The sequence below is a fragment of the Pseudophryne corroboree genome, chromosome 8 (genome assembly GCF_028390025.1).
Source record: "Pseudophryne corroboree isolate aPseCor3 chromosome 8, aPseCor3.hap2, whole genome shotgun sequence".
NCBI lineage: Eukaryota > Metazoa > Chordata > Amphibia > Anura > Myobatrachidae > Pseudophryne > Pseudophryne corroboree.
Window position 1 is genome coordinate 126,343,944 of NC_086451.1, and position 144,179 is coordinate 126,488,122.

Here is a 144,179-nt window from a genome sequence, read left to right on the forward strand (position 1 = left end):
ATTTGTTTCTGTCTTTGGTTATATATCTATAGGACCTGGACTAGAATACCCCCGTAAAGTCACTGTGCAGGGAACCTCAAATGATCCCACCTACAGGCAACACCTAAAATTGATATTCTCATTTAACCCTCTTGGGGACACAGTGTTCAATTCAAAAATCCACTGTGCCTCTTTCTTTAAAAGCATTCTATCACGGTCACCACCCCATATTAACACAGGGATATGATCTATTACCATGCATCTCAACATGGCCACTGAATGCTTTTTCTGCAAAAAATGTCTCACTACAGGTTTATCACTGGATCCCTCCTGTACTGCCTCTCTTATAGACCATCTATGATTTGCCATGCGCTCTCGAAATTTCCTAATAGTCTTACCTACATAATATAGTCCACAAGGACATAACAATATATAGATAACTTAACTAGACGTACAAGAGAGCCAATGTTTAATTTGAATTTTAACCCCGGTATGTGGGTGAGAGAACTCTTTACCTGCTAACATTCCACTGCATGTCGTGCATCCTGTGCACCTAAAACAGCCTACATTTTTCTTCCTAAGCCATGATTTTGTAGTTTGTTTATCAAAGTTCTTTGTAGGACACATTAGAAGTTGTTTCAAATTTGGCCCTCGCTTAAAGGCCACCAATGGGCGTTTACTTAAGCCCTCTAGATTCTTGTCCTTACTCACAATTGGCCAATGTTTTTTAACAGGATCTGCAAACATCATGGCTCTTGTGTTAAATTGAGTAGTCACCACAAAAGGAGCTTCCATTTTTGGGTCCTTCACAGTTTTAACATTGGAGCATATCTTTTTTGCCTTTTCCAAGCAGCGATTCACCACTCTGGCCGAATAACCTCTCTCAAGAAATCGTTCCATCATCTCTTGAATCTGAATCTGTGCCAGATCTGATTCTGAGTTATTCCGTATGACCCTAACAAATTGGGACACTGGAAGGCCCTCAATCAAAGCCCTCGGATGGTGACTAGTCTCAAATAATAATGTGTTCCTGTCAGTTAACTTTCTAAACAAGGTGGTACCAAGAGAGTGGCCTTTCTTGAAAAGTACTATATCCAAAAATTGTATTCTCTCACTTTGAAAATTGCTGGTAAATCTTATTGGGCTATCAACAGAATTTAATTTGTTAACCATCTCATGAAACTCCTCAGGGGAACCTCCCCAGAGGAGCAAAATATCATCAATAAAGCGAAAATAGTGCAGGATGCTGGAACCATATTTGGGATACACGAACGTCCATTCGTATCTACTCATAAACAAATGTGTGTATGCTTGCGCCAAATTTGAACCCATGGCGGTCCCAGCACCCTGCACAAAATACGCATCACCATACTGAAAATTATTATTTTCAAGTACACAAGAAATCAGATCACAAATAAAGTCAATAGGCGGCCCTATAAAATCTACCTCCTCCAAGGCTCTCCTTATGGTCTCCACCCCCTGCACATGTGGGATCACTGTATACAGCGAGGTCACATCTAATGTGGCAAAATGCACTTTCTCATAATCCAATATCAATTCCTTAAGTTTCGACAACAGGTGGGGTGTATCCCTAATGTAGCTCACACTTTGTGTTACTATCGGCTCTAACAGAAAGTCAACATACTGAGCAATGGGTTGCAAAACTGAATTTTTAGCCGACACTATCGGGCATCCAGGAGGAGCCTTCAAAGACTTACGTATCTTGGGTATACTGTAAAACACAGGGCATACTGGATTGTCAACAGTCAGGAGTTTTACAAGTGTTTCATCTAACCATCTATTATTCAAACCTATAGCTAACAGGTTATCCACCCTCTTCTTTATATCCAACATCGGATTCCTATTCAACTTGGTATAGACTTCATTATTGGACAATTGAGCCCTGATATCCTTATCATAGAAATCAAAGTCCAAAACCACCACAGCTCCTCCTTTATCAGCCACACAAATCACTATCTCCTCATTCTTACGGAGTGAGGAAATAGCCATCCTTTGTTCATTAGTCAAATGATATCGTACATGGTGTAATTTATTATTTTCAATATAATCCTGTTCTACCATTCGCATGAAAGTTTTAATGCTAGGATTTGTAGATGCCGGGTCAAAACTACTAGGAAGGCCTTTTAATGATCCATATTTATTCACCACATCCAAGGTATTGTTATTAAAACATTCTTTAAGACGTAGTTTCCTGCCCATTTTATACAAATCCACTTGAAAATCAAATCTACTTCCCACAAATGTGGGTACAAAAGTCAAACCTAAAGCTAATACAGACTCCTCAACTGGCATCAATGGATATCCTGATAGATTAAATACATTGTCAACTAATGCTTGTTTTTTCCTCTGTTTCTTCTCCCTCCCCCCTCTCCTCGTGTGCGGCCGCCTTTTTCTCTCAAGCTTGTTCTGCCAGGCACACCTTGGACAACCCCTAAAAAATTATTTGCCCCACTAGGTGGCAAACCTTCACCCTGTTCAGCATCCGAGGAGGAGTAGGAGGAGTCAACAGTGAACGAATGACCACGTTTAAACTAACGTTGTCTTTGTCTCGGTATACTTCTCCCATCCCCCGTCAGCCATCTATATACATTATGGTTTTTATAATCACCTTGAACCACATCCAGTTTACTCCTTTTAAATGCTACCAAATCTTTTATGTAGCACTCAAGGTTGGTAGATAATTTTTCCAACCATTTATCTGTCTTATTATCGATTCATTTTGGTTGAAATTGTGTCTTAAATTCAGATAATTCTGTTTTGGTCTTTTTTAGCTCAATACCAACTTCCTCAATTACCAGGAGGATCAGGTCCATAGAACATTTATTTAGAAAGCCGCACCACTTGCTAGAAAATGTAGGATTGGTGCGGCCTATCATCGGTATATTCTGGATCCTGAACCCCCTGGGGATTTTTTTCTGTCTGAAATAATCAGACAAAAATTGTAGAGATGAGCGGGTTCGGTTTCTCTGAATCCGAACCCGCCCGAACTTCATGGTTTTTTTCACGGGTCCGAGCAGACTCGGATCCTCCCGCCTTGCTCGGTTAACCCGAGCGCGCCCGAACGTCATCATGACGCTGTCGGATTCTCGCGAGACTCGGATTCTATATAAGGAGCCGCGCGTCGCCGCCATTTTCACACGTGCATTGAGATTGATAGGGAGAGGACGTGGCTGGCGTCCTCTCCATTTAGATTATAAGAGAGAGAGATTTACTGGAGTTTAGGACTAGGAGGAGTACTGTAGAAGTGTAGAGAGTGCAGAGAGTTTACTAGTGAGTGACCACCAGACAGTGCAGTTTATTTAATATATCCGTTCTCTGCCTGAAAAAAGCGATACACACAGTGACTCAGTCACATACCATATCTGTGTGCACTGCTCAGGCTCAGCCCAGTGTGCTGCATCATCTATATATATTATATATCTGTCTGACTGCTCAGCTCACACAGCTTATAATTGTGGGGGAGACTGGGGAGCACTGCAGTGCCAGTTATAGGTTATAGCAGGAGCCAGGAGTACATAATATTATATTAAAATTAAACAGTGCACACTTTTGCTGCAGGAGTGCCACTGCCAGTGTGACTGACCAGTGACCTGACCACACTGACCACCAGTATAGTTAGTAGTATACTTATATTGTGATTGCCTGAAAAAGTTAAACACTCGTCGTGTGACTTCACTTGTGTGTTGTTGTTTTTTTTATTCTATAAAAATAAAACTCATTCTGCTGACAGACAGTGTCCAGCAGGTCCGTCATTATATAATATATAATATATACCTGTCCGGCTGCAGTAGTGATATATATATATTTTTTATATCATTTATCATCCAGTCGCAGCAGACACAGTACGGTAGTTCACGGCTGTGGCTACCTCTGTGTCTGCACTCGGCAGGCAGTCCGTCCATAATTGTATACCACCTAACCGTGGTTTTTTTTTCTTCTTTATACATACATACTACTACGACATCTCTTTATCAACCAGTCTATATTAGCAGCAGACACAGTACAGTACGGTAGTTCACGGCTGTGGCTACCTCTGTGTCTGCACTCGGCAGGCAGTCCGTCCATAATTGTATACCACCTAACCGTGGTTTTTTTTTCTTTCTTCTTTATACATACATAGTTACATAGACATCTCTTTATCAACCAGTCTATATTAGCAGCAGACACAGTACAGTACGGTAGTTCACGGCTGTGGCTACCTCTGTGTCTGCACTCGGCAGGCAGTCCGTCCATAATTGTATACCACCTAACCGTGGTTTTTTTTTCTTTCTTCTTTATACATACATAGTTACATAGACATCTCTTTATCAACCAGTCTATATTAGCAGCAGACACAGTACAGTACGGTAGTTCACGGCTGTGGCTACCTCTGTGTCTGCACTCGGCAGGCAGTCCGTCCATAATTGTATACCACCTAACCGTGGTTTTTTTTTCTTTCTTCTTTATACATACATAGTTACATAGACATCTCTTTATCAACCAGTCTATATTAGCAGCAGACACAGTACAGTACGGTAGTTCACGGCTGTGGCTACCTCTGTGTCTGCACTCGGCAGGCAGTCCGTCCATAATTGTATACCACCTAACCGTGGTTTTTTTTTTCTTTCTTCTTTATACATACATAGTTACATAGACATCTCTTTATCAACCAGTCTATATTAGCAGCAGACACAGTACAGTACGGTAGTTCACGGCTGTGGCTACCTCTGTGTCTGCACTCGGCAGGCAGTCCGTCCATAATTGTATACCACCTAACCGTGGTTTTTTTTTCTTTCTTCTTTATACATACATACTACTACGACATCTCTTTATCAACCAGTCTATATTATTAGCAGCAGACACAGTACAGTACGGTAGTTCACGGCTGTGGCTACCTCTGTGTCTGCACTCGGCAGGCAGTCCGTCCATAATTGTATACCACCTAACCGTGTTTTTTTTTTCTTTCTTCTTTATACATACATAGTTACATAGACATCTCTTTATCAACCAGTCTATATTAGCAGCAGACACAGTACAGTACGGTAGTTCACGGCTGTGGCTACCTCTGTGTCTGCACTCGGCAGGCAGTCCATAATTGTATACTAGTATCCATCTCCATTGTTTACCTGAGGTGCCTTTTAGTTGTGCCTATTAAAATATGGAGAACAAAAATGTTGAGGTTCCAAAATTAGGGAAAGATCAAGATCCACTTCCACCTCGTGCTGAAGCTGCTGCCACTAGTCATGGCCGAGACGATGAAATGCCAGCAACGTCGTCTGCCAAGGCCGATGCCCAATGTCATAGTACAGAGCATGTCAAATCCAAAACACCAAATATCAGTAAAAAAAGGACTCCAAAACCTAAAATAAAATTGTCGGAGGAGAAGCGTAAACTTGCCAATATGCCATTTACCACACGGAGTGGCAAGGAACGGCTGAGGCCCTGGCCTATGTTCATGGCTAGTGGTTCAGCTTCACATGAGGATGGAAGCACTCAGCCTCTCGCTAGAAAACTGAAAAGACTCAAGCTGGCAAAAGCACCGCAAAGAACTGTGCGTTCTTCGAAATCCCAAATCCACAAGGAGAGTCCAATTGTGTCGGTTGCGATGCCTGACCTTCCCAACACTGGACGTGAAGAGCATGCGCCTTCCACCATTTGCACGCCCCCTGCAAGTGCTGGAAGGAGCACCCGCAGTCCAGTTCCTGATAGTCAGATTGAAGATGAAGATGTTGAAGTACACCAGGATGAGGAGGATATGGGTGTTGCTGGCGCTGGGGAGGAAATTGACCAGGAGGATTCTGATGGTGAGGTGGTTTGTTTAAGTCAGGCACCCGGGGAGACACCTGTTGTCCGTGGGAGGAATATGGCCGTTGACATGCCTGGTGAAAATACCAAAAAAATCAGCTCTTCAGTGTGGAGGTATTTCAACAGAAAAGCGGACAACAGGTGTCAAGCCGTGTGTTGCCTTTGTCAAGCTGTAATAAGTAGGGGTAAGGACGTTAACCACCTCGGAACATACTCCCTTATACGTCACCTGCAGCGCATTCATAATAAGTCAGTGACAAGTTCAAAAACTTTGGGCGACAGCGGAAGCAGTCCACTGACCAGTAAATCCCTTCCTCTTGTAACCAAGCTCACGCAAACCACCCCACCAACTCCCTCAGTGTCAATTTCCTCCTTCCCCAGGAATGCCAATAGTCCTGCAGGCCATGTCACTGGCAATTCTGACGAGTCCTCTCCTGCCTGGGATTCCTCCGATGCATCCTTGCGTGTAACGCCTACTGCTGCTGGCGCTGCTGTTGTTGCTGCTGGGAGTCGATGGTCATCCCAGAGGGGAAGTCGTAAGCCCACTTGTACTACTTCCAGTAAGCAATTGACTGTCCAACAGTCCTTTGCGAGGAAGATGAAATATCACAGCAGTCATCCTGCTGCAAAGCGGATAACTGAGGCCTTGACAACTATGTTGGTGTTAGACGTGCGTCCGGTATCCGCCGTTAGTTCACAGGGAACTAGACAATTTATTGAGGCAGTGTGCCCCCGTTACCAAATACCATCTAGGTTCCACTTCTCTAGGCAGGCGATACCGAGAATGTACACGGACGTCAGAAAAAGACTCACCAGTGTCCTAAAAAATGCAGTTGTACCCAATGTCCACTTAACCACGGACATGTGGACAAGTGGAGCAGGGCAGGGTCAGGACTATATGACTGTGACAGCCCACTGGGTAGATGTATTGACTCCCGCCGCAAGAACAGCAGCGGCGGCACCAGTAGCAGCATCTCGCAAACGCCAACTCTTTCCTAGGCAGGCTACGCTTTGTATCACCGCTTTCCAGAATACGCACACAGCTGAAAACCTCTTACGGCAACTGAGGAAGATCATCGCGGAATGGCTTACCCCAATTGGACTCTCCTGTGGATTTGTGGCATCGGACAACGCCAGCAATATTGTGTGTGCATTAAATATGGGCAAATTCCAGCACGTCCCATGTTTTGCACATACCTTGAATTTGGTGGTGCAGAATTTTTTAAAAAACGACAGGGGCGTGCAAGAGATGCTGTCGGTGGCCAGAAGAATTGCGGGACACTTTCGGCGTACAGGCACCACGTACAGAAGACTGGAGCACCACCAAAAACTACTGAACCTGCCCTGCCATCATCTGAAGCAAGAAGTGGTAACGAGGTGGAATTCAACCCTCTATATGCTTCAGAGGTTGGAGGAGCAGCAAAAGGCCATTCAAGCCTATACAATTGAGCACGATATAGTAGGTGGAATGCACCTGTCTCAAGCACAGTGGAGAATGATTTCAACGTTGTGCAAGGTTCTGATGCCCTTTGAACTTGCCACACGTGAAGTCAGTTCAGACACTGCCAGCCTGAGTCAGGTCATTCCCCTCATCAGGCTTTTGCAGAAGAAGCTGGAGACATTGAAGGAGGAGCTAACACGGAGCGATTCCGCTAGGCATGTGGGACTTGTGGATGGAGCCCTTAATTCGCTTAACAAGGATTCACGGGTGGTCAATCTGTTGAAATCAGAGCACTACATTTTGGCCACCGTGCTCGATCCTAGATTTAAAGCCTACCTTGGATCTCTCTTTCCGGCAGACACAAGTCTGCTGGGGTTGAAAGACCTGCTGGTGACAAAATTGTCAAGTCAAGCGGAACGCGACCTGTCAACATCTCCTCCTTCACATTCTCCCGCAACTGGGGGTGCGAGGAAAAGGCTCAGAATTCCGAGCCCACCCGCTGGCGGTGATGCAGGGCAGTCTGGAGCGACTGCTGATGCTGACATCTGGTCCGGACTGAAGGACCTGACAACGATTACGGACATGTCGTCTACTGTCACTGCATATGATTCTCTCAACATTGATAGAATGGTGGAGGATTATATGAGTGACCGCATCCAAGTAGGCACGTCACACAGTCCGTACTTATACTGGCAGGAAAAAGAGGCAATTTGGAGGCCCTTGCACAAACTGGCTTTATTCTACCTAAGTTGCCCTCCCACAAGTGTGTACTCCGAAAGAGTGTTTAGTGCCGCCGCTCACCTTGTCAGCAATCGGCGTACGAGGTTACATCCAGAAAATGTGGAGAAGATGATGTTCATTAAAATGAATTATAATCAATTCCTCCGCGGAGACATTGACCAGCAGCAATTGCCTCCACAAAGTACACAGGGAGCTGAGATGGTGGATTCCAGTGGGGACGAATTGATAATCTGTGAGGAGGGGGATGTACACGGTGATATATCGGAGGGTGATGATGAGGTGGACATCTTGCCTCTGTAGAGCCAGTTTGTGCAAGGAGAGATTAATTGCTTCTTTTTTGGGGGGGGTCCAAACCAACCCGTCATATCAGTCACAGTCGTGTGGCAGACCCTGTCACTGAAATGATGGGTTGGTTAAAGTGTGCATGTCCTGTTTTGTTTATACAACATAAGGGTGGGTGGGAGGGCCCAAGGACAATTCCATCTTGCACCTCTTTTTTCTTTTCTTTTTCTTTGCATCATGTGCTGATTGGGGAGGGTTTTTTGGAAGGGACATCCTGCGTGACACTGCAGTGCCACTCCTAAATGGGCCCGGTGTTTGTGTCGGCCACTAGGGTCGCTAATCTTACTCACACAGTCAGCTACCTCATTGCGCCTCTTTTTTTCTTTGCGTCATGTGCTGTTTGGGGAGGGTTTTTTGGAAGGGACATCCTGCGTGACACTGCAGTGCCACTCCTAGATGGGCCCGGTGTTTGTGTCGGCCACTAGGGTCGCTAATCTTACTCACACAGCTACCTCATTGCGCCTCTTTTTTTCTTTGCGTCATGTGCTGTTTGGGGAGGGTTTTTTGGAAGGGCCATCCTGCGTGACACTGCAGTGCCACTCCTAGATGGGCCCGGTGTTTGTGTCGGCCACTAGGGTCGCTAATCTTACTCACACAGCTACCTCATTGCGCCTCTTTTTTTCTTTGCGTCATGTGCTGTTTGGGGAGGGTTTTTTGGAAGGGACATCCTGCGTGACACTGCAGTGCCACTCCTAGATGGGCCCGGTGTTTGTGTCGGCCACTAGGGTCGCTTATCTTACTCACACAGCGACCTCTGTGCAAATTTTAGGACTAAAAATAATATTGTGAGGTGTGAGGTATTCAGAATAGACTGAAAATGAGTGTAAATTATGGTTTTTGAGGTTAATAATACTTTGGGATCAAAATGACCCCCAAATTCTATGATTTAAGCTGTTTTTTAGTGTTTTTTGAAAAAAACACCCGAATCCAAAACACACCCGAATCCGACAAAAAAAATTCGGTGAGGTTTTGCCAAAACGCGTTCGAACCCAAAACACGGCCGCGGAACCGAACCCAAAACCAAAACACAAAACCCGAAAAATTTCAGGCGCTCATCTCTAAAAAATTGTCCATGTAAGACCAAATCAATCTCACGTTTAGATAATCTTAATAATTTATGATATAAATCAAGTGCTGACTCTGCTGGTAATCCACCAAATTCCTCCTGTACAAATAACTAGTGATGTGCACCGGAAATTTTTGGGGTTTTGTGTTTTGGTTTTGGATTCGGTTCCGCGGCCGTGTTTTGGATTCGGGCGCGTTTTGGCAAAACCTCACCGAAAATTTTTTGTCGGATTCGGGTGTGTTTTGGATTCGGGTGTTTTTTTCAAAAAACCCTAAAAAACAGCTTAAATCATAGAATTCGGGGATCATTTTGATCCCATAGTATTATTAACCTCAATTACCATAATTTCCACTCATTTCCAGTCTATTCTGAACACCTCACACCTCACAATATTGGCCCTCATTCCGAGTTGTTCGCTCGGTATTTTTCATCGCATCGCAGTGAAAATCCGCTTAGTACGCATGCGCAATGTTCGCACTGCGACTGCGCCAAGTAACTTTACTATGAAGAAAGTATTTTTACTCACGGCTTTTTCTTCGCTCCGGCGATCGTAATGTGATTGACAGGAAATGGGTGTTACTGGGCGGAAACACGGCGTTTCAGGGGCGTGTGGCTGAAAACGCTACCGTTTCCGGAAAAAACGCAGGAGTGGCCGGAGAAACGGTGGGAGTGCCTGGGCGAACGCTGGGTGTGTTTGTGACGTCAACCAGGAACGACAAGCACTGAAATGATCGCACAGGCAGAGTAAGTCTGGAGCTACTCTGAAACTGCTAAGTAGTTAGTAATCGCAATATTGCGAATACATCGGTCGCAATTTTAAGAAGCTAAGATTCACTCCCAGTAGGCGGCGGCTTAGCGTGTGTAACTCTGCTAAATTCGCCTTGCGACCGATCAACTCGGAATGAGGGCCATTATTTTTAGTCCTACAATTTGCACCAAGGTCGCTGGATGACTAAGCTAAGCGACCCAAGTGGCCGACACAAACACCTGGCCCATCTAGGAGTGGCACTGCAGTGTCAGACAGGATGGCCGATTTAAAAAATAGTCCCCAAACAGCACATGATGCAAAGAAAAAAAGAGGCGCACCAAGGTGGCTGTGTGACTAAGCTAAGCGACACAAGTGTCCGACACAAACACCTGGCCCATCTAGGAGTGGCACTGCAGTGTCAGGCAGGATGGCACTTCCAAAAAATTGTCCCCAAACAGCACATGATGCAAAGAAAAAAAGAGGCGCACCAAGGTGGCTGTGTGACTAAGCTAAGCGACACAAGTGGCCGACACAAACACCTGGCCCATCTAGGAGTGGCACTGCAGTGTCAGGCAGGATGGCACTTCCAAAAAATTGTCCCCAAACAGCACATGATGCAAAGAAAAAAAGAGGCGCACCAAGGTGGCTGTGTGACTAAGCTAAGTGACACAAGTGGCCGACACAAACACCTGGCCCATCTAGGAGTGGCACTGCAGTGTCAATCAAGACAGGATGGCACTTCCAAAAAATTGTCCCCAAACAGCACATGATGCAAAGAAAAAAAGAGACGCACCAAGGTGGCTGTTTGACTAAGCTAAGCGACACAAGTGGCCGACACAAACACCTGGCCCATCTAGGAGTGGCACTGCAGTGTCAATCAAGACACGATGGCACTTCCAAAAAATTGTCCCCAAACAGCACATGATGCAAAGAAAAAAAGAGGCGCACCAAGGTGGCTGTGTGACTAAGCTAAGCGACACAAGTGGCCGACACAAACACCTGGCCCATCTAGGAGTGGCACTGCAGTGTCATCAAGACAGGATGGCACTTCCAAAAAATTGTCCCCAAACAGCACATGATGCAAAGAAAAATAGAGGCGCACCAAGGTGGCTGTGTGACTAAGCTAAGCGACACATGTGGCCGACACAAACACCTGGCCCATCTAGGAGTGGCACTGCAGTGTCAATCAAGACAGGATGGCACTTCCAAAAAATTGTCCCCAAACAGCACATGATGCAAAGAAAAAAAGAGGCGCACCAAGGTGGCTGTGTGACTAAGCTAAGCGACACATGTGGCCGACACAAACACCTGGCCCATCTAGGAGTGGCACTGCAGTGTCAATCAAGACAGGATGGCACTTCCAAAAAATTGTCCCCAAACAGCACATGATGCAAAGAAAAATTAAAGAAAAAAAGAGGTGCAAGATGGAATTGTCCTTGGGCCCTCCCACCCACCCTTATGTTGTATAAACAGGACATGCACACTTTAACGAACCCATTATTTCAGCGACAGGGTCTGCCACACGACTGTGACTAAAATGACTGGTTGGTTTGTGCCCCCACCAAAAAAAAAGCAATCAATCTCTCCTTGCACAAACTGGCTCTACAGAGGCAAGATGTCCACCTCATCATTATCCTCCGATTCCTCACCCCTTTCACTGTGTACATCCCCCTCCTCACAGATTACTAATTCGTCCCCACTGGAATCCACCATCTCAGGTCCCCGTGTACTTTCTGGAGGCAATTGCTGCTGGTGAATGTCTCCACGGAGGAATTGATTATAATTAATTTTGATGAACATCATCTTCTCCATATTTTCTGGAAGTAACCTCGTACGCCGATTGCTGACAAGGTGAGCGGTTGCACTAAACACTCTTTCGGAGTACACAGTGGAGGGAGGGCAACTTAGGTAGAATAAAGCCAGTTTGTGCAAGGGCCTCCAAATTGCCTCTTTTTCCTGCCAGTATACGTACGGACTGTCCTACTTGGATGCAGTCACTCATATAATCCTCCACCATGCTTTCCATGGTGAGAGAATCATATGCAGTGACAGTAGACGACATGTCAGTAATCATTGGCAGGTCCTTCAGTCCAGACCAGATGTCAGCACTCGCTCCAGACTGCCCTGCATCACCGCCAGCGGGTGGGCTCGGAATTCTTAGCCTTTTCCTCGCACCCCCAGTTGCGGGAGAATGTGAAGGAGGAGATGTTGACGGGTCACATTCCGCTTGACTTGACAATTTTCTCACCAGCAGGTCTTTGAACCTCTGCAGACTTGTGTCTGCCGGAAAGAGAGATACAACGTAGGTTTTAAATCTAGGATCGAGCACGGTGGCCAAAATGTAGTGCTCTGATTTCAACAGATTGACCACCCGTGAATCCTGGTTAAGCGAATTAAGGGCTCCATCCACAAGTCCCACATGCCTAGAGGAATCGCTCTGTTTTAGCTCCTCCTTCAATGTCTCCAGCTTCTTCTGCAAAAGCCTGATGAGGGGAATTACCTGGCAGTGTCTGAACTGACTTCACGTGTGGCAAGTTCAAAGGGTTGCAGAACCTTGCACTACGTTGAAATCATTCTCCACTGCGCTAGAGTCAGGTGCATTCCCCCTCCTTTGCCTATATCGTGGGCAGATGTATAGGCTTGAATGGCCTTTTGCTGCTCCTCCATCCTCTGAAGCATATAGAGGGTTGAATTCCACCTCGTTACCACCTCTTGCTTCAGATGATGGCAGGGCAGGTTCAGGAATGTTTGGTGGTGCTCCAGTCTTCTGTACGCGGTGCCTGAATGCCGAAAGTGGCCCGCAATTCTTCGGGCCACCGCCAGCATCTCTTGCACGCCCCTGTCGTTTTTTAAATAATTCTGCACCACCAAATTCAATGTATGTGCAAAACATGGGACGTGCTGGAATTTGCCCAGATGTAATGCACGCACAATATTGCTGGCGTTGTCCGATGTCACAAATCCCCAGGAGAGTCCAATTGGGGTAAGCCATTCTGCAATGATCTTCCTCAGTTGCCGTAAGAGGTTGTCAGCTGTGTGCCTATTCTGGAAAGCGGTGATACAAAGCGTAGCCTGCCTAGGAACGAGTTGGCGTTTGCGAGATGCTGCTACTGGTGCCGCCGCTGCTGTTCTTGCTGCGGGAGGCAATACATCTACCCAGTGGGCTGTCACAGTCATATAGTCCTGAGTCTGCCCTGCTCCACTTGTCCACATGTCCGTGGTTAAGTGGACATTGGGTACAACTGCATTTTTTAGGACACTGGTGAGTCTTTTTCTGAGGTCTGTGTACATTTTCGGTATTGCCTGCCTAGAGAAATGGAACCTAGATGGTATTTGGTACCGGGGACACAGTACCTCAATCAAGTCTATAGTTGCCTCTGAATTAACGATGGATACTGGAACCACATTTCTCACCGCCCAGGCTGCCAAGGCCTTTTGCAGCAGGATGACTGCTGTGATATTTCATCTTCCTCGCAAAGGACTGTTGGACAGTCAATTGCTTACTGGAAGTAGTACAAGTGGTCTTCCGACTTCCCCTCTGGGATGATGATCGACTCCCAGCAGCAACAACAGCAGCGCCAGCAGCAGTAGGCGTTACACTCAAGGATGCATCGGAGGAATCCCAGGCAGGAGAGGACTCGTCAGACTTGACAGTGACATGGCCTGCAGGACTATTGGCTTTCCTGGGTAAGGAGGAAATTGACACTGAGGGAGTTGGTGGTGGGGTTTGCGGGAGCTTGGTTACAAGAGGAAGGGATTTACTGGTCAGTGGACTGCTTCCGCTGTCACCCAAAGTTTTTGAACTTGTCACTGACTTATGATGAATGCGCTGCAGGTGACGTATAAGGGAGGATGTTCCGAGGTGGTTAACGTCCTTACCCCTACTTACTACAGCTTGACAAAGGCAACACACGGCTTGACACCTGTTGTCCGCATTTTTGTTGAAATAATTCCACACCGAAGAGCTGATTTTTTTTGTATTTTGACAAGGCATGTCAATGGCCATATTCCTCCCACGGACAACAGGTGTCTCCCTGGGTGCCTGACTTAAACAAACCACCTCACCATCAGAATCCTCCTTGTCAATTTCCTCCCCAGCGCCAGCAACACCCATATCCTCATCCTGGTGTACTTCAACAGTGACATCTTCAATTTGACTATCAGGAACTGGACTGCGGGTGCTCCTTCCAGCACTTGCAGGGGGCGTGCAAATGGTGGAAGGCGCAAGCTCTTCCCGTCCAGTGTTGGGAAGGTCAGGCATCGCAACCGACACAATTGGACTCTCCTTGGGTATTTGTGATTTAGAAGAACGCACAGTTCTTTGCTGTGCTTTTGCCAGCTTAAGTCTTTTATTTTTTCTAGCGAGAGGATGAGTGCTTCCATCCTCATGTGAAGCTGAACCACTAGCCATGAACATAGGCCAGGGCCTCAGCCGTTCCTTGCCACTCCGTGTCGTAAATGGAATATTGGCAAGTTTACGCTTCTCCTCAGACGCTTTAAATTTTGATTTTTGGGTCATTTTACTGAACTTTTGTGTTTTGGATTTTACATGCTCTCTACTATGACATTGGGCAGCGGCCTTGGCAGACGACGTTGATAGCATTTCATCGTCTCGGCCATGACTAGTGGCAGCAGCTTCAGCACGAGGTGGAAGTGGATCTTGATCTTTCCCTATTTTAACCTCCACATTTTTGTTCTCCATTTTTTAATGTGTGGAATTATATGCCAGTATTAATAGCAATGGCCTACTACTATATTTACTGCGCACAACTAAAATGCACCACAGGTAGATGGATAGTATACTTAATGGATAACGAGTGACGACACAGAGGTAGGTACAGCAGTGGCCTACCGTACTGCTATAAGTAAATATATAGTATACTGGTGGACACTGTCAGCAAACTGCAAAACTAAAGTGCACCACAGGTAGATGGATAGTATACTTAATGGATGACGAGTGACGACACAGAGGTAGGTACATCAGTGGCCTACCATACTGCTATAAGTATATATTAAGTATACTGGTGGACACTGTCAGCAAACTGCAAAACTAAAATGCACCACAGGTATAGAATGTAGATGGATAGTATACTTAATGGATGACGAGTGACGACACAGAGGTAGGTACAGCAGTGGCCTACTGTACTGCTATAAGTATATATATATAGTATACTGGTGGACACTGTCAGCAAACTGCAAAACTAAAATGCACCACAGGTAGATGGATAGTATACTTAATGGATGACGAGTGACGACACAGAGGTAGGTACAGCAGTGGCCTACCGTACTGCTATAAGTATATATATAGTATACTGGTGGACACTGTCAGCAAACTGCAAAACTAAAATACACCACAGGTATAGTATGTAGATGGATAGTATACTTAATGGATGACGAGTGACGACACAGAGGTAGGTACAGCAGTGGCCTACCGTACTGCTATAAGTATATATATAGTATACTGGTGGACACTGTCAGCAAACTGCAAAACTAAAATGCACCACAGGTAGATGGATAGTATACTTAATGGATGACGAGTGACGACACAGAGGTAGGTACAGCAGTGACCTACCGTACTGCTATAAGTATATATATAGTATACTGGTGGACACTGTCAGCAAACTGCAAAACTAAAATACACCACAGGTAGATGGATAGTATACTTAATGGATGACGAGTGACGACACAGAGGTAGGTACAGCAGTGGCCTACCGTACTGCTATAAGTATATATATAGTATACTGGTGGACACTGTCAGCAAACTGCAAAACTAAAATACACCACAGGTAGATGGATAGTATACTTAATGGATGACGAGTGACGACACAGAGGTAGGTACAGCAGTGGCCTACTGTACTGCTATAAGTATATATATAGTATACTGGTGGACACTGTCAGCAAACTGCAAAACTAAAATGCACCACAGGTAGATGGATAGTATACTTAATGGATAACGAGTGACGACACAGAGGTAGGTACAGCAGTGGCCTGCCGTACTGCTATAAGTATATATATATAGTATACTGGTGGACACTGTCAGCAAACTGCAAAACTAAAATGCACCACAGGTAGATGGATAGTATACTTAATGGATGACGAGTGACGACACAGAGGTAGGTACAGCAGTGGCCTACCGTACTGCTATAAGTATATATATATAGTATACTGGTGGACACTGTTAGCAAACTGCAAAACTAAAATGCACCACAGGTAGATGGATAGTATACTTAATGGATGACGAGTGACGACACAGAGGTAGGTACAGCAGTGGCCTACCGTACTGCTATAAGTATATATATATAGTATACTGGTGGACACTGTCAGCAAACTGCAAAACTGAAATGCACCACAGGTAGATGGATAGTATACTTAATGGATGACGAGTGACGACACAGAGGTAGGTACAGCAGAGGCCTACCGTACTGCTATAAGTATATATATATATAGTATACTGGTGGACACTGTCAGCAAACTGCAAAACTAAAATGCACCACAGGTATAGAATGTAGATGGATAGTATACTTAATGGATGACGAGTGACGACACAGAGGTAGGTACAGCAGTTGCCTACCGTACTGCTATAAGTATATATATAGTATACTGGTGGACACTGTCAGCAAACTGCAAAACTAAAATGCACCACAGGTAGATGGATAGTATACTTAATGGATGTTGAGTGACGACACAGAGGTAGGTACAGCAGTGGCCTACCGTACTGCTATATATAGTATACTGGTGGACACTGTCAGCAAACTGCAAAACTAAAATGCACCACAGGCATAGAATGTAGATGGATAGTATACTTAATGGATGACGAGTGACGACACAGAGGTAGGTACAGGAGTGGCCTACCGTACTGCTATAGTAAATATAGTATACTGGTGGACACTGTGTCAGCAAACTGCAAAACTAAAATGCACCACAGGTATAGAATGTAGATGGATAGTATACTTAATGGATGACGACACAGAGGTAGGTACAGCAGTGCACTCTGCACTGTACTCCTCCTATATAATATTAATTATACTGGTGGTCCCCAGTCCCCACAATAAAGCAGCACACTGAGCACAGATACAGAATGTTTTTCAGGCAGACAACGTATACTGGTGGTCACTGTCAGCAAAACTCTGCACTGTACTCCTGCTATAGCTGCTCTCCAGTCTCCACAATTAAGCAGTGTGAGCACTCAGCACAGATATATTATGCAGCACACTGAGCACAGATATGGTATGGAGCGTTTTTTTCAGGCAGAGAACGGATAAAAAAACTGGTGGTCACTTATCAGCAAAACTCTGCACTGTACTCCTCCTAACAGCTGCTCCCCAATCCTCCCCACAAATAAATAAACCAATTAACTTCTACAATAAACGGAGAGGACGCCAGCCACGTCCTCTCCCTATCATCTCCAATGCACGAGTGAAAATGGCGGCGACGCGCGGCTGCTTATATAGAATCCGAATCTCGCGAGAATCCGACAGCGGGAGGATGACGTTCGAGCGCGCTCGGGTTAGCCGAGCAAGGCGGGAAGGTTCTAACCTGCCTCGGACCCGTGTAAAAAAGGTGAAGTTCGGGGGGGTTCGGTTTCCGAGAAACCGAACCCGCTCATCACTACAAATAACACCTTTTCTGCATCATCCTCAGTCAAACTTAACTGTATATTCTCAGCCTGAGCTAGTAAATCTTCATCCAAAAATCTTGTCCCCACCTGTGACATACTGAGCCACAGTCACAACAGCTGAGGGTCAAAAAGATTTTTTGATGTTCCCTAGGCAGTGACTCCAATCCAAGTCCTCTCACTTAAAACACGAAAAATTATTTATGCAAAACACAAAAAATGCAACTTCAAGAATATTAGAAATAGTTCAAAAAACATCAGCATATTTTAAACTCATACAATATAGTACACATTTGTACCTATCCGCTAGAACAGAGGTGATTAGCCCAATTATTCCTCAACACATTTTATAATAACGGGGTGCAATCATAATAGAGACTTACTCCAAACATAGAAAACACATGTTTGCACTCTCCTATTTTTAACACAGCCTGTGGGGTGCGTCATTAATCCCCTGCTAAATACAGGGATAGATAAGAGCAAACACAAGCCGCACTCTCCACTACAATGTTCTTAGAACTCTTTAATCACATCACCTCTCATACATGGCAGAGAGATTATTCATTGATTTACATATATACAATATTATCTCAGCAATACAGATTTTTTCACATATAGGTTACATTGGATATCATATGGCTTTTACACGTCATATAGCAACAACATGATTGATCTGCCTCGCAAAGCAAAGCTTATGCTCATCCGGAACAAAAAGTCCTCAGTATCACTATCTACCCAAGTAACATGTGATCTCTGTTGCTGTTTTACAACAAGTATCCATCACAGTCCATAGTTATGGTGCCTTTAGTTTTTATACACCTCGCGGTGTGTTTGTCGGTTGACTTCGGCTGTCATCCGCGCCGTTCAAGACAAAACACCTATTCACAAAAAAAAGCACAAAATCTACATTTCAATGAATAACTTAAAGCCACCATGTTAGGATGCAGCCCTCCTACACTGCCCGCGCTGCCGCCACATACCTGTTCAACCTGACCATTGGCGTGCGTTCCACACCATTGCGCATGTCTGTGCTGTCTCCTACACGCTCCCGGAGTCTCTTAACTCCCCTCGGGACCACGTGACCACGTATATCACTCTGTAGTTCACTTCCTCACTTAACTAAACTACACTACCCAGTACACCGTGCGCCACTCGGCGCCATTTTACTTTCTACTGCATGCGTGTCACAGTGCATTCCACTCGTTCTAACAACTTATTAATATATTGTCAGGATATTACGGCTGCGCAATTAGTGTATTTTGGCTGACTCCCTCCTTCCTAGTGGCCTTTACAAAGTGCATATCATACAAAACATACAATTATTAAAAACATTACATATACATAAAAAAATCTATAATGAACTCGAAACAAATATATATATATATATATATATATAAACCTACATGTACACGTACATATATATATATATATATATATATATATATATTGTAGAAGATTAGCCCGGCACTCCTTTAAAGGATTACATGCCCCGGTGCCCTCAGTGGAAATGGATATTGAAAAAAGTAGGCTGCGGCACTCAGGGTCTTGTAAAACAGTCAAATGTGTATTTGCATCACAAAATAAAACACCAACGTTTCGGGGTGTCTAGCCCCGTTGTCAAGATGTGAGAGTGTGTGTAAGAAAGAAACTACTTACCCTTGTAGAGACAGAACCCGCCAAACCAGGAGGAGAGCCGCCTACGGACCCGGCGTGCGCGCTGCGTGTCGCTGATTGATGACGCGTATACGCGTCATAGGAAGTATCTGTGTTGTCTTGTTGCTGGGCAACGGACCAAGCGCGAGAACCCGGAATAGTGCGGCTGTGCAGATCAAAAAGCAAAGTATTAACACCGCTAGTGAACTATACAGAAGAAACATGCACTAACGGGACAGACTGCTATGGACATTAAAGAGCAAATATAGACTACATGAATTGGGCGACCCCATGTGTACTACTATATATACTAAATTGGGGGCCGTTCAGCAGGTAGTGAATCAGCCATATGCGTTGTTAGGAGACTTGCAGCTAAGTATGTGTATGGAAATCATGAAGAAAAGCCTCACCCAAACCCCTATTCAGCCATTGAAACAAAGAACGAGGTCAAGGAAAAAGTTGAAGGGAAACAGAAAATTCATGCAACTAATGCAATATAAATATATCGATACATAAATACAGAAATGTAATCAAAAACGCCAGTTGGGTATTCCTCGTGCCATGTCCACATTAGGGACCTGCACTCTATCTGTCACTTATGCTGCACAGATACCTGCTGGCCACATATGCCGCAATGTGACAGAGAGCGTGGTCCCGGTTGCATATCTGGAATGGTATTGTCTATGAACGGTAAATGTAGTAAAGTCCTCCACTGTAAGCTACCCAAAGATGCTCCATGTTATCCTCTCATTAAGACCAGCCGGGTGTATGCTGTTAAGCTTAAATATCCAGGACGCCTCTCTGCGAAGGAGCAGGCCCTCCCGGTCTCCTCCTCGCAAGGATCTGGGTACATGATCTATAATGATGTGTTTAAGGTAGAGATGAGCGGGTTCGGTTCCTCTGAATCCGAACCCGCCCGAACTTCATGTTTTTTCTCACGGGTCCGAGCGACTCGGATCTTCCCGCCTTGCTCGGTTAACCCGAGCGCGCCCGAACGTCATCATGACGCTGTCGGATTCTCGCGAGGCTCGGATTCTATCGCGAGACTCGGATTCTATATAAGGAGCCGCGCGTCGCCGCCATTTTCACACGTGCATTGAGATTGATAGGGAGAGGACGTGGCTGGCGTCCTCTCCATTTAGATTAGAAGAGAGAGAGTGAGATTGATTTGAGACAGAGACACTTGATTTACTGGAGCTTAGGAGTACTGTAGAGAGTGCAGAGTTTACTAGTGACTGACCACAGTGACCACCAGACAGTGCAGTTTTATTTAATATAATCCGTTCTCTGCCTGAAAAAAACGATACACAGTGACTCAGTCACATACCATATCTGTGTGCACTGCTCAGCCCAGTGTGCTGCATCATCTATGTATATATCTGACTGTGCTCACACAGCTTATAATTGTGGGGGAGACTGGGGAGCAGTGCCAGTTATAGGTTATAGCAGGAGCCAGGAGTACATATTATTAAAATTAAACAGTGCACACTTTTGCTGCAGGAGTGCCACTGCCAGTGTGACTGACCACTGACCTGACCACACTGACCACCAGTATAGTTAGTAGTATACTATATTGTGATTGCCTGAAAAAGTTAAACACTCGTCGTGTGACTTGTGTGGTGTTTTTTTTTTTTATTCTATAAAAAACTAATTCTGCTGACAGACAGTGTCCAGCAGGTCCGTCATTATATAATATATACCTGTCCGGCTGCAGTAGTGATATATATATATTTTTTATATCATTATTTATCATCCAGTCGCAGCAGACACAGTACGGTAGTTCACGGCTGTAGCTACCTCTGTGTCGGCACTCGGCAGTCCATCCATAATTGTATACCACCTACCCGTGGTTTTTTTTTCTTTCTTCTTTATACATACTACATCTCATTATCATCCAGTCTATATTAGCAGCAGACACAGTACAGTACGGTAGTCCACGGCTGTAGCTACCTCTGTGTCGGCACTCGGCAGTCCGTCCATAATTGTATACCACCTACCCGTGGTTTTTTTTTCTTTCTTCTTTATACATACATACTACATCTCATTATCAACCAGTCTATATTAGCAGCAGACACAGTACAGTACGGTAGTCCACGGCTGTAGCTACTTCTGTGTCGGCACTCGGCAGTCCGTCCATAATTGTATACCACCTACCCGTGGTTTTTTTTTCTTTCTTCTTTATACATACATACTACATCTCATTATCAACCAGTCTATATTAGCAGCAGACACAGTACAGTACGGTAGTCCACGGCTGTAGCTACCTCTGTGTCGGCACTCGGCAGTCCATCCATAATTGTATACCACCTACCCGTGGTTTTTTTTTCTTTCTTCTTTATACATACTACATCTCATTATCATCCAGTCTATATTAGCAGCAGACACAGTACAGTACGGTAGTCCACGGCTGTAGCTACCTCTGTGTCGGCACTCGGCAGTCCATCCATAATTGTATACCACCTACCCGTGGTTTTTTTTTCTTTCTTCTTTATACATACTACATCTCATTATCATCCAGTCTATATTAGCAGCAGACACAGTACAGTACGGTAGTCCACGGCTGTAGTTACCTCTGTGTCGGCACTCGGCAGTCCGTCCATAATTGTATACCACCTACCCGTGGTTTTTTTTCTTTCTTCTTTATACATACATACTACATCTCTTTATCAACCAGTCTATATTAGCAGCAGACAGAGTACAGTAGTCCACGGCTGTAGCTACCTCTGTGTCGGCACTCGGCAGTCCATCCATAATTGTATACCACCTACCCGTGATTTTTTTTTCTTTCTTCTTTATACATACATACTACATCTCTTTATCAACCAGTCTATATTAGCAGCAGACACAGTACAGTACGGTAGTCCACGGCTGTAGCTACCTCTGTGTCGGCACTCGGCAGTCCGTCCATAATTGTATACCACCTACCCGTGTTTTTTTTTTCTTTCTTCTTTATACATACATACTACATCTCTTTATCAACCAGTCTATATTAGCAGCAGACACAGTACAGTACGGTAGTCCACGGCTGTAGCTACCTCTGTGTCGGCACTCGGCAGTCCGTCCATAATTGTATACCACCTACCCGTGGTTTTTTTTTCTTTCTTCTTTATACATACATACTACATCTCTTTATCAACCAGTCTATATTAGCAGCAGACACAGTACAGTACGGTAGTCCACGGCTGTAGCTACCTCTGTGTCGGCACTCGGCAGTCCGTCCATAATTGTATACCACCTACCCGTGGTTTTTTTTTCTTTCTTCTTTATACATACATACTACATCTCTTTATCAACCAGTCTATATAGCAGCAGACACAGTACGGTAGTCCACGGCTGTAGCTACCTCTGTGTCGGCACTCGGCATTCCGTCCATAATTGTATACTAGTATCCATCCATCTCCATTGTTTACCTGAGGTGCCTTTTAGTTGTGCCTATTAAAATATGGAGAACAAAAATGTTGAGGTTCCAAAATTAGGGAAAGATCAAGATCCACTTCCACCTCGTGCTGAAGCTGCTGCCACTAGTCATGGCCGAGACGATGAAATGCCAGCAACGTCGTCTGCCAAGGCCGATGCCCAATGTCATAGTACAGAGCATGTCAAATCCAAAACACCAAATATCAGTAAAAAAAGGACTCCAAAACCTAAAATAAAATTGTCGGAGGAGAAGCGTAAACTTGCCAATATGCCATTTACCACACGGAGTGGCAAGGAACGGCTGAGGCCCTGGCCTATGTTCATGGCTAGTGGTTCAGCTTCACATGAGGATGGAGGCACTCAGCCTCTCGCTAGAAAAATGAAAAGACTCAAGCTGGCAAAAGCAGTAGCACCGCAAAGAACTGTGCGTTCTTCGAAATCCCAAATCCACAAGGAGAGTCCAATTGTGTCGGTTGCGATGCCTGACCTTCCCAACACTGGACGTGAAGAGCATGCGCCTTCCACCATTTGCACACCCCCTGCAAGTGCTGGAAGGAGCACCCGCAGTCCAGTTCCTGATAGTCAGATTGAAGATGTCAGTGTTGAAGTACACCAGGATGAGGAGGATATGGGTGTTGCTGGCGCTGGGGAGGAAATTGACCAGGAGGATTCTGATGGTGAGGTGGTTTGTTTAAGTCAGGCACCCGGGGAGACACCTGTTGTCCGTGGGAGGAATATGGCCGTTGACATGCCTGGTGAAAATACCAAAAAAATCAGCTCTTCGGTGTGGAACTATTTCAACAGAAATGCGGACAACAGGTGTCAAGCCGTGTGTTCCCTTTGTCAAGCTGTAATAAGTAGGGGTAAGGACGTTAACCACCTCGGAACATCCTCCCTTATACGTCACCTGCAGCGCATTCATAATAAGTCAGTGACAAGTTCAAAAACTTTGGGTGACAGCGGAAGCAGTCCACTGACCAGTAAATCCCTTCCTCTTGTAACCAAGCTCACGCAAACCACCCCACCAACTCCCTCAGTGTCAATTTCCTCCTTCCCCAGGAATGCCAATAGTCCTGCAGGCCATGTCACTGGCAATTCTGACGATTCCTCTCCTGCCTGGGATTCCTCCGATGCATCCTTGCGTGTAACGCCTACTGCTGCTGGCGCTGCTGTTGTTGCTGCTTGGAGTCGATGGTCATCCCAGAGGGGAAGTCGTAAGACCACTTTTACTACTTCCACCAAGCAATTGACTGTCCAACAGTCCTTTGCGAGGAAGATGAAATATCACAGCAGTCATCCTACTGCAAAGCGGATAACTGAGGCCTTGGCATCCTGGGTGGTGAGAAACGTGGTTCCGGTATCCATCATTACTGCAGAGCCAACTAGAGACTTGTTGGAGGTACTGTGTCCCCGGTACCAAATACCATCTAGGTTCCATTTCTCTAGGCAGGCGATACCGAAAATGTACACAGACCTCAGAAAAAGAGTCACCAGTGTCCTAAAAAATGCAGCTGTACCCAATGTCCACTTAACCACGGACATGTGGACAAGTGGAGCAGGGCAGGGTCAGGACTATATGACTGTGACAGCCCACTGGGTAGATGTATTGACTCCCGCCGCAAGAACAGCAGCGGCGGCACCAGTAGCAGCATCTCGCAAACGCCAACTCTTTCCTAGGCAGGCTACGCTTTGTATCACCGGTTTCCAGAATACGCACACAGCTGAAAACCTCTTACGGCAACTGAGGAAGATCATCGCGGAATGGCTTACCCCAATTGGACTCTCCTGTGGATTTGTGGCATCGGACAACGCCAGCAATATTGTGTGTGCATTAAATATGGGCAAATTCCAGCACGTCCCATGTTTTGCACATACCTTGAATTTGGTTGTGCAGAATTATTTAAAAAACGACAGGGGCGTGCAAGAGATGCTGTCGGTGGCCAGAAGAATTGCGGGACACTTTCGGCGTACAGGCACCACGTACAGAAGACTGGAGCACCACCAAAAACTACTGAACCTGCCCTGCCATCATCTGAAGTAAGAAGTGATAACGAGGTGGAATTCAACCCTCTATATGCTTCAGAGGTTGGAGGAGCAGCAAAAGGCCATTCAAGCCTTTACAATTGAGCACGATATAGGAGGTGGAATGCACCTGTCTCAAGCGCAGTGGAGAATGATTTCAACGTTGTGCAAGGTTCTGATGCCCTTTGAACTTGCCACACGTGAAGTCAGTTCAGACACTGCCAGCCTGAGTCAGGTCATTCCCCTCATCAGGCTTTTGCAGAAGAAGCTGGAGACATTGAAGGAGGAGCTAACACGGAGCGATTCCGCTAGGCATGTGGGACTTGTGGATGGAGCCCTTAATTCGCTTAACAAGGATTCACGGGTGGTCAATCTGTTGAAATCAGAGCACTACATTTTGGCCACCATGCTCGATCCTAGATTTAAAGCCTACCTTGGATCTCTCTTTCCGGCAGACACAAGTCTGCTGGGGTTGAAAGACCTGCTGGTGAGAAAATTGTCAAGTCAAGCGGAACGCGACCTGTCAACATCTCCTCCTTCACATTCTCCCGCAACTGGGGGTGCGAGGAAAAGGCTCAGAATTCCGAGCCCACCCGCTGGCGGTGATGCAGGGCAGTCTGGAGCGACTGCTGATGCTGACATCTGGTCCGGACTGAAGGACCTGACAACGATTACGGACATGTCGTCTACTGTCACTGCATATGATTCTCTCCCCATTGAAAGAATGGTGGAGGATTATATGAGTGACCGCATCCAAGTAGGCACGTCACACAGTCCGTACTTATACTGGCACGAAAAAGAGGCAATTTGGAGGCCCTTGCACAAACTGGCTTTATTCTACCTAAGTTGCCCTCCCACAAGTGTGTACTCCGAAAGAGTGTTTAGTGCCGCCGCTCACCTTGTCAGCAATCGGCGTACGAGGTTACATCCAGAAAATGTGGAGAAGATGATGTTCATTAAAATGAATTATAATCAATTCCTCCGCGGAGACATTGACCAGCAGCAATTGCCTCCACAAAGTACACAGGGAGCTGAGATGGTGGATTCCAGTGGGGACGAATTGATAATCTGTGAGGAGGGGGATGTACACGGTGATATATCGGAGGATGATGATGAGGTGGACATCTTGCCTCTGTAGAGCCAGTTTGTGCAAGGAGAGATTAATTGCTTCTTTTTTGGGGGGGGTCCAAACCAACCCGTCATATCAGTCACAGTCGTGTGGCAGACCCTGTCACTGAAATGATGGGTTGGTTAAAGTGTGCATGTCCTGTTTTGTTTATACAACATAAGGGTGGGTGGGAGGGCCCAAGGACAATTCCATCTTGCACCTCTTTTTTCTTTTATTTTTCTTTGCGTCATGTGCTGTTTGGGGAGGGTTTTTTGGAAGGGCCATCCTACGTGACACTGCAGTGCCACTCCTAGATGGGCCCGGTGTTTGTGTCGGCCACTAGGGTCGCTTATCTTACTCACACAGTCAGCTACCTCATTGCGCCTCTTTTTTTCTTTGCGTCATGTGCTGTTTGGGGAGGGTTTTTTGGAAGGGCCATCCTGCGTGACACTGCAGTGCCACTCCTAGATGGGCCCGGTGTTTGTGTCGGCCACTAGGGTCGCTTATCTTACTTACACAGTCAGCTACCTCATTGTGCCTCTTTTTTTCTTTGCGTCATGTGCTGTTGGGGAGGGTTTTTTGGAAGGGACATCCTGCGTGACACTGCAGTGCCACTCCTAGATGGGCCCGGTGTTTGTGTCGGCCACTAGGGTCGCTAATCTTACTCACACAGCTACCTCATTGCGCCTCTTTTTTTCTTTGCGTCATGTGCTGTTTGGGGAGGGTTTTTTGGAAGGGACATCCTGCGTGACACTGCAGTGCCACTCCTAGATGGGCCCGGTGTTTGTGTCGGCCACTAGGGTCGCTTATCTTACTCACACAGTCAGCTACCTCATTGCGCCTCTTTTTTTCTTTGCGTCATGTGCTGTTTGGGGAGGGTTTTTTGGAAGGGACATCCTGCGTGACACTGCAGTGCCACTCCTAGATGGGCCCGGTGTTTGTGTCGGCCACTAGGGTCGCTAATCTTACTCACACAGCTACCTCATTGCGCCTCTTTTTTTCTTTGCGTCATGTGCTGTTTGGGGAGGGTTTTTTGGAAGGGACATCCTGCGTGACACTGCAGTGCCACTCCTAGATGGGCCCGGTGTTTGTGTCGGCCACTAGGGTCGCTTATCTTACTCACACAGCCACCTCGGTGCAAATTTTAGGACTAAAAATAATATTGTGAGGTGTGAGGTATTCAGAATAGACTGAAAATGAGTGGAAATTATGGTTTTTAAGGTTAATAATACTTTGGGATCAAAATGACCCCCAAATTCTATGATTTAAGCTGTTTTTTAGGGTTTTTTGAAAAAAACACCCGAATCCAAAACACACCCGAATCCGACAAAAAAAATTCGGTGAGGTTTTGCCAAAACGCGGTCGAACCCAAAACACGGCCGCGGAACCGAACCCAAAACCAAAACACAAAACCCGAAAAATTTCAGGCGCTCATCACTAGTTTAAGGTCAGAGAGCCGGTGTCGGGATTCCTGAAAGTGCCTGGCTACAGGCTGGTCGGAGGAATTGCCAGAGATAGCCGCTTTTATTGCTGAGCGGTGCAGGGCCATACGCTCCCGTAGGGTTCGAATAGTTTTTCCCACGTAGCACAAGCCACAAGGACAAACAATTACATAGATGATGAAAGAAGACGTGCAAGTTAATGTGTGGCGAATGTAGATCTTCTTGTTGGAAGATCCATCTTCCTTTCAAGCAAAAGACCCCAATGATGTGTTACAGGAGGGGACGTAACATCAAGGACATGGTTGTCCATGCAGATATAACCAACATCGTTAGGACTTCTCCTCAATCGCAGACCGATATGTTTTTGAGAAAAAAACCCGGCTGCTACCGTTGTCTGGGCTGCACTACGTGCAGCCACATGATCACGGGAACAGTATTCACCGTACCTCTAACCAACAAGAAGATCTACATTCGCCACACATTAACTTGCACGTCTTCTTTCATCATCTATGTAATTGTTTGTCCTTGTGGCTTGTGCTACGTGGGAAAAACTATTCGAACCCTACGGGAGCGTATGGCCCTGCACCGCTCGGCAATAAAAGCGGCTATCTCTTGCAATTCCTCCGACCAGCCTGTAGCCAGGCACTTTCAGGAATCCCGACACCGGCTCTCTGACCTTAAACACATCATTATAGATCATGTACCCAGATCCTTGCGAGGAGGAGACCGGGAGGGCCTGCTTCTTCGCAGAGAGGCGTCCTGGATATTTAAGCTTAACAGCATACACCCGGCTGGTCTTAATGAGAGGATAACATGGAGCATCTTTGGGTAGCTTACAGTGGAGGACTTTACTACATTTACCGTTCATAGACAATACCATTCCAGATATGCAACCGGGACCACGCTCTCTGTCACATTGCGGCATATGTGGCCAGCAGGTATCTGTGCAGCATAAGTGACAGATAGAGTGCAGGTCCCTAATGTGGACATGGCACGAGGAATACCCATCTGGCGTTTTTGATTACATTTCTGTATTTATGTATCGATATATTTATATTGCATTAGTTGCATGCATTTTCTGTTTCCCTTCAACTTTTTCCTTGACCTCGTTCTTTGTTTCAATGGCTGAATAGGGGTTTGGGTGAGGCTTTTCTTCATGATTTCCATACACATACTTAGCTGCAAGTCTCCTAACAACGCATATGGCTGATTCACTACCTGCTGAACGGCCCCCAATTTAGTATATATAGTAGTACACATGGGGTCGCCCAATTCATGTAGTCTATATTTGCTCTTTAATGTCCATAGCAGTCTGTCCCGTTAGTGCATGTTTCTTCTGTATAGTTCACTAGCGGTGTTAATACTTTGCTTTTTGATCTGCACAGCCGCACTATTCCGGGTTCTCGCGCTTGGTCCGTTGCCCAGCAACGAGACAACACAGATACTTCCTATGACGCGTATACGCGTCATCAATCAGCGACACGCAGCGCGCACGCCGGGTCCGTAGGCGGCTCTCCTCCTGGTTTGGCGGGTTCTGTCTCTACAAGGGTAAGTAGTTTCTTTCTTACACACACTCACATCTTGACAACGGGGCTAGACACCCCGAAACGTTGGTGTTTTATTTTGTGATGCAAATACACATTTGACTGTTTTACAAGACCCTGAGTGCCGCAGCCTACTTTTTTCAATATATATATATATATATATATAGGACCTGGACTAGAATACCCCCGTAAAGTCACTGTGCAGGGAACCTCAAACGATCCCACCTACAGGCAACACCTAAAATTGATATTCTCATTTAACCCTCTTGGGGACACAGTGTCCAATTCAAAAATCCACTGTGCCTCTTTCTTTACAAGCATTCTATCACGGTCACCACTCCGGTGTTGCCTGTAGGTGGGATCATAATAAGTTGTTAGAATGAGTGGAACGCACTGTGACACGCATGCAGTAGAAAGTAAAATGGCGCCGAGTGGCGCACGGTGTACTGGGTAGTGTAGTTTAGTTAAGTGAGGAAGTGAACTACAGAGTGATATACGTGGTCACGTGGTCCCGAGGGGAGTTAAGAGACTCCGGGAGCGTGTAGGAGACAGCACAGACATGCGCAATGGTGTGGAACGCACGCCAATGGTCAGGTTGAACAGGTATGTGGCTGCAGCGCGGGCAGTGTAGGAGGGCTGCATCCTAACATGGTGGCTTTAAGTTGTTCATTGAAATGTAGATTTTGTGCTTTTTTTGTGAATAGGTGTTTTGTCTTGAACGGCGCGGATGACAGCCGAAGTCAACCGACACACACACCGCGAGGTGTATAAAAACTAAAGGCACCATAACTATGGACTGTGATGGATACTTGTTGTAAAACAGCAACAGAGATCACATGTTACTTGGGTGGATACTGAGGACTTTTTGTTCCGGATGAGCATAAGCTTTGCTTTGCGAGGCAGATCAATCATGTTGTTGCTATATGACGTGTAAAAGCCATATGATATCCAATGTAACCTATATGTGAAAAAATCTGTATTGCTGAGATAATATTGTGATATATGTAAATCAATGAATAATCTCTCTGCCATGTATGAGAGGTGATGTGATTAAATAGTTCTAAGAACATTTTAGTGGAGAGTGCGGCTTGTGTTTGCTCTTATCTATCCCTGTATTTAGCAGGGGATTAAGGACACACCCCACAGGCTGTGTTAAAAATAGGAGAGTGCAAACATGTGTTTTATATATATATATATATATACACAGTGGTGCAAGTAGAAAACAATCCTTATGGGTGTGGCCATATGCCACATGGGGCATGGCCAATGAACATGGGGGCGTGATACACATATGACCACATTAGTGCAGTGCCAGATACACATATGCCCCCACAGTGCCAGACACACATATGCCCCCACAGTGCCAGATACACATATGCCTTCACAGTGTCAGATATGCCTGCACAGTGCCAGATACACACATGCCCCCATAGTACCAGATACACATATGCCCCCACAGTGGCAGGTATGCCCCCACAGTGCTAGATATGCCCCCACAGTGCAAGATATGCCTCCACAGTTCTAGATACACATATTCCCGCATGTTGCCAGACATGCTCCCACAGTGGCAGATAAATATATTACCCCACCTTGCCAGATATGCCCCCATGTTTCCAGATATGCCCCCACATTGAAAGATACACATGCCCCCATGGTGCCAGATATGCCCCCACAGTGCCAGATACACATATTCCCCCATGCTGCAAGATATGCCTCCACATTGCCAGATATGCCCCCACGTTGCCAGATACACATGCCCATACGGTGCCAGATATGCCCTCATAGTGCCAGATATGCCCCCACAATGCCAGATACGCATGCCCACACAGTACTTGATATGCTCCCACAGTGCCAGATACACATATTACCCAATGTTGCCAGATATGCCCCCACGTTGCCAGATATGCCCCATATTGACAGATACACATGCCCCCATGGTGCCAGATATGCCCCCACAGTGTCAGATACACATATTCTCCCACGCTGACAGATATTCCCACATATTGCCAGATATGCCCCCACATTGCCAGATACACATGCCCCTACGGTGCCAGACATGCCCTCATATTGCCAGATATGCCCCCACAGTGCCAGATACACATATTAACCAAAAGCAGTAGACCCTGATTGGCTGCTGGTTCGCGAGCTCTGATTGGCTCACGAACCAGTGTTTGAGTACACGTCGCCGCCACAACTGCAGCGCTCTACTCTCTCCACGGTGTCTGCAAGGTGGCGGCCTGGCGGTATGGTGTACCAGCTGGGTACTTCTTACCGGTACGCAACCCGTACCGCCATACTTGCAGCACTATATATATATATATTTATATATATATAAAACTTTTTTTTTACTTTTGTAAGGACAAACAGATCAACACGCAGTTGCCTTAGCGGTATGACATCACAGTAATGTGAAGCGCGCCCCTCTCTCTCGCTCACTCTGTCTCGAGTGTTGCCTGGCAACAATATAAACATAATGCCTTCACCTGAAGAAATAAACAGACAAGCAATACTGAAAATCTAAAGTACAAATTCATAAATAGGCAAATGTTATATCTTACTAGCAGTATGGGACAAATATACAAGCAGAAGTCCAGCTAATATAGCTAATGAATCCGTGATACAGACAAACACAGTATCTACATACAAGGGGGAAAGGAATCATAAGGAGATACACTATAGCTAATCTGACTGAGGAACCCATCTATAACATACTTTAGTCCAGCAAGGCACCCCCCATGGATTGCACTTTCACTTCATGGACTTGGAAGTGCGACTGGATTCTGTTACACAGTTTGGCCATTGTTTCTCATTGGTATTCTGAGCAGGGTTGTTGTCTCAAAGCAGTGCTACACATGAACTTAGTGGATATAGAAATTTCACTTTACTTCCTCGTAAGACATTACATTCTTCAGATGCAGAGGCCAGCAATATATTATTTAAAGAAAATTTACATACCTCATATGGTGAGGATTTCAAGGAGCAATTGTATTATCTTTTGAAACTTAAGAAAGTTGTCTTTTTTGTCCAGGTGATACTGGAAAAAAGAAGTGGGATCTTTTGAAACAGTTTGCTGAAAGGTAAACATTTTGTATTAATACGTTGGGATTTAATAAAATTGTGACATCACTCCTTTTTTGAATTAAAATTAGCTGGTTAGCCATTCCCCTGGCTGAACAACGTTTTGAACCTCTAGTTCTGGTGGGATGCCAATAGGGGTTCAGCATTACTGCCAAACTTACTGTAAGCTACTTGTGTTGTTACTGAATTTTAGGACAATGGGCCTAACTCAGCATGAGTTGTAGGTTTCTGAAAAATTGCAAAACTACAACTCATTTCTATAGCATGCGGGAGTCCACCCAGCACAGGGCAAGACCGCCCCGCATACTGGGTACTTCCCCTCCTCTCCTCACTGAAATGCAAGTGTGAGAGGTGGGGCGGCGGTGCGTGGTGTGGTGCCTGCTGCCGTGCAGGTGTAGACTCGGTACTCACCAGGCGCCGCTCTCTCTCTCACCTTCAGGTACCGGAACCCTCGACGGACCTGGAAATCTTCGATCGGATCCGGACACGGCGATTCCCTCTCGGAGCTGACCGACGACCAAGCTAAAGAGAGAATGGTTTACCTTAAGGGGGGGTATCGACCCTTCTTCCACTGGAACAGGGGATACCCCAGGGGTGACCGCGACCTTCACCGGTTGGGTGAAAGGTCATCACTGGCACAAAGCCTCAGCCACCCAGCTTTCACACACTCGCGCTCTCGCACGCAGTGTGATGAAAGGGATTCTCACGTCCGTGAGCAATCCTGACTCCGGCGCTCGGGGACAGACAAGGGACAAACGTACACAGATGCTACTCACCGTCACAAGTCTTGCACTCCGATCTTCTCCACTTACAGGTCCCTGTAAGGAGGCAAAGAGAAACAGCCGTGCAGGGCCTAACTCTACCCTAGTGTCACACCCTATACCAACTACAACGGCAGAGCCCTCAAACTAGCTCTGTGGGTGTGGTGCAACAAAACTATGCAAACACAGACAATTTGCCCTGCACGGTAACAACATACATCACAATATCAGAATGCAAGATCACACGGTGTTGTCCCTTTAAATCCCTACCTGCCGCTGGAAGGGGGTGGGTGCCACACGGCCTGCCCACCTAAACCCCTCCGGGTGGCCCAAGCCTAGTGCCCAGTGCCACCTTTATTCACCTTGGGGGGTACTTACTCGATGGGCCTAGCGCCCCCTGACTGCGCCCAGGCCGGAGGCCTGACTTCGCCCACGGGCCTAGCGCCCGCCTAACTTGCTGCCCGTTGGGTGACCTGGGCCTTGTGCCCAGGGTCACCTTAATACTCCCTAATTGGCCAAAATACACTAGGGCCTAATGCCCTCTATCTGTCCCACAGGCCTATTGCCTGATTTGCCCCCGGGGCCTAGTGCCCGCCTAACTGCGCACAGGGATAGGGTGGCTTGGGCCTAATACCCAAACCACCTAATCAAATATTGGCCCCCAAACCTCCTATCTGCGCAACAGGCCTAGTGCCTGAATTGTGCCCTTGGGCCTAATGCCCGTCCCTGGTGGTCGAGGGAGGAAAAGGGAAGGGGGAAGGACAGCCTCACTGAGGCCTCACCTAATCCGGGGGCCTCCGGCACCGTCTTCTGCCGCTGACCCGTCCTGGCCAGCGGCGCCGCCTCCGCTGCTCCGCGTCCAGCCGCCGCTGGACATCTTCTTGCAGGAGACAGACGTCTTCTGGCCTCTTCAGCGGCTGCCGTCTTCTTTCTCGTCCACGGCGCCTCGGCTCCCCGTCCGGCTTCTCCGCGCTCTTCCGCGCGCTTCGCCCGGCGTCTTCTTTCTTCTTCTCCCGCCCGTCTCCCTTGCAGCTCTTCGGCGCGGCTTTTTCTTCAGGCTCCCGCCCGGCGTCTGACGTCAGACGCCGGGGGCGGGGCATATGACGCGGCGAGTGCCAATTGGCTCGCCGCGTCCCTCTCTGATTGGCTGCCGCTCCGGGAGCTGCGATTGGCTCCCGGGGGGCGCCAAGATTCAAAAGCCTCTGGTCCGGTGCAGGGAAAAGGGTAATCCCTGCACCGGACACCCGCCGCCACGCACCCAGCGCTGGGGACAGACAAGCTGCCCCAGCGCTGTCCCCAGCTAGGGACAGCAACACAGATGTGCCCACAGGGCACATCTTTACATTTCCCCCCCTTTTTCCTTTGTAGTCCCTACAAAGTTCTCCACAACGTCCATTGTCCGCGGGTCAGGGAATTCCGAGGTCCCTCCGGCGAGGTTGTGTTCAAGGGTCCAGCCCGGACAGGCTGCGACCCCACATCCTTCCACATCCAGCTCCGGGTTCCTCTTCTTCGTTCCTCCTGACCTCCATCGGTGGATCCTCTGGGGAAGTGGCATCTCCCCACGGTCGCTCAACGTGGGCCACCAAGGGGAATCTTCCTCCACGGGGACAACAGTCACCCACTCTTGACCTCCGATATCGTCTGTGGCTTTGTCCCTGTCTTCCGGGTGTGGTATCGACCACCACCCAACAGCGGAATCCTCCGGGGCATCCGTTTCCTCCCGGGCAACAGCCACCATATGTTGCATTTCCTCGTGGGGCATCTCCAAAGGTCCTGTGTCTTCCTCTGGAACGGGTCCTCCCACGGCATCGCGATCCTGTCCCCGTACGTCCGTCCATTTCGGTACTTCCGGCAGGTATTGCTCCAGGACTATCTCCTCCTCTTCATGGAGGGCATTCAACTGGGAGCACGACTCCACCCGATCCTGCCAGTCACTCTCGTCGGCGCTTCCGATGCCAGAGTCGTCCTCCGTCTGTTCTTGGAGGGATTCATCGGCGGACAGCTCACCGTAGTCCGAGTCTTCCTCCGATACCTGGACTGGGGTATTATTTTCCTCCTCAGCGTACTTAGTCCTTTCCGCTGGCACCTCTGTTTCCTCAGCGTACTCCTTCGCTTCCGCTGGCATCTCTTGGTACCCAGGACACTCCTGTTCCGCACGTCCTGGTCGTGGACGGTTCCATCGCGGGGAGATTCCGGACGTCTCGGTCACTGGGTCTTCACGCTTTTCTTCGCAGCGTGGTCTCTTCACCTCCCAGTCGTCCACCTACGCCTCATGCGGGAAAGGATTCTGCCTTACTGGGGTCACTTTCTTGGGACAGAGTAGGTCCGCGGCATCTTCCCAGGGGCACTCACTGGCCGCATGTCCTGGTCGCCGACACTTTCAACAAGGGAGGGCCACTGCCACCTTCTCCAAGACAGGTTCCTGGTCCACCTCCTTCACTAGGGAATCTTCACCCGTTGGTTCCGGCTCAGAGGAAATGGGCACCTGCGAATTAACTTCAAGCAAGGCCTTCCGCTCCATTTCCCTGGTTTCCTCCTCCCATCTCTGGGCGCGACCATCCGCAATCATCCGGTCTTCATCCCACGGACAATCGGGAAGTGCATGTCCTCTCGCCTCGCAGAGCGCACACAAAGACTCTGCAGCCACCCGGTCCCAAAGCTGCTGACGAGACTCCGTCATCTGCTTCACCGTGGCCTCGTAGTCCGTCCTGTCTTCCGTCCATGGACATTCCAGGAGCCGATGTCGGGGATCTCCACAGCTTTCACACCGGGAATCAACCTCGTCTTTGCTCAACTCTTCGTCCCAAGGACAACTGTTGTGCTCATGCCCGTAGTTTCCGCAGAGCAAACATCGGGACTCCTTCGCTTGGCCCTGCTGACGTCTTCGGTCCGCTTCCTGGACCACCTTCTTTGGGGACGTCTCTCGCCAAGTACACTCGCTGGCAAAGTGCCCTGTTTGCCGACATCTCTTGCAGGGCGTCACCGCGGCTTTCTTGCGCCCCTTCTCCCGGCGCTCTTCCTTTCCACGCTGGACCGACCGCTGCACCATCTTCAGGATGTCTGCCCCAGACACCGTCACCCAGTCGCTCTGGTCCGCACACATCCGGGGGTGAGTCTTCTCCGGAGCCGTCCGCAGGGAGGTCTTCTTGGTGGCGTTCCACATCGTGTCCGTGATCCGGTCTCTTTGATCCTGCCGACTACGCCAAGTGTGAGAGGTGGGGCGGCGGTGCGTGGTGTGGTGCCTGCTGCCGTGCAGGTGTAGACTCGGTACTCACCAGGTGCCGCTCTCTCTCTCACCTTCAGGTACCGGAACCCTCGACGGACCTGGAAATCTTCGATCGGATCCGGACATGGCGATTCCCTCTCGGAGCTGACCGACGACCAAGCTGAGGAGAGAATGGTTTACCTTAAGGGGGGGTATCGACCCTTCTTCCACTGGAACAGGGGATACCCCAGGGGTGACCGCGACCTTCACCGGTTGGGTGAAAGGTCATCACTGGCACAAAGCCTCAGCCACCCAGCTTTCACACACTCGCGCTCTCGCACGCAGTGTGATGAAAGGGATTCTCACGTCCGTGAGCAATCCTGACTCCGGCGCTCGGGGACAGACAAGGGACAAACGTACACAGATGCTACTCACCGTCACAAGTCTTGCACTCCGATCTTCTCCACTTACAGGTCCCTGTAAGGAGGCAAAGAGAAACAGCCGTGCAGGGCCTAACTCTACCCTAGTGTCACACCCTATACCAACTACAACGGCAGAGCCCTCAAACTAGCTCTGTGGGTGTGGTGCAACAAAACTATGCAAACACAGACAATTTGCCCTGCACGGTAACAACATACATCACAATATCAGAATGCAAGATCACACGGTGTTGTCCCTTTAAATCCCTACCTGCCGCTGGAAGGGGGTGGGTGCCACACGGCCGGCCCACATAAACCCCTCCGGGTGGCCCGAGCCTAGTGCCCAGTGCCACCTTTATTCACCTTGGGGGGTACTTACTCGCTGGGCCTAGCGCCCCCTGACTGCGCCCAGGCCGGAGGCCTGACTTCGCCCACGGGCCTAGCGCCCGCCTAACTTGCTGCCCGTTGGGTGACCTGGGCCTTGTGCCCAGGGTCACCTTAATACTCCCTAATTGGCCAAAATACACTAGGGCCTAATGCCCTCTATCTGTCCCACAGGCCTATTGCCTGATTTGCCCCCGGGCCTAGTGCCCGCCTAACTGCGCACAGGGATAGGGTGGCTTGGGCCTAATGCCCAAACCACCTAATCAAATATTGGCCCCCAAACCTCCTATCTGCGCAACAGGCCTAGTGCCTGAATTGTGCCCTCGGGCCTAATGCCCGTCCCTGGTGGTCGAGGGAGGAAAAGGGAAGGGGGAAGGACAGCCTCACTGAGGCCTCACCTAATCCGGGGGCCTCCGGCACCGTCTTCTGCCGCTGACCCGTCCTGGCCAGCGGCGCCGCCTCCGCTGCTCCGCGTCCAGCCGCCGCTGGACATCTTCTTGCAGGAGCCAGACGTCTTCTGGCCTCTTCAGCGGCCGCTGTCTTCTTTCTCATCCACGGCGCCTCGGCTCCCCGTCCGGCTTCTCCGCGCTCTTCCGCGCGCTTTGCCCGGCGTCTTCTTTCTTCTTCTCCCGCCCGTCTCCCTTGCCGCTCTTCGGCGCGGCCTTTTCTTCAGGCTCCCGCCCGGCGTCTGACGTCAGACGCCGGGGGCGGGGCCTATGACGCGGCAAACGCCAATTGGCTCGCCGCGTCCCTCTCTGATTGGCTGCCGCTCTGGGAGCCGCGATTGGCTCCCGGGGGGCGCCAAGATTCAAAAGCCTCTGGTCCGGTGCAGGGAAAAGGGTAATCCCTGCACCGGACACCCGCCGCCACGCACCCAGTGCTGGGGACAGACAAGCTGCCCCAGCGCTGTCCCCAGCTAGGGACAGCAACACAGATGTGCCCACAGGGCACATCTTTACACAAGTGCATCTTCAGGGTTGCCCTCTGCCTATGCAGCCTATCTGTGAAGGCAGTCGTCGGGCAGCCATGTTTCGGGTCACAGCGGCTGCGTGTGACGTCACGCAGCCGCAGCGGCCTGCCCCACAAATGTTCCGGACTTGGCTCCGTTAGCCGGACCACAACCCCAAATGGCTCATCAATGCTTACAAAATGCTGCATCAATCTCCCCATCACCCCCCTCCCTCCTTCCTTCCTTCCTTCCTTCTTTCCCTCCTTCCGGGACTTTCTCCCCCTCGGGAAGTGCTGAAATTGTCAAATAGCGATTTCAGCACTTCTACGATCAGTGCTGAATTAGGGGGTTATTATGACCCAGTGCCTCACCTGCCTATATTTTCCGCACTTCTCTGATCAAAACTCACCAAATTTCTAGGAGTTTGTTCCACTGCACCTTTGCATAATGCCCACATGAACCCTTTGGCTCATATATTGTGAGTAAATCTGGCTCTGATGCTAGCCAGTGCCTCCTCAACCATTTACCTTACCTCACCTCACGTCCCTGCCATATAGATATTACTATCGGCATGTGCAGACCTTGACCAGGTTCTCTTTCTTGTCTGCCTGGGTTCACCTCCTTAACTGCTGGAAGTGGCTCTGAATCAGCATGTTCTCTCATGTTGCTTTAATCATGTAAAGCTGCCCATGGGAAAAGCAGCTTGTCCTGAGATCTACGCCTGCAGCCATGAGCGTTTGTTGATCGAAATAGTGAAGCAGGCACTTACAGGAAACTGCAGGTGTTTAAACTGAAAAATTAAATTGTTGGGGATAAGGGGTATACATGGTATTAACACATTGTATCACCTGCACCACATCCTGTTATAATCTCTGCCTCAATTAGGTTCCTCTGCAGAGCATTTACTTTAAGTCTGGTTCCAATGCATAACTTGGGCGATGTCAAGTTCCGCAGGAGAATGATCAGAACACCAAATTTTCAGTGTCAAGCGTCTGTATTATCCTTCATTGCTTCTTTCACTGATGTCACATCGAGGTCATACATACCTCAGTTTCTTTCTAGGTCACAAAGCTCTACAGTGGTGAAAACGAGATCCAAATACATCCTGTAGGTTTTGCTTTATGTCAGAATGAACAGACAGACCAAAATTCTAATTTTTTTTTTCATCTCCATAGTTCTTAAACAGTCCCTAGAGGTATATTTCTCAAAAAACAATTGCTCTGTACAGATACACCCCTTACAGTTTTATTATATGTATAGATTTCAACGGCTTTTGTTTAAATTTGATGTTTTATATACATACAATACAAGTGAAGTTTTATTTTTGAGTACCCTATGCAAAGACAACATCTGTCATCAGCACCTCCAATTTGCTATGTATAGTCAACATTAATAATACAGGGGTATATAGATTTGTAGGATTAAAGGTATGAGCGCAGAAGTCTTTTGTGTTCTGTATCCAAAATGTTCCCATTTAGCAGGCGCCAGTGATTTCCTCACAAGTATATCTACAGTATGACATTTTGATAATCTGCCATATACGAGAAGATGGGTTAGTCCTATAGGACATGTTTCAGATTCGACTTAAAGAATTGCTCTGCAGTGTGTCTGCTGATTGTTTGTTTTCTATGTAAGTACAGGTACATGCTTAGCTTAGAACATTATATTGTTTTACATAAACCAGATGCCTAAGCATCTGGATGCACCTTGGTTATTTATTGTATGCACTATACCAGAAATGTCAGACCAGGAATCGTTTTGTAATTAGTTCTGATTACACTACCACAGTAAACAACTTAATCTCTCCATTCTTCCTTCTCATTGTGCCACACATTACTCACTTTGGTAGATCACAAAATCTTTAGAAGCTGCTGCATGTGTTAATAATTGCAAATGTGGTGAGACATTGTTGGTCACAGCCAAAGATGAATACCCCATAACAGGATGCCACTGTGCCCTGTGGTGTGGTGCAACCTGAAGTTGCTCAAGCCCTCAAAACTATTTGCTCCAGGGGGCAGGAGGATGGGTCACTTTGATTCTGCGCACTAGCATGCTGCTCCAAGTGACAGAACAACTCCATGGCACTAGGGTAGAAGACATAGAGGGGCATGTACTAAGCAGTGATAAAAATAGAAAAGCGAGCCAGTGGAGAAGTTGTCCATGGCAACAAATAAGCTGCTCTGTATATTTTAATAGTATACAAATTATAAATGTTATGTCAATGCTGATTGGTTGCCATGGGCACAGTGGTGTAACTAGGGGCCCACAGCCACTGCGATCGCTTGGAGGCGCGCAGGGCGCCCTAGCCGCCGCCACTGATTTGTGCTGGGAAGGAGGGACACGGAGGGCACATCGCGCACCTCTCCTGTGTGTCCCTCCTGGGTCTCCGGCGGCAGCGGCGTGTCTGTTAAATGAAGTGCCGCCGGAGACGCAGGAGGGACACACAGGAGAGGCGCGCGCAGTGCCCTCCGTGTCCCTCCTTCTCAAAACGCACAGCAGCGGGGGAGCCAGGGTGTGTGTGTGTGTGTGTGTGTGTGTACCTGGCACTGGGGGAGCATATTTAGCACTGGGGGGGCATATTTGGCACTGGGGGAGGGCATATTTGGCACTGGGGGGGATATTTGGCACTGAGGGGCTATATTTGGCACTGGGGGAGCATGTTTGGTACTGGGGGAGCATATTTGGCACGGAGGGTATATGTGTACCTGGCACTGGGAGCGGCATATTTGGCACTGGGAGTTTATATGTACCTGGCACTGGGAGGGCATATTTTGCACTGGGGGCATATATGTACCTGGCACTGTGGGGGAATATCTGGCACTGGGCGCATATGTGGCACTGGGAGCACAGCCCTAGCAACAAGCATTACCTCCTGGTTACAAGCACAACATCCAGCTCATGAAATCCCTGGCAACAAACATTACCCCCTAGCAACGAGTATGACACCCAGTGCATGAAACCCCTGGCAATGAATATTACCCACTGGCAACAAGTTTGAAACCTAGCACATGATACCTCTGGCAACAAGCATAACACCTACCGCATGAAACTCCTGGCAACGAGCATGACAACCTGAGCATGAAAACCCCTGGCACCGTGCATGGAACCAAGAGCATGAAACCCCTGGCAACAAGCAGGTAATTTAAAAGTTATTAGAAGCCTTACTGTAGGACTTAATGTGTAATGGGCATTGCGGTGTGTGGCATAATGTATCACGGATATTGCGGTGTGTGTCATAATGTGTCACAGGCATTACGGTGTGTGGTATACTATATCACGGGCATTGTGGTATGTGGTATAATGTCTCAGGAGCATTGCAGTGTGTGGCATAATGTATAACGGGCATTGCGGTGTGTGGCATAGGGTATAACGGGCATTGCGATATGTCACAGGCATTACGGTGTGTGGTATTATATTATATCATGGGCATTGTGGTATAATGTCTCAGGGGCATTGCAGTGTGTGGCATAATGTATAACGGGCATTGCGGTGTGTGGCATAGGGTATAACGGGCATTGCGGTATGTGTCACAGGCATTACAGTGTGTGGTATATTATATCATGGGCATTGTGGTATGTGGTATAATGTCTCAGGGTCATTGCAGTGTGTGGCATAATGTATCACGGACATTGCAGTGTGTGGTATAATGTATCACAGACATTGCAGTGTGTGTCATAATGTATCACAGGCATTTTATGTGCTATAATGTATCAGGGGCATTGCAGTGTGTGGCATAATGTATCACGGACATTGCAGTGTGTGGCATAATGTATCACAGACATTGCGGTGTGTGTCATAATGTGTCACAGGCATTGTATGTGCTATAATGTATCAGGGGCATTGCAGTGTGTGGCATAATGTATCACGGACATTGCAGTGTGTGGCATAATGTATCACAGACAATGCGGTGTGTGTCATAATGTGTCACAGGCATTGTATGTGCTATAATGTATCAGGGGCATTGCAGTGTGTGGCATAATGTATAACGGGCATTGCGATTCCTGTCATAATGTGTCACAGGCATTACAGTGTGTGGCATAATGTGTCGGGGGCATTATGGTGTGTGGCAAATTGAGTCATATGCATTATTGTGTGTGGCATAATGTCTAAGGGCCATTGCAGTATGTGGCATAATGTATACTGGGCATTACTATAAGGAGGGAAAATATTTTTTCCCTGTGGTGGCCAAGTCTGGGTGTGCAAGTTGCAAAACTGGGGTATAAGGTAGTCTTTTCCTGCAGTGCCACGCCCCTTCATGCGAAGCCATGCCCATTTCAACAAGGCCACACCCCTTTTTGCAGATTCATTGCAAAAAAAGGGGCTTTACTAGTGCCAATTATGGGGGGTGGGGTGGGCAGAGAATTTTTTGGCTTGGGGGAGAAGAATTTCTAGTTATGCCACTGCATGGGCAACTTCTCAACTGGCTCACTTCTCCACATTTATCACTGATTAGTACATGTCCCCCATAGTGTCTCTCCCCACAGTGCAGTCTGCACCCAAGGATAGATGCTGCTGATACTACCCCCAAGCCGTCCTGCCCTGTGTGGTCACATTAGCCACACACCCCTCCATACAGCTATGCGAATACTGTCAAAATGCTTTAGAAACCCTTTGTCCTTTTTGAGTTGTTTTGACAATTTTATGATTGTTGTTGCTTCTTACTCCCTTATGTGATAATTTATAATTTTCTATGATACAATTCTACCAATAGGAAAAAATTCAGCTGATCTTTAATTATTTTGTCCTGCTGAATTTTTCCTTTTTTTTTTGTGAATATCATAATTCACATGTATGAGATCCTTGTGACTAGTCCTTGTGTCTTGCATCAGCAGCCATAGCCACCACAATGTATGAAATGGATCGCCTACTGAAAATAGCATTTCTGCACATTTTCCTGATTTTACTGTCCCCACAACTAGAAAAACATCCAAATAATGATCAACACAGATTTACAATTTGTAGGCTTCTTAGAGAAAACACAAAACCACTCATCCTATGGGAAAACCTCTGTCAATAAAATAACATTTACAGGTTTTGTAACTCATAAATCTAAACCATTCTGAATACAAAGGAAGAAACCTGGATGTCAAGTCAATATCAATTGTCAAAGTCGAAAAATATCCTGATACATATGCCTTGTACTAACCCCTCATGCACATGCCCGCTGCACGTGCACACGCTCTGCCGTGCGTGCACATATCCGCAATTTGCGTAAGATCGCTCCGGCGATCACGCGCGGTGTATGCGCATTTACGGTAGAGTTTGTAAGCGTCTAGCGTGCGACTCGATCATAACATATTTTACCCATATAGTGTGTTTTATAGATAATATTCCCCTTAACAATGTCAGCAAGTATGTTTAGTTTAAACGGTTCTTGGACAGAGGGATTCCTCTTTGCATGATAGGAAGGGTCAGATAAAGGTTGAACGGTGGTGTCTAGTATCCAGCTGTAGAGTATTTTAATAGTAACATTTCGGTGTTGGTTAGGAAGAGATTGCTCGCTCCTGCGTATAGTTATGTACAAAAGTAGTTTATAGACATTTACTGTATTTGCTGTTCATTATCCATGCGGCGGGAATCCTGAGGATACCTCCCACCTGAGCAGTTGGAGAAAGGCACAGCCCACCTGTTCGAACCCACCTATGACCTTTTGTTATAATGCAGAGACACATTCCTGTGTCCAATGAACCATGAGATTATAGGGACCATTGTATTGTTACTTTATGTTGTGTATATAAAGACCACCATTGCCTGTCCAGTCACTCACTCTCTCTACAAGGTTTTCACATTGAAGGCTGAGGGCTGGATCCAGGACGCGCTTGCGAATCATCCCCACGTGTGTAAGTTCTCTGTAGCCATTTTGTTATCCTCTGTGTTTGCCATTTGTTCTCATTGTGTACTCATTCTGTCTGCTTGTGTTTGCGATCGTTCGCTATTGTTCATATTGTTCCTTGTTATTCTGTTTAGATTTTGATGTTAGTTTTGTAGTGTATAAGCTGTACTGTTTTTCCCCTTTTTACTCTAAAAAAATTATCCACGAGGGTGTTAAAGCCTAAGTGGTTTTTAAATCCAAACCAGGTCTTGTGTTTTCACTAGTTACTGTAAAGGGTTTTCTGAGCGTCTCAATCGCTCAAACAGCTTTTCATATTATCAAGGTTAATAAGCATTACATCATTATAGTATTTCATTGCCAAGGTTTAAAGTGTAAGCATACCCTTATGGTGTGTTGTTACTAAGGGTTACTGTGTAACATTCCATGAGCGTACGTGTCGCTCGTGCGTCGCGCCCACGGCCTAGTGTCTGCTACGCAAAGTGCGTACCCTTACGGTACTCAGTGCGCCAATAGCGTACTTAGTCCATAATAGAATATAGCTTAATGTTTATAGGTAATAACTGACTTTATCAATTTGAGGCATCGTCCGGGCCTCCTCATATCCGCAACCAAGCGGAACCAGGCAGACTTTATCCATCAGCAAAGGGCGGGAAGGTAGTATCCCCTGTTAGCCGTTTGGTGGTTGGGGATACGGTAAGTGCTGATTAGATAAGCGTCTGCTCCGTTTGGTTTGTAGGGATGCTGGTGGGATCCGGAACCAAAAGGTAAGAACGTTAAGCTATTGTCTTTTAAATCTGTTTAAATTTCTGTATTGGTGAAAATTGCGCACGCAACACACGCACACACCTGTATTTCCATTTGTGTATTTTCACATATCTACCTTTCTGTTTGCCATTAGCATTGATCACGTGCTGAGAAAATTTGTTGCTATTTAGTTAAAAGTAAAAGTAAAACTTAAGGGAGTAATTGTAAAACACGCACGCAGCCTGACCCAGTTATAAAGGTTATACAGGAGATACTGTGTGGTGTTCGGTAAACGATTATAGTTAAATATCATTTGCATTTATAGAAGCGTGTTATTTGTGTTACTGCGGACGTATCCGGCCTGTGTACACGTGTCTCTGACCAAGTGCGAGACAGCGTACGCAACGCAAAGGCCTACACACGTGGCGTATATCACGCAACGTGCGTACGGATACGCCCACTAAATACAAATCACACAATAGCATTGTTTTAGTAGGCGATACGGAAGCCACACGATAATAGCACAAATTTGTTCAGTTTCCAAAATTTATTTTAAAAAGATCCTCCTCTCGTTGCATTACCTCTGGGATTAGCCTGTGTTACCTGAATGAAAGAAACTTTCTGTACAGAAAAATCAAAGTATATATGAAGTGAAAGAGCGTGTGTATGCAAGTAAAGTTTTCTTTGGTGTGAACCCTGGAAAAATCGAGATCTCGTAGAAGGATACCCGTGAAGTGAACACGTGGTGGCGTGGGAGAAGGCCATCTCACGTTAAAAGTGAATAAGGTAAGAGGAGCAATTAGTGTTACAGCAGACCAGAAGGTCCGCGAAAGTCAGAAATCCGTTAAAAGTACCTTTACGAAGTTCTGAAGACCCTGACTTAAGAAAGGTCAGAGATAGTGAGCGCAGCCCTGGGGGTTGGCGCAGTACCCATATAGGCCCGTTTTGAGAATACGCTCCGGCTGAAGGTTTCGCAGCCTAAACAACCGATTCCGCTGGTCGTTCTGCGGATAAGTAATAGTTACTTATACGCAATGTGACTGTACCGCATGTAATTGTGTGCATTATAAATAAGGAAAAAATTGAAAATTCAACTACACCGGCGCTGTTGGAAGCTGCCCCAGATAATTTACCACCCCAGAATGTCACCAAACATCCAAGAAAATACACAATATATAATACAAATGGGGGATATACAACCTCAGGCGCTTAGAATACTAAACATAAAGTTCTTATATGGAAAAATGCATTCCTTTTCACTAGATGTCTTCGTATTTCTCTCTCTTGTTCCACTCTATGCTTGTTTTCCACTCAGGGTGATGGAATATGTAAAGGGGATATTCAAACAAAAGAAAGATATATAGTGTAACACAGTTTCATAAAGTCATTTTATGTAAACATAATTTCTACTTAATGATGTTCAATTCTACCGGACGTATCCGCCGTAATTTAGTATATGAACAAGATGGTGCGTACCACACTCACTATAAACAAAGGATGAATCAAGCTCATAAAGGTATCTTTTAGCCGTAAGAAATCAGCGTACCCAACTCACAATGTCACTGGAAGTTGTGAAGCATATCAAGGTTTCTTTTGTGTGTTCCCCTGCACCACTTCAGATAACTTAGGCCTTGTCCTCAGAGTTCATGCATAGAAAAAAGGGAGGGGGAAATACACATGTGTAGTACAGTCGGTCATAAATACCATGAATTAATTTCCCAACTGTAGCCGTATGTATCTTTCATTCCCAATTAAATATTGCCACTAGACAGTAGTGATGTGAACGTACCCGACTTACTAGAAATCGGGAAAATAGAAACACATCAAGGTATCTTTAAGAATTTTCTAAATCATGCTTATGATTTGCGTACCCCAACTCACAATGTTGCTTCTGTTATTAAACACATCAAGGTATCTTTTGCCTGATAGATCTTTGCCCAGATAATCCGGCTTGAATTGTTATTTCATATATTCCAAGAAGATAATGTCCGACATTTGTGTGTTAGAAAAAAAGAGTTTTATTGTACAAAACCCCAAACAAAATGGGGAAAAATGGGTAATAAAAATGCAGGATACACTTCACAAATTTACATATATAGATGGATAAAAATAAAAATAAAATATAAAACTTTAAAAAAGATCCAGGTGGAGAAAAACCACAACCATCCAGACTAACCTCTGAGGTAATTTAGAATGTTCCTTTTGAAAAAAAAAAAATAAGATTACCTTTTTCCAGAGATAGTCTTGCGTACTGGGATGGTGTGGAAAAAATGCTGGCTGTTCACACTCCTTCTATCGTCAATGCATTTCGGTCACCAACTGACCTTTATCAAGACATCTCTGGAAAAAGGTAATCTTATTTTGTCGGACATTATCTTCTTGGAATATATGAAATAACAATTCAAGCCGGATTATCTGGGCAAAGATCTATCAGGCAAAAGATACCTTGATGTGTTTAATAACAGAAGCAACATTGTGAGTTGGGGTACGCAAATCATAAGCATGATTTAGAAAATTCTTAAAGATACCTTGATGTGTTTCTATTTTCCCGATTTCTAGTAAGTCGGGTACGTTCACATTACTACTGTCTAGTGGCAATATTTAATTGGGAATGAAAGATACATACGGCTACAGTTGGGAAATTAATTCATGGTATTTATGACCGACTGTACTACACATGTGTATTTCCCCCTCCCTTTTTTCTATGCATGAACTCTGAGGACAAGGCCTAAGTTATCTGAAGTGGTGCAGGGGAACACACAAAAGAAACCTTGATATGCTTCACAACTTCCAGTGACATTGTGAGTTGGGTACGCTGATTTCTTACGGCTAAAAGATACCTTTATGAGCTTGATTCATCCTTTGTTTATAGTGAGTGTGGTACGCACCATCTTGTTCATATACTAAATTACGGCGGATACGTCCGGTAGAATTGAACATCATTAAGTAGAAATTATGTTTACATAAAATGACTTTATGAAACTGTGTTACACTATGGCCCTCATTCCGAGTTGTTCGCTCGGTATTTTTCATCGCATCGCAGTGAAAATCCGCTTAGTACGCATGCGCAATGTTCGCACTGCGACTGCGCCAAGTAACTTTACTATGAAGAAAGTAATTTTACTCACGGCTTTTTCTTCGCTCCGGCGATCGTAATGTGATTGACAGGAAATGGGTGTTACTGGGCGGAAACACGGCGTTTCAGGGGCGTGTGGCTGAAAACGCTACCGTTTCCGGAAAAAACGCAGGAGTGGCCGGGGAAACGGTGGGAGTGCCTGGGCGAACGCTGGGTGTGTTTGTGACGTCAACCAGGAACGACAAGCACTGAACTGATCGCACAGGCAGAGTAAGTCTGGAGCTACTCTGAAACTGCTAAGTAGTTAGTAATCGCAATATTGCGCATACATCGGTCGCAATTTTAAGAAGCTAAGATTCACTCCCAGTAGGCGGCGGCTTAGCGTGTGTAACTCTGCTAAATTCGCCTTGCGACCGATCAACTCGGAATGAGGGCCTATATATCTTTCTTTTGTTTGAATATCCCCTTTACATATTCCATCACCCTGAGTGGAAAACAAGCATAGAGTGGAACAAGAGAGAGAAATACGAAGACATCTAGTGAAAAGGAATGCATTTTTCCATATAAGAACTTTATGTTTAGTATTCTAAGCGCCTGAGGTTGTATATCCCCCATTTGTATTATAAATTGTGTGCATTAGTTGGTTACCTTGATACCCATTACACAATTTGCGTATGCTTTGCGGGATCATAAACACTATTTGTACACTTTAACGTGATTTGTGTAGGTTTTTTTTATTATAAGGGAGGTTCGCTGATCACTCAGGAATTCTTCAACAACTGATACTTACTGGGGAGGGTAGCATACTCCCACACGCCCCAGTAAATAGAGGTTACATAGGGGCCCTGGGTTGAGTACGCCAGCGCTGAAGCAGTGTGTGGGCATATTGGTCGACGTGGGCGAGAGTGGGTGAAGGCACTCATTGGACTTTCACCGTCGCCTTACCTCTGGGAACGTGGTTTTTGTAGGAATTCGCTGAGAAGGCAATACCTGTAAAGAATGGGGGCCAGTTGCTCAAGTAAGGGACGATCAACCAAGGTTCAGGTTGATATTATTCCGTGACCAGCAGGGTCGGCGAGGTACATAATGTGTGAAAAATATGGATCACACGCAGAGGTTTTCTGCAATGAGTGGGAACGTATGACTGTGAACGATGGGGAGAAGTTTCCCAGGGTAGGCAGTTTTAATCCTGAGGTTTTGCAAAATTTAAGGAGAAGGATATGTCTAATAAAATCCGGCAAGCAACGGATTAGACATTATGATTATTTACAGCTATGGCAACAGGAAGGCGAGATACAAAGAGGATTAGCTCAAGCAGCTGGTTCCAATCCTATCAGGAAACTGATAGCTACCGCACCACCACCACCATACATAACAGGAGAGAAAGTGGCTACAGAGAATGGCATACTGGTATATGATAAAAGTGCACTTAATAAATGTATAAATAATAAGAGTAAAGTAGATAAGTGTATTGATGCTAATGTTAACCCGTGCAAGTTGTATCCTGTCTTAAACTTCCCTCAGGACTGCGACCAGGAAGATGAGCCTACTACAATATCGGCACTCTCTCTAGCAGCCACCATTAGAGAGACTACAGTGGGCACGGCCCAACCAGTAAGAGGAGTAACAAAGGCCACTAGTGGAGGGACAGGTGAGGTCGTGTCCGCAGGTAAGTACGGTACTGTACATTATGCAGAAACAATTACACCACACATTGTAGAATCAACCCAGAGTGATGTGATTGAACTTAATCCTGTCAGGGTAATTGCAGTCCCAAATGGAAAAAACTGACGCTACAGGAGTCACTCCCGTCAGGAACATTGCAATGCATTGTCCCTTTTCCCGGACAGAATTAAGAACAATGATGTCTGAATTCCCTGATCCTAGGAAAGATCTAGTTGCAAGTCAAAGGTTCATTAGAGAATTTGGTAATTCCGCAGAACCCAATAACAAAGATTGGCGGACATTGCTGAGGGCATGTTTGCCCCCCAATATCGACTCTGCGAAATTTATCACTGATTGTAGGTTAGATGAAGAGGTACCTCTCACTGATGAGTACAATCAGGACAATGTAAAACGTATCAATCTGCAGTTAGGAGTATATTTCCCAACTGTTGTCAAGTGGAACAAAATCTTCTCCATAAGACAAAAAAAAGGTGAAACTGCTTCTGATTATTTCCATCGGGCACTGCAGGAAATGGCTAGGTACACTGGAATAGAAGACATTAAGACAAATGTGCACCATAGGGAAGTAGCAGTTTCTGTATTAATGGATGGTTTAAAGGAAGTGTTGAGGACAAGGATACAGACCACTCAACCTAACTGGAGAGGTATGTCGGTGGCTGCTTTGAGAGAGACCGCTATTGAACATGATCGGAACATCATGAGACACAGGGAGTCACCGGGCGATAAGCTAATGGCAGTAAGTATACAAGCCCTTACAACGAAGCCACTTCAGCCTAAGCCCCAGACCCCTGTGGGTAAGTCAAATGTGATAACATGTTATAACTGTAGCAGAGAATGACATATTGCACGGAATTGTATGTTTAACGACCCATATAAGGTATATCAACCCCCTAGACAACGACATGACACACGTAATTGGGATCAGGGACCGCAGAGACGGAGTTATGAGCCACATGCAGGGGAAACAAGAAGGTACCCACCAAGAAGAGACTGGCAAGTCTCTGAAGATTCCCAGTTACCCCCTTCACATGTTGTAGCTGCCAGCGCGCTGCGGGGAGGTCAGTACATACAATAGGGGTGGGGCCACACCTGTAGTCTGCAGCCAGTGAAATTAATTGCGAGCCTTGGAAGTGAACCCAAGGTCACAATTGATGTAGCTGGTAGATCTCTACCTTTCCTTGTAGACATGGGGGCAGCCAAGTCAGTGTTAAATTCAACAGTGGGTATGAAGACCACTGGTAAAACAATTCCAGCCATGGGAGTAAAAGGAGTAGTACAACACTACCCTTAAAGCAAACCAGCAGAGATTACGATAGGGCCTTTGCAGACCAAGCACCCCTTTCTGCTAGCTGCATCGGCTCCAACTAATCTACTTGGGAGAGATTTACTGTGCAAGATGGGGTGTGTCATATATTGTACTCCTGGAGGTGTGTTCTTAGATATACCCGAGAATCATGCTCAGGAAGTGCAGGATATGCTAGACTCCCCACAAAGGCTAATGTCACACACTGCTGTTACAGATAGGTGTCCGTCCAAGGTAGAGGAAATGATTTCCCAGATACCGGAGTCACTTTGGACCAAGAATGGACAAGACACTGGATTAATGGCAAATGTAGCTCCTGTAGTAGTTCAAGTAAAAGATGGTAGGATAGCTCCAAAAATCCCACAGTATCCTCTGAAGCCAGAGGTGGAGTTAGGAGTTTACCCAGTAATAGAGCGCTTGCTACAACAGGGCATTCTGGTTAGGACGTCCAGCACTGCCAATAGTCCCATCTTCCCTGTGAAAAAGAGCGGCGGGAGGGGTTACAGGCTAGTGCAGGATCTAAGGGGGATCAACAAAATAGTTGAGAGCCAATTCCCCGTAGGGCCAAATCCAGCCGTCATCCTTATGCAAATCCCTCCCACTGCGAAATTTTTCACTGTGATTGACCTCTGCTCCGCTTTCTTTTCGGTACCCCTGCACCCAGACAGCCAATATTTGTTTGCATTCACATACAGAGGAGTACAGTACACCTGGACTCATTAACCACAAGGTTTCATTGACAGCCCAAGTATTTTCTCACAGGCTTTGCATGATTGTCTACAATCCTTTCAACCTGAGAGCGGATCAGTATTAATACAGTATGTAGATGACTTACTGCTGTGTCCTGATTCACTCAAATCGTCTTTGAGAGACACGAAACAGCTTCTGTTTCATCTTTCTGATACGGGACACAAGGTTTCAAAGGATAAGTTGCAATTATGCCAGACCAAGGTAAAATATTTGGGACATTGCTTGACGCAAGGACTGAGACACCTCACCGCTGATAGAGTACAGGCGATTCGCGACATGACTCTGCCACAAACACAGCAACAGATTCGCACTTTCCTAGGAATGTGTGGGTACTGCCGTAACTGGATCCCAAGGTTTTCCATACTAACCTTACCTTTACAAGAGATGGTCTCATCAAACAAACCAGATCGGATTTCGCACACAGATGAGTCCGAACTGGCATTTGAGAGACTCAAACAGTGCCTAACGCAGGCACCAGCATTAGGTATGCCAGATTATGGGATACCCTTTGAACTGTACGGTACGGAAAGTGCTGGGTGTGCGGCAGATGTTTTAACCCAGAAGCATGGTGATGCCAGCAGGCCGGTAGCCTACTACAGCGCTCAGCTAGACACGGTAGCACGATCCCTCCCCACATGCTTGCGAAGTGTTGCAGCGATAGCATTGCTAGTGAGTAAAAGCGAAGATGTAGTGCTAGGACACAACCTGACCATCCATACACCTCATGCAGTGTCAGCCTTACTGAATTCTGCACAAACCAGACACGTCTCATCCGCACGGTTTACAAGGTGGGAATTAGCACTAATGGCCCCTGTAAACATTACCATAAGGAGATACAGCTCACTAAATCCTGCAACGTATCTCCCAGGTGTGCCTGGACAGGCACAAAGGGTGGAGGATGAGAGTGATGGTGAAGGAGGATTTAGTACAGACACTGACACACATGATTGTATGGCATATTTGACCCAAAATTTCACTGCAAGGCCTGACATCAGTGACAACCCACTGGAAAGTGTAGATTTGACTTTCTACACTGACGGTAGTTGCCACAGACAGACGGACTCGGGAGACTTGTGTACTGGATACGCAGTCGTAGATGACAAAGGTACCATAGAAGCGGAACCCCTGGGCCCACCTCACTCAGCACAAGTTGCTGAGCTGGTCGCCCTAACCAGAGCGTGTGAATTGGCTAAAGGTAAGTCAGCCAATATCTACACGGATTCTAGGTATGCCTTTGGAGTAGTGTATGATTTTGGGGCCCTATGGCGCCTCAGAAATTACATGACGGCAGCTGGCACACCCGTGGCGCATGCGACCCACATCAAAAGACTTTTAGCAGCAATACAGGAACCTGACAGAGTGGCTGTTATCAAGTGTAAAGCCCACACATACAGCCAAGACCCAGTGTCACTTGGTAACAGCCGGGCAGACGAAGCTGCTAAATTAGCAGCCAGTACCCCCATACAGACAGACATCACACAACTGATGGTATTCAATACCGTTAGCACACAGAAATTGAGTGAAATGCAAGATTTGTGTTCTCCACAGGAAAAGGCAGTCTGGAGGACAAAAGGATATGGCCAGGAGTCCTCAGGACTCTGGACAGATGGACAGGGTAAGCCAGTGGCACCCAGAGCATACCTTCCGAGTTTAGCGGAGGCGGCACATGGGCTGACTCATCTATGTAAAGAAGGTATGTGCAAGTTGGTAAGAGCCTACTGGTGTGCACCAGGATTTTCTTCCCATGCGGGTAAGAGGGCAATGACATGCCTCACCTGCTTGAGGAAGAACTTTGGAAAGGCGATACCAACAGAACCATCCCATATTCCGCCAACGGACGGCCCTTTTCAGGTAATACAAATTTATTTCATACAATTGCCAACCTGTAGAAATTTAAAGTATGTATTGGTTTGTATTGATGTGTTTTCAAATTGGGTTGAAGCGTTCCCCGCTGCCACAAATACCGCTACGTTTACTGCAAAGAAAATTGTGCAGGAATTTGTGTGCAGGTATGGTATCCCTAGGATAATTGAAAGTGATAGGGGTACTCATTTTACAGGTGAAGTCTTTCAGGTAATGTGCAAATTAATGGGAATTAATAGTAAGCTGCATACTCCGTACCGCCCACAGTGCGAAAGTGGAAAGAGTAAACAGCACTATTAAGAACAAGTTGAGCAAAGTAATGGCTGAAACTGGATTGTTGTGGCCAGAAGCTTTGCCATTGTACATTGTATTGTACAGCATCAGAACCACTCCCAGGTTCCCTCTTAATCTGTCCCCCTTTGAAATTATTTTTGGTCGACAACCCCATGTAATGATTGACCCCCAGGATGATTTGAAATGTAACAATGAAGTCACTGTAAAGTATTTGGTTAAGATGAGCAAGCAGTTGAGGAATCAGAATAGCAATCTAAAGCTGGTAATTCCTGATCTGCCAGACAGTAATTGTCATGACATTGAACCTGGGGATTATGTAATGATTCGGAAATTTCTACGCTCAGGTTGCCTGATTGACCGTTGGGAAGGACCGTACCAAGTCTTACTGACCAGCAGGACAGCATTGAAGGTTGCCGAAAGAGAGACTTGGGTCCACTCGTCCCACTGTAAGAAGGTTGCTGACCCAGAGAGAGACCGTGACAAAGAGCAGAGTGTGGAGGAAACCATATCACTGGAGTGTCTGTTCCGGGAAGGCTGAGAGGCAGGACTGTTGTCACGGCACCTGAGCACAGAGAACTACAAAATCAGAGGCGGTAGTCGTGCCAAGTTTTCTTTCCCTTCTAGTTGTTTTCTTTCCCCCATTACAACTCTTTCTTTCTCCTCCTGTAAGATGGACTCGCCCCAAGAGACTTCAGTCCGTGTTTTCCTGTTGACCCTGTTGTTGACCAGAGCAGTCTGTTTCGGTGAGAGTACCAGTGAGGTCGAGAAAGGATCTGGAATGGGTTCTGATGACCAGGATGGATTCGTAGAATTCCGAGAGCAACACAATCACCGAGCAAAGGCGAGTTTCAGAAAACGATCTGGTAGCCTGACACTAACAGACATTGTGAAGGATTGTTAGCTGAAGAGAATTGTATATGTAGGAAGTGTGACAACATAGTTGAGGACGGGTGCATCCAGAGATGTCAGTCCAGCATAAATATCAATATGGACCGTCATCCATTGAGTGACTATCACTCATTAGTGGGTAAGGTTTTAAACCAAACGGAATGCTGGGTGTGCTCACAAGTACCTCAAGGTCATAGAAAGTCAGGACTAGTGCCATACTCTTTAACGATAGATGAGGTACTTGAATTAAGGGGTGGGAGACCGGTGGACAAGAAATTTAATATTTCTAGGCCTCCTAGTTTGAAGCTCCACCAATATCATGTGGATAGGTCCTTAATATGTTTTAACATTTCCAATCCCCGAAAGCCGGGAAATTGGGAAGTGACATGGAACAACTGAACCATGACATTCTCACACAGAGCCGATAGAATGCCCATAGACTCAGAACTTATACGCCAAATAGCCAACAGTGGAAGATATTTCCAATATAGGTACACTCTAGGAAGTAGGCCCATGCGAGTTGGAGAAGTATCACCAGGATTCTGTGCGCATATCATACAACCTGATACGTGTACTAGTCAGATGAGAGAGTTAGGGATAGGATTTTTTGCCTGGAAGGTTTGTAATATGGTGATGTCATATTCTGTCCCATATGTCCTCCCCGATGATGCATATTTCATATGTGGGAGGAAGGCGTATAAGAGGCTTGCCCCAAACTCAGAGGGATTGTGTTACATTGGAAGAGTGTTACCGGAAGTAATGACCATTACCCATGATAGAATGAAAGACGTTCACCGCAATGCTCAAGCTCCTTACACTCACACCCATTACGAACCCATTGTAAAGAGACACCTTATAGATAGGACAGAGCATGCAGCCTCTGATTTGATCCACGAATCCACCGGGATTCAACTCCTGCTCGTGCTAGATATCACCCGTACCGCCAGAGGAGTTATAAATTTTAGGTATATTACCGCGCTAGCGAACCTGATAGACAATATCACTGAGATGTATGATGACACCTTCAGGTATACTGGGAGAGAATTGCAAGCTTATAAAACGGAACTGATCCAGCACAGGATGGTTCTCAATTACATCACAGCAGTGACAGGAGGGTATTGTGTCACCCTAGCAACTCAGTATGGTGTGAAGTGTTGTACGTATATCACAAACAGCACTGAGGACCCAACCGAGGTCATAGATCAAAAGATGGATGATATCTTGCAATTGAAGTGGGAGTTCCGAAGGAGACACAACCTTACCCTTGCTTCTGTGGGTAATGAACTGACCGGCTCGGTATCATGGTTGAACCCACGCAATTGGTTCTCAGGTTTAGGAGAATGGGCTGAAAATGTTATCGTTGCTGTAGGGAAATTCCTCTTATGTATCCTAGGAGTTGTCATAATGATTGGTTTGATATTCAGATGTGTTCGAATTTTAATGAATTGCAAGCGAAGTACCAAATTGATGAGTTTGAGGAGCGAGGGCATTGTAACAACAACTAGTTTAATTTATGACACATCAATCGAGACAATGTTGTGATAAGACGTGATTCCACGGTCTGTTTCTTTCACCCGTTTCTCCTTTGTTTTTCTCCAAGGTAAAAAGACACCGACTCGGAATGACCCATTATACAGACCATTGATGAACTTTGTCACAGCCATTTGATGAACTGTTAGAGACTTTAATTTTTATGGACATTTGAACAGCTTTGCTTGCCACACAGCAAAGATTCAGCAATCCGAACAAGACATCAACAAGACTCCAACAGACGCCCAAGGATGACCATATATATATATTCATACGAATGCATTTATAACGCAAGTTTCTTATCTTCATCTCTTCTATCTTCAGGTAGTGGCACACATAGTCGACAGGTGATATAGACACATATATTAGCACTCACATATTTTCCCCCTTCATGTATCATCAACTAATGTGCACCCCATTTGTTGGAACTAAAAGCCGAAAAGAGCTCGGTAGAGTTTGTTAGCCCACTTACAGACCCTTAATACGGGATAAGAAGGATTCAATGTATACTTCGCAATACCTCGAAGCTTATTTTTAGAACATATACGGCACGATGATACATGACCCCTCAGACATGGATTTCATACATACATGCTTTTTACTATCTCACTAGTTCATACAATTCCCACCTTCTCCTCTCCCCCCTACTCCCAATCATAATAAGGTATTTCATGGTAATATATATTTTTCTGCTTAAATTGTTTAGATAGTGGCAGTTATTGTTGACTGCCAAAGGGTGGACTGTCAAAGTCGAAAAATATCCTGATACATATGCCTTGTACTAACCCCTCATGCACATGCCCACTGCACGTGCACACGCTCTGCGTGCGTGCACATATCCGCAATTTGCGTAAGATCGCTCCGGCGATCACGCGCGGTGTATGCGCATTTATGGTAGAGTTTGTAAGCGTCTAGCGTGCTACTCGATCATAACATATTTTACCCATATAGTGTGTTTTATAGATAATATTCCCCTTAACAATGTCAGCAAGTATGTTTAGTTTAAACGGTTCTTGGACAGAGGGATTCCTCTTTGCATGATAGGAAGGGTCAGATAAAGGTTGAACGGTGGTGTCTAGTATCTAGCTGTAGAGTATTTTAATAGTAACATTTCGGTGTTGGTTAGGAAGAGATTGCTCGCTCCTGCGTATAGTTATGTACAAAAGTAGTTTATAGACATTTACTGTATTTGCTGTTCATTATCCATGCGGCGGGAATCCTGAGGATACCTCCCACCTGAGCAGTTGGAGAAAGGCACAGCCCACCTGTTCGAACCCACCTATGACCTTTTGTTATAATGCAGAGACACATTCCTGTGTCCAATGAACCATGAGATTATAGGGACCATTGTATTGTTACTTTATGTTGTGTATATAAAGACCACCATTGCCTGTCCAGTCACTCACTCTCTCTACAAGGTTTTCACATTGAAGGCTGAGGGCTGGATCCAGGACGCGCTTGCGAATCATCCCCACGTGTGTAAGTTCTCTGTAGCCATTTTGTTATCCTCTGTGTTTGCCATTTGTTCTCATTGTGTACTCATTCTGTCTGCTTGTGTTTGCGATCGTTCGCTATTGTTCATATTGTTCCTTGTTATTCTGTTTAGATTTTGATGTTAGTTTTGTAGTGTATAAGCTGTACTGTTTTTCCCCTTTTTACTCTAAAAAAATTATCCACGAGGGTGTTAGAGCCTAAGTGGTTTTTAAATCCAAACCAGGTCTTGTGTTTTCACTAGTTACTGTAAAGGGTTTTCTGAGCGTCTCAATCGCTCAAACAGCTTTTCATATTATCAAGGTTAATAAGCATTACATCATTATAGTATTTCATTGCCAAGGTTTAAAGTGTAAGCATACCCTTATGGTGTGTTGTTACTAAGGGTTACTGTGTAACATTCCGTGAGCGTACGTGTCGCTCGTGCGTCGCGCCCATGGCCTAGTGTCTGCTACGCAAAGTGCGTACCCTTACGGTACTCAGTGCGCCAATAGCGTACTTAGTCCGTAATAGAATATAGCTTAATGTTTATAGGTAATAAATGACTTTATCACAATATTTGCCATTATAGCCTTTTCGTCATTATTATAAGCTACTGTATACCCAGTTCCTTATTTACTTGTTTATTAAAGTGTCTTATCTCGCACATACATTTTTCCCCACAGTTTACAGAAAAAACTTAATCATTCACATAACTCCCTGTTCCAGTGGAGTTTACAGTCTATATTTCCTACCACACAAACACACTAGGGTTAATTTCATCAGAAGGCAATTAACATGCCAGCACTTATTTCGAGTGGTGGAGGAATCATCATCAATTTTTTTGTAAGGTAGTACAAACTCTACAACATCAGTCAGCTTTACGAAACATAAAAAAACAGATTTGTACTATTTTTCTCTTGATTGATAGAAATTACTACATAAGCTTACTACTCAACTGCACGTGGCAACCCATAAATAAACCCCCCCTAACTTCAATAGCCATCAGCCATAACATTAAAACCACATGACTACTATTGTATTGCTCTGACTGGTCGAGGCATGGACTCCGCAAAATCTCTGAAGGTGAGGGAATACTTGTTATGCTTTCAGTTATTTTTAATTATGACTTTGAAACCTTGACTGATGTAGCTCTTGAGATCGAAGCCTTGAAGATAGCTGTTTTGATATAGTTCCTACCAGGGCCAGATAGGGAACAAAAAGCAGCCCTGGAAAAATTTGTACTAGTGGCCCCACATGGGCAGCACCAGAGGTGTAAGGTCTAGCCATGGGCCATGGCAGCAGTACCCTCCCCCAAGACTTTCCAGATAGTGGGCATGTCCAGCATCAAGGGGGAAGTTAAAAAGAAATAAAATTAAATATTATGAGCACATTTTATGATACACCTCCAGAATTTAGGAAACTATATCATTCTTTAGAAAGATATATGTTCTGCTTATTACACCAACCGTATCCCAATCACTATTCACTCAATCTTATGTCAGCCAAGCAGGCAGACAGAGCATACACTAGATCAGTGGTTCTCAAACTCGGTCCTTGGGACCCCACACAGTGCATGTTTTGCAGGTAACCCAGCAAGTGCACAGGTGTATTAATTACTAGAGATGAGCGGGTTCGGTTTCTCTGAAACCGAACCCGCACGAACTTCATGTTTTTTTTCACGGGTCCGAGCAGACTCGGATCCTCCCGCCTTGCTCGGTTAACCCGAGCGCGCCCGAACGTCATCATGACGCTGTCGGATTCTCGCGAGACTCGGATTCTATATAAGGAGCCGCGCGTCGCCGCCATTTTCACACGTGCATTGAGATTGATAGGGAGAGGACGTGGCTGGCGTCCTCTCCATTAGAAATTAGATTAGAAGAGAGAGAGAGATTGTGCAGAGTCAGACAGAGTTTACCACAGTGACCAGTGCAGTTGTTGTTAGTTAACTTTTATTTATTTTAATATATCCGTTCTCTGCTATATCCGTTCTCTGCCTGAAAAAAAACGATACACAGCAGCAGCCAGTCACACAGTGTGACTCAGTCTGTGTGCACTCAGCTCAGCCCAGTGTGCTGCACATCAATGTATAAAAGGCAAAGCTTATAATAATTGTGGGGGAGACTGGGGAGCACTGCAGGTTGTTATAGCAGGAGCCCCCAGGAGTACATAATATTATATTAATTTAAAATTAAACAGTGCACACTTTTGCTGCAGGAGTGCCACTGCCAGTGTGACTAGTGGTGACCAGTGCCTGACCACCAGTATAGTAGTATATTGTTGTATGTATTGTATACTATCTCTTTATCAACCAGTCTATATTAGCAGCAGACACAGTACAGTGCGGTAGTTCACGGCTGTGGCTACCTCTGTGTCGGCAGTCGGAACTCGGCAGGCAGTCCGTCCATCCATAATTGTATTACAATATATACCACCTAACCGTGGTATTTTTTTTTCTTTCTTTATACCGTCGTCATAGTGTCATACTAGTTGTTACGAGTATACTACTATCTCTTTATCAACCAGTGTACAGTGCGGTAGTTCACGGCTGTGGCTACCTCTGTGTCGGCAGTCGGCAGGCAGTCCGTCCATCCATAATTGTATTATTATTATAATATATACCACCTAACCGTGGTTTTTTTTTCATTCTTTATACCGTCGTCATAGTGTCATACTAGTTGTTACGAGTATACTACTATCTCTTTATCAACCAGTGTACAGTGCGGTAGTTCACGGCTGTGGCTACCTCTGTGTCGGCAGTCGGCAGGCAGTCCGTCCATCCATAATTGTATTATTATTATAATATATACCACCTAACCGTGGTTTTTTTTTCATTCTTTATACCGTCGTCATAGTGTCATACTAGTTGTTACGAGTATACTACTATCTCTTTATCAACCAGTGTACAGTGCGGTAGTTCACGGCTGTGGCTACCTCTGTGTCGGCAGTCGGCAGGCAGTCCGTCCATCCATAATTGTATTATTATTATAATATATACCACCTAACCGTGGTTTTTTTTTCATTCTTTATACCGTCGTCATAGTGTCATACTAGTTGTTACGAGTATACTACTATCTCTTTATCAACCAGTGTACAGTGCGGTAGTTCACGGCTGTGGCTACCTCTGTGTCGGCAGTCGGCAGGCAGTCCGTCCATCCATAATTGTATTATTATTATAATATATACCACCTAACCGTGGTTTTTTTTTCATTCTTTATACCGTCGTCATAGTGTCATACTAGTTGTTACGAGTATACTACTATCTCTTTATCAACCAGTGTACAGTGCGGTAGTTCACGGCTGTGGCTACCTCTGTGTCGGCAGTCGGCAGGCAGTCCGTCCATCCATAATTGTATTATTATTATAATATATACCACCTAACCGTGGTTTTTTTTTCATTCTTTATACCGTCGTCATAGTGTCATACTAGTTGTTACGAGTATACTACTATCTCTTTATCAACCAGTGTACAGTGCGGTAGTTCACGGCTGTGGCTACCTCTGTGTCGGCAGTCGGCAGGCAGTCCGTCCATCCATAATTGTATTATTATTATAATATATACCACCTAACCGTGGTTTTTTTTTCATTCTTTATACCGTCGTCATAGTGTCATACTAGTTGTTACGAGTATACTACTATCTCTTTATCAACCAGTGTACAGTGCGGTAGTTCACGGCTGTGGCTACCTCTGTGTCGGCAGTCGGCAGGCAGTCCGTCCATCCATAATTGTATTATTATTATAATATATACCACCTAACCGTGTTTTTTTTTTCATTCTTTATACCGTCGTCATAGTGTCATACTAGTTGTTACGAGTATACTACTATCTCTTTATCAACCAGTGTACAGTGCGGTAGTTCACGGCTGTGGCTACCTCTGTGTCGGCAGTCGGCAGGTATCCAATACTAGTATCCAATCCATCCATCTCCATTGTTTACCTGAGGTGCCTTTTAGTTCTGCCTATAAAATATGGAGAACAAAAAAGTTGAGGTTCCAAAATTAGGGAAAGATCAAGATCCACTTCCACCTCGTGCTGAAGCTGCTGCCACTAGTCATGGCCGAGACGATGAAATGCCAGCAACGTCGTCTGCCAAGGCCGATGCCCAATGTCATAGTACAGAGCATGTCAAATCCAAAACACCAAATATCAGAAAAAAAAGGACTCCAAAACCTAAAATAAAATTGTCGGAGGAGAAGCGTAAACTTGCCAATATGCCATTTACCACACGGAGTGGCAAGGAACGGCTGAGGCCCTGGCCTATGTTCATGGCTAGTGGTTCAGCTTCACATGAGGATGGAAGCACTCAGCCTCTCGCTAGAAAACTGAAAAGACTCAAGCTGGCAAAAGCACCGCAAAGAACTGTGCGTTCTTCGAAATCCCAAATCCACAAGGAGAGTCCAATTGTGTCGGTTGCGATGCCTGACCTTCCCAACACTGGAGGTGAAGAGCATGCGCCTTCCACCATTTGCACGCCCCCTGCAAGTGCTGGAAGGAGCACCCGCAGTCCAGTTCCTGATAGTCAGATTGAAGATGTCAGTGTTGAAGTACACCAGGATGAGGAGGATATGGGTGTTGCTGGCGCTGGGGAGGAAATTGACCAGGAGGATTCTGATGGTGAGGTGGTTTGTTTAAGTCAGGCACCCGGGGAGACACCTGTTGTCCGTGGGAGGAATATGGCCGTTGACATGCCAGGTGAAAATACCAAAAAAATCAGCTCTTCGGTGTGGAGGTATTTCACCAGAAATGCGGACAACAGGTGTCAAGCCGTGTGTTCCCTTTGTCAAGCTGTAATAAGTAGGGGTAAGGACGTTAACCACCTCGGAACATCCTCCCTTATACGTCACCTGCAGCGCATTCATAATAAGTCAGTGACAAGTTCAAAAACTTTGGGTGACAGCGGAAGCAGTCCACTGACCAGTAAATCCCTTCCTCTTGTAACCAAGCTCACGCAAACCACCCCACCAACTCCCTCAGTGTCAATTTCCTCCTTCCCCAGGAATGCCAATAGTCCTGCAGGCCATGTCACTGGCAAGTCTGACGAGTCCTCTCCTGCCTGGGATTCCTCCGATGCATCCTTGCGTGTAACGCCTACTGCTGCTGGCGCTGCTGTTGTTGCCGCTGGGAGTCGATGGTCATCCCAGAGGGGAAGTCGTAAGCCCACTTGTACTACTTCCAGTAAGCAATTGACTGTTCAACAGTCCTTTGCGAGGAAGATGAAATATCACAGCAGTCATCCTACTGCAAAGCGGATAACTGAGGCCTTGGCATCCTGGGTGGTGAGAAACGTGGTTCCGGTATCCATCATTACTGCAGAGCCAACTAGAGACTTGTTGGAGGTACTGTGTCCCCGGTACCAAATACCATCTAGGTTCCATTTCTCTAGGCAGGCGATACCGAAAATGTACACAGACCTCAGAAAAAGAGTCACCAGTGTCCTAAAAAATGCAGCTGTACCCAATGTCCACTTAACCACGGACATGTGGACAAGTGGAGCAGGGCAGGGTCAGGACTATATGACTGTGACAGCCCACTGGGTAGATGTATGGACTCCCGCCGCAAGAACAGCAGCGGCGGCACCAGTAGCAGCATCTCGCAAACGCCAACTCTTTCCTAGGCAGGCTACGCTTTGTATCACCGCTTTCCAGAATACGCACACAGCTGAAAACCTCTTACGGCAACTGAGGAAGATCATCGCGGAATGGCTTACCCCAATTGGACTCTCCTGTGGATTTGTGGCATCGGACAACGCCAGCAATATTGTGTGTGCATTAAATCTGGGCCAATTCCAGCACGTCCCATGTTTTGCACATACCTTGAATTTGGTGGTGCAGAATTTTTTAAAAAACGACAGGGGCGTGCAAGAGATGCTGTCGGTGGCCAGAAGAATTGCGGGACACTTTCGGCGTACAGGCACCACGTACAGAAAACTGGAGCACCACCAAAAACTACTGAACCTGCCCTGCCATCATCTGAAGCAAGAAGTGGTAACGAGGTGGAATTCAACCCTCTATATGCTTCAGAGGTTGGAGGAGCAGCAAAAGGCCATTCAAGCCTATACAATTGAGCACGATATAGTAGGTGGAATGCACCTGTCTCAAGTGCAGTGGAGAATGATTTCAACGTTGTGCAAGGTTCTGATGCCCTTTGAACTTGCCACACGTGAAGTCAGTTCAGACACTGCCAGCCTGAGTCAGGTCATTCCCCTCATCAGGCTTTTGCAGAAGAAGCTGGAGGCATTGAAGAAGGAGCTAACACGGAGCGATTCCGCTAGGCATGTGGGACTTGTGGATGCAGCCCTTAATTCGCTTAACAAGGATTCACGGGTGGTCAATCTGTTGAAATCAGAGCACTACATTTTGGCCACCGTGCTCGATCCTAGATTTAAAGCCTACCTTGGATCTCTCTTTCCGGCAGACACAGGTCTGCTGGGGTTGAAAGACCTGCTGGTGACAAAATTGTCAAGTCAAGCGGAACGCGACCTGTCAACATCTCCTCCTTCACATTCTCCCGCAACTGGGGGTGCGAGGAAAAGGCTCAGAATTCCGAGCCCACCCGCTGGCGGTGATGCAGGGCAGTCTGGAGCGACTGCTGATGCTGACATCTGGTCCGGACTGAAGGACCTGACAACGATTACGGACATGTCGTCTACTGTCACTGCATATGATTCTCTCAACATTGATAGAATGGTGGAGGATTATATGAGTGACCGCATCCAAGTAGGCACGTCACACAGTCCGTACTTATACTGGCAGGAAAAAGAGGCAATTTGGAGGCCCTTGCACAAACTGGCTTTATTCTACCTAAGTTGCCCTCCCACAAGTGTGTACTCCGAAAGAGTGTTTAGTGCCGCCGCTCACCTTGTCAGCAATCGGCGTACGAGGTTACATCCAGAAAATGTGGAGAAGATGATGTTCATTAAAATGAATTATAATCAATTCCTCCGCGGAGACATTGACCAGCAGCAATTGCCACAAAGTACACAGGGAGCTGAGATGGTGGATTCCAGTGGGGACGAATTGATAATCTGTGAGGAGGGGGATGTACACGGTGATATATCGGAGGGTGAAGATGAGGTGGACATCTTGCCTCTGTAGAGCCAGTTTGTGCAAGGAGAGATTAATTGCTTCTTTTTTGGGGGGGGTCCAAACCAACCCGTCATATCAGTCACAGTCGTGTGGCAGACCCTGTCACTGAAATGATGGGTTGGTTAAAGTGTGCATGTCCTGTTTTGTTTATACAACATAAGGGTGGGTGGGAGGGCCCAAGGATAATTCCATCTTGCACCTCTTTTTTCTTTTCTTTTTCTTTGCATCATGTGCTGATTGGGGAGGGTTTTTTGGAAGGGACATCCTGCGTGACACTGCAGTGCCACTCCTAGATGGGCCCGGTGTTTGTGTCGGCCACTAGGGTCGCTAATCTTACTCACACAGCTACCTCATTGCGCCTCTTTTTTTCTTTGCGTCATGTGCTGTTTGGGGAGGGTTTTTTGGAAGGGACATCCTGCGTGACACTGCAGTGCCACTCCTAGATGTGCCCGGTGTTTGTGTCGGCCACTAGGGTCGCTAATCTTACTCACACAGTCAGCTACCTCATTGCGCCTCTTTTTTTCTTTGCGTCATGTGCTGTTTGGGGAGGGTTTTTTGGAAGGGCCATCCTGCGTGACACTGCAGTGCCACTCCTAGATGGGCCCGGTGTTTGTGTCGGCCACTAGGGTCGCTTATCTTTCTCACACAGTCAGCTACCTCATTGCGCCTCTTTTTTTCTTTGCGTCATGTGCTGTTTGGGGAGGGTTTTTTGGAAGGGACATCCTGCGTGACACTGCAGTGCCACTCCTAGATGGGCCCGGTGTTTGTGTCGGCCACTAGGGTCGCTAATCTTACTCACACAGCTACCTCATTGCGCCTCTTTTTTTCTTTGCGTCATGTGCTGTTTGGGGAGGGTTTTTTGGAAGGGACATCCTGCGTGACACTGCAGTGCCACTCCTAGATGGGCCCGGTGTTTGTGTCGGCCACTAGGGTCGCTTATCTTACTCACACAGCGACCTCGGTGCAAATTTTAGGACTAAAAATAATATTGTGAGGTGTGATGTGTTCAGAATAGGCTGAAAATGAGTGTAAATTATGGTTTTTGAGGTTAATAATACTTTGGGATCAAAATTACCCCCAAATTCTATGATTTAAGCTGTTTTTTAGGGTTTTTTTAAAAAAACACCCGAATCCAAAACACACCCGAATCCGACAAAAATAATTCGGTGAGGTTTTGCCAAAACGCGTTCGAACCCAAAACACGGCCGCGGAACCGAACCCAAAACCAAAACACAAAACCCGAAAAATTTCAGGCGCTCATCTCTATTAATTACTCACTGACACATTTTAAAAGGTCCACATGTGGAGCTATTTATTTCACTTGTGATTCTGTGAGGAGACCTGCAAAACATGCACCGTGTGGGGTCCTGAGGACTGAGTTTGAGAACCTGTGCACTAGATCATCTGCAATCACTGGCTAAGTGGCAAAGTAATTTTCATATATGCAAATTATTTTGCATCTTATTCATTATGTCTATAAAAAGGACCACATTTCCTCAAACAAAACAGGCCCCACTGGTGTATCGGCCCACCGGGGATCTTCCCTGAAAGCCCTATGGCCAATCCGCCTCTGGTTCCTGCTCAGAAGCTATGGGTGAACTTAAACTAGTACTGGGCAGTTTGTGAAGACCCAGAGCAAGAGCGTGGAGTCTAATCACGCTGGTGGTTTTCACCAGGGACGTCCACAAGGGAGTTTGTTCTTCGCTGCTCATGATGTGCAGGTCACGGCCCTTTACCTGGTTCACCCAGTACATGCATTATAGGACTTTGATAAAATGGAGAGGCAGGAGACTGGCAGAGAAGATCTGGAAATCCAAGATGCAGTACTGATATAAGACTGAGGTGTAGGTTCAGAACTGCAGATTAAGTAACAAACTAAAACTGATGAAATCTGGGAACTGAAGAAATATGATCAGACTGGAACCAATGGCACATAACTGACTGGAACCGATGGCAGAGAGTATCAGACTGGAACTGATGGCACAGAGTATTGGACTGGAACCAATGGCACAGAGTATCAGACTGGAACTGATGGCACAGAGTATCGGACTGGAACCAATGACAGATTGTATTGTACTGGAACCAATGGCAGAGACTATTGGACTGGAACCGATTGGAGCCATGTGGTCAAGCAGGATGGAGATCTGCACTGAAGTCACTGAGAAGGATGAGAATCTGCAGGAGCTTCACAAGAGACACAAAGCTAGGCTGTGGACATCACTGCAATGGCAGCTTGAGACTTCATGGACTGACCCTTTTATATCTATTGTGAAGCAGGGATTGGCTCCTGCAAACAGCTGGCGAAGAGCAGCAACTAGACTTTTTGGTGCCCTGTGCCAGAGAGAGAATTGCCCCCCCACCCATGTTTTCAATAGGAACATAAGGTGCATGCCTCGTGGGGAAGGGGCATGGCAAAACTGATACCAGAGAAAGCACATGTACTCATTCAACTTGAGAGCTTGTGTTTATTCAGTTTCAATACACTTTATTAAATAACACATTTCAATATACTGCCATATCCTGGATTCAAACTTATAATCTGTTGAATTTGAATCAAACATCCTACTCATTATCTAATGCGGCTCCATCGCAAACGTGCTCTCCTGGCACGGCTAGGCGATTCGGTGCCTAGCCACGCTACAGAAGTGCACAGAGATGCTCCAATTGCAGTGAATGGGGCACAAGTGCATTTCACATGGTTGCGTGTCCCAGACGCTGTGATAGGCTTGTCTGGGCAGGCGCACCCTGGAACAGATGGAGCCACGATTAGCGTGGCTCCCTCTGTATTTGATCCTGCATGAAAACTATGAGAACTATATAAAGCTACTGGTACTAAGTAAAAAAATAACCTTCATTACAATTGAGTAGATCTACTGTATGTTGTGTGCAGCCACACATCCAGTCCCTTGCAGCCACACACTACATAGATTTGCTCATCCGCAGTGCTGATCATTTTTTTAAAAGTACAAGGTAAGCTTCAAATAGTATTCTCTAGCTTAGAATTCTCTAGCTTTCTTTGCCTAGATATCTCAATACATAGATTGTCTGACTGCAATGCCACAGGCAATGGGTTTGAATCCCAGATATGTCAGCATCTTGAAATGTAATAAAAGATAGTGTGACTGAATAACAAAGAAATCTCAAGTTGAGTTCATGAATGTTGGTAAGGTATTAGTGACAGAAGGGGTCGGGGTAGGAGACAGCAGCGGTCAGGAGATGCTGGTCTTCAAAAAGGGGGGAAGCTGCAAGTAAAAGTGATGAAAACAGATAATTGACAAGTGCTTCCAACAGCGCCCCCTACCTTGCAGTGCTATATGTGGTTTCCCCTCCACACATACGTAGCTATGGCCCGGTGAATGGCTGAGATTGATCAGGTGACCACCCCCAACATGGCTACAGTCATATCCAAGTTTTGGAGGGAACTCTGGTATCCAGTGTGTATAACATAATGTTGAGTGAAAGACACACTTTGGATAATTCACAAAACACTGAGAACATTGTGTAGGAACAGTGTATACAGGCTTCACAGCTAGCTGAGAGCAATATACAGAGAGACCAGTTGGTCAGGGATAACACTGCTAAAAACAGGATTCTACAGATTATTCACGCAAGTGAACTCTCTCAGGTTGTATGCTGGGAGACTTCTCAGGCAATGAACACAGCAAGAAAGATATCCTGATCTGCAGGACTAATGGCAGATGTAAGTCATAAGAACAGGTACTACAATAAGAGTGTAAAGTCAGGATAGTGACAATACTGTTCCCATGATGGGTGTTCTTGGTCTGTACCAATGATTTGGTAGGTGGTATGTGTCAAAGTATCAGCCACATAAATGCCAGTACCCAAGCTTTATCAGCAGAACATTGCCCAGAGTATCACACTGTATCTGCTGGTTTGCCTTTTTCTCATAGTGTATCTTGGTGCTGTAGCTTCCCCAGATAAATGACGCACAAGCGACTGTCCACCCACATAATGTAAAAGAAAAACGTGATTAATCAGACCAGGACACCTAGTCTGATGTTCATGTTACCATTAAAGGTGCTTTTAGCAGTGGACAGGGGTCAGCATGGACACTCTGACTGGTCTGCAGCTATTCAGTCTCATATAATACATAGCAAACAGCAATGCACTATGTGTTATGACACTTTTCTATCACAACCAGCATTAACTTTTTCAGCAATTTGTGCAATAGTGGCTCTTCTATGGAATAGTCCTGTTCTCCCCATTCCCATCAATGAGCCTTTGGCACCTATGACCCTGCTTCCAGTTCACCGATTGCCCTTCCTTTGAGCAATTTTGGTAGGTACTAACCACTGCATGCTATGTACATCCCATAAGACCTGCCAATTTGGAGAAGCTCTGATCCAGTCATCACAATTTGACCCTCACTCAAATGCTAAAACATTCCAAGTTTCCAGGTGTGTCTTCATACAACTAGCTTCAACACACCACACAGTGGGAGATACCTGACATAAGTGAGCTGACAGGTCACATATGACTCAGCTAGCATTGGACATCTTTTTTGATGAAAAAGTGTCTAAGTTGCAACCTGATGTGTTTAATATGCACCAGAAGACTGTGCTGATTAATTTGATATGTGATACTTGTATATCTGTGTGAGTGAGATATTCAATCACAGTCGGAAGTTCCGACAGGGTGGAAAGACGGCACTTTCCGCTGATAGTATATTTAATTGAAGTGACATTTTTCCGCCCTGTCAAAACTACCGAAAAGTTGAAAAACACATCTATGAGCAGAATTCACGTGGTTTCGAACCTGCCGCATTTTAGCACCATAAGAGAAGGCGGAAATGAGTGGTCGGAATGGGACGGGAAATGGGCAGAAACAGCCTGCTGCTGAATACTGAAATGTCGGATCCTCTCCATCGGATTGAATATCCCCCTGAGTCTGTAAATGAAGCACAGTAGAACTTGACATGGAACAAAGCCACAGCCACTGCATCATAGCAATTTGTATGCAGATTCAGATACTTATTCACACACATACAGTATACAAGTATCACATATCAAATTAATCAGCAAAATCTCCTGATGTGTCCTAGTCACAAATAATTTTGTTTAAGATGGATTTTTGGGCAAAAAGAGATGCCCAGTGCTAGCATAGTCTCATATGATCTGGCATACAGTACTAAGAGGGGCTGTTTGGTAATACTGCAGCAAAGATGTATGAGGACACATCTGTTCTTTCAACACGTAAATTCAAGAAGTGAGCTCACTTGCTACCTAATAAATCCCATTCTTTGACAGGTGCCATTGTGATGAGATAAACAATGTTATTCACATCATCTGTCAGTGGTTTTAATGTTATTGTTGATCTGTGTAAATGCCCACATACACTCAGGTACACAACACCCCCATCACCACCATCCCCACCAGTCACCCTCAGCAAACAGTTACGGTACAACAGCTGTACTATGGCCCAATCTGGGGTGTGTCCTTAAGCCATGCTGATACAATGGAATGGCCTATTAGTTGTGACAAGCCTATAGATGGCTTTCATTAATTAACTATGGATGTCTGGACCCCCCTATTATGGTAAAGGCTCAGTATTAGAGTGCCAAGCTGCACAGGCGGTGGTACTATAGATTATGGTGAAGAGGTGTTTCTGGACAGGCAGGGTAGCAATAGTGTGAAGGCAGGGTAGCAATAGTGTGACAGGTCTTGGAGGCAGGAATGTGGATTTGTTCTCTTCCCACACTATGGGTAATCAAGAACCCTTAATAAAACTATTGATTCAAAATTAATCATCTTCCATGTTGGGTTACTATACCTGCCATTTACCAATGTTTTATAACATTTCTGGGTTATGTGCCTTGTTTAACACTGTGGGTTACATTTTTAATTGGTGTTTTTATTTAAATCAACAATTTTCTGTGATTTTATACTACATTTTGAAATGGTAATTTTATTAAAGGAAAATCATACTTTTTTTTTAATAATAAATCTTTTGTTTAATTTCCACAGAGAAAATAAAAAAATATAATTGATTTAAGCAAAACAAAAAAATATGCTACATAAATGTTCCCCTATCTGTACCTCCCTATTCACATTGGTGTACCCCCAGCGCCTTTGCAGCATACACCTCCTCTTAGTGTCTACATGTTTAGGTTATTTTTTTATTATTATTATTATTATTATTACTACCACCAGTTATTTATATAGTGCACACATATTCCGCAGTGCTTTTCAAAGAATATTTTACATTCAAATCAGTCCCTGCCCTAATGGAGCTTACAATCTAAATTCCCTATTACATGTACACACACTCTCATTCACACTAGGGTTCATTTTGTTGGGAGCCAGTTAACCTACCAGTATATTTTTGGATTGTGGGAGGAAACCAGAGTACGTGAAGGAAACCCACTCAAGCAAAGAAAGAGTATACATACTCCACACAGGGCCATGGTGGGAATCGAACCAATTACCTCTGTGCTGTGAGTCAGTAATGCTAATCATTACACGTGTTAGCGCTTTCATTATAACTGCTTGTTGTTGAATGCAAAGCACTTTCCTCTAGCCTGTCCCTGTGTACCAGGCCTCTCCACATTATGACTTTTTCTTGTTAACTACTTCCCTCAATGACTGAGCGACCTCTAACCTGATCTCTATATACTTTTTACAGACTTCCCGGGACCTAGATTTTTAATGACAGATTTTGGAAGGTCGCATCATTTAAGCCCACAAGTGTTGCTCTAACAGCTCTTCCCAAATTACTATTAATCTCTACTAAATGTATTTAATGGAGCTCATAGCCGGTTATATACAGTAGTATGAGGACTAAAATCTGTGACCTACTTAACATGGTACAAAAAATACATGTTGATTATTTTCCATTTTATAACTCAATTACTTTTCTATTCAATTAACGAATATATATAAGGGAGTAAATTAATAATTATCTTGATTTAGTATTATTTTTGTATTTCCTTTGTCTTAAACTGTAAAACTATTCATATGCTCATGTACAATAATGTTTTACATTGTAGTTGGCATTCAGTGAACTTTTACTTTTTTTGTTATTTTTATTTTTCACAAGATTTATGTCCTGATTTATTTCAGGCTATAAAAACATGCTTTGTGATTGAAGAGTGACTTAAGGCCCCTGAGCTGCTGACATATAAAAGTCATGTCTTTACTAGAGCTTTTTAGACGTACGTAGAAGTGTGTAAATATGTATGCAACTGGAAATCATTGGTGCCCATGATTTAATTTCCACTGGCAGTAGCAATAACTAAGTATTACATTGGGAACAGTTCGATTCCAAAACTAATACATAGATTAGGGCACAAAGTCTTAAATCAATCCTTTTCTAATGTAAAACAAACGTAAAAGATCACCAGCAGTGCTGGGCAGTCAGTTAAACATCATACAACATACAAATTGTACACAAAGCAGAACAAGCACAGATTGGAGTTCACAAAGAAAGTGAAGACATGAGACACAGAACACTGAATGTCATGCTTGTCACAGCTTGGATACCTTCATCCATCCTTCTAAATCCCTTAAATAGAGCTCTGTGGCAGATTGTCATAAAGCTCTTTTAAAGCATTCTAGATAGGTAGCAGCTGGTACTCAAAATTACATGGAAGCATTTAATTGCTAAATGTGAGTAGCTGAGAAATTAGTGGTGTGACATTTACAATTGCAATTGACATGGAACACAATTTTATATATTCTTATACTCACATTATAATCAGCTGTAAAGTGCTAGAGCCAGGCATGTGCCTAGGGTGCTAGATGCTTTCAGTGACTATCTGTTCTTGTTCCTTTTAAATAAAAAAAAATGTTTTTGTGTTTTGTTGTTATGATTAACATCTCTCTTATTAGACTGGCTCACTTCCTTGTTGATCAGCCTAGGGTAGGGTGCCTTGGTTGACATATAGGATACTATTTATGCACTGTTTGGGATATTTATGAAATGTAATGGGTGGTGTGGGATATTCATTAAATATGGTATAAACATATAAGTAAACCTATACCAAACAGTGAAGAAATATTAAAACTTGGGGGGCAATTCAAATCTGATCGTTGGGCTGCAAACTTTGCTGTCCTACATTCAGATAGTCACCACCCCCAAGGGGAGTGTAAATTCACTGTGCAAGTGTGGGATCCCATGTGTATGCCGAACTGTGAAAATCTACTGTGTGCAGTCTGTGCGCAACCTAGGACTTACTCATACAGTGTGGTGAGAATAGGCTGATCAGGGCCAGAGTTGACATCAGACACCCTCCCTGAAAATGCTTGGGAATGGCTGATTTTTTCCAGACACTCCCAGTAAACGGTCAGTTACCACCCACAAACAGCCTCTTGCTGTCAATCACCTTGTGAATGCCCTGTGATCGAATTTTTCACACTATCCCAAACGGTGATGCCCTTTGTTGTTGTGCGACGTGAGTCTGCATTGCGGTGCATATGCATACGCAGTTAGGCCCTGATCACCGAAAATGCACAACAGCGATCAGATCTGAATCACCCCCTTATCCAAAAATAGCTTAAAATAAAAAAATAAAAAAATATTAAAATTTGCACCACCAGCAGAAAATTGTATATCATCTAGCAAAAGTAGTCTGTACCTGGTGTATATCTGTCCTGATTCTTTACCTTGACTGTATAGGGAAATAGTTGCTTACTTTGTTGGGCATGGCAGTTCAGTTATACATGCTGATGAATCTAAAGGGGCTACATAACATATCAAAATCAGACATCTAGGATCTCATTTCAAAGATATATCATCAATAAATCTATACAAATGTAGACTGTTAGGTAAAGACAGAAGATGTTTGTGATAATGCCCATTCTGAGCCCTTTAAATTTGTCAAGTTGGTAAGTTAACTTTATAAACACTTTTTTCCTGGTGGTTGTATGTACTGATGGTCTTGAGAATAGTCAGCAAATGGAACAAAACGTCTTGATATCTTTTTATATGAGACTTTTGCGACTATGTGGTAATTATAAAACTCATTTTTTCTCTTTTTCAAATGGTATGTGTTCTTTTGTGTGCTGCTTGGATTTTGGGCTCCAGTATTGGAAGTCTACATGAGGATGCAGTCAAAATTAACTGTGGCAATTACAGCTTGAAAAGAGTTCCGTGATAATATAATCCGATGTTTATACCTCTCTTCTAATTAAGAGGTTTAAATGAAATTATCTTCCTGAGTTTAACAAGGGGCATTTGACAGCAACCTATGAAAGGTTCTACATACCTGATATCCAGTCCACATATCTGATATCCTGTAATCTGCTTTTTGTTGATTGGTTTTCATGCAATATCTGAGAAATGCATTATTATTATTATTATTATTATTATTATTATTAATATTTTGGGGGGAAATTCCTTAATGCATGTCACCTTTGACATATAAATATAACTGCATACATTGTAGTAGCCTTATAGAGTTTATTTTACCGGATTACACCTTTGTAGATAAGCAGTTGAAATGAGTGTTCAATTTGTCAGTTCTCTGACAACATTAGTGAGCAAGCACTAGGATTATAATTTCCTTTTCTAAAGGTCTAAAGGTATTTTGGTCTAAGGAGTTCAAACATTCCTCCGTAAGAGTGATGTATTTATATTTAGCACCATTATGGTCATATTTTTCTTGACGAAAACATGCAGTATGATTCAATTAGTAAAAAATAACACCTTGAATCCACAAATAATCTCTCTGTGCCTTGGAGTGTGCTTTGAGTGTGGCACAACTAAAAGTGGCATTTGTTCTTCTTAGCATATTTTTCCAGACACGAGACTTGTGTATTAAATTGTTTGCTCATTTTTCAATTCAGTTTTCTTTTCAATGAACAAAACTAATAGGTTTTGTTTAAAAAACATTCCAAAGTTTACTTTTCAACAACTCCATTTAGTAATTCTGAGTTGCATTCTCATAAGGAGCAATAAACATTGCATTGGAGGAATGGGCTTCTGTTTTATGTTTATCAAGAGCTCCACTAGTCAGGCTTCTGAAACACATTGATATAAAAACTAAAATAATAAAGTACAGTATTCCAACAAAACGCTCAAGAATTTAATCTCAACTGGTCTATCCAAGCCAAAATGAACATTAAAATAGCTTGAAATGTATTACTATGTCAACATAATTAAGTGATGCTACAGCACACAGAACCGTCTTTATTCTTTCAGCTAACATGGTCTCAGAAAATAGTTTAGGACAAACATTAAGTTTCATCCAGAGGCCACATGCGGTAAATTTGCCATGAAATATGAAAAGAGTAGGCGTCATATAAACAGTTATCAACCAATGGTTGTTTTTGTAACTTCTATGGTGACCGGACCATGGCCAAAAACTATGCATGTATGGAAAACTTAATATATATTAAGATATAAAGACAGAATAGGAAATTAAAGACTTGGAATAAATGCTTCTAGACATACGAGGCTGTGATTCCTCAAGCAGTCGTCTACACAGATGAATACAACACCAATAAGCTAATAATTGGTGGTCTGCATAAACTCATAGTATAAAGGAAGAGTCCAATATACTGTAAATAAAATGTGTGTTTTTGATATTTTCAAGTATTGTTTCCAGAATTGTGTCGTCATCTTGTGACATGTATAACTAAAATAATAAAAAAGTAAATTATAAACTGATCAAAAATATATACAATTAATAAAAAAAAAAAGAATACCACACTACTACATTAAACACAAACTACGTGATGGAAGTAATTACTCACAAAATAAACTTACACAAAAGAAAAACAATATTATTCATTGTGTTTTTCTTTTGTGTACATTTATTTTGTGTGAATTATTGCTTCCATTCAGTGGCACACTGTAGCCAACTTTTGACATGAAGTTGAGTGAACATAAATGATGTATTTATTTATTTATTTATTAACAGTTTCTTATATAGTGCAATATATTCCATTGCACTTTACAATTGGAACAACAGAGATAACACAAAACTGAGTAATAACAGACAGATATAGAGGTAGGAAGGCCCTGCTCGCAAGCTTATAGGGAAATAGGCATTGATCGCAAGCTTATGGGGAAATAGGCATTGATACACAGGAATAGGTGCTATCAACAGGCCCAGATGTTTTCCACACCCCCTATAAGGCCCATCAAACCTCCCATGTGACATGAATCTATCTGTAAGTACAGTTTTGTGTCCTCTATCTCCAACCTGTATGTGTCCAATATTGCGCAGATCAGTCTGTGTTGATCTCACCCTGATCAGTAAACTCTTAATTGAACTATCCCTCACCTGTTTGGTGTGTATTCTGTTCTATATCATGCCCCCCCTGAAAAAAACAAAACTGTACAGTATGTACAGTATGCTGCCTCTGCCCTTCCCCTCAGTGGTATGTCCTGCACTGTGATGGCCAATCTGTATCAATCTCACCCTGATCTGTAAACCCTTAATTGAACTCTCCCCCTACCTTTTTGGTCTGTATTATGTATGTATTATGTATTAACTGTATGTCCAGTATGCTGCCTGTGCCCTTCCCCTCAAATGGTACTGTATGAGCTGCACTCTGCTGCCCTACCCCATCTGCGTGTTTTGTATTGTCCACTCTCCCCCACACCACCCTCTATGTTTTGTATTGTGCTCTCAGCCCACCCCCCCACACGGGTGGCACTTGATATGCCGGCTGTCGGGATCATGGCGCTCAGTATACTGGCACCGGAATCCCGACAACCGGCATACCGACATCTTTATTCCCTCTTGGGGTGTCTACGACACCCTTGGAGGGAGAATAAATAATGTGGCGCGCGTGGTGAGCGCAGCAAGCCCGCAAGGGGCTCTTTTGCACTCGCCCTTCTGCCGGTATACTGGTGGTCTGGATCCCGGTGCCAGTATGCAGGGTGCCGGGTTACTGTATGCCGCCATACTGTAGTAGACCTCCTCCACACATACGTACTCTACATTAACTTGTCTCATGCTTGTCACCCAGTCCTCATTCAGTATCTGAAAGTCCTTACATCATGCAGGGCATTCAGGATTATGACAACACTGGGACTGACATAGGTGATGATTAGGCATTGGTCTTCAGCTGGTGGCACTACCACTCCACCTGCACACTCCCTGGCTACACCACTGCTTCAATCTTGTTGATTGTTGTTGTGGTCAGTATATACACTGTGAAACACCTTGGAAAAGCATATCAAGGAGCATTCAACATAAGAAAAGTACATGTACAGGTCCACGTGTGGAGAGGGTGAAATATATGCTGATTTAATTGGGACAACACTGATTCAAAGGGATACCTAAATAAATAGATACATAAATAAATAAATGAAACATATTAATAAGAAAATAATAATACAACTCTGCAATCAGTCCAAACACTAGAAAACTGGGCCTGCTTTGCATTATAAAAGGGAGACAATGACTGTAAGGTACATCTATAAATAGGCTGGTGCTTCTATGGAGTGACCACACAAATTCATGACACTCTCTACTGGTGGTTAACTCCAAGCTCTCTCTAAATGATACAGGTTTAATGGACAGCGACCATTATACTGTAATGTCCAAAAGCTCTATCTACTATACCAAAACAGTAAAGAAGAACAAAATTAAAACATATATACTGTAGATATACATATAAATAGACAATGTCCGTATTATTCTTTCTTAATCCAGCATAACCCACAAATCAAAATAAAACCCAAATACCGTTTAAGAAATTGGAATATAAGAGAAACATGTTTTGGAAGAGATGAGTCTTGCAAATATGTAACAAAGGTAATACTAAAATAACGTGGATTAAAATGTAAAAAATAATCTTATATTGTTATTAATAACTCTTAAATATCTTTAACATAGTTATAAAATCAAATACATTGACTATAACAAATAAACAAGTACCAATGCCAGTACCTTTTTTATTGTTTTTTGCTTTATGTGTTTTTAAGGGATGATATCGAGATCTCACTGCTTGGGATGCCCGCAGTCAGAATACCGACAGCAGCATCCTGACGCAAAGACACCTGCTTGGTAAGTATTGTAACCCCCCCTCCCCCAACCCCACCTGCAGCTTGACCATAACACTTCCCCCCACAGGAAAACCCTGACCTTCCTCACTTAGGTGGTCATTCCGAGTTGATCGCTAGCTGCATTCGTTTGCTGTGCATCGATGAGGCAAAAAAACGGCACTGCTAATGTGGCACATTGCGCACGCGCGACGTACTATTACAATGAACAATGTAGTTTCACACAAGGTCTAGCGAAGCTTTTCAGTTGCACTGCTGGCCGCAGAGTGATTGACATGAAGTGGGCGTTTCTGAGTGTCAACTGACCGTTTTCAGGGAGTGTTCGTAAAAACGCAGGCGTGCCAGGAAAAACGCAGGCGTGGCTGGGCGAACGCAGGGCATGTTTATGACATCAAAACAGGAACTGAACAGTCTGAAGTCATCGCAAGAGTAGGTATTGAGCTACTCTAAAACTGCACATAAAAAATTTGCCGCCGCTCTGCGATCCTTTCGTTCGCACTTCTGCTAAGTTAAAGTACACTCCCAGTGGGAGGCGGCATAGCATTTGCACAGCTGCTAAAAACTGCTTGCAAGCAAACAACTCGGAATGACCACCTTAGTGCCTTACCCTAACCCTCCCTAAGTGCAACCTAACCCTGACCCTACCCTCTTAGTGCCTAACACTCCCCCATAAGTACCTAATCCTAACCCTCCCCAAAGTGCCTAACCCTCCCTTTTAGTGCCTAACCCCAACCCTCTCTCCCTGCAGCCTAACTCAATCACCCCCAAACCCCACAGCCTAACCCTAACCCTCCCTCTTATGCCTAAACCTAACGACCCCCCCTAATCCTCCTGAGCATACTTAAGATCAGGATGCCGGCAATCAGTACTCTGGAGCCAGATCTCTTTTCACAGCCCGGTCTAGCAGTCACGGAGTGAGGAAACACCTCTCAATGGGACTGCTTTGTGCGTCTGTGACTGACAGGTAGACTGTCCAATAGGAAGTCACTGCCAATCACAGACTGCATCTGGCTTCACTGACTCTGAGCTCAGTGGTGGATTTTACCTGGCAGGACTGCAGTCCCATAGTCCATAGGTAAAATCTGCCACTGGTAAAAAGATGTTTACTATATTCCGAAAAACACACATATACACCTGTTAATAGGCATGTCTGTTTCTACCGGTTACTAGACATGTGTAAACACAGGCTGATGATGTAAAACAGGCAAATGTGCAGTCAATGCAAAGGTTTACTAGATGTTGGACACAGGTCCAAAACCGGACACACTTCATAATTATCAGCAGACTGCATGTGCAACGAAGAAAGCAATCACATGCTGCACATGAGGCATAACAGTAACGGCCGCCCCCTGTCTGCATAATTTTATTATTTTTATTGTTTGGGAATAAACACTCATTTGATGATACCCAATTTAATAGAAAAAAAACACTATGAATTTTTTTTTTTTTAAATTATGGATAAATATTTACTAAGTACTGTAGGACAGCTTACAGGGTCAGTATGTGTATGTCCTACCCTTTTACACTCCATTCAGGCTGGCATATGGTACAGTGGATATATTTAGCCGTTACTGGTACTTTTTGGGCTGACTTTACCAACACAAGCATCCAAGCAGGCTTGAACTGGCCAACAGGGGTACAGGGGAAACAACCGGTGGGCCACACTGCCTGGGGGTCCACCTCCTGCTCTAAGAATACAGTTCCAGACTGTGCACTGAATTATACTTCATACATATGTTACCTTATACTGGAATATGGTGTCTTTTCTACAGTGCATTGCTGTTATTAATCTGGCACATTATCATGCATGCAGCAGCTGAATTTTCGGTATATATTTATGAAGGGGCCCAGATGTGCACTCTCTAATGGTTAGTCAAACCAATTATGTGGCAGGCCACACCCGCTCTGTGGACTAGACACACCCCTAAACATGGACCCCTACCACTGCATTTCCCCCATGGGCCCTACATGCCCCAGTCCGACACTGCATCCAAGTGCTGACCCCAAACAAGTGCCGCCCCTAGGCACGTGCCTCACGTGCCTAATGGGAAATTTGCCACTGGATGTATGGTCACTTAGAGAGATGGATACTTGCATTAGCATCTGGTAGTAAATCCAGCTGCTGCAGACTGCTTAAAACTAGTGATGAGCGGGTTCGGATCCTCGGGATCCGAACCCCCCCGAACTTCACTCTTTTTTGCACGGGTCCGAGCAGACTCGGATCCTCCAGCCTTGCTCGGTTAACCCGAGCGCGCCCGAACGTCATCTTCCCGCGGTCGGATTCTCGTGAGATTCGTATTCTATATAAGGAGCCGCGCGTCACCGCCATTTTTCACTCGTACATTGGAGATGACCGTGAGAGGACGTGGCTGGCGTCCTCTCAGTTTCTATGTTCAGTGGGCTGCAAATATCTATGCTCAGTGTGCTGCAAATATCTGTGCTCAGTGTGCTGCAAATATCTGTGCTCAGTGTGCTGCAAGTGCAAATATCTACGTTCTCTGCCTGAAAAACGCTCCATATCTGTGCTCAGTGTGCTGCAAATATCTGTGCTCAGTGTGCTAATTGCTTTATTGTGGGGACTGGGGACCAGCAGTATTATATAGTAGGAGGACAGTGCAGAGTTTTGCTTACCAGTGACCACCAGTATTATACGTTCTCTGCCTGAAAAACGCTCCATATCTGTGAAGAATTTTGCTGACCACCAGCATAACTATATATATAGCAGTACGGTACAGTAGTCCACTGCTCTACCTCTGTGTCGTCAAGTATTCTATCCCATCCATACCTGTGGTGCATTTCAGTTTTGCACAGTTTGCTGACCACCAGTATATATAGTATATAGCAGTACGGTACAGAAGGCCACTGCTCTACCTACCTCTGTGTCGTCAAGTATACTATCCATCCATACCTGTGGTGCATTTCAGTTTTGCACAGTTTGCTGACCACCAGTATATATAATATATAGCAGTACGGTACAGTAGGCCACTGCTCTACCTACCTCTGTGTCGTCAAGTATACTATCCATCCATACCTGTGGTGTATTTCAGTTTTGCACAGTTTGCTGACCACCAGTATATATAATATATAGCAGTACGGTACAGTAGGCCACTGCTCTACCTACCTCTGTGTCATCAAGTATACTATCCATCCATACCTGTGGTGCATTTCAGTTTTGCACAGTTTGCTGACCACCAGTATATATAATATATAGCAGTACGGTACAGTAGGCCACTGCTCTACCTACCTCTGCGTCGTCAAGTATACTATCCATCCATACCTGTGGTGCATTTCAGTTTTGCACAGTTTGCTGACCACCAGTATATATAATATATAGCAGTACGGTACAGTAGGCCACTGCTCTACCTACCTCTGTGTCGTCAAGTATACTATCCATCCATACCTGTGGTGCATTTCAGTTTTGCACAGTTTGTTGACCACCAGTATATATAATATATAGCAGTACGGTACAGTAGGCCACTGCTCTACCTACCTCTGTGTCGTCAAGTATACTATCCATCCATACCTGTGGTGCATTTCAGTATTGTACAGTTTGCTGACCACCAGTATATATATATATATATATATATATATATATGTTGTCAAGTCAAGCGGAACGTGACCCGTCAACAGCTCCTCCTTCACATTCTCCCGCAACTGGGGCTGCGAGGAAAAGGCTAAGAATTCCGAGCCCACCCGCTGGCAGTGATGCAGGGCAGTCAGCAGCAAGTGCTGACTTCTGGTCTGGACTGAAGGACCTGCCAACGATTACTGACATGTCGTCTGCTGTCACTGCATATGATTCTGTCACCATTGAAAGAATGGTGGAGGATTATATGAGTGACAGCATCCAAGTAGGCACGTCAGACAGTCCGTACGTATACTGGCAGGAAAAAGAGGCAATTTGGAGGCCCTTGCACAAACTGGCTTTATTTCACCTAAATTGCCCCCCCCTCCAGTGTGTACTCCGAAAGAGTGTTTAGTGCAGCCGCTCACCTTGTCAGCAGTCGGCGTACGAGGTTACTTCCAGAAAATGTGGAGAAGATGATGTTCATCAAAATTAATTATAATCAATTCGTCCGTGGAGACATTCACCAGCAATTGCCTCCAGAAAGTACACAGGGCCCTGAGATGGTGGATTCCAGTGGGGACGAATTAATAATCTGTGAGGAGGGGGATGTACACAGTGAAAGGGGTGAGGAATCGGACAATGAGGAGGAGGTGGACATCTTGCCTTTGTAGAGCCAGTTTGTGCAAGGAGAGATTGATTGCTTCTTTTTTGGTGGGGGCCCAAACCAACCAGTCATTTCAGTCACAGTTGTGTGGCAGACCCTGTCGCTGAAATAATGGGTTTGTTAAAGTGTGCATGTCCTGTTTATACAACATAAGGGTGGGTGGGAGGGCAGGGTGGGTGGGAGGGCAGGGTGGGTGGGAGGGCCCAAGGACAATTCCATCTTGCACCTCTTTTTTCTTTCATTTTTCTTTGCATCATTTGCTGTTTGGGGACTATTTTTGGACGTTCCATCCTGTCTGACACTGCAGTGCCACTCCTAGATGGGCCAGGTGTTTGTGTCGGCCACTTGGGTCGCTTAGCTTAGTCACACAGCTACCTCATTGCGCCTCTTTTTTTCTTTGCATCATGTGCTGTTTTGGGACTATTTTTTGGAAGTGTCATCCTGTCTGACACTGCAGTGCCACTCCTAGATGGGCCAGGTGTTTGTGTCGGTCACTTGGGTCGCTTAGCTTAGTCACACAGCTACCTCATTGCGCCTCTTTTTTTCTTTGCATCATGTGCTGTTTGGGGACTATTTTTTGGAAGTGCCATCCTGTCTGACACTGCAGTGCCACTCCTAGATGGGCCAGGTGTTTGTGTCAGCCACTTGGGTCGCTTAGCTTAGTCACACAGCTTCCTCATTGCGCCTCTTTTTTTCTTTTCATCATGTGCTGTTTGGGGACTATTTTTTTAATCTGCCATCCTGTCTGACACTGCAGTGCCACTCCTAGATGGGCCAGGTGTTTGTGTCAGCCACTTGGGTCGCTTAGCTTAGTCACACAGCTACCTCATTGCGCCTCTTTTTTTCTTTGCATCATGTGCTGTTTAGGGACTATTTTTTGGAAGTGCCATCCTGTCTGACACTGCAGTGCCACTCCTAGATGGGCCAGGTGTTTGTGTCGGCCACTTGGGTCGCTTAGCTTAGTCACACAGCTACCTCATTGCGCCTCTTTTTTTCTTTGCATCATGTGCTGTTTGGGGACTATTTTTTGGAAGTGCCATCCTGTCTGACACTGCAGTGCTACTCCTAGATGGGCAAGGTGTTTGTGTCAGCCACTTGGGTCGCTAAGTTTAGTTACACAGCTACCTCATTGCGCCTCTTTTTTTCTTTGCATCATGTGCTGTTTGGGGACTATTTTTTTAATCTGCCATCCTGTCTGACACTGCAGTGCCACTCCTAGATGGGCCAGGTGTTTGTGTCGGATACTTGGGTCGCTTAGCTTAGTCATCCAGCGACCTCGGTGCAAATTTTAGGACTATAAATAATATTGTGAGGTGTGAGGTGTTCAGAATAGACTGGAAATGAGTGGAAATTATGGTTATTGAGGTTAATAATACTATGGGATCAAAATGACCCCCAAATTCTATGATTTAAGCTGTTTTTGAGTGTTTTTTGTAAAAAAAAAACACCCGAATCAAAAACACACCCGAATCCGACAAAAAAAATTCTGGGAGGTTTTGCCAAAACGCGTCCGAATCCAAAACACGGCCGCGGAACCGAATCCAAAACCAAAACACAAAACCCGAAAAATTTCCGGTGCACATCACTACTTAAAACAATTTGATATTATCTGTACTATACAACTTTTTTTTTATTCCTAAGGCAAGTGACATTGAGGTCAATTTAATAAAGTTGTAAAGCTAGATTTTTGTTTTTCTACGCTACATTATCATTTGTAAAAAAAAAAAACACTTAATCAACAGTACTGTAATATTATTTTTATTACCTCTCAAACAAAAAGAAAAGTAAGTTGTATTGAAATACACTATGCATAATAAATAATATGTGAATTAATAATATTCTCACATGAATATTATCTGAATGATGATTTTTGATGTCTTTATTTCAATATTCATGAAGTCAACATATTTTGGAGGTCATTGCTGATTTCTATTTATTGTATAGTATAAAAGCAATTGACCTGCAGAGGTACTGGAACTGTCAGTGGAACAATAGGCATTTCACAAAGTAGAGAATAAAACACGTTCTTGTTTGCTAACAGACACAGAACATTAAATAACGGTAAAAAGCGTTTGTATGTATAAAGAAATATAAAATAGTACAGTTTAACAGAATAGTGGTATTGTGGTCTCTCTCTCTCTTTCTCTCTCTCTCTCTATATATATATATATATATATATACAGGGCAAGCAACTTGCCTAGGCGCTCCTATGCCTCGACCCGCCGCCAAGCATACACAGACGCTCCCATTCAAAGTGAATGAGGCGCAAGCGTATCTACGATGCATGTGCGCCATGTTCGCTCCCGACGGTCCGCCCAGTCACAGATGGAGCCACGATTAGCGTGGCTCCATCTGTGTAGCCGATGACGGGTGTGGCACTCAGCGATGTTGATATTCAGTATACATGAAACTACATATAACACATGCTTACCTTATAAACCAGAGATTTTCAACCTTTTACAACTCGCGGCACACTGAACAAGATTTAAATATTGCCAAGGCACATTCAAATATAATAGTGATGCATGGTGCAGTTGCGTGTCCTAGGATGTCATGTTGCAGCTTCTCCATAGGTAACGCCTGAGCCACATCTGAGAAAGCCAGAAGAGCCCAACACTGCACAGGCCCAAAATTAGAACTGGCTCTGCAACCACTAAACCCACCAGTATTGATCGTTCCAGGGTCTCAGTACCAGCAAAACACTGATGGGCCTGGCTGTGCTTCTATGGCGGCACACCTGGAGACTGCTCAGGGCACACTAGTGTGCCACGGCACAGTGGTTGAAAAACACTGTTATAAACCATTACACCCGTGTGAAGGAGCTGCGACAGGACGTCATCCTGTATATTACATTGTAAGTCCATGAACCATCACCATAGAAACAAATAAACCCAATAGCGGTATTTGCAATATGAACAAACAATGTTGCAAAGTCAACAGAATGAAATAGCCATGAACAGCACAGAACTTGCTACATTAATGGATTCTCGTTGCATATTAGAAACATGATAAACTAAACTACTCTTTTAAACCTCTTGGAGCTACAACTACTATATGCTGACAGGCGACACATTTTTTCATCCACATACAGATGCAGCCTCCATTATCTTGGCTGGCTGAGGCATTAGTTGCGATCAGGCATACGCAGGGTGCCTGGGCGCAAGGAGGCGCACCTAGTCGTAGGGAGGCACGCCTAGTCGTAGGGAGGCGCACAGAGCATTTGGCTTTACCTTTGAGTGTAATACCTGCGATCATCCATCAGATGTCGCTTTTTAAAATCACCATTGCACATGCGTGTGGTCCCCATTAAAATACAATACCAAAATACATAGTAAGAACTACATTACTGGTGCGTCTCATTAAACTACAATATGCTACAGTATATCATACAGTATATTACAGTGTACAGACGTAAATACAGTAGTACAGTATATACAGATGCAAACGAACGTGATAAAGCCACAGTATAGTCCATTGACGTTAGGAAAATGTGAGCGTCCAAGTCCCGCAGACAAATCAACAAATAAAACCAGTAGTGTACACAGACACAAACTAACGTGTTACAGGTACATTATGGTCTATTGATGTTAGGGATATTGTATGTTAGCATCCTAATCCCGTAGCCATTATGGCATAATCAAAACCAATGGGTTTATTATTCATCTGTCGGTGGCAACGTGTCCGAGTGGTGAAGTGTTCCACTTCCCATGCTTAGAATCCCAGGTTTGATTCCCAAAGTACGAATGCATGTTAGTTTTTTCCAGATACTTTATTATTTTTTTTATTTTGTATCTATTATACTGTAGTATACTTTCACATTCAATAGAAGTGTGCACACAAGTTTTACATAAAGCAGGGCAAAGCTGCAGGAGCGTATCTACTGTAAAATACACAGCAGCTACGAGGATAAGGTTCTATGCACCATATGGTACACATACTATTCTGTAGCAGGGCAGACTCGATTGAAATGGCTACCACCTGTGAATCCTTGCCTCACGGCAGCCCTCAGCTGTGGAGCGAGCGATGGCATAGGTTTTGCAAGTTACAGGGCAATGCTGAAGGAGCGTCACAATACCCTAGCTAAAATACACAGGGGCGATAGAGATAAGCGAGCTCTATGCACATTATGATACACCGGACTCTATTGCATAGCAAACTGACAAAATGGCCACCACCCAACTCCAGTCGCCTCGTGGTAGCCCTCAGCTATGGAGCGAGCGACAGCATAAGTTTTGGAAGCAACAGGGCAATGCTGAAGGAGCATCCGAATTCTCTAGCTAAAATACACAGGAGCGATAGGGCTAGGCAAGCGCTATGCACATTACAGTACACTGGACTCAATCGCAAAGCAAGTTGACAAAATGGCCACCGCCCAACTCCAGTCACCTCGTGGCAGCCCTCAGCCATGGAGCGAGCGACGGCATAGGTTTTATAGGCTACAGGGCAATGCTGAAGGAGCGTCACATTCCCCTAGCTAAAATACACAGGGGCAATAGGGCTAGGTGAGCTCAGTGGCAAACGCATGATTTCTAGAGGGGGGTTTCCAATGCAATCCACAATCTCCCACTCTGCTGAACATTGGAGCAAGTATGGGAGTCTGGGAGAGTGGTAGATGAACCTAGTAACAACCGTGGGTATAAATGTAAACATTGGTCTTTCTATACACTGGATACTGTGTGGAATACAGTATTAACATCTAACACAATAGTACAAGCTGTACATAGATACACAAACATAATAGAACCAGTACTGCACTTTCTAAGCACACATTCTCCCACCTCTTGGTAAGGCTCCTTTCTCTTCTTCCTGGTAGCTACTCTTTGGTCCAGTGCACTGGTTGAGGACTCAGATCCACACATGGCAAACTAGGTAGAATAAGCTGCTACCACTGGGCATATGCAGCAGCTCTGCTCTGTCCCTTAAACTGCATGATGTGGCAGCAGCTCTGGTAATCGTATTATATACTATTGCTATTGTCACAATTTGAGCCTTTGGTTGAGGGGAGGGGGGTTTCTGGGCAACCGGAAACCCCCCTTGTGTTTGCCTATGGAGCTCTATGCACATTACAGGACACCTGACTCGATCGTATAGCAAGTTGACAAAATGGCCGCCACCTGACTCCAGTCACCTCATGGCAGCCCTCAGCTATGGTGCAAGCGATGGCATAGGCTTTGCAGGCTACGTGGCAATGCTGAAGGAGCGTCACAATCCCCTAGCTAAAATACACAGGGGAGATAGATAGGCAAGCTCTATGGACATTACAATACTGTACCATACCCTGCAACATTTTACACATGAAAACCGGTACAAATTAGGAAAGGGGGCGTGGCCCTTTTCTATACTTTCAATGTTAATTTGGAGAGTCATAAATCAGTACAAAGACCTTTTTGGCAGGTACAGACCCCAAAAAAAAAGGTACTGTACCTGCCAAAAAGGTACAGTTAGAGGGTACTGTATGTGATACACCAGACTCAATAACATAGCAAGTTGACAAACTACAGAGAAATGCTGAATGAGCATCTCAATACCTTAGCTGAAATACACAGGGACAATGAGTTCCCGTAGAGTGATCAATTAATAAATATAGTGTATACAGATGCAAAACAAGGAGTTTAAGCAACAGTACAGTATGGTCCATTGAAGTCAGGGATACAGTACAGTACAGTACATGAGCGGCCAAGTCCCCTAGCCATTAGGGCATAATCTAAAACCAATGGCAAGGGATCACTGCTTACTGTACATTTAGAAAAGAGCTTGTGTATCTGTCATGAGGCGTTTTCTTCAATGACACTATTTTTTTCTATTGTAATATACTGTACTGTACTGTACTGTTACTGTATTTTACATTCAATAGCGATACTGTCTGCACACATGTTTTACTTGAATCAGGGCAATTCTGCAGGAGAATCTCATTACACTATCTAAAATACACCACGACTGTGGATAGGGATACAGTAAGTGAGTCCTTTAACCATAAGCTGTCTGCTGTGTACAGCAGATTTCCGTCTGGGATGCATTTGTGTGTATGTAATAAAAAAAATAATTTTACTATACATTTAGTGTATACAGTATACAGTACCTCTAATACACATTTCCTGTGGAAAAGACTGTACTGTCCTGTACAGTACAGTACATGGAGCATTTTCTTTACTGATCCATTTGTTTAATTTTTTTTAATCACTCTGTACACTGAACCTCCGGTCCTCCAGCTGTTGTTGAACGAACATACAGTGGCAGCATGCCTTGCTAATTTTGCTATTTTGCCATGCTAAAACTGTTGCAGGGCATGCTGGGATGTTTAGTTCAACAACAGCTGGAGGACTGAGGGTTTCCCATCCCTGATGTACAGTATTGAACAGTGTTTCTTTGGAAACTGATTTACTGTACAGTATATTTATAGACCAGCCTACTGTACGTCCAACATTTTTATTGCCATAATACAGTAGAATACGGTATGTATAAAGTACCATATTAAAGAAGCAACTTAAGAAAAATCACAAAGCATGGCTACTGTACTTTAAGTGCTCTTATAGTCTGAGATTTCAAGCCGTGCCATACTGTACATGGCAGAATAAAGTAGATACTGTACAGAACTGCATGGATAGATCTCTACTGTATGCATTAAATTCCAAATGCAATTTAGAGTAGAGATGAGCAGGTTCGGTTCTCAGAGAACCGAAACCCCCCCCCCCCTGAACTTTGGCTTCTGAGTCCGGATCCGAGCCAGGCTTGGATTTTCCATCTTGACTCGGAAACCCGAACGCGGCAAAACTTCATCATCCCGCTGTCGGGTTCTCGCAGGATTTGGATTCCATATAAGGAGCCGCGCGTCGCGCCCATTTTCACTCCAGTCTCGGAGAGTGTAGTGAGAGGACGTGTCTCCGTCCTCAGTGTCTGTGTGGGGGTGGGAAAATGGCATGGCGAGTCTACTTACTGCTGTGTTGTGCAGTTCAGTCCAGTCCAGTGTAGTCAGTGTATTGTGCTGCATCAGTCCAGCCAGTCACAGTGTTGGTGTCCTCTGCTGCTATATGTCCCCAGTGCTGCTGGCTGCTATGTAAGTCCCTTGCATTTTAGTTGTGTTGTCTTGCATCAGACCAGGGGTAGTGTCTTGTGCAGCATCAGTCCAGTGACCAGTCACAGTGGTGGTGTCCTCTGCTGCCATATATCCAGTGTTACTGCCGTATAATTCCCGTGATACTGGTGTATAATTCCTGTGATATTGCCGTATAATTCCCGGAATACTGGCGTATAATTCCTGTGACATTGCCGTATAATTCTCTGAATACTGGCGTATAATTCCTGTGACATTGCCGTATAATTCCTGTGATATTGCCGTATAATTCCCGTGATACTGGCGTATAAATCCTGTGACATTGCCGTATAATTCTCTGAATACTGGCATATAATTCCTGTGATATTGCCGTATAATTCTCGGAATACTGGCGTATAATTCCTGTGACATTGCCATACAATTCCTGTGATATTGCCGTATAATTCCTGTGATATTGCTGTATAATTCCCGTGATACTGGCATATAATTCCAGTTATCCTGCCTTATAATTCCATATAAATCCATATAATTCCATATAAATCCAGTCCAGTGGTGCTGCCATATAAGAGAAAAAAAAACTACCCTAAGGTAATTTTCTCCAGGTGCTGATTGGGGAGGTTCAACACAGCAGCTAAAAGAAGAGGTTGGTCACACCTCATGAAAAATAGCAACAAAGAAATTCTAGCGCTATACGGTCATAAATGAGATGAGCAGATCAATACACAAACATATTTAATTCATAATATGATTCACTAAAACATCCATGGAATAAAACAAATAAATGAATAGATAAAACCCTAGAAAAGGGTGTATGGCATAACTCCCAGTCACATTTAACTGAAAAAATGGAGGAGGTGATAGGACCTGTTCCTATATAGAAAGTCCCCTTCTGTATCCAAATGTACCAATAGGATAGTCTTTTATTAGCAATAGTTACGACAGATGATCAAGGATTATTAAGAGGCTCTACACTCCGCAGTATTGCAGTTCCTTGGTGTAGTGGCGGAAGGAATTTCCTCAATTCAGGTGGTTTACCTCCAGCAAAGGTCCATGAGGTTCAGTGATGGGGGCTTGGTTCAGGTCCTCTGTCTCCAGATATTTGTAAGTCCAGGGAGTGATGCAGGAGAGCAGCTCCCTGGACTTACAAACATCTGGAGACAGAGGACCTGAACCAAGCCCCCATCACTGAACCTCATGGACCTTTGCTGGAGGTAAACCACCTGAATTGAGGAATTTCCTTCCGCCACTACACCAAGGAACTGCAATACTGCGGAGTGCAGAGCCGCTTAATAATCCTTGATCATCTGTGGTAACTATTGCTAATAAAAGACTATCCTATTGGTACATTTGGATACAGAAGGGGACTTTCTATATAGGAACAGGTCCTATCACCTCCTCCATTTTTTCAGTTAAATGTGACTGGGAGTTATGCCATACACCCTTTTCTAGGGTTTTATCTATTCTTTTATTTGTTTAATTCCATGGATGTTTTAGTGACTCATATTATGAATTAAATATGTTTGTGTATTGATCTGCTCATCTCATTTATGACCGTATGGCGCTAGAAATTTTTTTGGTGCTGCCATATAAGTTCAGTGGTGCTGTCCTGTGCTGTATATTATTTACTCCAAATAAAGGGGTTATTAATATTTCATCCAAATAATTTTTACAGGGTTTTCCCTGTGAGGTGTAGGGGTATGCTCTCTTGTGCCACATATTGTATTATATAACTAGAGATGAGCGGGTTCGGTTTCTCTGAATCCGAACCCGCCAGAACTTCATGTTTTTTTTCACGGGTCCGAGCGACTCGGATCTTCCCGCCTTGCTCGGTTAACCCGAGCGCGCCCGAACGTCATCATGACGCTGTCGGATTCTCGCGAGGCTCGGATTCTATCGCGAGACTCGGATTCTATATAAGGAGCCGCGCGTCGCCGCCATTTTCACACGTGCATTGAGATTGATAGGGAGAGGACGTGGCTGGCGTCCTCTCCGTTTAGACACTTGATTTACTAATTTTGGGGAGCATTAGGAGTACTCAGTAGTGTACAGTGCAGAGTTTTGCTGATAGTGACCAGTGACCACCACTTTTATTTATAATCCGTTCTCTGCCTGAAAAAAGCGATACACAGCACACAGTGACTCAGTCACATACCATATCTGTGTGCACTGCTCAGGCTCAGGCCAGTGTGCTGCATCATCTATTATCTATATATAATATTATATATCTGTCTGACTGCTCAGCTCACACAGCTTATAATTGTGGGGGAGACTGGGGAGCACTACTGCAGTGCCAGTTATAGGTTATAGCAGGAGCCAGGAGTACATAATATATTATATAGTGAGTGACCACCAGACACACAGTGCAGTTTATTTAATATATCCGTTCTCTGCCTGAAAAAAGCGATACACACAGTGACTCAGTCAGTCACATACCATATCTGTGTGCACTGCTCAGGCTCAGGCCAGTGTGCTGCATCATCTATATATATTATATATCTGTCTGACTGCTCAGCTCACACAGCTTATAATTGTGGGGGAGACTGGGGAGCACTACTGCAGTGCCAGTTATAGGTTATAGCAGGAGCCAGGAGTACATAATATTATATTAAAATTAAACAGTGCACACTTTTGCAGCAGGAGTGCCACTGCCAGTGTGACTAGTGACCAGTGGCAGTGACCTGACCACCAGTATATAATATTAGTAGTATACTATCTCTTTATCAACCAGTCTATATTAGCAGCAGACACAGTACAGTGCGGTAGTTCACGGCTGTGGCTACCTCTGTGTCGGCACTCGGCAGCCCGTCCATAATTGTATATACCACCTAACCGTGGTTTTTTTTTCTTTCTTTATACATACATACTAGTTACGAGTATACTATCTCTTTATCAACCAGTCTATATATTAGCAGCAGACACAGTACAGTGCGGTAGTTCACGGCTGTGGCTACCTCTGTGTCGGCACTCGGCAGCCCGTCCATAATTGTATATACCACCTAACCGTGTTTTTTTTTTCTTTCTTTATACATACATACTAGTTACGAGTATACTATCTCTTTATCAACCAGTCTATATATTAGCAGCAGACACAGTACAGTGCGGTAGTTCACGGCTGTGGCTACCTCTGTGTCGGCACTCGGCAGCCCGTCCATAATTGTATATACCACCTAACCGTGGTTTTTTTTTCTTTCTTTATACATACATACTAGTTACGAGTATACTATCTCTTTATCAACCAGTCTATATATTAGCAGCAGACACAGTACAGTGCGGTAGTTCACGGCTGTGGCTACCTCTGTGTCGGCACTCGGCAGCCCGTCCATAATTGTATATACCACCTAACCGTGGTTTTTTCTTCTTTCTTTATACATACATACTAGTTACGAGTATACTATCTCTTTATCAACCAGTCTATATATTAGCAGCAGACACAGTACAGTGCGGTAGTTCACGGCTGTGGCTACCTCTGTGTCGGCACTCGGCAGCCCGTCCATAATTGTATATACCACCTAACCGTGGTTTTTTTTTCTTTCTTTATACATACATACTAGTTACGAGTATACTATCTCTTTATCAACCAGTCTATATATTAGCAGCAGACACAGTACAGTGCGGTAGTTCACGGCTGTGGCTACCTCTGTGTCGGCACTCGGCAGCCCGTCCATAATTGTATATACCACCTAACCGTGGTTTTTTTTTCTTTCTTTATACATACATACTAGTTACGAGTATACTATCTCTTTATCAACCAGTCTATATATTAGCAGCAGACACAGTACAGTGCGGTAGTTCACGGCTGTGGCTACCTCTGTGTCGGCACTCGGCAGCCCGTCCATAATTGTATATACCACCTAACCGTGGTTTTTCTTTCTTTCTTTATACATACATACTAGTTACGAGTATACTATCTCTTTATCAACCAGTCTATATATTAGCAGCAGACACAGTACAGTGCGGTAGTTCACGGCTGTGGCTACCTCTGTGTCGGCACTCGGCAGCCCGTCCATAATTGTATATACCACCTAACCGTGGTTTTTTTTTCTTTCTTTATACATACATACTAGTTACGAGTATACTATCTCTTTATCAACCAGTCTATATATTAGCAGCAGACACAGTACAGTGCGGTAGTTCACGGCTGTGGCTACCTCTGTGTCGGCACTCGGCAGCCCGTCCATAATTGTATATACCACCTAACCGTGGTTTTTTTTTCTTTCTTTATACATACATACTAGTTACGAGTATACTATCTCTTTATCAACCAGTCTATATATTAGCAGCAGACACAGTACAGTGCGGTAGTTCACGGCTGTGGCTACCTCTGTGTCGGCACTCGGCAGCCCGTCCATAATTGTATACTAGTATCCAATCCATCCATCTCCATTGTTTACCTGAGGTGCCTTTTAGTTGTGCCTATTAAAATATGGAGAACAAAAATGTTGAGGTTCCAAAATTAGGGAAAGATCAAGATCCACTTCCACCTCGTGCTGAAGCTGCTGCCACTAGTCATGGCCGAGACGATGAAATGCCAGCAACGTCGTCTGCCAAGGCCGATGCCCAATGGCATAGTACAGAGCATGTCAAAACCAAAACACCAAATATCAGTAAAAAAAGGACTCCAAAACCTAAAATAAAATTGTCGGAGGAGAAGCGTAAACTTGCCAATATGCCATTTACCACACGGAGTGGCAAGGAACGGCTGAGGCCCTGGCCTATGTTCATGGCTAGTGGTTCAGCTTCACATGAGGATGGAAGCACTCAGCCTCTCGCTAGAAAACTGAAAAGACTCAAGCTGGCAAAAGCACCGCAAAGAACTGTGCGTTCTTTGAAATCCCAAATCCACAAGGAGAGTCCAATTGTGTCGGTTGCGATGCCTGACCTTCCCAACACTGGACGTGAAGAGCATGCGCCTTCCACCATTTGCACGCCCCCTGCAAGTGCTGGAAGGAGCACCCGCAGTCCAGTTCCTGATAGTCAGATTGAAGATGTCAGTGTTGAAGTACACCAGGATGAGGAGGATATGGGTGTTGCTGGCGCTGGGGAGGAAATTGACCAGGAGGATTCTGATGGTGAGGTGGTTTGTTTAAGTCAGGCACCCGGGGAGACACCTGTTGTCCGTGGGAGGAATATGGCCGTTGACATGCCAGGTGAAAATACCAAAAAAATCAGCTCTTCGGTGTGGAGGTATTTCACCAGAAATGCGGACAACAGGTGTCAAGCCGTGTGTTCCCTTTGTCAAGCTGTAATAAGTAGGGGTAAGGACGTTAACCACCTCGGAACATCCTCCCTTATACGTCACCTGCAGCGCATTCATAATAAGTCAGTGACAAGTTCAAAAACTTTGGGTGACAGCGGAAGCAGTCCACTGACCAGTAAATCCCTTCCTCTTGTAACCAAGCTCACGCAAACCACCCCACCAACTCCCTCAGTGTCAATTTCCTCCTTCCCCAGGAATGCCAATAGTCCTGCAGGCCATGTCACTGGCAAGTCTGACGAGTCCTCTCCTGCCTGGGATTCCTCCGATGCATCCTTGCGTGTAACGCCTACTGCTGCTGGCGCTGCTGTTGTTGCCGCTGGGAGTCGATGGTCATCCCAGAGGGGAAGTCGTAAGCCCACTTGTACTACTTCCAGTAAGCAATTGACTGTTCAACAGTCCTTTGCGAGGAAGATGAAATATCACAGCAGTCATCCTACTGCAAAGCGGATAACTGAGTCCTTGACAACTATGTTGGTGTTAGACGTGCGTCCGGTATCCGCCGTTAGTTCACAGGGAACTAGACAATTTATTGAGGCAGTGTGCCCCCGTTACCAAATACCATCTAGGTTCCACTTCTCTAGGCAGGCGATACCGAGAATGTACACGGACGTCAGAAAAAGACTCACCAGTCTCCTAAAAAATGCAGTTGTACCCAATGTCCACTTAACCACGGACATGTGGACAAGTGGAGCAGGGCAGGGTCAGGACTATATGACTGTGACAGCCCACTGGGTAGATGTATGGACTCCCGCCGCAAGAACAGCAGCGGCGGCACCAGTAGCAGCATCTCGCAAACGCCAACTCTTTCCTAGGCAGGCTACGCTTTGTATCACCGCTTTCCAGAATACGCACACAGCTGAAAACCTCTTACGGCAACTGAGGAAGATCATCGCGGAATGGCTTACCCCAATTGGACTCTCCTGTGGATTTGTGGCATCGGACAACGCCAGCAATATTGTGTGTGCATTAAATATGGGCAAATTCCAGCACGTCCCATGTTTTGCACATACCTTGAATTTGGTGGTGCAGAATTTTTTAAAAAACAACAGGGGCGTGCAAGAGATGCTGTCGGTGGCCAGAAAAATTGCGGGACACTTTCGGCGTACAGGCACCACGTACAGAAGACTGGAGCACCACCAAAAACTACTGAACCTGCCCTGCCATCATCTGAAGCAAGAAGTGGTAACGAGGTGGAATTCAACCCTCTATATGCTTCAGAGGTTGGAGGAGCAGCAAAAGGCCATTCAAGCCTATACAATTGAGCACGATATAGGAGATGGAATGCACCTGTCTCAAGTGCAGTGGAGAATGATTTCAACGTTGTGCAAGGTTCTGATGCCCTTTGAACTTGCCACACGTGAAGTCAGTTCAGACACTGCCAGCCTGAGTCAGGTCATTCCCCTCATCAGGCTTTTGCAGAAGAAGCTGGAGGCATTGAAGAAGGAGCTAAAAGGGAGCGATTCCGCTAGGCATGTGGGACTTGTGGATGCAGCCCTTAATTCGCTTAACAAGGATTCACGGGTGGTCAATCTGTTGAAATCAGAGCACTACATTTTGGCCACCGTGCTCGATCCTAGATTTAAAGCCTACCTTGGATCTCTCTTTCCGGCAGACACAGGTCTGCTGGGGTTGAAAGACCTGCTGGTGACAAAATTGTCAAGTCAAGCGGAACGCGACCTGTCAACATCTCCTCCTTCACATTCTCCCGCAACTGGGGGTGCGAGGAAAAGGCTCAGAATTCCGAGCCCACCCGCTGGCGGTGATGCAGGGCAGTCTGGAGCGACTGCTGATGCTGACATCTGGTCCGGACTGAAGGACCTGACAACGATTACGGACATGTCGTCTACTGTCACTGCATATGATTCTCTCAACATTGATAGAATGGTGGAGGATTATATGAGTGACCGCATCCAAGTAGGCACGTCACACAGTCCGTACTTATACTGGCAGGAAAAAGAGGCAATTTGGAGGCCCTTGCACAAACTGGCTTTATTCTACCTAAGTTGCCCTCCCACAAGTGTGTACTCCGAAAGAGTGTTTAGTGCCGCCGCTCACCTTGTCAGCAATCGGCGTACGAGGTTACATCCAGAAAATGTGGAGAAGATGATGTTCATTAAAATGAATTATAATCAATTCCTCCGCGGAGACATTGACCAGCAGCAATTGCCTCCACAAAGTACACAGGGAGCTGAGATGGTGGATTCCAGTGGGGACGAATTGATAATCTGTGAGGAGGGGGATGTACACGGTGATATATCGGAGGGTGAAGATGAGGTGGACATCTTGCCTCTGTAGAGCCAGTTTGTGCAAGGAGAGATTAATTGCTTCTTTTTTGGGGGGGGTCCAAACCAACCCGTCATATCAGTCACAGTCGTGTGGCAGACCCTGTCACTGAAATGATGGGTTGGTTAAAGTGTGCATGTCCTGTTTTGTTTATACAACATAAGGGTGGGTGGGAGGGCCCAAGGACAATTCCATCTTGCACCTTTTTTTTCTTTTCTTTTTCTTTGCATCATGTGCTGATTGGGGAGGGTTTTTTTGGAAGGGACATCCTGCGTGACACTGCAGTGCCACTCCTAGATGGGCCCGGTGTTTGTGTCGGCCACTAGGGTCGCTAATCTTACTCACACAGTCAGCTACCTCATTGCGCCTCTTTTTTTCTTTGCGTCATGTGCTGTTTGGGGAGGGTTTTTTGGAAGGGACATCCTGCGTGACACTGCAGTGCCACTCCTAGATGGGCCCGGTGTTTGTGTCGGCCACTAGGGTCGCTAATCTTACTCACACAGCTACCTCATTGCGCCTCTTTTTTTCTTTGCGTCATGTGCTGTTTGGGGAGGGTTTTTTGGAAGGGACATCCTGCGTGACACTGCAGTGCCACTCCTAGATGGGCCCGGTGTTTGTGTCGGCCACTAGGGTCGCTAATCTTACTCACACAGCTACCTCATTGCGCCTCTTTTTTTCTTTGCGTCATGTGCTGTTTGGGGAGGGTTTTTTGGAAGGGACATCCTGCGTGACACTGCAGTGCCACTCCTAGATGGGCCCGGTGTTTGTGTCGGCCACTAGGGTCGCTAATCTTACTCACACAGCTACCTCATTGCGCCTCTTTTTTTCTTTGCGTCATGTGCTGTTTGGGGAGGGTTTTTTGGAAGGGCCATCCTGCGTGACACTGCAGTGCCACTCCTAGATGGGCCCGGTGTTTGTGTCGGCCACTAGGGTCGCTAATCTTACTCACACAGCTACCTCATTGCGCCTCTTTTTTTCTTTGCGTCATGTGCTGTTTGGGGAGGGTTTTTTGGAAGGGCCATCCTGCGTGACACTGCAGTGCCACTCCTAGATGGGCCCGGTGTTTGTGTCGGCCACTAGGGTCGCTAATCTTACTCACACAGCTACCTCATTGCGCCTCTTTTTTTCTTTGCGTCATGTGCTGTTTGGGGAGGGTTTTTTGGAAGGGACATCCTGCGTGACACTGCAGTGCCACTCCTAGATGGGCCCGGTGTTTGTGTCGGCCACTAGGGTCGCTTATCTTACTCACACAGCGACCTCGGTGCAAATTTTAGGACTAAAAATAATATTGTGAGGTGTGAGGTATTCAGAATAGACTGAAAATGAGTGTAAATTATGGTTTTTGAGGTTAATAATACTTTGGGATCAAAATGACCCCCAAATTCTATGATTTAAGCTGTTTTTTAGTGTTTTTTGAAAAAAACACCCGAATCCAAAACACACCCGAATCCGACAAAAAAAATTCGGTGAGGTTTTGCCAAAACGCGTTCAAACCCAAAACACGGCCGCGGAACCGAACCCAAAACCAAAACACAAAACCCGAAAAATTTCAGGCGCTCATCTCTATATATAACCCCAGAAAAATAACAGAAAACAAACATTTTGAGGAGTTAATAGGGAAAGATCAAGAACCACTTCCTCCTAGTGCTGAAGCTGCTGCCACTAGCCATGACATAGACAATGAAATGCCATCAACGTCGTCTTCCAAGGCTGATACCCGATGTGATAGTAGAGGGCATGTAAAATCCAAAAAGCCAAAGTTTAGTAAAAAGACCCAAAAAAGAAATTTAAATTGTCTGAGGAGAAACGTAAATTTGCCCATATGCCATTTATGACAAGGAGTGGCAAGGAACGGCTGAGGCCCTGGCCTATGTTCATGACTAGCGGTTCAGCTTCACATGACGATGGAAGCCCTCATAACTGAGGCCTTGACACTTATGTTGGTGTTAGACGTGAGCCCGGTGTCCGCCATTAGTGCAGTGGTATTTAGACAATTGATGGAGGTATTGTGTCCCCGGTACCAAATCCCATCTAGATTCCACTTCACTAGGCAGGCGATAGCGAGATTTTGCCATTTAATTCCAGTGATTTGGACAGTGATTTTTCCAATTAATTTCAGTGATTTATAATTATTAATTACAGTGATCTTGCCAATTAATTCCAGTGATTTGGACGTATTATTGCAGTGATTTGGATGTATAATTCCAGTGGGAATTGTTTGTGTCACTTGGCTTAGTCATACAGCTACCTCATTGCACCTCTTCGACATCTTTGCATGAGGTGCTGTTTGGTGCCTAGTTTTTGAAAAGTGCTATCCTGTGTGACACTGCCGTATGAGTCCAAGGGTACTGCTGTATTAGTCCTGGGGTACTGCCATATAAATCCACCAATTGCAGAATTATTTTAAAAGTGACTGGAGCGTGCTGGAGATGCTGTCAGTGGACCGAACAATTGCGGCCCACTCTCGACATTCAGCCACTGTGTGACACTACTAGATGAGCCAGGTGGTTGTGTCGCTTAGCTTAGTCATAAAGCAACCTCTGTGCACCTTTTTTTCTTCTTTGCATAATGTACTGTTAGGGGCCTTTTTTTTTTATATCTGCCCTCCTGTCTGTCACTGCAGTGCCACTCCTAGATGGGCCAATTGTGTGTATCGCTTGGCTTTATCATACAACTACCTCATTGCAATTTTTTTTCTTCTTTGCATGATGTGCTGTTTGGGGCCTTTTTTTATATCTGCCCTCCTTTCTTCCACTGCAGTGCCACATCTAGATGGGCCTAATTGTTTGTGTCACTTGGTTTAGTCATGCAACTACCTCATTGCAATTATTTTTCTTCTGTGCATTATGTGCTGTTTGGAGACTAGTTTTGAATAGTGCCATCCTGTCTGTAACTGCAGTGCCACCCCTAGATGGGCCATATGTTTGTGCCGCACACTTGTGTCGCTTAGCTTAGTCATACCGCCACCTCTGTGCAACTTTTAGGCCTAAAAACAATATTGTGAGGTGTGAGGTGTTCAGAATAGACTGGAAATGAGTGGAAATGATTGTAATTGAGGTTAATACCTTAGGAGCAAAATTACCCCCATATTCTGTGATTTTAGCTGTTTTTATGGGGGGGTTTTCTAAAAAATCATCCAGATCCAAAACCAAAACCAAAGCACGAAACTGGTTTTGGCAAAACCAAGCCAAAACCAAAACACGAAAATGGAATTAGAACCAAAATACAAAACACGAAAAGTGCCCGCCGCACACCTCTAATTTAGAGTAACCTTGTCCAAAGTCTTTTGTCTGTTTAACTAAAGACTAGATGTTCCAAGTGGTTCTTACAGTATCTTCCATCAATAGCTATGCTTCTTTGTACAGTACCTACTGTATTACTAATAAAACATTTGCACCTCACACTTCCGAGTATTAGCAGACATTGAGATACTGGCTCTTTTTCCGAGTTGATCGCTAGCTGCCGTTGGTCGCTGCATAGCGATGAGTGAAAAAAATGGCTAATCTGCGCATGCGTATGCACCGCAATGCGCACACGCTTCGTACGGGTATGAAGTCCTTTGTGGTTTTGCATTGGTTCTAGCGACGATTCCAATCGCACAGCCGAACACAAGGAGATTGACAGGAAGTGGGAGTTTCTGGGTGGCAACTGACCATTTTCTGGGAGTGTTTGGAAAAACGCAGGCATGGCCGGGCGTTTGCTGGCGGGTATCTGATGTCATTACCGTGTCACTCGTCGCAGCAATCATCGCACAGAATAAGTAACTACAGGGCTGGTCTTGTTCTGCACAAAAAGTGTTTGCTGCCGCGCGGCTGCACAGGCGTTCGCACTTCTGCAAAGTGAAAATACACTCCACCGTGGGTGGCGACTATGCGTTTGCACGGCTGCTAAAAGTAGCTAGCGAGCGATCAACTCGGAATGAGGGCCACTGTACAGTACAGTAAAAAGCTTGCTGGTACACAGGATGTGTTCTATAACGCAGGGGGTCTAGAAGGGGGTGGCTTAGAGTCAGGACTGCTTTGCACAAATACAGTACAGTAGCAGTCATACTGTACCTGTATTGACTGGCGCATATCACTATCCTTACAAATTCCTTTTTGTAACCCAGGCTGCGGTTAACATTCTGGGAGATTTGATTTAATGTACTGTACTGTATGATGCAGGCGATTAGGTGATAAGAATTGCAATTTGGAGACTCCTGCAATATCCGTGAGGGTTGGCAACTACTGTACTGTATGAACCATCAGAATATGTGTGGAGAGGAATTACCCTCGACTGCATAAAGGAAGCACTCGGTACAATTGTGCAAAGTTCTCAAATGCTTTTTTATTGCATAAAATAATGAAAAACAAATACACACATCATTTATAACCGTGTAACATACAGTCTTATACTGAAAAATGTAAGTACAATTGTGACTTGATTAATACAGTAATGTACAGTACCTAAAAAAATACTGTACAGTATGCAGCTTAGACAAATCACATTTCTTCATATTGGTGCTTATTAGAATTCATGTTACTCTAAAACAGCAAAGGTACTGTATACACTACCAGTGCTGTATGAGAAACTATGTCCAAGATTCTTGAGGGTGCATAGCCCCTCTGAGTTTGGGAGCCTGGTACAAGCATACTCTTTTGTTCATGCAGTTGCCAGGCCTGGCTGCTGTGTCCAACAGTGACTGACATCACAATACATGTCCGCCGAGTTGTGACATTATGCATGACAGTGAGGAGGAGATAGGCCATAGGCCTCACCAGGAAGGATACTTGTAGGCTGATTTTACTGTGTGGCCTGTTTTAGGTTTTGCCATGTGGCCCCAGCCCACATATGACAGGAGGCCCACCCACCACACTCAGTACACTGCATTGTCCCGAATCATGGCTTCATGGTACGTTATACTGGGCCTCTTGTGCTGCCCATCATGGGACACTTCTAGGCAATAGTACAGGACCACTTTTATTTGGGTAGTCTTCAGGTTGCCGGTGGCTGGGCTCCCGGCAACCACCATACCGGCACCAGAATCCCGACTGCCACCATACCAACATCTTTACTCCCTCTTGGGGGTCCATGACCCCACCTGGAGGGAGACTAGATAGTGTGGCGTGTGTAGAGCGCCACCGTGCCCACAGTGTGGCGAGCGCAGATAGCCCGAAGGAGCTCATTTGTGCTCGCCCAGCTGTCGGTACGTCAGCAGTAGGGATTCCGGCACTGGTATGCTGGTTGCCGGGCCCCTGACCGCCGCCAAACCATACTACCCCCCTTTTATTTCCCAATCTGCCCCTCAGACACACTGGCAGCAAAAACGCAAGGAAAGCTGCATTTGCGTACAATCAGGTCATATAAGGCAATTACCCGTTGTCAGAATGGCCTAATTATTGTTCTTAGTGTTTTTTCCCAAAATAAAGTATACTGTACAGCCCAGTAAATACAGAAATGTACAGTAATGCTACTGTACATAAGTCATTATCAAGATACTGTACAGTCTTACTGTAAAGGTATGATACAGTACTTTACTATACACAGCAACCTCAGGAGTTAATGTACTGTACTTTAGAAATACTGTACTGTCTCGCTTGCAGTACAGTTCTGTACACAGAAAGACTAATAATGTGAATACAGTACTGTAAGTACTGTTCTGTAGTTTGGAGCAGAGAACGGAAAGAGTGGGCTAGGATTCATTAAGGTTTGAGCTTAAAATGTTGTAAAAAAAAAAAAGGGTTATACTAGATGGATCTAGTTATAATAGTGGTTCTTATCTGCCGTCAAATTCTACTGTATGTTTCTACAATACAGTACTGTCCAGTATGTTTCTATGTTTAATAACACTTCTCCCCCATAACGACACATCATACTGTACATTTACCCCCATGTACCATACTGTACTGTATAATGGAATATTTATTGGAAAAGCATCAATATAAATGTAAAAAAAGTATTTATTACAAAATCAGATTTCATGTACTGTTCTGATCAAAAATGTACAATACTCTATTATTCAGGACTTATAAAACTGTAAAGAACTGTTCATTCACATCAATAACAGTACTACTGTATAGTATAATGTATAATATTGTAAATTGGCTTACGCAATATTCAGACAAAGGCAATTTTATAAACATTATTAATAATGCATTGATTAAAATTTTATACAGTAAATACAGTACAGAGCTACATATTTGTGGCTTGACCATTTCTTTCAACTATAACAGGTAATACTTTATACAGGTGATTTATATAATTATTAAAATGTTCAGGTGTGAGTACATCTTGCCAAAATTATGGATCCCATCCAACAGCTTCTGTTTTGTTGTTGGCTTCACAACACTCCTAATGTATCTCTTCAATTGAGCCCACACTAATTCAATTGGATTCATTATTATTATTACTACCAGTTATTTATATAGTTATATAGCGCACACATATTCCGCAGCGCTTTACAGAGAATATTTGGCCATTCACATCAGTCCCTGCCCCAGTGGAGCTTACAATCTATATTCCCTATTACATGTACACACAGACACATTTACACTAGGGTTAATTTATGTTGGAAGCCAATTAACCTACCAGTATATTTTTGGATTGTGGGAGGAAACCGGAGCACCCGGAGGAAACCCTTGCAAGTACGGGGAGAATATACAAACTCCGCACAGGTAGGGCCATGGTGGGAAACGAAACCATGACCTCATTGCTGTGAGACAGTAATGCTAACCATTACACCATCCACACTTCATGTCCGGTGACCTAAAAAAAAACAGTACAGAAAAAAATGTTTGTTAATTAATGAAGTTAGAAAGAGAAAATAAAACATACAGTATTGTACTGTTCATTAAACCAAAAAATACATTTACAGTACTAGAGTGCTATCCTAAATTTTACTTGTACAGTATTAAACAATACTCACTCTGGTGGTGTGCGTTCCAAATTGATACCTTTCCTTTCCATAAATTTGGCAGAGGCAGAGTGTTTAGGATCATTGTCTTGGAATATCCTGTGGTGGGATGGGTAATATTTACTCACGAATGGCACCATACATCCCTCTACTATTTTTTCTTGGAAGAAATGCTTATCCATGATCCCTACAGAAATAAGAAAATGTTGTTCATTAATAAGCAACTCATTTTATTGTGCATTTACATGTATTGTACAGTACAGCATGTATTTTTTACAGAACACAGGCACAGAATAAAGTACAGTACCTTCGAAAAATAATAGGGGACCAGCTCCTAATCGTGCTATGCCTCCCCATACATGGACCTTCAATGGATGCTTTGGGTGTGGCTTTAATGAGATATGGTGATGTTCCTGAAATGACATTCTGGAGAACCTCTCAAGAGCAACAGATGAGTCATCTGTGAAAATGACATCATGAAATGTTTCACCACTCTCAATCCATCGCCGTGCCTGTTCAACTCTCCTTTCTTTATTCACATCTCTTATCATAGGAGATCTCCTGTGAAGAGCCAAAAATAATTAATCAGATACAGTAATGAAATAGATCACAGTATATACAGTAGACTGGATGTGCAGTATACTGTACTGTATACATATTGTATACATTATACTGTATATATATTACAGTATATACACAGTACTGTGTATGTATATATATATATATATATATATATATACATACTGTATACAGGCTATACACAATACAGTATATGCCTGTACTGTACTGTATACAGTATACTATATATGTACACAGTATATACACTGTCCAACAGTCAGGTGGCACTCAGATGAATAAACAGGCAACAGGCAGTTGTAAATGCAACGTTTCAAAGCAGTTTGCTTTGACCTGATGACAAAGTAAACTGCTTCGAAACGTTGAATTTACAACTGCCTGTTGCCTGTTTATTCATCTGTGTGCCACCTGACTGTTGCTATAGATTGGACATGCTGTGTTACCTACTGTAGGAAGTCACCAGCTACTGTATCTGATTATTGGGAATACTGCTTGAAACACACATTTATATATATACTGTAACACTATTATTTTTATCAAAATGTTTGTGGTGATTATTATTAGTTTTGTAAAGTTTGTTTAGAATTGATTTATATTACTCTATAATGTTACATGATTGCAGGACGGACCAGATTGTGTCAGTCCGGCCACTGGAGGACCACGGGACCGGAAGTGGCACGGCCGGAGACTATGCATCGTGAATGGTGGCAATGAGGGGTTCTTCTGGTAAGGTATTTATGCACTGTTTATGCACGCTTGTAGTTGTTTGTTATCCTGATGATGGGGAGGTTGCCCCAAAACATCGATTAAAAAGGACACTTTTTCCACTATAAAGAAAGTCTCTGAGTGCCGCCACTTATCTGATACATTGCATGGATGAGGACTTGTTTCCTTAGGAGGGAAGGCACTGGAGCAATTTGTTTATGCTAGAAAGTATGAGTGCCGGATTCATTGGATTCTAGGTTGCATGTTGTGGACCCCAGCAGGGGGACCCAACTAGGGTCAAGGCACCACGGCAAAGCTCTCAGTTTGTCTTTTCAGAAACATGAGAACCAATCTCACTAGTTCACTTTGTCACTGTTTAGCACTTTCTTTATATTTTATATGCATAAGTCTATGGATATTTGCACATAAGCACAGTGCACTTTATTTGCTACAGTTTGCACATGATTCCTACCAGTGAGGAAGCGGGAGATGCTGCTACTTACTATTTACAGTGTGATAACTATGACACACTCAGTTTCTCTCTGAGGCTGAAGCAGAGAACATTCTTTATAAGGAGCCCGTGTTTGGAGCAGAAACTAATACCACTGATGAGGACTTGTTTAGGGATCTTTTCAAGTTAAAAAAAAAGGGAAATTGACTTCCTATATCATGGAATGACCCTCTCGGACTACTTTAGATATAAGCAAATATCCCCTGCGGGTTTAGGGTCCATAATATGCCCACGATAGGGCGATATAACATTGCATTCTGTAAGAGATGGATTTCTGTCTTGAACAAAGTGTTCAATGGATCTTATGTTACTTGATATCAAGAAGTCCACATGTGAGCTGAATATAACCAAATAAAAAATCATTACGTTTGAAGAGGATAATAATTTAGCCACAGAGTCTTCTCCACAACGGATGACTAAAATGGCAAGTCAAGTGGAACAATACAAAATAGATTTGATCTAGTTCAAGAAACAGAAGTTGACACGATTGCAACAAGATTACGAACAGCACAGAGTGTATATGTGGCTGAACAACAAGCCAGAGCAACCCACGGGGAGAAAAATGCTGTATAACCGTTGAAAGAGAAACTTCAAGAGAGGTTCAAGTACGTCTGCTAATGAGGTCGAATAGATTCTGGATACCATTGCAAATCAAGGATGGGACATCCCTTTAGGGGTACGCACGAGGGCCAGGGCAGCAGGAAGAACTTTAGACCCACAAGGAGGGGAGGACAAACGTGGAGGGAAGCGAGGCACAAAAAACATGTTCAAACCTCTGAAGGGGAGACGCAATTGATTTTTAATCTAGCATCTACACCCCTGACTCCCATGGAGAACCAAGTACTCAGTAAAGGCCTTACATATATACCGACCAACTCACTTGATTTGCTACAATAGAAAGTTGACTCGTTTAAATTAAATAGGACCATTAAACTTAAAGAATTTTTTCACAACCAACCACCACAAGTGATATCTGAAGAGTCATTGTAAGTACAATCAGTTAAAAAATTGGTGAAATCTACATTCGAACCAATCTCTACAAATGCCTCGGCAAGGACTTTTTATAGGATGTTGGACTTGATTGGAGAAGAAGTTCACCATAAGCCATACCCCAATATGTCCAAAAAAGAATTCAGGACTTTAAAACAACTGGGGAAACATGAAGATATCATCATATGCAATGCTGATAAGGGGGGTGCTATTGTGGTTGTTAACACTGAGGACTACAGACAAGAATGTCTATGCCTGTCATCAGATAATGAGACTTAGGCTGATGGAAGATCCCATGAATGCCTATAAAGCTGAACTTGATGTTTTGTCATCACAGGCAGTTGTAGCAGGAGTAATCCCTGTGTCAGTAAGTAAAGAGCTAGCACGAGAATTCCCGGTGGTACCTTCTCATAACCAAGCCCCATACTCAGCAGTGAAACGTACGTCGAGATTGGACATCAGTGAGTGACGTCATCGTGCACCCGCTCCTTCCGGAAGTGGGCTGTTGCAGAATCACTGAGCTGGGGAACCAGGGACACCAATGAGCGGTTATTTCAGCAATACAAACCCCAGGAGTAGTAACTATGCTGGAGGCTCCCACAGTGTCTTGTGAATGGAGTTCGCATCTGTGGCAGTCCACCTATTGTGCACTGTGTTACCAACCGGGGACAAACATGTATTTATACATGCTAATCGCTGCTCCCCTTCACGATGAATTAAATCTTTTTATTATATATTATGCTATGTGATATTCAGGACATCTATTAACATATGCCTACACTGCATGGTCAGTATATGGTGATTTATCTTGACAGTCAATGGCTGATTATTTATTTATTTACCTACATATGGTGATTTATCTTGACAGTCAGTGACTGATTATTTACCTTTATGTGGTGATTTATCTTGTTATTGTTAGTCAATAGCTGATTATATACCCACATGTGGTGATTTATCTTGAGAGTTAATATCTGATCATTACCTACATATGGTGATTTCTCTTGACAGTCAATAGTTGATTATTCACTTACATATGGTGATTTATTCTTATCTTAGAAGTCAATAGCTGATTATCTACCTACATATGGTGATTTATCTCGATAGTCAACATCTGATTATTTACCTACAAATGGTGATTTATCTGGTCAAAGCCAAATGTATATGACTTATTGACAACCGATAGCTGATTATCTACCTACATATATTGCTTTGTCTTGACAGTCAATGGCTGATTATCTACATACATATGGTCATTTACACACATATATCTACCTACACATGGTGAGTTATCTCGACAGTCAACGGCTGATTATTTACCTACATATGGTGATTTATCTTGTCAAAGCCAAATGTCTGTGACTTATTGACAGTCAATAGCTGATTATCTACATATGGTTATTTATGTTGACAGTCAATAGCTGATCATTTACCCATATATGGTGATTTATTTTGACAGCTAATAGCTGATTATTTATATACAGATGGTGATTTATTTTGACAGCCAATAGCTGATTATCTATCTACGTATAGTGATTTATCTTGTCAAAGCCAAATGTTTGTGACTCATCATATCAGTCCAGACTTCCTGAATGGTATCTGTGATTTATTATGTCAGTCCTGATGACTTATCCTTATATCTAGGGACCCTTTGAGCTTCACCATTTTTTTATATTTTTTTTTGAGCCAACTTTGAGCTCCAGGTGTACCAAATCCCACATTTTTTCACACAGGTTAATCAGAGGTGTGGATCCTCTCTGATAGAATTTCCGCACACCAATTCTTTACACTTCAATTTCATGTGTCCATAGCACTCGAGTCACTTTCTTACCAGAAAACAGAAGAGGTTTACTTGCCCCCAAATCATCACACACCACCCTCATTTTAACACTCTTTCACCTGGCTGACAGTTACTCTGGCTGAGGCAATTCGCCTCTCCCAGTACGCCAATTACTGTCACAACAGAAAGCAGAAGTGTTCACACGCTCTCATTTGGAAAAGACACGGTTTGTGTCAAGTACAAAAAGCAGAAGTGTTTCTCCCATTCTTGAATTAACTGCCCATGCCCATACTATCCTGAATACGCCCGATACCATGCGATCTCGGAAGCTAAGCAGGTAAGGCGTGTTCAGTAACTGGATGGGAGACCACCTGGGAATACAAGGTGTCGTGGGCTATTTTTTAATAAACAAACATCACATATATACTACCATATGATCCATCTTTAGATCCTGTTACTGTCAACAGAGATTGTCAGTTAAAGATATCACATAGTTACAAACCACTCAGTGGTCAATCAGATTCCTTTTCATTTATATAGGGATCCACAATACATTCCACAGATTTTCACCTGCAGTTAATTCTGCAACTTGAACCTTATGTGTTAAAAAGGCAATCAAGTTTTTATATAATTGTTCTAAGACAATAATGGCAGATTTTATTGGGGAATCAATTAAAGGTTAAGTTTTATATTATTGGCACATTCAGAATTTTTTCATTCATTTCACTTACTTTATTATTACAAAAGAGTGCTCCCAAAAATATTTTTTGGTCTGTCTTTCTCACTTTAAATTGTAGATGTCTACAAAATAATTGGGAGCACCACCAATCGGATACTGGGGGTAATTCCAAGTTGATCGCAGCAGGAATTTTGTTAGCAGTTGGGCAAAACCATGTGCACTGCAGGGGAGGCAGATATAACATGTGCAGAAAGAGTTAGATTTGGGTGGGTTATTTTGTTTCTGTGCAGGGTAAATACTGGCTGCTTTATTTTTACACTGCAAATTAGATTGCAGATTGAACACACCACACCCAAATCTAACTCTCTCTGCACATGTTAAATCTGCCTCCCCTGCAGTGCACATGATTTTGCCCAACTGCTAACAAAGGGGGTCATTCCGAGTTGGTCGCTCGGTAAAAATCTTCGCATCGCAGCGATTTTCCGCTTAATGCGCATGCGCAATGTCCGCACTGCGACTGCGCCAAGTAAATTTGCTATGCAGTTAGGATTTTTACTCACGGCTTTTTCATCGTTCTGGCGATCGTAATGTGATTGACAGGAAATGGGTGTTACTGGGCGGAAACAGGCCGTTTTATGGGCGTGTGGGGAAAAACGCTACCGTTTCCGGAAAAAACGCAGGAGTGGCCGGAGAAACGGGGGAGTGTCTGGGCGAACGCTGGGTGTGTTTGTGACGTCAAACCAGGAACGACAAGCACTGAAATGATCGCAGATGCCGAGTAAGTCTGAAGCTACTCAGAAACTGCTACGAGGTGTGTAATCGCAATATTGCGAATACATCGTTCGCAATTTTAAGATGCTAAGATTCACTCCCAGTAGGCGGCGGCTTAGCATGAGCAAATCTGCTAAAATCCGCTTGCGAGCGAACAACTCGGAATGACCCCCAAAATTCCTGCTGCGATCAACTTGGAATTACCCCCACTATTCTTTATTGAAGCTAACAGTTTGGATATTGGTCATTATATAATTATACAATTATTGACATAAGTTATTGCACTTGGATAGTGTGCATCCACAATCCCTTGTTGCACTGTTACATTTTACCCTGTCGCACAATTATTTTTTTATTTGACAATAAGTTTTATTTACAACGCACTGGGTGTGCAAATGGCTCGGCAGTAGCACCAGCCTTCGCAAATACGTACATGTGGGAGGTAGAGAAGGAACTCTTCTTACAGAATGACGATATTTTAAACGATTATTTTATTTTCTTAAGGTATATATACCTTATGTATAGATATGTATAGATGTGTTTATAATGAGGAGAGGCTGCAAGGAGATTTGTTTTTTATCATAGATAGGCATAACCACTCAGACAGTCCTATAAAATTAACGGTGGCATGTGACAAGCAGCATATTAATTTTCTGGATGTTAGCATAAAAATTAGGGGAGGTCATCTTAGTACATCTGTTTACACCAAACCGACTGACCGCAATAACATCCTTAAATATGATAGTTTTCACCAAAAATCTACCATTAAAGGTCTCCCATACTCACATTACAGATGATGACACAGAGAGAGACCTACAACTTGGGTTGATGACCACAAAGTTTTTACAGAGAGGCTGCTCAAAGATAGAACTGGAAGTGGCCAAAAAGAGAGCTTTGAAGCTTAGTCGTGTAAAACTACCGGAGCCCACACTTAAGAAAGATCACACAAAAGTGATTCCCTGGGTTAACCAGTATAATACCAGTAGTCCATCTATTACTAAGAAGGTCAAAAAACTATGGCCTATGGTAGCTTCAGATAAAGAGCTTGGAGTGGTCTTTCAGTTGAGGTTATTACCAAGCTATTGCAGAAGCCAGAATGTGAAGGACTATGCAGTCAAAACAGATATCTCTAATTTCTCGTCAGGTAAAACAATTTTTTGTACTGAGAAAAAATGGCTGCTTTAAATGCAGCGGGTATGTTACTTGTAGCCATATGGTGGCTGGGGACTTATTCACACATCCACATACTGGTAAAAAAAATTCGATTAGATATCCACTTACATGTAGCAGTAGCCATGTTGTGTATATGCTCACCTGCTCTTGTGGACTCAACATATGTGGGTAAGACTGACTGCCAGTTCAAGGTCAGGATGGCACAGCATCGCTATGCCATACGGGAAGCATTAAAATCCGTAACCAGTGAACAGCCAGTGGCCCCCCTCTTTGCCATAGCTAGGTATAGCATGGCAACACTGCGGTAGAAAATAATAGATCATGTACCCCAAACCCTAAGAGGCACAAAAAACATGTCCAAACCTCTGAAGGGGAGACGCAATTGATTTTTAATCTAGCATCTACACCCCTGACTCCCATGGAGAACCAAGTACTCAGTAAAGGCCTTACATATATACCGACCAACTCACTTGATTTGCTACAATAGAAAGTTGACTCGTTTAAATTAAATAGGACCATTTAACTAAAATAATTTTTTCACAACCAACCACCACAAGTGATATCTGAAGAGTCATTGTAAGTACCACAATCAGTTAAAAAATTGGTGAAATCTACATTTGATCCAATCTCTACAAATGCCTCGGCAAGGACTTTTTATAGGATGTTGGACTTGATTGGAGAAGAAGTTCACCATAAGCCATACCCCAATATGTCCAACACATATATTTATATAAGCAAAAAGAACAAAGTTGGCACTGCAGGCGAAATGAACGGATACAATGGACACAATGTTCATGTACAGTATATATATATATATATATATATACACATTATACAGTACACACTCTGTATAATGATTTACGTCATTGTTTTATCATTTATCAAGGGATTATTAACTGTGAATAAGTGTGCATTTATTATTTATACTGCTTTCAGTATTTTACCTTGTAGCGCCAAAGGTCCATCCCATTTTCCGTTGCATCCTTCTAATGCTGGTGGTCGATATGTCCAGGTCATACTTGGAATGGAGAAATTGTTTTATTTGCAAAGCAGTACGCTCATCATCCTTACAAGTTAGTTCCTCCACAATTTCTTGCACTCTCCTACAGTACAATACAGTATGAAAAATACGAATGAATGAACGAACGAACAGCACAATCACAGGAAGATAAAGTGTTCCTTTTTTTTCTTTACTATTACAACAAAATTGACTATTGTATACAGTAAGTCAGTTAAACATTACAGTACTGTACAGTACGTACCATGTGCATTTTGTAGGAAATACAAATCTGGGCGTTATTCTCTCAAAAGCATGATAGCGGACAGTTTCTAAAGTGACTATAATGCCACTTTCCTTAAGCCATGCATGGATCTCTTTGACGCTTTTATTTTCTTTTTTCATGTTGGCGATTATCTTGCTCATAGTTTTGTTGATAGTTACTGGCATGTTGTCCAACCGTAACTCCTGTGTGGTGAAATAAAATTTGTGAATACTGTATTCTAAAATTTACACATCTGAAAATTTGCAACGGTTTTATGATGAGAACTAATACTGTACATGTTTACTATACAGTACCTGATGTTCAAATTTGAGTATTGTATACTGTACTGTACAGTACTGTACTGAAAATACCACATCAGTGTTATGGACTGCAATTACTTTCCTGTATAAAACAATTGAATAACCCTCCTTGGAAGTGCATGGGCTCTGTGAGACTTACAGTACTGTACAGCATAAGGGATGACTGACGTACTATACCAGCATTACATACAGTACATGTCACTACTGTATGTAAATGCTTCAATTATTGCCTACCAGCAATGCTGCTTACTGTATATTAAATACTAGTATAAAAAGAAGTTGATGGAGGGCGCTGTCAATAGCCGCTGGTGCTGGGGGTGGTATATCCCCGAGGGAGTAGAAATACAAAGAAAAAGAAAAAGCACCTGCGCTCTGTTGCTAGTAGGGGTAATTCCCCAACTTAATTGTATATATAAACTAAGGTTAATAACCAATATATAAGGATGGTAGGTTAGGTTGAATTAAAATATATGTTAAATTTAATCGAAGCAATATCTAAAAAACATAGATGTCTTTCAAACATAAAAACATTTCAATAAAATAAATTCATAGGTCACGGCACATTCACAAATCCCCTCGGGAGAAGTATATCATACCCCAGGCTAGGATTCCCTCCGGAATTAAGTCCACACTTGTAGGTAGAAGGGTTAGCAGATGATGGAGATCATTATGTCACTAATATCCCCTCCTTGAGACTGGATAATTCTCTTCAAAACTTCACCCGGACGGCATCAATTGGATTTTTTCCTCTGGACATTACCACCTGCGGAGATATTGGAGATATCCCTATCTGCATGGAAAAGCTTGCACTTTGTGCTTAAAAGGGACATAATCAACTCCATCATCTGCTAACCCTTCTACCTACAAGTGTGGACTTAATTCCCATTGGTATTTGTTTATGCTGTTAGGGGACGCTCATATCGCAAAACACGGTATTTAGTGCACTGTACATACTTTAAAGACAATGCACTACATTATTCCTTTCACACATTAGTTACGTCTGCATACACTATTTTAATTTTTACTCTATTGCTTTGTCTACGGGACTTGGACACTCACATGAAGTAACATGGCAATTGACAAGTGTTTTAATACATTTGTTTGCGTATGTATAAACTATTTTTTTTTACTCTTTCCGTCTGACCATTGGTCACCATCTGTGTGTACAGTGGTGGTCATTCCGAGTTGATCGCTCGCTGCCGTTTTTCGCAGCGCAGCGATTAGGGGAAAAAAATGGCAATTCTGCGCATGCGCATGGTACGCAGCGCGCATGCGCTAAGTACTTTCACACAAAACTTTGTAGTTTTACCAAAGCTCGAGCGACGTTTTTCAGTCGCTCGAGTGTTCGTAGTATGATTGACAGGAAGTGGGTGTTTCTGGGCGGCAACTCAGCGTTTTCAGTGAGTGTGCTAAAAAACGCAGGCGTGCCAGGCAAAAACGCAGGAGTGGCTGGAGAAATGGGGGAGTGGCTGGCCGAATGCAGGGTGTGTTTGTGACGTCAAACCAGGAACTAAACTGACTGCAGTCATCGCAAGACGGGAGTAGGTCTGGAGCTACTCAGAAACGGCATGAAATTTTTTAGTAGCAAATCTGCTACTCTTTCGTTCGCACTTCTGCTAAGCTAAGATACACTCCCAGAGGGCGGCGGCCTAGCATGTGCAATGCTGCTAAAAGCAGCTAGCGAGCGAACAACTCGGAATGACCACCTGTATGCAGTACAGGTCTGTATATTAACATTACAGTCATCACTGACTATTTGCCAGAGCTTGTACTGTAGATCAATCTGCTGCTATTCAATCTAAAGACCTGGATTAGTGGAGCATTAGCCACCCAGTGGTGGAGATGTGTATTGCATCCTGAGTTTGTACTCGTGCCTCAACGCGCCTGTCCGTGAATTAAACTCCGCAACCTAAGCTATCGCCTAGTCGTGACTAAACCTCTGTTTAGATGGAGAAACTGCCAAGATAACGGAAGACCCATCTGTAGATGCCTCACTGACAGTTGTAAAACCACCACTCATAAATAAAGGCCAAGGCATAGGTCTTTCCTTGCCACTGCCTGTGGTGAATCCATGTTGGCAATTTTATATTTTTTTCCACCAAACTTTACCTGCATTAGAGGTGTTTTTTTCTTTACCACTGTATATTTTTTATTTTATATTAGCTGCCTTTATTTAGATCATCTATGCTTTTGAGCATGGCTTTAGTAGATAACGTTGAAGGACTAGCATTGTCATCATGACTGCTGGGAGCTGCTGCAGCATTAATATTTGGTTGCTCTTCTCTAAACTAATCACTATCCATTTTTCAATTCACAGATCACTGCATGGAGTAACAGAGCTTATATACTGTATGCACGTGAACAAAGTGCACCAAACAGTACAAACAAGAGATCTATATATTTATTTTATTTTTTGAACTTGCAGCTAGGTTCAAACTGTGTGGCGTCACATGGCTTTGAACAAAGGGGGTCATTCGGAGTTGATCGCTCGCTAGCTACTTTTAGCAGCCGTGCAAATGCATAGTCCCCTCCCACGGGGGAGTGTATTTTTGCTTTGCAAGTGTGCAAACGTGTGTGCAGCTGAGCGGTACAAAAAAGTTTTTTGCAGTTTCTGAGTGATTTACTCAGCCCTTGTGATCACATCAGTCTTTTTAGTCCCCGAATTGACGTCAGACACCTGCCCTGCAAATGCCTTGTCACGCCTGCATTTTTCCAAACACTCAAAGAAAATGGTTAGTTGACACCCATAAACACCCTCTTCCTGTCAATCTCCTTGTGATCGGCTGAGCAAATTGATTCTTTGTTAATCCATCGCCCAGCAACGATTCGCTTTCTACCCATACGACGCGCCTGCGCATTGCAGTGCATATGCATGTGCAGTAGTAACGTTTTCGCTGTGCTGCGAGAAATGGCAGTGAGTGATCAACTTGGAATGACCCCCAAAGTGCACTAGGGTAAAATGCACCAAACATTACAAACAATAGATTTTGTTTTCTATCTTTTTTTTTTTTTACTAACAGCTCATTTCAAACTCTGTGGAGTCAGAGGGCTAAGGTAAAGCACACCAAACAGTACAAACAATAGACCTTAACTATATATGTATTTACATATTCTGTTTTTTATACTTTGCAGCTCAGTCCAAACTGTGTGGAGTTACATGGCTTTGAACAAAGGTAAAGTACACTAAATAGTACAAACAATAAAATATATTTATTTTTCACTTTGCAGCTCATCTCTTACCGTAGCAATTCAAATGGCTTTTACTTTATTATGTATGTGAATAATAAACACACAGGGGTACAGCACCCCCAGTGTGTGCAAAGTGAAATAATAGATTTTTTTAATTTGTTAAATTTTTGTAATTTTTTTTGTTTTTCGCAACTGACAATGACAATACACACTGTAGTGCTGCTTGTGAACACACAGCCATTTTAAATGGACACAAAACAGTAGATTTAACCAGCGGCAACTCGTATATACACTGTCAAAGTCGAAAAATATTGCAGTACACACATCAAGTACAAACTACACACAGATGGCCTCCGTGCGTGTACTTATTCTGCCGTGCATGCACATATCCGCAATTTGCATATGGTCGCTCCCGCGGTCCTGCGCATTAGCGCGTGGTATGGGTATTTATGGTAGAGTTTGTGAACGCATGGAAAGCTATCAAAACACATTACATATTTAAATCCAAATAGTGCACAATGTACACATAGACTCCCTGCACCACATTAGTAAGTTACAGCAGTTTAAATGGTAACAGAACAAAGGGATTCACCTTTACAGGATAGGAGGGGACAGAACAAGGTTATCCAGCTGTAGGGTATTTTAAGGGTAACATTCCGGTGTTGGTCTGCAGCAGATCGCATGTTCCTGCGGATAGTTATGTGCAGGAGCAGAATATAGATATAAACTGTATTTACTGTACATTATGTATGCGGCAGGAATCCAGAGGAGACCACCCACAAGAGCAGTTGGAATAGACATCGCCCACCTATTCAATATGACCTATGACCTATCCTGTACTGTAAATGACCATCCCTGTGTCCAATGGACAAAGAGATTACAGTATCCATTGTGTTAGGTTTTGGAAGAATTGTATAAAGAGAGCCTACTGCAGGCCTGGTCAGACACAAGACTCACAAAGTTATCTGTCTAGATGACGGAGGACCAGACTGGGTAGCGCGGCGAAATCCAAACAAATATGTAACATTGACTGTAGGCATTATTCTGTTGTATTGTATTATATTGTATTGTATATATTGTAACCCCCTTTCATTAATAATATGCTGTGGTGTCGGAACCCAGCAGTTTAATTACAATCTGGTGTCATGTCTTTCTTTCCCTGCTAAGGTTTAAAGTGTATTATTATTGCATTGCATAGCTGTTAATGGTTTGCGGTGTATCTCTGGGTGTCTACGTGCTGTGTGTACTTTGTACCGTCAGCGCGGCGTTTGTGCGCAAAGTCTGTACACAGTACGGGACTCTTTACGCTAATAGTGTAAAGAGTACGTAGAGTGTGTATTAAGTATAGCGGCCGCAGCGGCTCCATGGTAAAGTGTATTTAAAGTGTGTTTAAGGTATAGCTTTCATCCCTGTATATAAATCAACATTCACAATTGGGGGCTCCGTCAGGGATTCCACATACTCACAGCCTAACAGGTCACAGCAGACTTAATCTATCAGCAAAAGGGTGGACAGGAAGTATCCTACGTAACCTTTTCTTGGTTGGTGGATACACTAAAAACCCTACTTGTGTGCTGATTAGATGACGTCTGTCTGTATGGTTTGTAGAGATTCTGGTAGAACCCGTAAAGTAAACAGGAAAAAAGCTATTTAAAAATCTGTGAAATTTTTTTGGCGCCAAAAGCGTACACAACAAAAGGCAACCATACCCTTTGTATACCCTCTCACATTGTTGCCATAAGACTCAAATTGTTAGATTAATTTAGATCTGTGTGATACCGGTTACATTTTGTTGCTATATAGTTAAAACTAAAATAAATGTTTTAGGAAGTAAGTGTAAAGCACAAACGCAGTTCTGGCCCAGTCGTAATAGGGTTAAACGGAACAACTGTGTGTTGTGTTTAGTGGGCAATAGTAGTTTTTATTGCTCACATTTATAGAAGTTGTGTGATTTGTTTTATTCAAAGGTAAAGAAGATATTATCTGCGCAAACTCCTTACGAATAAAGAGTATAAGATTTAAATTTGCAGCCGTAGAACAAACCGTTGCCCTTGCTGGTTATAGATTTGAAATGTGAGATCCTGGCGCAGCATTTAAATTAGAAAATGAAGAAAGGAGAAGAAGAGAGAATGAGGAGAAATATCAGACTGAATAAATTATATTAAAACACATTTATTCATCAAAAATGATTAAAAATCTATATAAGCACAATAAATAGGACCAGTAAGCACAGTTCGTATCTAGAATCTTTTTCCAGTATCAGTCCCTTTAAATGAAAACTCATCCACAAAGTCACAGCCTGATCGGCTTCAAGTGTCCTGGGAACTTGTTTCCCTTGCCACAAGGGCTTATGGTATTTAAAAACCGTGCTTGTATATAGAAGTGGTGTGCTTATAGAGTCACACTAAGGTTTCATTTGGTGCTTCTGTGAAATTAGAACAAAACAATAGGACCTTGTACACCCTATTTGGATTAATGCATGCTGACAGGCAGGAGCTGCACCTAGAGGACTCAATCACCCGAGCGAACGCTGACTGCATACACCTCGCTCACACCCCCGGAAGCCGCGGACGGCGAAACCGGAAGCTAGAGTGGTGCGTTCCAAAGCCCACCAGCAGTGCAGAACGGAGAAGCACTGCGGCTCTGGGAGGCGGCGGCCGGCTAGCAACCGAGAAGGGGGGCCGGGCGGAGACGGAGACCCGGCGGACGGAGCGGAGGGCAAAAGGTATACGAGCAGCGCTTACTGCTATCAGGAAATAACTGTGTCAGCATGCATTAATCCAAATAGGGTGTACAAGGTCCTATTGTTTTGTTCTAATTTCACAGAAGCACCAAATGAAACCTTAGTGTGTACGAACTGTGCTTACTGGTCCTATTTATTGTGCTTATATAGATTTTTAATCATTTTTGATGAATAAATGTGTTTTAATATAATTTATTCAGTCTGATATTTCTCCTCATTCTCTCTTCTTCTGATTTGTTTTATTGCGTACGCACATTGGTACACGTGGTACGGAACGTGAGGACAGCGTAAAAAAAAACATGCACGTGGCGCAAGGCCGCACATGTGGCATAGAGGTACGCACGGTTGCGTAATTACGCAAGCTTGCATAGGGTTGTGTGTGCATAATAAAACTATACAATAGTTTGTTTAGTTTAAAGGTGGGAGAGTAGCCACGCTACAATAGCACAAAACTGCCCGGTTTCTAAAGCAGATTAATGTTTAAAAAAATTTTTAGTATAAAAACATTTTTTTTTAAATTGCCTCTAGGGTAAAGCTGCCAACCTGAATGAATACAAATTTTCTGTACAGAAAAACAAAGTGTATTTGAGTGAGCAAACGTAGGAGTGAGTGGATATTTGAACCCCGGCAAATCGGGATCCCGTCGTGTGGTACATCAAGTAAGAGGAGGCTTGGTGGCGTGAGGTGGCTGACTCACATTAGTATAAGGTTTAATATGCAAATCGTGAGGTGATTTGCAAAGTAGCGTGATAGTGCATAAGTATTTTGAAGTATTGAAGTAAAAATGGTTTTTGTATTACGCTTCGGGCTGAGGGTCACAGTTTGTACATTGACCCGTGGTTGTACGGAAGATAGGTAACAAGTACCTATACGCTGTGCAATTGGACCGCGCGTATGTGGGTGCGATATATACAGTGCAACTTGATACCCCTTTACAAACTTTTGCGTAAAATCACGGTATCATGAGCGCTGTGTAGAGCATACGCAAGCGTGATTTGTGTCTAAGTATATAGGGAGTTTTCGCTGGTCTCTCTCAGGAAAATCTCCAGCGGTGTATATTCACTGGAATAGGTAAGTCACTCCTAAACACTTCCAGTGAATAGAAACCAGATAGGAGCCTCACTGGGTTCGCGGTGGTCACTATTGGAGTGAGTCGTGGTACTCGGCGGAGAAGGAGTGGGTGAAAGCTCTCTAAGAACTTTCACCGTCTATTCATATTGTGCATTGGGGATTGCGTAAAAAGGAAAAAGTCTGCGATGGGATCCAATTGCACAAGCGGTGGACGTTTTGTAGCCAGGGTTCAGGTTGAAGAGCCGTGGCCAAGGGGTCAGCGAGGTTTGTTATGTGTGGTAAATATGGATCCCACACGGAAGACTTTTTGTCTGAATGGGTACGTATGACTGACAAAGATAGGGTACCATTCCCTAGGGTGGGCAGCTTTGAACCAGAGGTATTACAGAACTGAAGGATAAGGATATGTCTGATAAAATCCAAGAAGCAAAGGATTAGACATACAGATTGTTTACATTTATGGCAACAGGAAGGGGATGTGCAAAGGGAATTAGCTCGTGCAGCAGGTTCCAAACCTAGCGGGAAAACAATGGTGACCGCACCACCACCACCACCACCATATATTGTGGGGGAGAAAGTGGCTACAGACAATGGTACATTGGTACAGGATAGGAGAGTAATTGGTAAATGTACTAACGCTAACCCTTGCCAGCTGTATCCCATTTTAAATTTTCCCCAGGACTGCGAGCAGGAAGATGAGCCCAGCACGATATCGGCACTCTCTCTATCAGCCACCATACAGGACACTCAGGTGGGCATGGCCCAACCAACAAGAGCAGTAGTTAGGCCCCCTTGCGGACGGATAAGTGAGGTCGTGTCCACAGGTAAGTACGGTACCATACATTATGCAGAGACAATAGCTCCCCACATTGTAGAATCAAACCAGAATGATGTAATTGAATTAAATCCTGTCAGGGTGATTGCAGTCCCCAATGGGAAGACTGATGCTCAGGGAGTCACTCCCATCAGGAACATTGCCATGCACTGTCCCTGGTCCCAAGCAGAGTTAAGGTCAATTATGTCAGAATTTCCCGATCCCAGAAAAGATCTAGTCGCATGCCAGAGGTTCATTAAAGTGTAAGGTAACACCAACGAACCCACGAACAAAGATTGGCGAACAGTGCTACGGGTATGTTTACCCTCAAATATTGACCCCGCAAAATTCATAACTGATTGTAAGTTAGATGCAGAAGTACCTCTCACTGATGAATACAATCAGGAGAATGTACGGCAAATCAATCTGCAATTAGGAGTATATTTCCCTACTGTTGTCAAGTGGAATAAAATCTTTTCCATAAGACAAAAGGAAGGTGAAATGGCATCTGGATGTTTCCATCGAGCACTGCAGGAAATGTCTAGATGCACTGGGATCGAGGACATAAAAGATAATGCGCATCACAGGGAGGTAGCTGTTACTGTATTAAAGGACGGGTTAAAAGAGGCATTAAGAGCAAGGGTACAGACCTCTCTACCAAACTGGAGAGATATCTCAGTGGCTGCATTGAGAGAGTCCGCTATCGAGCACGACAGGAACATCAATAAGCACAGGGAGTCTCAGGGGGAAAAGCTGATGACAGTGAGTATAGATGCACTTACCAAAAAGCCATATCAGCCAAAACCCCAGACCCCTGATGGTAAGTCATGTATAGTAACATGCTATGCTTGTCACCAGGTAGGACATTACTCGAGGGAATGTAAGAATAAAAGGTACACATAATGTACACCGACCCCCTAGATCAGGATATGAACCACACTACAATGCACATAATTGGGATCAGGGACCACTTAGGAGAAATTACGAGCCACATGCAGGGGAAACAAGGAGGTACCCACCAAGTAGAGACTGGCAGGCCTCCGAAAATTCTCAGCTACCCCACTCACATATTGTAGCTGCCAATGCGATGCAGGAGGGTCTCAATACACAATAGGGGTTGGGCCACACCTGTAGTCTGCAGCCAGTGAAGTTGATTGCTAGCCTTGGTAGTGAACCTGAGGTAACAGTTGATGTAGCTGGTGTACCATTACCTTTTCTCGTAGAAACAGGGGCGGCCAGGTCAGTGCTAAATTCAACGATAGGTATAAAAACCACGGGTAAAACAGTTTCGGCAATGGGATTAACAGGAATTGTGCAACAATACCCTTTGAGTAGACCGGCAGAGATTACAATAGGGCCTTTGCAAACCAAACATTCTTTTCTGCTGGCTGCATCGGCTCCGACTAATCTACTCGGCAGAGACCTATTGTGTAAAATGCGGTGTGTCATATATTGTACTCCTGAGGGTGTCTTTTTGGATATACCTGGGAACCACGCTCAAGAAGTACAAGATATATTAGACACCCCTCAAAGGCTAATGTCGCATTCTACTGTTATAGACAAGTGTCCATCAAAGGTAGAGGAAATGATCTCACAAATACCGGGTTCCCTTTGGACCAAAGATGGACAAGACACTGGATTGATGGCAAATGTAGGTCCAGTAGTAGTACAAGTAAAATATGGTAGGATAGCTCCAAAAATCCCTCAGTATCCTCTGAAGCCAGAGGTAGAATTAGGAGTGTACTCTGTCATAGAGCGGCTGCTACAGCAGGGCATCCTAGTCAGGACGTCCAGCACCGCCAATAGTCCTATCTTCCCTGTGAAAAAGTGTGGGGGGAGGGGTTATAGGCTAGTGCAGGATCTAAGGGGAATAAACAAGATAGTTGAGAGCCAATTCCCCGTAGTACCCAATCCAGCAGTCATCCTCATGCAAATTCCCTCTACGGCAAAAATTTTCACTGTCATTGACCTCTGTTCTGCATTCTTTTCTGTCCCTCGTCACCCTGACAGCCAATACCTTTTTGCTTTTACATACAGGGGAGTACAGTACACCTGGACTCGTCTCTCCCAAGGTTTCATTGACAGCCCGAGTATTTTCTTTCAGGCCTTGCATGACTGTTTACAATCCTTTCAACCTGAGAGTGGATCAGTGCTAATACATTATGTCGATGACTTATTGTTGTGTTCTGACTCACTCGAATCGTCCTTGAAAGACACAAAACAGCTTCTGTTTCATCTTTCCCAAACGGGACACAAGGTTTCAAAGGATAAGTTGCAGTTGTGCCAGACCAGGATAAAATATTTGGGACATTGCTTGACCCAAGAATTTAGACACATCACCGCTGATAGAATACAGGCGATTCGCGACATGACTCTGCCACAAATGCAACAACAGATCCACACTTTCCTTGGAATGTGTGGGTACTGTCGAAACTGGATTCCAGGGTTCTCTATACTGGCTTTACCTTTGCAAGAAATGGTCTCTTCAAACAAACCAGAACGGGTCTCGCACACAGATGAGTCCGAACTGGCATTTGAGAGATTCAAACAGTCCCTATCACAGGCACCTGCATTAGGTATGTCAGATTATGAGAAGCCCTTTGAATTGTACGGTACAGAAAGTGCAGGGTGCGCGGCAGGCGTTTTAACTCAGAGACATGGTGATGCCAGCAGACCAGTAGCATACTACAGTGCACAGTTGGACACGGTAGCGCGGTCTCTCCCCACTTGCTTGCGAAGTGCTGCAGCGATAGCTTTGCTGGTAAGTAAAAGCGAGGACGTAGTGTTAGGACATGACCTGAACATTCATACACCTCATGCAGTATCAGCCTTACTGAACTCAGCCCAAACCAGACATGTCTCATCTGCTCGGTTTACAAAGTGGGAATTATCACTGATGGCCCGGGTAAACATCACCATTAAGAGATGCAGCTCACTAAATCCTGCAACTTACTTGCCAAGTGTGCCTGGACAGGCACAAAGGGTGGAGGATGAGAATAATGGTGAAGGAGGATTTAGTGCAGATACTGATACGCATGATTGTATGGAATACCTGAATAAGACTTTCACAGCGAGACCTGACATCAGTGACAACCCACTGGAATGAGTAGACTTTACCTTCTACACTGACGGTAGTTGCCACAGACAGAAAGAATCGGGAGACTTGTGTACTGGATATGCAGTTGTAGACGACAGAGGTATCATAGAAGCTGGACCCCTGGGCCCACCGCACTCAGCACAAGTTGCTGAGTTGGTCACCCTAACTAGAGCGTGTGAATTGCCAGGGGTAAGTCAGCTAATATATACACAGATTCTAGGTACGCCTTTGGAGTAGTGCATGATTTTTGGGTCCTATGGCGCCTCAGAAATTTCATGATGGCAGCTGGCACACCTGTAGCGCATGCGTCCCACATAAAAAGACTTCTATCAGCGATACAGGATCCAGACAAAGTGGCTGTTATCAAGTGCAAAGCACATACTTACAACCAAGACCCAATTTCACTTGGTAACAGCCGGGCAGACGAAGCTACTAAATCAACAGCCAGCACCCCCATACAAACGAACATCACATCACTGATGACATTTAACACGATCAACACACAACAATTAATTGAAATGCAAGATTTGTGTTCTTTACAGGAAAAGGCAGTCTGGAGGTCAAAGGGGTATGGCCAGGAATCCTCAGGACTGTGGACAGGTGGACAAGGTAAGCCGGTGGCCCCCAGAGCATATCTTCCAAGCTTAGCTGAGGTGGCACACGGTCTGACTCATTTGGGCAAATAGGCTATGTGCAAGCTGGTAAGAGCCTACTGGTGTGCGCCAGGATTCTCTTCTCATGCAGGTAAGAGAGCAATGACATGTTTTACTTTCTTGAGGAAGAATATTGGAAAGTCAATACCAACAGAGCCATTTCATATCCCTCCGACAGACGGACCTTTTCAGGTAATACAAATCGATTTCCTACAGTTACCACCCTGTAGGAATTTAAAATATGTGTTAGTTTGTATTGATGTATTTTCCAACTGGGTTCCCTGCTGCCACAAATACTGCTACGTTCACTGCAAAGAAAATTGTGCAGGAATTTGTGTGTAGATATGGTATCCATAGAATAATTGAAAGTGACAGGGGTGCACATTTTACAGGTGAAGTCTTTCAGGTCATGTGCAAACTGATGGAAATTAATAGCAAGCTGCATACTCCGTACCGTCCACAGGCGAGTGCAAAGGTGGAGAGAGTGTACACAACTATTAAGAACAAGCTGAGCAAATTAATGGCTGAAACTGGATTGTCGTGGCCAGAAGCTTTGCCACTAGTGTTGTACAGCATCAGAACCACTCCCAGGTCTCCCCTTAACCTATCACCCTTTGAAATTATTTTTGGTCGACAACCCCATGTAATGATAGACCCCCAGAATGATTTGAAATGTAATAATGAAGTGACTGTGAAATATTTGGTTGGGATGAGCCAGCAGCTGAGAAATCAACAAAGAAATTTAAAGCTGGTGATTCCTGACCTACCGAACAGTAATTGTCATGACATTGAGCCTGGGGATTATGTGATGATTCTAAATTTCTTAGGCTCAGGTTGCCTCATAGACAGGTGGGAAGGACAATATCAAGTCTTGTCAACTAGCACGACAGCATTGAAGATCGCCGAAAGAGAGACTTGGGTCCACTCGTCCCACTGCAAGAAGGTTGCTGACCCGGAGAGAACTCGTGACAAAGAGCAGAGTGTAGAGAATCTCGTATCACTGGAGTGTCTGTTCCGGGAAAGTTGAGAGGCAGGACTATTGAAGGGCATCTGAGCACAGAGAGTAACAAGACCTAGAACGGTTGTCGTACCACTTTCTTTTTTCACCTCCCCCTGCTTTTTTCCTTTCTTTTCTCCTTCTTATTTTCCTCCTTTCCCCTAACGAAATGGATCGATCACAAGAGACTGCGTTTCGGGTTCTGTTAGTAATTCTGGTTTTGATAAGGACAGTTTGTTTTGGTGAGGGTCCCAGAGAGGTCGAGCAGGGATCTGGAATGGGTTCTGATGGCAAATATGAATTTGTAGGATCTCAGGATCAGCGCATCACTTTAGTAAAGGCTGGCATCAGTAAGCGCTCTGGTAGTCAGGGAGCTCGGAGGCACTGTGAGGGGTTATTGTCTGATGAATATTGTATTTGTAGGAATTGTGAGAATATATTTGAGGATGAGTGCATCCAGAGATGTCAGTCCAACCTTAATATCGACATGGACCGTAATCCGTTGAGTGATTACCACTCACTAGTGGGTAAGGTCTTAAACCAGACAGAATGCTGGGTGTGCTCACAGGTACCTCAAGGTCAGAGCAAGTCAGGATTAGTACCGTACCCTTTAGCAATAGATGAGGTACTCGAATTACGGGGTGGGAGACCGGTGGACAAGAAATTCAATATCTCTAGGCCCCCTAGCTTGAAGCTCCACCAGTATCATGTAGACAGGTCCTTACTGTGCTTTAATATTTCCAATTACTGAAAACCAGGAAATTGGGAAGTGATGTGGAATAACCAGATAATGACCTTTTCACACAGAGCTGATAGGATACCCATAGACTCTGAACTTGTACGTCAAATAGCCAACAGTGGAAGGTATTTTCGGTATAGGTATACTCGTGGAAGCAAGACCATGTGGGTTGGAAAAGTATTGCCAGGGTATTGTGCTCATATCATCCAGCCCGATACTTGTACTGAGCAGATGGGAGAACTAGGGACTGGTTTCTTTACTTGGAAAATTTGTAATATGGTGATGTTATATTTTGTCCCCTATGTTCTCCCAGATGATGCCTATTTCATATGTGGGAGGAAGGCGTACAAGTGGCTTGCCCTGAGCTCAGAGGGATTGTGTTATATTGGAAGAGTACTGCCAGACGTCATGACCATAACCCATGATAAGATGAAAGACGTTCACCGCAGTGCTCAGGCTCCTTATACTCATACTCACTATGAACATATCATCAAGAGACACCTCATAGATAGGGCAGAGCATGCAGCCTCTGATTTGATCCACAAATCCACTGGTATTCAATTCCTTCTCGCATTAGACATCATCCGTACTGCCAGAGGAATTATAAATTATAGGTATATCCATGCGCTAGCGAACTTGATAGATAATATCACTGAGATGTATGACAACACCTTCAGGTATACGGGAAGGGAGTTACAAGCTTACAAGAAGGAACTGATTCAGCACAGGATGGTCCTTAATTATGTTACATCCGTGACAGGTGGGTACTGTGTTACTCTGACAACTCAATATGGTGTGAAGTGCTGTACGTATATTACGAACAGCACTGACGACCCCACGGAGATCATCGATCAGAAGATGGACGATATCTTGCAGTTGAAGTGGGAGTTCAGGAGGAAGCACAACCTTACCTTAGCGACTGTGAGTAATGAACTGACCGGCTGGGTCTCATGGTTGAACCCACGCAAATGGTTCTCAGGTTTAGGAGAGTGGGCTCAGAATGTTATTATGATTGTGGGGAAGTTTCTCCTTTGTATCCTGGGAGTCGTCATAATTATTGGTTTGATATTTAGGTGTGTTCGAATTCTAATGCGGCGCAAGCACGGCACAACTCTGATGAGTCTAAGGAGCGAGGGCGCTGTTATAGCAGCAGATTTAATTTATGACCCATCCATAGAGACAGTGTTATGATAAGGATTGCAAATGAATTCCATGGCCTGTTTCTTTCACCCGTTTTTCTTTTGTTTCCCCCTCTGCCCAGATACACCCATCCGGAAAAGACGTCAGCCCTACCCAAAATGTTAATGTGAATGTATTTTATATATGTGTCTTATCTTCATCTCTGCAACCTCCAGTTAACGGCACACATAGTCGACAGGTGATATCCACATATACTAGCACTCACATGTTTCCCCCTCCATGGCCAGTATTTACTAAAAATCCGAGTTTGTCCGATTTGTGTTTTTTTCTCTAAGTCCCAATCCGGGAATTCACTAAGCACAAATCTCGGCAGTGTTTGGACTATTCGTAATGGTTTGAATGACAACGTTCAGAAATACGAATGAATAGACCATCGGTCAAACGCGGCTGTTATTACATAGAATACGGGAATTCACTACTCATTCATATTTGGGTGTTAGTCTCTGAGTGCTCAAATGCGGTCGTATTTTTTTGCGATTCGTTTAAAAAAAGCGGCAAAAAAATAGGCCTGCTTTTTTCAGGCGTGTTTACATGTGTTGCAAATAAAAAATCACTCACACCTGAAATAGGATGCCTATAAAAGGATGTTAGGCCCATTTCAATACACCTACACTCAGAAATGGCAGCAGGACTGTGGGCCAGTGATCTTTTGTGTGCTGTGGGATTCCTCAGACTCAGAAATCAGCCTGTAAGTACCCAGGGCCAAGAAACTGAACATGGTCAGCAGGTTGTACAGGTTCCGCGGAGGCTTCGCAGGCCTCGTTTTTTTAGGGGGCGTTTAAACTTGAACGCATTGTCCGATGATAAGGTCATACAGATGTTCCGTCTAAATCGTAACAACATTTTCCATCTGTATGACCTTGTCAAATTGGGCATAGACCCTGAGACAGCACGCTCTCGCTCTGTCTCAGGCCTGCACAAACTCCTGGCTGTGTTGCACTTTCTGGCTACTGGCAGCTTTCAGGCTGTGTCTGGGGATGTCATAGGAATCTTACAGCCCTCACTTTCCAGAATCTTAACACAGGTGATGTATACCTAACTACCTCTTCTGTTTTTTGTTTGTTTTAATTTCTCGGTGGCCAGTTCTGTCCTAAAATCTCATGTTTATTGTTCTTTAAAATATACACACAGGTGTTGGCTGTTTTGCAGCCCCACATTGAGGCCTCAATCTGCTTCCCTACCCAGGAGTCTCAGTGGCATGCCATCAGGGTAGATTTATATGAGCTGGCTGGCATGCCCAATGTGCTTGGAGCCATAGATTGCACACACATTCAGCTGAGACCACCTAGGGGCAGGCAGCACATATATACTAATCGCCATTTCGAACACTCCACAAATGTGCAGGTGGTTTGTGATGCAAATCTCAAAATAATGAGTGTTGTTGCTGGTTACCCTGGGGGCTGCCATGACTCCTTCATCCTCAGTCAGTCATCCCTCTTTGATAAGTTTGAGGACGGACAAATGCCAGATGGATGGCTGCTGGGTATGTAATTTGATATGTGTAGGCCTGCGTATTTTTTGTCAAAATACAGGGGCAGATGTATTAACCTGTAGAAGGCATAAGGAAGTGAGAAACCAGTTATCTGTGCAAGGTGATAAAGGCACCAGCCAATCAGCTCCAATATGTAAATAAACATTTAGGAACAGATTGTCTGCTGCCTTTATTACCTTGCACATATCACTGGTTTTTCACTTCCTTATGCCTTCTACAGGTTAATACATCTGCCCCACAGTGTGTTACTTATGTGTTGCTGTATCTTAACATGAATCACGTTACTATATCTGTCTTTTAGGTGATGGAGGATATGGCTGTTTCTCTTGGCTTCTAACTCCATTGTCCCGACCTGATACCCCTGCTGAACACAATTACAATCATGCACATAAGTCCACACGAAATGTGATAGAAAGATGTTTTGGTGTGCTGAAATCTAGGTTTCGGTGTCTGGATAAGTCTGGTGGCCTTTTGTTGTATAGTCCCTCCAAGGTGACTCAAATTGTGTTCTGCTGCTGCTTTCTTCATAACATGTGTTTGCAACAACATCTGCCACATGTTGGGGAGGAGGAGGAGGAGGAGGAAGAAAGCAGCCAGCAAGCAGAGGAATTAGAGACATCTGGTGATACTTGGAGTACAGATGTAGGGAGGCAGGTTAGGCAAGAGCTCATCACTCGCTATTTCTAAGGTAAGTTTGGTTTGCTTATTTCATTTGTTGTGTAATCATAAATAGATGTTTTGCCATTTTTATTGGCAAAACCATTACTCAGAATGTGTCTGTCTCCTTGACACATACAAACATACCCTCGCTTTATGCAAAACGAATGTCGCATGTGTATTGTGTGTATTTTTAAACTCAAAACAACAGATTATGAGTGGCATGCATTAAGTCTGGATAAGTGATCGTAAACTTGCAGTGCTAATTTATTACAAGCCCACATAATCCATTTAGTATTTCACTTTATCATTGTGTGTAACATCTTAATGCACAGGTTCACAAACTCGGCCCTCAGGACCACACATAGTGCATGTTTTTCACGTAACCCAGTAGAAGCACAGGTGTATGAATTACTCACAGACATATGTTAAAAGGTTCACAGGTGGAGCTAATTATGTCACTTGTGAGTCTGTGAGTAGACCTGCAAAACATGCACTGTGTGGGGTCCTGAGGGCCGAGTTTGAGAACCTGTGTTCCCAAAAAACACTCCTCAACATATAATATGTTAGCCTTGAGGAATACATGTGTCCCTATGTGTGATGCTCCATCATATTTAAGAGACACAAACTTACTGTAATCAGGAATAATTTATTTCCTAATGTTTGATGCAGTAAACTTAATGATGTGTAAGTAAATACACAGCTTGCCACATATATACATTATTATACACATTCTTTGTTTTTTGGTTAAAAAGTTCTTATTTGTTGGTTTCTGCATCATGTGTAATAACATTCTTACTAATTTTTAACACACACAAACATGTCCCAACAATATTGACATTCATTTTGTCAATGTTTTAAAAAAAAAATCAATGCCAACATATTAAAAGCTTTTTACGCAACTCAATTGTGTTCTTCTTGTAATGTTGTATAGAGAAGAAAGGTAAAATAGTTATCAATAACATTGTAATTTGGATTGTCTGCAGGAAAAGAGAATGATTTGAATCTAGAAAGAGTAATGATTAGAAAAAAATCAAGTGGTCAGTTTACTTCCTGCTAAAGACATTCTGCCTGGCTGCCAATTATTGTGTCTGCCGGAAAAAAGAGAATGATTGGAATCTAGAAAGAGTAATGATTAGAAAAAAATCAAGTGGTCAGTTTACTTCCTGCTAACATGTATGTGCGGCTCCATCAACATTTCCCTCCTCCAATACCCCAAAAAATGGTAAAGAATAAATGTGCATACAAATTTGATGTTGTTGTTTGTACCACTTATAATTAATGATGTTGTAAAAATTGTCAAGGAGCTAAGTGTTATATATTTTTTGCCAAACATCCACTTACTAACTATTTTGAGTTACTTATCACAAATGTCTAACTTGTATTATTTTCACATTTTTTTTGGTGGCTGCTTGTTCTGCCCTTTGCCTTTAGCACTGTCATGTTGTCGTGCTCTGGTGGAGCGTCTTGGTGGTGATGAGACTGGCGTGATATTTGGAGTAGTCGTACCAGAACTGCTGCTTGTTTGCTGTTGAGGCATGCATCTGAGTGTTTCATTCAGGTTAGTGAGGGTGGCATTTAGTTCACGTGTAGCAGCATTTTGATTGTCTACAATTCGGAATAAACTTTCATTAATATTTTGATTGTTATGAAAAATGTTCATATAACTTTGCTGTTGTCTGTGCTGTTCTTCCATTAGTCTGTGCTGTTCTTCCATTAGTCTGTGCTGTTCTTCCATTATGCATTGTAAGTTGCCCATGACCTGTGTAATGTCTGTACGCATGAGTTCCATGGTATAGCCTATTCTGGTTGTTTGTTCATTTTGTCTACTCAGATTTCTTGATATTCTTCTGAGGTGAGATGGTAGGCTTGCAAACATTTGTGTCTGCCTATGCAGGCAATTTTCATTAGTGGCCTGCTGTCTAGCCCAATTGGACCAAAACACCTGATCAGGGCCTTGTGTTACTGGTGTTGTTGGGCTGTGCTGTGGTGGTGGTGTGCTTTGCTGTGGTGGTGTACTCACAGGTGCTGGGGGGCTCATTCCTTGCCTTAATGGCTGCATTTCTAAGATGTTTGTCTCCTCCATGTCACTGTGTTGCTGTTGTTGTGGAGGGATGCTGTTCCCAGGACTAGAAGCTGAAATGTTTAAAAAATCTCCGTTAGCTATCCATATGTTTGAGAAATGTAAACAAATCACTACACATGGAACACATGTTATTCACTGTTGCTTTCAACTATTCTGCCTAGCAACATCATCACTCATAACTTAAATACATACATATGCCTGTTTGTGGCAAATGTGTCTGGTTACTTAATTGTGAAAGCAAACACTTTAGTTTAATTGTAGTTCACACATACTCCACCATAAAAACACATTGGAATCCATAATGTGTTACCTTATAGCTTCGATCAAACAAACATAGTAATGTTTTTATATGTATTTTGCAATGTTACCTCAAACACACATGTGAAAATTTGGAAAAACAACCTTACTTTTTTCAATTAAAAAAACATGCTTTTTTGTTGCAGCATCTTACACACAATGTTATACTGTATGGCTCAAGTGGACATACATATCTTTACTGGATGTGGACAAGGCCATTTAGCTAGGATTCCATTTCAGCTTTTACTTACTGCGGTAAGTATCTAAGTTTTTGATGTGTTTTGGCTTAATGCGGTTATGGAAAATTTTGATTACGTTCAGAAATTTTTTACATTTATTTCAGTTTGATACTCACAATCAAGATGAGGGAAGTGTGGATGACGTCTTGGAGGTGTGTCCAAAATTTGGAGTGGGGGGACAGAACATACGGATGATAATCTTCATGGCTGGGTAGCCTACTGTGGTTGGCCCGGGACATACGACCTTGCTTGCTTTTCGGCCACAGGTTTTTTGTGGTGATGTCTTACAGAAGTGCCACTTCTGCTGCTCCATAGTTCTTTTGATGGACCTTTTAATGAAAGTGCAATTTTGTTATGGCCATTCCTTTACAAACATACCCTATACTACAATGGACACTTTACCTGCTTCCGCAGCGTCATCATCATCAGATGTGATAGGAGTTACTGGCCGACGAGTAGTACTGCTTTTTTCAAACACTGTATAAAATAAAAAAACAAAAATATTCATGCTATTGTGGATACATGCACCCATTATGCTTATAAACATTTATTCTTTAAGAAATGCATGTTTTAAAAAAAAAACATAAGGACCGGAAACAAAAAAAATAAAACATAAAACAATAAACAGTGTCTAATAGACATATGCACTATGGCAAAATCAACACAGGAAAACATGTACAGGACACTGACATAGGCCACAAGTAAAAAAAAAAAACATTACCAACCAAAAACACACACATCTTCATTATGTATTGAAAGGAAAAATATTACTGATGCAATATATACAGTAAATTGCTCTGTGATGTGGCACTCCAAACACACATTACCACTATATTAGCCAAACCAAAATGTAGCAATATTTTAAAAATTACACTGCAGTGTGGTGTCACGATACAAATACAAGCTAAAAATTATCAATGAAATAGTGTTATTTTGTTTAAATATTTTACATTATCTAATAATGACATTACACATGTAAGTGGTTTCCAAACCACTTTCCACTACTCCAGCCTCTAACATGACAACCACTGTTTTTTAAACATTGCACATGGATCACAAAAATATAAAACATAGTCACAATTTTAAATTAAAAAACTCCCAAAAGGAAAACATTATTGCAGGACAATTCAGAGACACACCAAGTCCAAACTACACTAGCAAAATATCTTTCATAAAAACACATGACATACAATAAAGTAATATGTTACATTGGCTTTTGTATAAAACATTAACCAAAACAATGTATTTGCTGACACACACTTGAAGATGGGAGTAATATGCAACGTCACATGACACACATTTATAAAAAAAAAATCATAGAATGTAAATGCAAATACACATGCTCACCATTCTTCCTGGGCCTATCTGAATCCCGGACATGGGTTGCAGAGACAACTTCAGGAGGTATTACACTCCGCATGGGCTCCTAATACTCCAGATATCTTGCAATATAGGGCTACCCACCACTGGTTTTCCGAGCCGACTTGGCCTCCTTGGCCATTTTGGACTTGACACGTCGCTTTATGTCATGTTACCATTTGCGGCACGAGTCCTCCGTCCGCTTGACCCTACCCCCTCACTATTGACAGCAGCAACAACTTTCACCCCCAACACCGTCTTCCTCCATGTTGGTACCTTGGCGGACTCAGGGCCAAATAGCTGCCTCTGATACTTCATCAGCTCACGCACCAATGCCACATTTTCAGCAAAACTAAACTTTACATTCCGCCCAGTCTTAGTAGTGGTGCATGGCTGCGGAGCACTCTGAATGTCACTATAACTTGAGGCTGCTGCAGCAACCTCACCCACCTCCTCCACCTCACTAACCTCACTAACACTCACCTCCTCCACCTGACCAACCTCCTCCCCCTCACTCACACCCTCAATAACTTGGACTAAAAATGAAACAAAACCACAAAATACAAGACGACTTACAAACACAATACCACACTCAGAAATCGCTACCAACACTCCTCACCAAACCACAAATTCACCTACCTCCACAGCACAACCTCCCTCCTCCTCACCACTAACTAAACCCTCGAGGTGCGGACGGTTTGGGGCATATTTATATGGTTGCGCACAGACACTCCTACCATCTGAAACACAACCAATCACGAACGGGGATGAAAATCGAAACTGAAAGTGAAAATGCGGCCACGGAAAAAAAAAACCCTGCCGCGTTTAACTTAGGGAAAAAAACAGCAAATACAACAAAAACACGTACGCAAACGACAATGACGGCCGTAAATGTGCCAAAAAAACCCGACTGGCATCGACATCGGAAAACACGAAAACCATAAAGTCGACTGCTTTGTAACTTTGCGTATATGGATTCAAAAAGTTGCATGAAAATGCACCCGATACAAAACGAGTTTAAACACTACACAAACCGACTCAAACATGAATATTAGTAAATATTGGCCCATGTATCATCAACTAAATGTGCACCCCATTTGTTGGAACAAGAAGCCGAAAAGAGCTCGGTAGTGTTTGTTGGCCCATTTACAGACCCTTAATACGGGATGAGAAGGATTTAATGTATACTTCGCAATACCTCGCAGCTTATTACATATACGGCACGATGATACATGCCCCGCAGACATGGATTCATACATACATGCTTTTTACTATCCCACTAGGTCATATATTTCCCACCTACAACTCTTCCCTGACCATCCAAACTTCTGTAGATATTGTGTAGATATTTTTCTGTTTATTGATTAGATAGTGGCAGTTATTGGTGACTGCCAAAGGGTGGACTGTCAAATATTGCAGTACACACATCAAGTACAAACTACACACAGATGGCCTCCGTGCGCGTACTTATTCTGCAGTGCGTGCACATATCCGCAATTTGCGTATGGTTGCTCCCGCGGTCCTGCGCATTAGCGCGTGGTAGGGGTATTTACGGTAGAGTTTGTGAACACATGGAAAGCAAATCAAAACACATTACATATTTAAATCCAAATAGTGCACAATGTACACATAGTCTCCCTGCACCACATCAGTAAGTTACAGCAGTTTAAATGGTAACAGAACAAAGGGAATCACCTTTACATGATAGGAGGGTACAGAACAAGGTTATAAGGTGGTGTTTGGTATCCAGCTGTAGGGTATTTTAAGGGTAACATTCCGGTGTTGGTCTGCAGCAGATCGCATGTTCCTGTGGATAGTTATGTGCAGGAGCAGAATATAGATATAAACTGTATTTACTGTACATTATGTATGCGGCGGGAATCCAGAGGAGACCACCCACAAGAGCAGTTGGAACAGACATCGCCCACCTATTCAAACCGACCTATGACCTTTCCTGTACTGTAAATGACCATCCCTGTGTCCAATGGAAAAAGAGATTACAGTATCTATTGTGTTAGGTTTTGGAAGAATTGTATAAAGAGAGCCTACTGCAGGCCTGGTCAGACACAAGACTCACAAAGTTATCTATCTAGATGACGGAGGACCAGACTGGGTAGCGCGGCGAAATCCAAATAAGTATGTAACACTGACTGTAGCCATTATTCTGTTGTATTGTATTATATTGTATTGTATATATTGTAACCCCCTTTCAGTAATAATATGCTGTGGTGTCGGAACCCAGCAGTTTAATTACAATCTGATGTCGTGTCTTCCTTTCCCTGCTAAGGTTTAAAGTGTATTATTATCGCATTGCTTAGCTGTTAAGGGTTTGCGGTGTATCTCTGGGTGTATGCGCGCTGTCTGTACTTTGTACCGTCAGCGCGGCGTTTGTGCGCAAAGTCCGTACACAGTACGAGACTCTTTACGCTAATAGCGTAAAGAGTACGTAGAGTGTGTATTAAGTATAGCGGCCGCAGCGGCTCCATGGTAAAGTGTATTTAAAGTGTGTTTAAGGTATAGCTTTCATCCCTGTATATAAATCAACATTCTCAACACTGACTATACACATAGCTTAACCAATATATAGCAGCATACAGCAAAGCACACAGCAGTGTGCCCCTTGTATACACTGACTATACACACAGTTCAGCCAATTTACAGCAGAGTACAGCACAGCTAACAGCAGCATGTCCCTTGTCTACATTGACTATACATATAGCTCAGCCAATATATAGCAGAGTACAGTGCAGCACACAGCAGCATGACCTTTGTATACACGGAATATATGCACAGCTCAACCAATTTACAGCAGAGTACAGCACACCGCAGCAGAGTGAAATTGCGGTGAGTATCGGCTTTGGCACCCTTTATATAAAATCCAAAACCAGTGAGAATCTGACACTGGGAGGATGACGTTTTGCCATGATGTGGAGTCTGGCGGGAAACCCCGAGCTGTGGTTAGGATAGACTCGGATCCCAACAGTCCAGAGAGATTTGGATTCCATGTAATTCGAACCACTCATCTCTAATAAAAAAATGAATGGAGTGAAATAAATTATAAACAAAATACTGTAGGATAAGAATGCCATAGATGACATACAGTGATAGGTAAAGAATAAAATTGTAAACATACTGTACAAGAAAATATGTTAAAATTACAAATATAACTATATACTGTAATAAAAAAAGAAAAACATACTGTATAATACTAGGCCAGTTCACCTGATAGGAGTGCTTATCTCCATTTTTCCACTTTGATATGCAAAATTGGTTTGGTGTTTTATTTTACCCAAATGGTATTTTGTCATCCTTCCCTGATTTTCCAGAAAATAAAAATGAAATGTGGCTTGTGGTTAAAAAAAAATATTTTAATCAGTAACAAAGACATTCTTTGAAACCAACGTAATTTGTGATAAAAGATAACGGTAACTTATTTTCTCTACATATGCTGTATATTTGCAATATTGTCCTTCAAAAACACAATACTTTTCTTTCCAACAAGGGCTTTCTGCACGAATGCACTTGTAATTGCTAAAAATACTTTCTCAGAGTCTGCTCTGAGTGTTCCATTTGCTAGGATTCTTGTATAGTAATGATTTTAATTAATAAGAGTAGGAAATATAGATTTGCAATAATTACTAAAATGGAAGAGTGTTGGGTACATAAATATAGATATGATAGGAAAGATTCCAGTAAGAAAAAAAAAATAGAAAGTGATGATGGATATGATGGCAATTAAATTCATAAATACATATACTGTAATTGTTAAATATAAACAGTCCATTAGCTTATTTGTTTGAAAATATAGTGAGATGCATAGAGCGGGAGACAGAGAGAGAGATAGAAAGATATCGAGAGAGAGGGACATAGAAATAGAGAGAGAAAGAGAGAGAGGAGGGGAGACAGATAGTAAGGGATACAGAGAGAGGACGGAGAAAGAGAGATACCCAGAGAAAGGGAGGGAGGGGGGGGGCAGTTGGAAATAGTAGACAGAAAAATTTGGTTTAATGATTTGATAGTAATGAAGATGTTACAATTGCTTGTTTGTGCTAAATGTAAACGTTAACCTAAAAGAGAATTAAATATTTAAGTCCTTTATAGATCCTAGACCTATTCTACAGTAGATGGATTTACAAAACAGAAACTGCTGCACCATATGAAAGTATTACCAATTCAAATTTAGGTTACATTTTTTAAATTTCAATACATTTCACACAAACCATGCAAGTATTAGTGCTATTAATACATCATGATTTATTCCTTGCTCTCTATACTTGTATCTTCCGAAGTCTCAAATCAAGTAAGCTAATGAGCTCAAAATACAGTACATACAAATTATATAAATTTATGAGATTAATTACTATTACTTTCCATGCTTATTACTAGACTATATCCCATCAACTTTACATTTGTGTATTTAAAATTTGGCTGAAATCACTTAATACAAGCTTTAGTCATTTAAGTAAATATTTAATTAATCCTCCCCTTACATAGTGGTATAATATCAAACATCACAAATTACAATTTCATACCTCTATGTAAGAAAATCTATCATATATTTCTGCAAAAGATGCAGCAAATACGTGTTTAAAAAGTGCAGTATTTGAACCCCTGTGTGGTGTTTATGATGAAACATTAATTAAAGGTGCGTTGTTGTACTGTAGCAGGTAATGAATGTTTATGAACTTACAGAATGTCCTCTTTAGAAGCAAAAAGGCTTTGTAGTTATAATTTTATTGACAAATCCTGTGAGTGGAACCATTAAAACAAACGGGGGAGGGTGGATTCCCTGGTTATTAGTATATTCGAAATCATCCCAGGAACACATGACTATTACTATCCCCAAAATGTATTTAATAACAGGGGCAAATGCAGGATTTGTGTGTGGGGGAGGGGTTCTGCATATGACATCAGGTCCCTGATGGGGGTGGGACTGGGTAAAATGCATCATATTGGTCCCTCCTACTCCCCAAATACCTGTGAATTGTAAGAGGGAGTGGAACTTCATGTAAAATGTGGTGCATCAGGGGAGTTCTGGGTATTTAGACCAACACTTCCCATGCATGTGCCAATGGTCTTTTTTACAATTTTTATTTCTTATTCATTTTTTTATGTATTTATTTTTTAACCACAAATCAACTTTTACAGAGGTTCTCAAATGCGGTACTAAAGGCACCCCAACAGTCCAGGGTTTAAGTTTTCCCTTGCTTGGCCACAGGTGACTTAATTAGCACCTCAGTCAGTTTGATTTAACCATCTGCGTTGAGCCATGGATATACCTAAAACTTGGACCGTTGGGGTCAAGAAATGCAGAAATGGATTACATGTGCATTGCATATAAATTGGAAAACTACTGTCTACTACTCCACTACACTAAAGCAGCTGAAGTCCATTGCACATCCAAACTTAAATAAGGTTATAATTACAAAAAAAACAAGGGATTTCTACAATGTTACCTGTGTCGCCAACTTAGATTATTTGTGTTTTATCATTCTGCCTCATTACATAATTTCTCTTATATCTGCTTTTTGTGGCTCTTTGAGGTGTTATTTATATGCTCTTGATCATGAACCCCTCTTACTGTGACAGAGCATCCGATAAGATGAAGTCATGGGGAAGAAATATAGTATACTGACAGCGACAGAAACAAACATTATCTATCTATCTATCAATCTATCAATCTATCTATCTCTCTCTCTCTCTCTCTCTCTCTCTCTCTCTATATATATATATATATATATACGTGAAAGCCCTCACTCACTGACTGACTGACTCATTACTAATTCTCTTACTTCCCGATATGTTAGGAAGATGAAAATTAACATAGGTATTCTGCAGGTGGGAAATAGGAAAACTACGTAATTAGAATTTTAATAAACCTCCCTAAGTGGATGAAAAAGGTGTTGACATAATGACGTTATTACCGATGCATGGCTTGCATTGCAGGAACGATAATGCCCAAGCAGACAATTGGATCAAAATTTTGATTACACATCCAGTGTGTAGAATTTAATAAACTACAAAAATGCAAAAGCCCTTACTCACTTACTTCTCTTACTTCCCGATATGTTAGGAAGATTAAATTTATTATAAGTATTCTTCAGGTGGGAAATAGGAAAACAACATAATTAGAATTTTAATAAACATCCCCTAAGGGGAGGAAAAAGGGGTTGACATAATGACGTCATAAACGATGCATGGCTTGCATTGCGTGAATGATAATGCCCAAACGGACAATTGGATCAAAATTTGTACTGCACCTCCAAGGTCTAGAATTTAATAAACTACAAAATAGTCCTGTCACTTTTTACTGTATCTGCTACGGGTGCTTCTCGGGTAACACCAAGAACCATGGATTACTATTTACTTACATTAAGTCATCTCAAATTTACAGCTCTATAGAGATACCACATTTTTAACACTCATTTATATTTCCAACCATGAAAATCAGAATCTCCTGTGTGAAGAATGGGTAGAACAGTTAGTCACCAATAAAAACCCCAAAAAGTGTAGGTGCTGTTTTCATATTTAATTTATATATAGTTTGCTCATATATTTGTTATCTCTAAAACCCGCTGAATTTTGTTATGTTAAATCTAAAATTCCATAGATACTCATGTCTTAGTTACTGTAAATAATCCATAAGAAAGTTATGAAGAGACTTATTGTTTGGTTGTGTTAACCCTGAATGTTATGGTAAATGAAAGTAAGGGGGACTTAACAATGTAGGGAACTGTTTGTTACCAATTTTACTACAATATATTTTTTTTATTTAGAATTAGTGTACATTTGAGACCTTTTGTGCTTTGTTTTTATCAGTTATATATTTTGACTATTTTTATTCTTCATATAACAAAATCTAGTTATATTTCGTGTTTTACCTAAGACGTTTAATATGTTTAGTGTGCAAGTAAAGGACTACACATTTACTGATGCTCATTATAATCAGCTAGTCAACAGATCAGTAATTTCCCTGATCTTAACCATATACATCTTTTTAACTTAATTAATACAAAGAGGCAATATCCTTCCCAACAGTAAAATGTATCATAGAATAATGAGCGAACAGCAGCTAGCATTTGAGAAAGAGTTTATCTTAGTACATACTTGCTTTCAAGGTCTCATTAATTATTGACTAGTTCATCTAAAGGATTTTTGTCACCAGGGACACAGCTTAATTTGTGAATGTTAAACTTTGACATTATAAATAAGCAATACTAACTGCTTTGGGAACCATCTAACACATTGTAAACATAATTATTTTGTTTAATAAACAAGGATATGAATGAGTTGATTTAGTTTTTACTCAGGAAGTGTAAATTAGAGCCAAAGTTCAAATTGCTCAAATATGCAAACATTAAGTTTTATTTGACAATCTTGGTCTCTCAGGGGAAGTGTACGGCCAAGGTCCTAAAGTGGCCACTGGTTCAGCATTATTTAACTTTTATACAATTTTATGTCTACTTTTATACTATTTTAGGCAATCAGTTATCCCATAATAAGTTTAGATTATTCAAAAACACTTCATACTCTTACTTTTTCCTAATATTCTTTGTTTCTCAGTTCATTTCTGATTCTTTGATACATTAAATTTGTTTCTAATTTAAAATGACTTGTAAGAAAACAACAAATGTGATGCTGAGTGATGCTAATGGAAATATTTTCTAGGTTAACTACACCACCTGTCAATGATAACTATTTATTTGCACAATCTACCAAAAATTACCTCTAGGACATATTAAATGAAACCATATTTTAATATGAGGATAAACCGGAAAGTAAAAAAACATTTGACTGTAAAATTAAAAAGAAAACAAAAAGTTTTGCCTATTTCTGCACATAGTCACCTCATACATTTAAGCATTTTTCTTTTCTGTCCACAAACTTCAGAATCCCCTTGTTACTCTTGGCTGTCTCCAGTCCATCGAAACAGTTACTGACTGCAAGCTTCAACTCATTATCACTTCCATAACTTTTTCTGTCCAAGAAATCCTTGAGCTTAGTGAAAAGCAAGGTACGGACTATAGGGTAGATGATCAAAACTAGAGCTGTGCGGCGGGCACCTTTCGGGTTTTGTGTTTTAGTTTTGGTTCTAATTCCCCGCTCGTGTTTTGGTTTTGGGTTGGTTTACCAAAACCACCCTTTCGAGTTTTAGTTTTGGATCTGGATGATTTAAAAAAAAAACACATAAAAACAGCTAAAATCACAGAATTTGGGGGTAATTTTGATCTTATGGTATTATTAACCTCAATAACTTTCATTTCCCCTCATTTCCAGTCTATTCTGAACACTGAACACCTCACAATATTGTTTTTTAGCCAAAAGGTTGCACGAGGTGGCTGTATGACTAAGCCAAGCGACACAAGTGTGCAGCACAAACACCTGGCCCATCTAGGAGTAGCACTGCAGTGTCAGACAGGAGGGCAGATATAAAAAAAGGCCCAAAACAGCACATCATGCAAAGATATAAAAGAGGAGCAATGAGGTAGCTGTATGAATAAGCTAAGCGACACAAACAAGTGGCCTATCTAGAAGTGGCATTGCAGTGTCAGACAGGAGGGCACTTAAAAAAATAGTACCCAAACAGCACATCATGCCAAGAAGTAAAATAGGGCAATGAGGTAGCTGTATGACTAAGCTAAGCAACACAAGTGTGCAGCACAAACACCTGGCCCATCTAGGGTTGGCGCTGCAGTCCCACTGCACTAATGGCGGATACCGGATGCATGTCTAACACCAGCATAGTTGTTATGGCCTCAGTAATCCGCTTTGCAACAGGGTCTAAACTAGTGATGAGCGGATTCGGTTTTACTCGGTTTTACTCGGTTCTCAAAACCGAATCTTATTGGCTCACTGATGTCACGTGTTTTGGATAGCCAATAAGATTCGGTTTTGAGAACCGAGTAAAACCGAGTAAAACCGAATCCGCTCACCACTAGTCTAAACATATACGGCAGTATCACTGGATGGGACTTGTACGCCAGTACCACTGTAATTATACAGCAGGATCACTGGATTTATTCAGAATAATCACTGGATTTATATGGCAGGATCACTGGAATTATTTGGCAGTACCGCTGGACATATACCGCAGTATCAATGGGCATATATGGCAGTATCACTGGACATATACGGCAGTATCACTGGACTGTACTTAAATGCCAGTACCACTGTAATTATACGGCAGGATCACTGTAATTATACGGCAGGATCACTGGAATTATATGGCAGGATCACTGCAATTATATGGCAGTATCACAGGAATTATATGCCAGTATCACAGGAATTGTACACCAGTATCACAGGAATTATATGGCAATATCACTGGAATTATACGCCAGTATCACAGGAATTATACGCCAGTATCACGGGAATTATACACCAGTATCACAGTAATTATACGGCAATATCAGTGAAATTATACGGCAATATCACTGGAATTATACGCCAGTATCACGGGAATTATACACCAGTATCACGGGAATTATATGGCAGTAACACTGGATATATGGCAGCAGAGGACACCACCACTGTGACTGGTCACTGGACTGATGCTGCACAAGACACTACCCCTGGTCTGATGCAAGACAACACAGCAAAACTGCAAGGGACTTATACAGCAGCACTGGGGACATATAGCAGCAGAGGACACCACCACCACTGTGACTGGCTGGACTGATGCAGCATAAGACACTACACTGGACTGAGCAGCACAAGACAGCACTGCAGTGCCGTAACTAGACTTTTTAGCGCTGTGTGCAAGTAACCGCAACTGCGCCCCCCCCCCCCCTGTCATGTTTTGAAATGAATGCTACCTCTCCCCCCTCCCCATCCCTTCCTATAATTCACACACCGCTAGTTACGCCACTGCCAGAGCGGCAACTAGACATTTTGGTGCCCTCTGCCAGAAAGAGAATTGCCCCCCCTCCGTTAGCCACATTACACTGCATGGTCACATTACACAGCACGGTAGTGTCCGCCAGTTACATTACACAGCACGGTTGCGTCCGCCAGTTACATTACACAGCACGGTAGCGTCCACCAGTTACATTACACCGCACGGTAGCGTCCACCAGTTACATTACACCGCACGGTAGCGTCCGCCAGTTACATTACACCGCACGGTAGCGCCTGCAGTCACATTACACCGCACGGTAGCGTCCGCCAGTTACATTACACTGCACGGTAGCGCCTGCAGTCACATTACAACGCACATTAGCGTCCATTAGTTACATTACACCGCACGGCAGCGTTCATTAGTCACATTACACCAGACAGTAATACTCCAAATATATATATATAGTTTTATACCATAGCAGAAAAATATTTACACACAATCTTATGTATTCAATTTACAGGGGACATTACATAAATGTATATGCAGTTTATCTTTTTTTCTTTATTATAGATAAACTACACAGTAGTTTATCTAATAAGTCACTGAGAGAAAGTCCAGAATTTCCAAACACAAGAAAAGTAGTTTGTTGTTGTATTTATGTTGTTTTACTGGAATAAGTAGTAACTAGCAGCACATACCTACAATATAAGGAGCACTTGCACGAGGGGTGGGAGGGAATGGAGGGAGAGACTTCACTTGCTGTGATAAGCAGCAGCTGCAGCCGTCGTCTCTCCTGTACCCGGAAGTCAGTGTACAGTGCAGGAGAGCAGGAGGAGGGGGGGCGGAGCAGAGCCCAGCAGCACACGGAGGACGGAGAGACTCTCACACACAGATTGCCTAGCGCTGCCTGCTCTGCCTGTGATCTATATTAGCAGCGCTGCCTCCGGCGGGGAAGGAGCCGGGCGCAGCGCTACTAATATACTGTACACTACAGCGGGCAGCGCAGCAGCTAATCAGTGTGGATGCTGATGGTGCGCCCACAGCGCGATTGCGCTGTGTGCAATGCCCCCTCAGCACACACCTAGTTACGGCACTGCAGCACTGGAATCGCCACCTCACTTTCCCGCCCACACAGACACTTAGGATGGAGATACATCCTCTCACTACACTCTCCGAGGCTGGAGTGAAAATAGCGGCGACGCTCGGGTCCTTATATGCAATCCAAACCCAGCGAGAATCCAACAGCGGGATGATGAAGTTTTGCCTCGTTCTGGTTTCCGAGTCAGGCGGGAAAACCCGGGTAGGGAGGTTCGGTAGCGTTCGGTTCTCAGGGAACCGAACTCGCTCATCTCTAATCAAAACCTCCCATCCAAAACTGTGACAATTGATGGGCATCCTAGTCGATCTTCGTCATGCAGGTTTGTTTGTCCATTATTGAACATTTCACACCGCTTTCTCACATCACCATAAACCTGCTTTAATTGATGATAACTTTGACAGAGCTTACTTTCTGCACTTAGAATATAGGTTAGGGAGATGGTCTGACCATGAATTGAGGAGTGTGAACTGTGAATGCACAAACAGCCTTTACTTTTATTATAGGAGGGAAAACCAGAAACTTTATTTCACTTTTTCATTATGGGATATTGTGTGTATAATTTTGAGAAGAAAAAATGAATTTATTCCATTTTGGAATAAGGCTGTAACCTAACAAAATGTTGAAAAAGTGAAGTGCTGTGAATACTTTCTGGATACACTGTATAAGGGGAATCTGTACACAATGGTAAATGTGAGCAGTAATGGACATCAGACAAGCATTCACTGCAGCCCCCAGCTCATTCCTTCTTTATATTCAGATGTCTGCTTTAAAGTCAGATATGTTAATTAAATCTAGAGATGAGCGGGTTCAGTTCCCTGAGAACCGAACCCCCCCCCCCCCCCCCCCCCCCCCGAACTTCATGCTTCGAGCCCCGATCCGAGTCTGACTCGGGACATCCCACCAGACTCGGAAA

The 144,179-nt window shown here is 43.8% G+C and overlaps 1 pseudogene; it reads left to right on the forward strand.

Annotated features, from left to right (window-relative positions):
• The first annotated feature begins 107,769 nt into the window (after nt 1-107,769).
• LOC134953169 (5S ribosomal RNA) lies at nt 107,770-107,887 on the forward strand (annotated as a pseudogene).
• Nucleotides 107,888-144,179: the final 36,292 nt, after the last annotated feature.